The sequence below is a fragment of the Sinohyriopsis cumingii genome, chromosome 6, assembly GCF_028554795.1.
Source record: "Sinohyriopsis cumingii isolate HCF-2022 chromosome 6, ASM2855479v2, whole genome shotgun sequence".
NCBI classification, from domain to species: Eukaryota; Metazoa; Mollusca; class Bivalvia; order Unionida; family Unionidae; genus Sinohyriopsis; species Sinohyriopsis cumingii.
The window spans coordinates 167,106,439-167,235,350 of NC_142966.1; the positions used below are offsets into that span (position 1 = coordinate 167,106,439).

The 128,912-nt window shown below is 38.7% G+C and overlaps 1 protein-coding gene across 3 annotated transcripts; it reads left to right on the forward strand.

Moving 5' to 3' along the window:
- The first annotated feature begins 1,687 nt into the window (after positions 1-1,687).
- On the forward strand, positions 1,688-76,655 carry LOC149798487 (uncharacterized). 3 transcript variants are annotated; one of them, XM_089963686.1, is made up of 2 exons: positions 1,688-1,886; positions 68,944-76,655. In XM_089963686.1, exon 2 carries the CDS (start codon positions 68,957-68,959, stop codon positions 71,111-71,113), a length of 2,157 nt encoding a protein of 718 aa, XP_089819812.1. In that variant the 5' UTR covers positions 1,688-1,886; positions 68,944-68,956; the 3' UTR covers positions 71,114-76,655. The 3 variants fall into 3 exon arrangements, with proteins under 3 accessions (XP_089819812.1, XP_089819813.1, XP_089819814.1); XM_089963687.1 differs by lacking the exon at positions 1,688-1,886 and adding an exon at positions 36,427-36,531; XM_089963688.1 differs by lacking the exon at positions 1,688-1,886 and adding an exon at positions 67,238-68,151.
- Positions 76,656-128,912: the final 52,257 nt, after the last annotated feature.

Below are 128,912 nucleotides of genomic sequence, written 5' to 3' on the forward strand. Positions count from 1 at the left end.
TCTTCATGGTGTCTTTAAAAACCAACAAACCAGAGTGAGACAAAACACATTTTTATAAAGAGCAACAGCAGAAGAGGCGGTAATAATACAAAACTCCTTACCAATGCAAACTAGACGTTCAAACAAAAAACTGTAGTAAAGAAGAAAAATTATATTCGTAGGGAATTTTACAAAAGCATATTTTCATTAATTGCTGAAACATATCGTTTCAGCACAATGCTAAAACTCATCCTACTCAATTTTCCACCACCATCTTTATTATTATTATTATTAATTATTATTATTATTATTATTATTATTATTATTATTATTATTATTATTGTTAATTATTATTAGTATTATTATTGTTGTTGTTGTTGTCATTATTATTATTATTGTTGTTGATGTTGTTGTTTCGCGTTCGTTGAATATAAGGATATCCCTACTTCGAGCTCCGCAATTTAGGTGAATCAACTGGGTAGACTGCACAGTTGAGATAAATAGTGCGGAACGGACCAGACTTATCTTTTTCTGATGGACTCAAAACCTGTTTTACAATGGCTAATACTGATCGTCTTTCAGTGTACATTTCTTCATTGTTCGATTCCATGAGATTCATTTTCTTCATTGTTCGATTCCATGAGATTCATTCGACATATGATAGACTTCAGAATAAAGAGTACAATGTACAGGGACGTAATAGATACATTGGAAAATGCGTCGTTCAGCGTTATCCTAACAGGAGGAAAAGCAGAGGAAACGTCGCAGTTTGGACAGGGTGATACCGATAAAATGTATGTCGACAAGTTAATAACCGTCAGCGACCGATATATTGATCCACCCAGCCCTCAAAATACAGCGTTATATACAGAGGAAAGTGGAGTCCATCACGGTTATACTTGGCTACGAATGGGACATCAAGGGTTAATAGATGCCACTATGATTCAATCCGTGGTGTTAAGTTCTCACTGGACAGTTTTTTCTGGTGAATTTTCATCCAACAATGACCTATTGCAGAAAAATGAGAATACTTTTACACTGAAGATACAAATCAAAACAAACTAATTATTTTTGTAGAAGGCATGATGTGACATTTTGACTGCAGCAATCAGGTTAATTCCTGATGCAACTAGTGGTTTTTATACTGAACCAACACTGGCACCAACCCCTAAATTTTACAATTATTTTTAACAGGAAATAGCTATTTTTAATATTTTCCTGTGATACGGCAGCTAAAAGAATCAGTATGTGTCTTATGCATGAATAAAGTTCACTAGTACTATAACAAATTAGCATATATTTCATCACTCCTCAACCATCTAGATTTTTAGATATTTACCTCTGTAGCAGACACACGTAAATACGTGAGCGAAGTCGGATGCTCATTTGCAGTTCAAGTAACACATTTGATATTCAATGACATCTAACTGCGACAGGCAGTCACCAACAAGCCAACCCATTTCCAAGCCTAACTCAAAGTAAATCTCAACCACATTACAGATTTAGTTTATGTGTGAGTTTATAAATGCTAGGCTTGTGATAATTAGGTTCATGCCTTCTACCTTATAAATTAGGGGGTGTCAAAATACGAAACTATCCAGTGAGACCTAACAGTGAGGGAAAATACAGCTTAATACTTGTCACATTCCGTCGATAATACGACTGAACAGCTGATATTGATGAAGCTATATCCGTCAGATATACAGCATCAGCATATATCTGGACCAGAACAGCTGGTGCTAATTAGTGGTGAACAAAGGGACTTTGTACATGCATTACTCCACCCAGATTGGCCCGCTCAGGCTTCCAAACGGATGGTCAGATGTCGGACAAACGGAAGGCTGCCATAATCCATCGTGACAGCTACTGTAAAGTCTGGATATAATAAAGTACCTACGGGGTTCAAGGTAAGTCCCTCAGAAGATATGGAATGGTGCATTTCATTTGCTGTACACGAAAAATCAATTATACAGTTATTCAACATGACTCAAAAACACGTACACGTTTTACTCAAAATCATCACAAAATATATAAAAAATGGATTCCCTGATTTGCAAGGTTTAATAACGTCGTACACAATGAAAACTGTTGTTCTCTGGCAGGTAGAACATCACCACACCAGGTACTGGGACCAAAGTCACCTACTAGATCAACTCATGATAGGTCTATACTGTCTGTAATCTTGTGTGGAGTGCAGTAATATGCCAGCTTACTTCATCACGGAAAACAATCTGTTTGACGGGGGGGAAATATTCGTCAGACAGCACATTTGTCCATTCTACTTAACAATGTAATGTCTCAGGGAACTGGGTGCATTCTCACATTTCCCTCCATACAGCAACAGCTTCATATCATGCAGATCCCGGTCCTGAGACAGAGACTTGGTGTATATTGGAGTGGCGTAGACATGACCAGCTTCATAGGCTCATGTTGTCAGGAATATCAATGTACTGATCTATCTAAGAGAGACATATTCCATACTCTATCATTAACAGAATCACCCAATATGTCAAGACACGGGTTATTAACAGAAGTTATTTCAAAGATAATGAAAGCTAGCAGCGGGGAGGGTAAACAGACCACTTTTCTGACACGTCCGTTGACGAAAATAAAGCTTCCTACAAAAATGAAAAATATAAGGTCAATACGTCAAAACGAAGCTTCTTACTATCGCGAGTTTCTCAAATTGGGTTAGCTCATTTTGTTACTTTGTCGTTTGTTTTCAACAAGTATGTGTATTTTGTTACCTTTCGGACACTCATTTGTGGTCGCACCCTCCCTGCTGCTGTAATATATGGGTAATTAGATCATTATTATATCAGTCTCTCAACCAAAGATTTTGTCAAGACCTATACGATATCGCTATCGAGGATCATGTAAATGTAATGTTATAAATCCGTATGGGGTAGGTTGTGCCTTGGATAAGAAGTTTTTGAATTTAATCATGTCTATATCCCCAATACACCAAGTCTGATGAATGTTTCGCAGAGTATGTTTGTCATCGCCATTAAACACAATTAAAATATTGCAGTTATCTCTGATCACTTTAGGTGTTTGTGTATATCGCTAAGTTAGATAAATCAAGTCTGTGTTTTATGCCTGCCTCGAGAAAATATTCTAGCTGGATTTAATTGTTTTTCCAGCATTACGTCGTAATATACTACGAGAATATTAATACATTCATCGATGTCATCTACGGAGGGGGCTACATCAATGTCGGTGATAAAATCAATAATATGATTACCATCCTCGTCCTACAATTTTGCATCTTCATTAAAATCTTTAAGCACCTCATAGCATCTCTGATCATCTACGGACGGTGCCACTAAATACAACTTATCCTACTTGATCCATCTCATTATCAGATTATGCAATAAGTCCGTCTTTCCACATCCAGATGGACCTATGATAATTGCTCTGATAGAATTTGGTAGCGCTGGATGACGTTTTACTGGCTCTTGTTTTCCTGAAGCTGAGAAATCAATTATATCCATGTTTTACAAATATAATAAATAATATGAATCGATATTGTGTTCGATGCAGACCATCCACTCCCACAAGTGGATTAACAACAATAAAAGCAAAAAATAAAAAGCTTGCACTTACGGGTAAATGTGTAAAATGTGGTTCAAAAATATATATTTATTTCTAATAATAAAATCAGTGGTGATATCGCTGCTTCATTAGGAAAATTACCAGGAACTGTATGGGCTTAATACCCAGGAGAAAAAAAAAACATCTTCCATTATATCATTATTGTGGTCCTGGAACCCGACTTGATATCCGACTTGGTGTGAGAGAGAGAGAGAGAGAGAGAGAGAGAGTATCCAATAAATGCTATTGCTCAGTCAAGTCACGTTTATAATTTAGCATATGAAAAAGGATTTACAACAACAACATATTGCAGATGTGAAGTTGATTCATTCGTTAAATTCCATAAATATAGATATTTCAGAAAATCATTAGCTAATTGGGTGGTAAGGTCTGCAATGAAAAGTAAATTAGTATTTTGGGCTGTTAATTGATCAACCGATTATTAAAATAATGGAACCGACTTATTATAGCCCAAGATGATATTGGAAAGATAGAGCAGCAATATGTAAACTCGCTGATGTAGTAAATGTCACACGTTCTGTTGCTGAAAATTGGTTAGCATGACAGCCACTATGGCAAATTATCTGCCATCATCTATTTTAATGTCAGTATTCCTAATGAAGTTCATCAAGCAGATGTTGTGCTTTTACCACACGATACTATTAAAATTGGTAGACGTCAATCCGTGCATACAAATGCGCGTTGATTGCTCTTGGACGCTGCAATTAGATACAAAGAAGCAGAACCACTATCAATTAAAGCAGCAACTGAAGTTGCATCTGCGTTTGAACGAATTTTCCAACGAGGACTTGGACCACAAGGTGGTCTACCATGGCCTCATTTACTACAGGTTGGTCCTGGCAAGGAATGTCTTGGTGCAGTATAATCTATGATGAAAAAACATAACGTCAAAATCAGACGAGGACATACCGCAATTCATCGCGATCAAGCAATTGTTGAACGATTTAATCGAACACTTGTTGAGCGGTTATTTGAATATCAGCATGCAAAGGAAATAATTCAGAACGACAAGAGATCTCGTGAATGCGTTGCAAGAATACCAAGTGTTATAGCTGCGTTAAATAATGAAATTACTTGTGCGATTTCTATGAATCCCATTAATGTAATTACAAAATAAAAGCCCACATACTAATACAACGAGATGATTTTTCAAAACAACCAACACTAGGTAATGTGACTGGAGATAGTTATATGAACCTGGTGGACGTGCTGGTGGTAAATAAAACGAGCGACTGATCCTATTTGGAATGTGACGACATATACAATTTTCAGAGTGGTTAAATCTATGGGTCGACCTGCAATTTACAGATTAGATTCACCAGCTCCTCATTGTGGATTTGTACGTGAACAATTACAAATAATTCATGAAGACTCACAATTACCACCGCATTCACGTTCGTGAACTATAGCCAGGCTGCCAGCTGCCATACGTCGATTACATTTGAGACAGGTCAGCATCACATTTTCGCGTGTGTGGCCAAGACTACTATTCATTCTATCTGCGGTAAACTGTCTTGAATTATTATTTGAATACTGCCACACCATTACTGTTTTACAACTTGAACAAGGATTATTCTGTTGTTGTTTTAATGTCGTGATAAATTCAACATTGACATCAAAGTCGCGCTTTTTTGTCACGCTGTTTATAACTAATTTTTTTCTTACTACATCATCCAAATTGCCTGCAATTGTTTACGTAGTTTATTATTATTTTCTGTTAAAATGATAACCCTCCACAGCTGAGACATTCTTCTAACTCGAGACACTGCGAGATAAACTAAATTTGACCACTTAATACGATTATCAACAATCCAAATGAATCGTTATAGCATATCCTAGCGTCCATTGAGTTTTTACCATTGCTAATGGCTCTCAATAACACTGACAGGAACTAAAGCAGTATCATTTAACACCAGTTTTTGTTTTCTGACGATCCTGATATATCAGCGTCGATTTTTGCCGTCGAGTATCTGCTTGGCGATAACACAATGGTACATGTAGATTTGTTGAGCTCAAAGTCGGCAAATTCAGAATAACTATGTATCTTTTCTTGTTTTATTCTCCATTCGCCCTATGATGCATCAGCGACTGTATGTAGTTGTTCTAGCAATCCTGTATTTTGTATTGATATAAAATTAATCTCTGGCGACTCTAACGGCAAAATTTAGAAAATCTGTTCACCATCAATAATAGGTTTATCGAAGCAATTATGAAATCTAGTATAGCATCATCCGTAATTAATCTTGTGTAGTGTCATGCATGATCATGTGATACTCCTTGGGTGAATTTACAAATTATTTTTCTGCCAAGATATTTTGTTATTTTATTCTCAAAATTTGTTTTATCAGGATTTTCATCATGAGAATATTTATTTTGCTGCGGTAACCAATCTTGTTTCGGCGAACTATATGATGCAATTGCTTGACTTACAACTAACGATATCAATATTATAATACTACTGGTGCCCACACTTTTGTCAAAAAAAATGTTTGCCAAACCAGACATAACAAATCATAAGGGGATCTTCGACCTACTTAAATGACTCAGTATTAGCGAATCCGGTCAGGTCAAAATTTGGTAATGGTCCGTTTATCGATGTTCTGGTCATCTCATGGGTTGGATGTCCAAATCTGTTAAAATATTTCGAAAATTCTCCCATTCGAAGAAAACTTCCGGGATAACATGCAACTATATCAACTGAGATACTATCTTCATATTCGTATCTGGTAATCCATTATCCACCGTGTCCGTATTCGACACAACTGAATATTATATCATCAATAAAGTCAACCCTCGTAGGCTTCCACGAACTTTTCTCGCTTGCAAAATGAGCCACGAATGATGGAACGGTAAAATACGATGGCTGGTTTATTTTGACGCAAGATTTTTCATTTCTTCGTGGAGAGATTCTGTACGATAAATATCTCCATTAGTTCGTACAAACTGATACAAGATTCCAACGTCGGAAATCTGAAATAATCAGACTGATACAGGACCATTCTTACTTATTTCGTTAATAAAATTAAATATATCACCCTTATAAAATTGAACAGTTCGATTTTGTTCAAATATTGTTATAGCATTTGTCCACGCATGTTCATTATGATCAATCGAAGTTCATTTCGATTTATATTTCTATTCGTACAAAATCTCTCTTGTTACTGCTCTTACAGGTATTGGGAATTTTAATTTCTTTCCTAATTCAGCAACATCATTGATTGTAGCTACTTTATCCTTGGCTGATTCTGCACGCTTATTCATTTTCTTCACATCGTAGATCTGTTAGTTTATTTCCACGTTTCGCGTTTGTGAAATGTTCTGTAATTCGCTCGGCTACACAATTTAGCCTTGACAAAGACAAGGACGAAAATTTCATTGGTTTGAGATCATTAACGCTAGGTTTGTCATCCAGCGGATATAATGCGTAAATAACTGTGGTCACAGGATACGCTCGTTCATAATACGGTTTATCAATACCAGTCAACACTCCTGGTTTGGAACTTTTATTTAGCGTAGTAATATTTCCAGTGTGAACACAGACAGGGTCACGTTTGTCACGGATGATACAAGTATCGTCTTCCTCGGTATCTACCGATACAAAACACTGTATTCTAAAAAATATCTTTGATTGTCGAGATAATTAATAATCGTCGCTGCTTGTTGGTCATTCACTGTAGCATCGATAACACCTCCGTAGACACCTTCGGTGTTGCGCATAATTCTGAATGTTGAGCACACATGAGATGCACCATCGACCATAAATTATTTCTTGGCGTCATGAACAATTTTAATCAGAGTTTTCCTCGGATCAACTAGAGCTCTCCTCGGGCAGTCAGGGGTTCTTATATCCAGATCCCATATGTCCTTAGAAGGTTCGATTGTAGACAATCTCTCATATTCTTTAGTATTATATTTAAGGCATATATTATTTGAATTCAAATATACTTATATATATATATATATATATATATATATATATATATATATATATATATATATATATATATATATATATATATATATATATATACATATATATATATCTATATATATATATATATATATATATATATATATATATATATATATATATATATATATATATATATATATATATATATATATATATATATACTGATTCAAACTAACAATAACTGTAGTGGATATTTGATAGGTTATACTACTCCTTGTAACAAAGCCTTTGTGAATGAATTATGTGGACTTCACTTACAAAGTGTACGAAGTTATGGAAAAAACGTCTTTGAAGTGTGTTGTTGGGGTTAGAAGAGAAACGCAGTTGTGTGTGCAATGTGGTGATAATAAATACAGAGAGCTAAAAAGATATTATGATAATAAAAGTAATACCAACAATGATAAAGTTATAAGAAACGCTGAAGACTATCTCGCCAGAATTTCAAGATAATGATTTAGACAAATAATACTATTATATGAAATGGAGCAAAATGAGTTTGCAAAACATCATATTACCAAACATTATGAAGCATCTCGTGATCGTATCATTAGGAACTATCGACTAAAAAAACTAGTCGGTTTTGTCACTAATGCTGGTTATCTCATGTTTAGTGATGGGAAGAAAAGTTATCACTGTCATGAATTCGCGTATGAATGTTTTCGCGGATTAATTGAAAAAGGTTTTGTGATTGATCATATCAACGGTATAAATCTTGATAATGCTTTGTGTGATTTACAAGTTATTATGCAGAGACAAAATTGTAAATTTGGAGGAACTGGTGGTAATGATTTGGATTTGGGTTTTGATTTTTTTTTAAAACGTAGCTTTAACAATTTTTCAGTCATGTCGGTCGGATGTCTGCAGTGTGGCAGTTTATAGTGATATATAGAAGGTAGCATGATGTCCCACCCAGTCACATTCTCCTGACACTAGGCCGACCAGTCCTAACATTAACCTCTTAATGCTGAGCGCCAAGCGAGGCAGCTGTTAGTACCATTTTTGTAAGTGTTTGATATGACACGGCCGGGGATCCAACCCACGACCTCCCGCATCCGGTGGTAATGATAAGAGAGCATGATCAGTTATATCTGCAAATGTAAAGACAGAAAAAGAAATAATATTTCAATCGACATATGCAGCCACAACATATTTCGATATTTTCTCGGCTTTAGTAAAGCGTGTCAAAGGTAAAATAATAAGATCGATATTTTCAAAGAAATACGAAAAACATATAATGTTTAACTAATGCATATATCAATAATTATAAAGGGACATAACGCTGTCAACGATACGTATATCGATTAAAGAGTAACCTCGATTGTATTTTGCAGTAAGATTCGCTTATAAATAAATTATATTTTTGGGTTGGTTATTTTCTCCTTCGGTACAAAAAAAACCAAAACAAATCGGCGTTACAAACAACATATATTTTCAGTATTTCACTCCTGACGTAAAATAGGGAACACTTCTTTCGTAAGACAGAGTAATTTAATGTTTTATGGCTTCGTCTATGATATGATCCTTGACAAGTAAGAGGAATAACTCTATCAGCGAAGGTAGAGCCTGTAATCTTGTAAATAATGTTTATTTATTGATGAACGATGATTTCTTTTGTGGTTGTTTTTTTAAGAAAGATTATTTTTTTTATTCTGCCAGGCTTCATGCTTCATCTAGATTTTGTCAGCGATAATAATTAAGAAAAACAAAAACTACAAACAGCAAAAATGCCACGCCCCTTGCGTGAGCTACGTCAAGATTTCTAAGCATTAGTTAGCTCATACAGCATAGGACCCGTTTTGTAATAGGGTTTTTCTAAATGTTCGATCTTCATCAGCCAAGCACACCTTCACACTATGTCACCACGTGGTGGGGTTCTTTTGCACTCTCTCGGTGTTCAATTTGGGAGAGGGTGTGCAGAAATGTTGAACGTATATATGTGTGTTAAACTAATTATAATATAACGGTTATTGTTCCGTTCTGAGGCTTTTATTGTTGGTGAGATTTCGGTATAAGTACTATACAAATAATATTAATTTCCAAAATAACGGTTATAATGTCCATACAATTAGGTTGTAGAATATGATCATATCTTGTGCAGTCCATATAATTAAGTTATAGAAGAAGATTGTATGTTGTGCAGTCGATAGAATTAAGTTAACCTTGTGCAGTCCATATAATTAAGTTAAGTTAATGTTGTACAGTCTCTTAATCAAGTTAATTAGGTTAATGTTGTGCCGTCCTTAGATCTAAGATTTACTGTTTATATTTCGTTTCCTCTGAACTTGCTAGAAAGTTGTTTGGCAATTTAGGATTTCACGTTCGTGTTCTGCCGTCCTTGGACCTAATATTGTAAATATTGCGTGCCCTCTGAAACTGCTAGAATGAGTTTGACAATCTAAGGGTTCACGTGGGATTTGTGTTGTGTAAATAATTTTTTTTTTATTTTAATTATATATTTATTAAATAATGAACTATGAAAATATTAATGCTATTAGTTCTGCAATTAAAAATTAAAACATAACAATGTAAAAATATGTAATGAATTAAATCCTGAAAAATATTATCCAATCCTTGGCTATGTTCAAAGATAAAGAAGTTGAAAATTTCTTATCTCTCTCACGCGAGATTGAAAAAATTAGATCAGAATTATCTCACGAATACGGAACAAAAAAGCACTATTAATACTCGTATAAGATAATTAATAAACATAATGTCAGACCGTAAAAACGAAAACAGTGACAAAGTTATTAATGAGTAAGAAAGTGAAAGTGCTGTCAGTGACTGTACTAACAAAGTCACTAATGGGGATTGTGAAAGTGAAAGTAGTGACAATGAAAGTTATGCAGTTATGGCAAATGGGGTCCCTGTCGCTAGTGAATGTGAAAATGAATAGTTATCAATCACTTTGTCAAGGGATTCGGGTTTATTTCTATTCTGATTATAATATTTATTCAGATTATAATATTTATCCTTGACTTTAATTATTTATTTTAGTACTATATACCCATCAAATTATGCAATAAGTCCTATAACTATTAATTTTAGATCTATATAACCATAAAATTGTGAAACCAGTCCTATAATTTTTATTTTAGCACTCTATACCCATTAAGATATGAAATCAGTCCTATAATTATTATTTTTATCAATTTATACCCCATCAAATTATGAAATCTGTGAAAAAAACGATCTTTGTCTTTTATTCTGATAATATTTATTCTGATAGTATTATTTATTAAGTAATTTTCTGTTTTCAGTTTTATTTTCACAATTACGAGCACTATTCACCCAATCAAATTATTATTTCTGAATGATTTTAACAATTACGAGTACCATATACCCCATCGAATTATAAAATCTGAATGATTTTAACAATTATGAGTATCTTTTACTAGAAATCTGGACGTGACTCAGTAAAAAATAAATTCTGTTATAATATATTTATTTGTTCCTCGACAAAGTCAAGGATTATTATTATGGTTTTTTTTATTGAGATTTGTATTATTTTGAGTATTACTTATCCCATCAGTCTGAAGAAATATGAAGTATCATATACCCCATCAAGTTTTAAAATCTAAACGAGAATCAATATTAAATAAATTCTGTTATAATATATTTTATTTCCTCATTTGAAAGTCAATCACGAACGTAATGATCAATCATCTTACATACAGATTCAAATTTAAATTCTGTCATTCAATCGAGTGTCAGGATTGGTCAGTAAGTTTGAAATGTATCCTTGATAATAGCGGATTATGACAACGCAGAGGTTCTTTTACAATCAAATATCCAATATGTACTTGCGGCGTAAATGTTTATAAAATATATCCTTGTTGAGCCTGACTGGATTTGTCAACTTCAACTTGATCATTACGGTCAATTGCATCACATACAAGATTGACTACGCTAGTTAAAGTTATATTTACAATTCCTGGTGAAAGATGACGACCTCCACCATATGGATCATTGTTATGTTTGAGAATATTTGATGGTGGGTTATTTCACTACGACTCAACGATTTTAGGAAATATTTATTGATAAGATCGTTGATTGATTCCTTCAGCGTATCTGTGGCAATTCATGGTACTATGAATGTTAGTAATTGTTCTTCTGTGATTGTATATGCTTTCAGGAATAATTGCTTAAAAAGACATGAGATATATTATCACCTCGGTAAATTACATTTTCGATGACAGTTTTATTGGCATAACCTGATATAACCTGATTTAAATTATTGTTGCGATGATCTGTTGTTTTAGATAGTCGCTGTGGTATTGTGTGACGCTTACAAAAAAAAATTGCAGTTCATTGAGCATATGATTATATTCTAACTTGATATCGCCGGAATATACATCAATTTCTTGCTTGACGTATTCCTCCTCCCCCGCATAGTGAGTAGAACAAAATTTAATCATAGGAAGCCTTGTACCATCAGAAGTCTTATAAACATTTTTTATCTGTGATGAATTCAGCAAGTTTTGGTTCTAACGGTCCTTGATATTTTGGCGGAATTTCTGACCATACTCATGCTGTTTGGATTGACGATTGATATATATCCACAACGTAATCTAGGAAATTTATTTCTATCGGATTTTTGTTTTTGTTTAGATGAATATCTTCCGTAAATATCACACATTATACTTTAAGATCCGTTTTAAAACGACGCGTCTACTTGTATAATTGTGCATGGCTTTGTGAGGTGAGGTGATAACGTTGATGATGACAAAGCGTTAAGTACAGCAATTACTTGACGGCCATATATTGGCGGATCGATTATTGTCTCTGTTGGTAGTGTTGAATACCAGACTGGAATTTTTATTGTGTTTACGTAATTTAAACGTTGTTTTGGTGGTGCCAACCCGTACGAACCGAAATAAATAATTCCACTTGGAGCAATCGCGAATACAACCCAGTGAGTACTAGGACCGGAACTTTTGTCAAGATTAATGATACCGGTTTCAATATTGTTTAGTTGTTTGGGTAATTGGTCACGCATAGAAACACCTCTAAAATGCTTGATATTTAAATCAAAATTGGACATGGGAAGGAAAAGCTTTGCGTCTAGCGAATTACTCTTGAAAGTCTTAAACCCTTTCCATACCAATGAGGGGTTCCTGATAGTTTTAGACCACTTCCCTTTGTTGTATTCCTTTACCTTTTGCTTTCTTTAATGCCATTCAAGCAGTAGTTCCATCAGCACCAAATGCAGTTGCTCTGCAACGGCCGGTTTGGCTGCTGATATTAACGATTGTATACCTGGAGGAAGTGGAAATATACCACCTATTTTAACAGTATATTGAATGGCACCCACAGAAAAGTTGAGCTTGATGCCAGTCTTTGATTGTTTGACTTCATTAAAGTTACTTTGCTTACGTTGTGACAATGACATTTTATTGAACTATTTGTAATTTGCACATTTTTAGTGATATTTTTATTCCACAAATCAAACTGACACTAACATGATGATATGACCTTATTATATCATCAGAGATTTAATTACATGTTTTGTACTGGGGCATCAATGACTCTCATTCGTCCACCAAAACCTACAAGTAACATTGCTGTATCTGAAAGTATGACAGCAATTGCTCTATAATCATTAACATCAGCTGGTAGTGCATTTATTCAGGTTCCATAAATGTACGACTGACTGTCTAGACAAATCTAAATGTTCCAGCAAGAAGTAATATATCGGATATAATGTCGAGAAATCCCGCTGAGATATTTGCAAACCAGAATCAACATTCTGATCACGCCTCATAAATGTAATCAAACGTGCAACATGATTTTTTTTTCAAAATCCAGCAATACTTCTTGAGACGGTTCTTGATGTCCATTTATTCTTAAAGAAACTTCATTAACCCTAAGCTGATCAAATGCCATATGATTGTGTATTTGAGAATTCTTTCGTCGGGTATCTTGAAAAGCTATAAATACATGTCGTGGTGCTGAAACTTCCTGTTGTGATGCCATCTGCCACGCCAATGCGCCAACAGTTGTGCTTGTGATCGAGTCTGTAGTCATCGCCAACCATGATTGCGTTGATTTATCGCCGCTGTCCATAAAAGCGAGTGATGGTGACATTACTTACACCCACAACTACAATTTTGTCAGTTACACATTTCCACGAAGTGTCGTGGTTCCCGCTGAATCAACAACTTCAGCGAACCAGATAGCATCGTCATCCCTGGAATGTCGAACGAGAACAAATATATTATTTGCCCTGAAGATAACCTTTCAAACATTTCTGCAGAAACCGAAGATATGTGACAGTGTTATTGTACAACTATCTTCTTTCCTGTGCATCAATTTGATTTTTACGGGCTACGAATCCCAAATTAAAATTATTTGCGTTTACAAAGAATAAATTTCAACATCAGCGTCGTCACCCGCAGCAGTAACCAATTTGGGGCGCCAAAAAATATAAGGTCAGCCATCAGCGCGATCAATAGTATCTTTTGCAAATATCATTGACGGACCAGCAGACCGTGAATAATCATTGCTGTATCGGGATAACCCCAATATCGTCGTAGCCACATCAACATCATTATGACAAACTTCATTTTCCCGATCATTAATAATATATCGTGCACTGTTAATGTCATAAATCCGTTATTAACAAACCCACCCTGCGCATCATCATATGGAGTATTATCAGTTTTTACAAGTCTTCCCTGAACTTCAAGGAATGCCTTGGCAGGCAAGAAATATCTGTTTGTATCCTGATTTTGGCTATCTTTCATAAGAATAATACTGATAATCACGCACATATTCATTTTTGATAACTGGATCATCCATGTCAAATGCTTGATCAGATATACGTTTGAACAATTTATTATAATTAACACAAATTCCACCTCGTCAAATTCCATTTCTTGCTATGAGACTAGCAGTTATATTTTTATATGGGTATACCAGCCAAATATGCTAATTTTTTATTCGCAGCTTGATTTATTATTTACTGACATTTGCAGGCATAATTTCGGTACTGCGAAATTTTACTGATTGTGGTTTTCATCGTATTAATCGTGCTAATCTATCTTTGATTGCTGAGAATGCTTTACCGGCGACATCACCAACAGCACCAACATATTTTTCACGAACAACGTCAAAAGCTTTCATTGATAACTGTTTTGCAATTGGTATTACGTTTAGGGCAATCCTTCTGAATAGACCATAAACAACATCACCGAGTCAATCTCCATATGTAACTTTATACGTAGGTAATCGCAAATTTATCACTCTGACCGAGGTCGGTCCGCTTAAACACTATGTATGATCATCTTATTTTAGTCATTTTATCTAATTACACTTAATCACTGTGGTAATTATCAACGATTTCATCAATGAGAGACTGATAAACATTAATATCCCTGATACCACCTGTAAATAATCGTTACAAATATCAGCTGCCTCATTAATGATTTCTGGGGAATTATTACCAGCTCGATTTCCGCCAATCAGAATTTATAGTCGATCAAAATCAACATGGACGTTATTTGGGCGTGAAGTAATAAAACCATTTCCTCGAGTAATAGGACGACTTCCAGTTGCTCCTTTTGCTTCTTTCGTACTTGGTGAACGCAATTCCCTCCTGTTTCTAATTTCTTCAGATACCAAATCTTTATTTTTTCCTTGTTCGTTCAACAATTTTACGTTTCGACGTTATTTAAATTTCCTTTCAATCCCTTGTTGTTTTCGCTTTTTCAAGTTGTTGCCCTCATTCATGCATTGCTTGTTTAATATGCTCATCCACTATCTGGATGAAGATGACAGGATTATTAACATCTTCCTCAGATCTGATTTACGGAGTATTAGTAGAGTATTAGTAGAGATGCGATATACATCCCAAATCCAATAGAAAGATCTCATCTTCGTAATATATTCGGGTTTTACATACTTATCTCTTCCATATTATCCAATGTTAATTACTTGGTTTAGGTCTTTGATACAAGTTGTATTTATAATTTTAATTCTACCTCTTGGTAGAGATTGTGGGTCTTCAGGTTATGGTTGAGGAGGTTGCTGGGGTGGTGGTTGAGCTGCTTGAGTAAGGCCAGCAATATCAGCAGGCACTGTTTCAAGAGCTCTTTGAGTCGCCTCAGCGGCTGTAACAATTTTCCTGGTTGGTTCGACAATTGGTTTTAACACTTCTTCTGCACCTTCTGCGCATTACTGAGATTCCTGAAGAGCTTGTAATTTTTGTTTAACAGAATCACGGACTGGAAGATATTTCTTAATTGGCTCTAATCAGTCTCAGGCCAATCTAGATGTTCGAGATTCCATTTTTTTGTGTACAATCACACATTATTATTTTACATTATTAATGATTTAATTACTCACACATTTATAGAAGCAGGGAGGGTGCGACCACAAATGAGTGTCCGGAAGGTAAACAAAACACGCATACTAGTTGATAATAAAAGACAAAAGATAAAGTAACAAAATGAGCTTACCCAATTTGAGAAACTCTAGATAGTTAGAGGCTTCAGTTGACGTTATTGACCTTATGTTTTTCATTTTCGTAGGAAGCTTTATTTTCGCGAACGGAAGTGTCTGAAAAGTGGCCTGTTTACCCTCCCTGTTGCTAAGCTACACTTGCATATATAAACATAGCCATAATGACGAGTGCGGGAATGTCAAATAGAAGGAAATATGAATTGTATCAACCCTTGCTTCATATTGCTTTTGCCAACATTGACACCGATAGAATGTCGGGAAGAGTTAATTTGGCGGGGTGCTATATGTACTTGGAAAAGCAAATAATGCAATGGAAACATTGTACTCCATGCCAAAAAAAGAAAAAACGACTTATACTGGATGTATTTTAAAGTGTCATTGACAAAATATCATTTGTAAAGTTTACAGCTTCACAAACGCAAGAGAAGCTGTTATCACAAGACTTGGCAGAGAGGAATATGTACAACAATGCTTATCATTACGTGTGAAGTACACTATGGATGAGACAGATATTGTTCCAAATGTTATTAAATATGAATTCTTCCATTCATCGGAGCTCCTCTATAGCGATTATAGAACCGACGTTGACCCTGATATGCTGAGGTACTACCTGCTATACAAATGTCATACAGTACTGGGGAATGAATCAAATGCTCAAGCTGCCTTCAATAACTTGATTATGATCGCTACCAGGGAAAGATTTGACCCATGTATGGAAAAACGCTATGTTGCGCTAAATATACTGGGTCTGTGCCATCTGGAGAAGGAGGATCCTACATATGTTTTGGCCGAGCTATGAGACTACGTCCTAGGTTGTTGTGGCGAAAATGGTCCACATCTACACCACATCTACACCTTGGCACCTAGCAGTACTAGTGCCCAAATTAATCAACAGGTAAAGATAGACCTGTTGCTACTTTTTATGAGTGATGTCCATTTGCGTAAGGTCAGTGGTCATTCTGGGTAGATGATTCATATTTATACAAAACGTATTTAAGAAAAAAATACATAGTGTGCTTCATATAAATAAACATAACGAAAGTAACTATACTGGCACAAACGGACACACTCTCGTGAATTTAATTAACTAATTAGCGCTTTTATATGCTGTAATTTTTAAAATATTTAAATCTATTAGAGCTTTTTCTTTTCTTTTTTCCTATCCATTTCGTTTAATCGATAAATATAATCTTCAGCATCACCCTCAGTTGAAATTGCATGAAAATCTGTCTTTTCTAACTGTACTGACTAGATGCACTGAGTAAGGGTTCTCATCCTATTGACACTTGTTTGTGCATCTACACTTTAAAACCATATATATATATATATATATATATATATATATATATATATATATACATATATATATAGTCTTAAAATAATTTACAGATATGAGCGAAAACCAACAACTTATTAAAAAGTACCCACGGTATTGTAAATTCAATGGCAATTGCTCCTTAAAGTCGAAAGGTATAAAGTTAGATGATTAATGCCAGTGTTATTCCAAATAAGTACCAATCCTGAAAGTGTTGATGTACCTGGGGTCACGAATATGCAGATGTACCTGTGGCCAATAGTGTGACGATGTGTTAACATTCTCTTGATGTATTGCAATATTATAATCCAGAAATGTCCTTGTCCAAATTCACTATAATCCAAAACTACTGTTATTGTCCAAGAGTACTTCTGAGGAGCACTTTGTATTGCCAGTGAACAATAATTTAAACAAAATAATTCCACCTAATGAAATACGGAAAACAGCAATAAGACTGATTCTGCTAAAAATGTTAAAGCAAGATTGAGTCATTTCTGATGTAATCAACATTATATAAAAAATAAGACACTATATAGAATCAAAAGGATGATCTAAAGCTCAAAGCGATAAGGTCTATTTATAAAATTATAATAAAGAACATGCCATTATCAGGTACAATTGGCTCCTCCATGAGGTAATTCCCGTGTCCGAGATCCAGATCCAAATAAACATATTTACCTCCATCAATGATAATCCTAATACTTAACCCATACTCATAGAGGAATATTAAAAATGTATTGTGTTACTTACAATATACATGTTACTTGTCAGGTTAACAATGAACGTGATTTTGGACATGTTCAAGTACTAAATAAAATTGTATATAACTTATAATCATGGAGAAAAATGAAACTAACAAACACTGCAAATGAAGCATACATGCTCTAACCTGTATGGTAGTATTCATTCTGAATAATAATCGATTCAGTCCATATTGTTACGCTCCTCATGTAGGATTCAGTGATTACACTCTCCGCTCTGTCTCCAACATGGGATGATCCGGGTTATTATTAATAGCTTATCGTACAGAGAACAAATTGCTTTGTCTTAAGTTTATGTAATAGTGTCAATATACATCGCCATGAGAACCATATGAAAGATTAGCTTATACTATCATCATCTTGAAATAAATGTATTATTATTATTATTATTATTAGCGACATACAGTACGAGGTCTTTTTCCCCTTAGAGCTGCCGTCTGTTTTTTTATAGATGAATAGTTACTAATCGTACAAATGTTACAAATTTGTAGAAAAATATATTGTTGTTATTACAAAAGCTTCAGTTTTGTTTAGTTAAATCCTATTAATAGGTTTACTGTTATATAAATCTCACTTTACTGTATAGTATCCATAATTTAGTTCACTTTGTTGAACCTTTCCATTTGATCCTACCACATGCTTACGTGTATTATTCAATATTGTGCAAGCCCTCAACCCTGACAACAGCTTTTGACCCGCCTGTTGCTCATGAATAAAGAATTGCAACACACAAAAGGCCTCACTACCGAGCGAACAAAAAAGCTACGGCGTGTGTCTCAACTGAGTTCCATGTTTCTCCAATTTCCAAGTGACGTAAAGACGACATTCGTTTGTCAGCAGAAGAGTTCTTTAAAGGCGCAGACTCTACAAAAAATTCTATAATCACCTGATTATCACATGATGAAACTCTAATTTCACACTTGAATGGATATCTTACTTCACATTTGTAGGACACATCAATAAAACGATCCATGTCGAATACTGACACTTTAGGCCATGCAGTTTGAAACACGACCCAAACCTCCATATATATATATATATATATATATATATATATATATATATATATATATATATATATATATATATATCGTTCAATCATATGTCAGTTCTGTTATAGCCAAAATCTCTGAACATGTAATGTTTAGCTAAGTATCGATACGGTGGGATAACATGGGCAACAGAAGAAGAAACAAAAACCCCATTGATTATTCTATCAGATGCCCATTCCCCCGTGAAATTTCACAATATTAGATGCATGAAGGAAATATGACGCTGAACAAAAAGTAACTTACATAAAGTTGAAGTTACGAATTTCAATTGGAAAGCTATTAGTCATAGAACAGAAAGGGATAGAGCAATATACTTTATGTTCCAACAGAGGCAAAACAAAGACGCTAACGAGTAGTATAATTACTGGTTTACTTACCACCAGGAATCGTAAATGATGTTGCGTTCATATATAATGTTGGGTTATAACCCTGATCATTATATAATTATAATGCAACTATTGATATATGCAACAACGTAGCTCATCTTAAGTAGTACGTTCTAACTTGCGTTTTATATTCTGACACAAAGATTTGGGACAATTTATATTCAAAATTGTTGTGGGCTAAAACTCATTCTGGTTAAAATTCTATACAGGTATGTTTGGGTATACATATTTTTTCCAAGCCACCTCCATCCTAGTATCTGTTCCATTAATGCATTTTAAAATGCAAGTATGCTGCATAACATCAAAGTCAGTACACTCAAAAATGTTGAAACTAAATGTAAAATAACGGTAAGACACAATGAACCAATCTTTCACAATTAAAGCACAGACATAGAAATGAGCATTATCTTACCACAATGCCACCCTCCCACAGGTCATACATAATGGCTGAAATTGCATAATGACACTTTCAACAAACCTTGGGGCCCAGAGTGGCCGAGTGGTCTAAAGCGCTTTTCGTTACGGATAACGGCCATCTCACCTCTGTCTGTGTGGGTTCGAGTCTAGGTTTCGGCCAATTAGGGTATGTAAGAAATCTTGCTAATAGCTTATCGTGGGTCCGGTGGTTCTTCCCGGGGTTTTCTGGGGTTCTTCCTCCACCATTAATACTGACCGTCATGCACATCATATCTTGTGCTGAAAAATCACGTTAAACCCAACAACAATATCAACAAACCTTTATTACTTGTTTAGTTCATATGTTTGTGACTAACACAATCAAACAGCTGGTGGCGACACAGATATAAATAACTGATATTATGATATTTCTTTAACGACTACGCATTTTCGTATTACTTCCGCCATGTTGAATTTCTCCACTGGTATCGAATTATTCAACAGTGCGTGCCTGACCGTATGTGCGGGGCATCATGGGAGGCCATAGGACCGAGCTGATTTAGAATCTATATATACCTGCAAGGGTCCGTGTTCCTCAAATTTCCAGTGACCCGTCCCATAAATAATTTAAACGAGAAAATATACTTGATATTTTACCTCAGAGCTAAGAATTGCTTGCCTTCCAGGAGAAACTTAGACTTACAAATTTTTAGAGGGAGAATACTTTAACTATCAGCCATTATAAATACATGCCCATCGAAGTTAGACTAATTATCTCTATTTCGCTCTTATTAATAACGATTTCTGGGAAACAAAAACAATCATTTTGTGACACTTATTTCAACTGGCACAATATTGTCTCGGTATCGGCTCAACTTAAACGTTTTCTGATCCTTATATCTCAAATTCACCGTCCCTCGTCCATATATTTAGCCATTATGAAAAAGGATTCTAATAAACATCAATCAAGCCCCAAGCAGGTATGTTAAAGATAATGCAGTCAGAGATTTAACACGGTACCTAAAGTCATTAGGCAATGTACTTTGCAGTGAGGCAGGATTCACCCAGTTATGTTTTCCCATAACACATTACAAACTTCGTACTATTACATCAGCAATACTTAATGAATAGATGCATTAAAAGGGACACTTCTATCATCTATTTTACATCTTCTTATTCCCAAACCCCACCCTTTACAAACATTATTTTAGCACTCGTATCAAATGGAGTTCAATATTTTTCACCGAGAAAACAACAGTGCGATAAACAGAGATACAAACCCCACGAAAATGGATCTTTATAGATCGAAGCTGGTGAACATTCCATCACAAACCTGATTGTACTATTCGAAAATCGATAAGAGGCTTTTGTTTGTAAATTTACCTCTGACTGTATATAAGTAAACAAGCCACACTTAAATGGTATGCAGAGGCTTATGGTGAAAGTGAAAGTATGGTAATATCAGTGTCATACAATATTGATAAATGCTATTCATAATGCAGAATAGTAATGTTTGCACTTTATCTCAGTATTGAGTGGACATAATGCAATATACCGGGTTTATATAGTGCTTTTTATGCCATAATAGTATATCTGTGATGCCAATTTGTCACGCTCATATATAACGGAATTCTCCGTATGTGCAAACGTACGGTCAATCCAGTTAATTTGCTCGAAAGGTAAAGATATATGATTAATATATTTTGATAATGTTGTAAAAGTAGTGTTTGCCGTACAACAGAGGACGAACTTTACTGCGATAGTTTACTAACGTATTCGTTTAAAGTTTTAAATTGCATCAAACCAAACAGTTGCTGGCTCACAAGCAACATAAAAAACTAAATTAGTAGACTGAGCCCCTATTGTCCATTACACCATGATGCTACATTGTAGCGATTACAAGAACAACTCACTTGTCTCTTTTCTGTCGTTCCATCACTGATGACCAAACTTCATGTAGATTTGTAATAATAGATGTTCATTGCCAAGTTGTAATCGAGTTAAAGGATACACTGAATAAATAATGATTAACTGTGTACTGTCCCACACAAATGTTAAGGAAGATTGTTTTCAATGTAACATTCAAAACAACAATTCTCAGCATTTATATACAATAATAGCCAACTTATACAGATTTGACATTAGGATAAAAATAATTTATTCAAAATCCAATGTGGACCTGCGACACAATCCCCACCGCTTTCTTATGTGTCAATAATACAAGAAATTGTGTTGTATTGTGTCCGATGAATGATATTGACGTTATCTAAGAATGTAATTTAGAATTATATCGTTATATCGTTGCAAAGATGGCCATGACCCACTATTCAGTGAGCTGTGTCTTACAACGCTCTTCATTCGTGATTCAATACAAAGCCTCACTATTAAATGGGAGTAATTTGTAATGACTATACACAGCTGACACAATAAGGCCAATATAACAAACGCAATAAACATGTACATAATACTCTTACGTATCAAACTTCAGCTAGCAACAGAGTGTGATTATGTAAAATGCAGGTTAAACATACTAATGTTACATGCTTCAAAGGTAAATGAGGTAAAGATTAAGAAAACATACATACATACATACATACATACATGCATGCATGCATGCATGCATACATATATACATATTTACATACACACCCACCTATCGCCTCTCTCTCTCTCTTTCTCTCCATACATGATTGCCAAACAATGTGTTAACAACACCCAATGCACTTCGTTTCTCAAAGACTGAACATTCAAAAGGAAATAGTTATGTACATAATACTAATCAATCTCAAAGTGTATATGGAACTACAACTGTCTTGTACAGATTGAACATTTGGACAATTTGCACAGTTTTATATAGATCTTCCTCCACCCTCCTAACCTTTTCATCGTTACAAATGCGAGAATATGACTGGTCGCTATGTTAGATGAATGATATTGACGCATTACAAGACTATTATGTTTAGACAATTATTATGGCATTTCAATACCGAACCTGTAAGAATTTGACCCGCTGAACAAGTTGTCGAGAAGATAAATAGGAAACGTCGCTTTACAAGAAAAGAATTTTCTAAAGTCTTTACCCAACACAAAATTTCACTTTAAAATGGAAGAAAATGACTTTTTGCCACTGACGGAATCATGTGTATATAATAAACGTAAATAAAGTACTCTTAAGTGTTCCAACACAGCTTGTGAAGAAGGTGCAGAGAAATTCTCTCTCTCTCTCTCTCTCTCTCTCATTAAAATACGTAGAATGTAATCCTAAATAAATGCAAGAAACCAAGAATCGTCGTTTACTATATTTTGCATTTTAAAAATGTTTGGGATTACGAAAACTCTAATCACTTGACTTAAAAGTTTCATATTAAATTCAGTAAATATTGGGAATTGCGTCTTGTGAAGATTGAGAAAAGATGCATACAAATAACCATGCACACAAACATATATGTGTGCGCACATAAACCCATAAATAGATACAAACGTATGTATTTATTTACACGCGTACGTGAACAATAAGTAATACATGCATGCATACATACATGTATGAATCCATTCATCCATCCTTAGATACACTGACATGTTGTTTGGATGATTTTCTTACATCCTATCATACATATCTGTCATACTATATTATTATATTTATAAAGTGATGTTTTGTATTGGAATGTTAAATCCAATGAGAAGACAATTTGTCATTTAGACAATCTGGAAAGAAGCGTCAAATTCTCAGGAGGTCACATCGACATCGGTATGTAGGGTAAATCATATTAACCGTCTCGTCAAATACGACCACACAATAAAGCTGATTCAATTTACGATCAAGGTTTATATTAGACTTTGGAAAGTCATTTATAACAACCAATGTAACGGGCCAAGTCTATAAAGTGTACATAGGATGAATGTTTACATCTCAATAGTTTCCAATGATCCAGTTATGCGTCCGTGGAGTTTAAAAGATAGGCTCTGTGACTAATACAGATCGTACCTATTATTTGTATTTGCAAGCTAAATAAGCATAATATGTTTTAATATTGATTATCATATACACGGATAGCGTTTTGTTTAAAAACTAAACCTATTTGTTTTGAATTACTATTTGTTTATCCTATAACTTCATTCTGCAATATTACGTATCAATACGTATGCAGTAGAGTGATCAATCAGTGTATTAATAGTTTTTTTATTAGTTAAATAATACATAAATTGGAAAGGCTAGCATTTGCTTAACTTCGGTTGACTTAATAAATCTTTCTAGAGCAATCTTGATTCATATTAAGGGTACACGGACTTCCAAAGGGTGGTACCGAATATACACGGGTAAAAATGGTGTGATGATATTAAGTACAAAATAAATAGGGCAACGCCAAGGCTGGATAACTAATTAGCTCATTCACTCCCCGACCATCCAGGTACATAGCAGAAGCTTATTCTTACACAACGGCTATCTCACAACCCAAATCCCTAACTCCATAGGATCTGAGCGAATAAAGCTATTACCATGCCAATTGAATATAGCATTTTCCAATACCTTTTGAATGCTCATCAATGGTATTATTGAGAATGGCGCAAACATTACGCAATGAAGGTACAGTACATAGTTTGTCAGACATTCAGGTCATATGTCCATTCTCTAGCTTTCTGTCACTGTCACTGTATAGCATATATATAAATCCAGACTGCAACTGACAAAACAAACTCGAAAATATATTTTAATTATGAACAACTTGCAAATTTAGATGTTATGTACTAATTACGTTAATATAGATTCTTTCTCAGATAAAAACAGAAGAACAGAAGTAAACAGAGCGAAAACATTTTTTCGTCAAACAATGAAGCATTATGCAGGTAACACATGTAAATAAATCAAATGATGTATACGTGGTTACAAATAACTACCTGATTATTTAAACATGACACTCAACTGTTTCTCAAACATGTATAGGGTGTCTGACACCCAGCTGATTGACAAGATTTCGGAAAATCAAAAGTACACAATGTACTCAAAATTCCAGCTTTAACTAAAATAGTAATACAATTACACAACTCAAAGGATTAGGAAAATTACACGAGTGGCTTACACACCTCGGCCGGACATGTTCATGAATCAAAAAGTGCGACATTCGCACATAAAAGCGGGACTGTTGTGGCTCCATTCTTAGAGTCCCGATCAATTGAAAATCTCGACCTTCGAGAATTAACCAGTCGCAAAAGCACTAGTTGCGTAGGCGACTTAAATCCTTTAATAGATTGATTGTTTCTCAGCAGTTGATTGCTCCTTTGCAAATAAATGCTGCGAACTCATCAGCTATCTTTTGACTCGTATCGCAATTGAAGTCATTGGCACTGATGGCACCTCGACAGATGATACGGTTACCAGGCGCGATATTGGAGCATAAACGTGCCTGCACCGAGGTAAGTATCATGTAAGTAAATATTCTAAAATACAAGTTATTTATAAATGTCTGGTTTTTATTCCTTCATTAAACTCAGATCTTCCCTGAACAAAATATGTTTGTCATATTATTATGGTGTACTTGAACGGCTCATGAATTCTAAAATAAAATTGCCCGACTCCTGGATAAGCTCAAATTTGCAAGGAAAAAGTCAGCGGACAAAAACACAAAACTGAGAAGAATTATTGCTTTATATAAGAGCCCCTCTCAGGTTCCTAGCAATGTTAGCTAGTCACTTTCGGTAAGTCCTCCCATTAGGTCGAAATATTATAAAGGTTTATATGTGTTTGTGTATCACCTTAATGTCTTTGGTATGTCTTTCTCGACTAAAAAACAAAGAGAAATTCGGATATAAAAATATTTATTTTTTTTTTTTTTAAATTGGGGATTCTCTCTTTTTGTTCTAACATATTGAAGAGTTTCTGGTTATTAGGGTTCATAATCTCACGTCTCCCAATTTACCTTACCCAGTTGTAAGGACTTGAGATTATGGGGGTCGTACTGCCTTCTGCAGGCACAAGCTATAGGCTGGTTTCCTTCCCGCCTGTTTGTCCTACGTGGTCATTGGCAAGAGATCCTCCTATCCTCCTGTGTTTGCTATATGTTTGATGCTATATTGTGTTTTTGTCTTCCCCGTGTTTTGTTAAGACTGGCGTAATACATGAACTTCGAGTCATGGTTGCTTAATTACTGTGTATTTATTTATATAGCAAAGAGGGATTAAAATACAAAAAAATTAATGAACGTCGGTTGCCTTGATATAATACAATAACTCTCACTCTACGGGCAAACTTACCGACAAGGGTTCGTGCTCAGTTCCTAATGCTTTATGTTCTCTAAGGTTTACACCCTAATATTTATATTAACACCTTTAATTAGCATTTTTAAGTAGCGCATTCTTCTTCTGCGTACCTGATATCAGTCGGGTTTTTTTTTGTTGTTTTTTTGTTGGTTTTTTTTTTATGCACTGTATGTGTCATTTCTATTCTGTAGCCACTATCATTGTCAGTCTCGTATTTTCTCCCGCAGGCGTGATAATGTAAATATGCATTATTTAATGCAAAAGTTTTGACATATAAGGAATACATATTTATATTTTAACTTATTAGTTACAGTGAAATCGTAATATGTTGTAAGTATTGCTGACCTTCCAGTAAGACAGTCAGATATTCTACAATCTGTTTTTCAAAGATTTTGCTGAGTTAATTGATAAAAATAGAACTCATGAGAATTCTATGACAGGCGTGTGCTTGGAAATAAGAGGTATTTGTCTGTAATGATTAGCTACCAGGGGAATTTCGTTCAAAGATGGATTGATTCTAGGAAATTTCAGCACCCACAGGCAACATTTATGATATAGTATTTCCGTATTAATTGCAGGAGATTATATATATATATATATATATATATATATATATATATATATATATATATATATATATATATATATATAAACATTTGCTATGCTTTTGCTTTTCTAACTTTATAAGGCTGTACATATATATCTTCGTGTATCATTGATACGGACATTATACATACATACATACATACATACATATATACGCACGTACGCACTCACGCACGCACGCACGCAAGCACACTGCCGGAGTCATGGTCGGCTTATAGAGAGACATCCCATCTTTCCGCCGCATTGTCGCCGAATTCGGAAAATAAGAGACTTTGTTTATGGCGTTCCTTTCAAACATCATCATCGTCCCGTCATTGCGTGAGCGTTCGTCGCTCTAGAAGGCCAATCTGAAGATGGATGTAGGGACGCCCAAATGATCGAGGCAGAGTTCCACTTGTACGACTTACAAACTATTCAAACATATTTTAAACTTAGTATTTGATATATCTAGAGCGAAAGGTTATTTGACCTTGCTAAAATCAATCAACCACAACTTTTCAGTACAGTGAGAGCGTTGGAAAAATATATCAATATGGGGATGATATAGATGATGAGTTTCACTATTCATTTGTGTGTTCTTATATCTGCAGTGGCTGTTTCTTCTTGTCTTACTCGAGCTGGTTTAGCGTGATGACTCTCAATCAGACATAGTCAGTCAATTTACACTCGAAAGGGTCCTGACTCCTCTCGAATTACGGAGAATATATAACTTCCCAGTTTGGCGTCACACCATGTAGTACAGCACGTTGAGAGCAGTCATCATGTAGGCATTATCTCGCACATCAGTACATCGGACGGTTGCGCAAACAGCGCGTCAGGAGGCTCAACAACAGCTGGGTCAACCTGACAGGCCGATCAACGACGTCCATAATAATAGAACGCCTACGGCATTCTCCAAATTTTTCGCATACACTCTGCAGTGCCGGTGAAAGACAGGAAATCTTGGCGACACTATCAGGCGCCAGAAAGGTCACATTGATGGGGCTGCAAAAGTGTGTGTGTCGGTGTGTGTTTTGGATTTTTAATGTAGCTTTAACAATTTTTCAGTTGTATCGTTACGATAATAGCTGTAGTGTGGCAGTTTATAGTGATGTCAAGCACTGGGACAGCATGCCACATTATCCTGACTCTAGGCTGACCAGTCCTAACATTAACGTCTTAATACTGAGAGCCAAGCGAGGCAATTGTTAGTACCATTTTTATAAGTCTTTAGTGTGACTCGGCCTAGAATCGAACCAACGACCTTCTGCATTCAAGGTAAACGCTCTAACCACTAGGCCATCGGAACGGAGTTTGCGTCGCGGAAAGCCTGGAAAAGATTACATGCTGCCCTGAAGTAAGTATCCGGAGAAAAGCACTAAGTGTGGAATCAAAGTCAATTTAGCAGCCTGATGGCTCGCAGCTATCTGAAAGCGGTCCCATTAGAAATGGAGTAGAGGAGGTTCACCTTGTAATGCACATACTACAACCCCGTGGGTTACTGATTGGGGCAGCGACGACAGCTAAGGGCTCTAAAGATAGTGGATGAAAATGCAAGCCGTCTGGCAGATCTATCTGCGATTGCCGCTAAACGTCTTCCAAACAAGTTTTAGAGTCTCGACCCACATCAAGATGAACTAGGCCAATGTCTTTTTCAGCTGCACAAAGTTGGAGGGCGATTGAACGTCGCCAGTCTCTAACATTCTTCCAAGCCCATATCCAACAAGAATGCTACCTTATATGTATTGGCGCTGGAAAGGATTTACAAACAAGGACTGCTAAAGTGGCCCAAGCTGGTGAAGGTCGACTATGGGTGAAACTTTATGGGCTCTGTGTCGCAGCTTCTGGCCAGACATTATATGGTGTGCTGAGGCCAGCGTCCATAGAATTCGGGTTATTGTATGGAGGTTTAACCGAGACATGGCCGAAATGCCGTTTGGGCACCGATACGCACATGGGCTGCTGCTTTCTGATATAAAGGGTAATGAATTCAGCATTGAGTGGATTCGACGATTGTCAGCCGTTTTAGCTGCCCTGAATGGAGAGACTTCTAGGCCTTTTGATCCAACACCAGCCTATGTCATCCGTGATCCGTCCATGCCATATATGGCTCTGCGGGGAAAGCCACATGGGCAGTCCATAGATGCCTATGCCTTTGATCAGTACTTTGGGGTAGGTGGGACCCGCTGAGCCATTGTTTCGGTATTGTCACTGAATGCGTACATTACATTCAACAGATGGGATATCCATGGGTAGTCCGTCATATACTGCCTCGATAAGTCACCCAGTGCGGTAGGTATTGGCCGCCTCGCCAATGGACCAACAAGAAGGTCTCCACTTTTTCTTCTTCTGAAATTACTGGTATCGTAGACAAACCGGGTCGGACCTTATTTCATACCAAAGTTTTACTCACTTTCGGTCTATCTGACGCTCGCTAGTAATTAATAAATTTATTTCAACTGACCTTGTTATCTGGATGGTAAGTAAACTCCCCCTTCGTTTCACCCATGGCATTAAATCCTTCAGAGCACTCACGTTTTAGTATTAATCCCTGTTAGAAAAGAGCACAAAAGTATACATCTATTAATGACCTTTTCAAACATTGCTGACGCATGCGCGGAAAGCAGCATCACCCCAAGGCATACACAATGCATGGAAAGCTTCTTATGAGGACCATGTCACTACGAACTGACTAATGCTTAGGGTGGAGCTGCAGTTAGGTCGGGCGTTTCCAAATCACCACTGTCATCAGTTTCTGGCTGTGATAGCTGCACATATTGTGGACTATGCCGGGTACTTTAGTTTCTTCCAGGCTTAGTCAAACTGCTGGGTGCAGCTGTATGTAGATCCTTGGTATTGACCAGTTCAACACCGTAGTGTTGGCTGGCGTCACAAGTGAAGGTTATGTGTTGCCACACAAAAACACTTCTCCAGGTAGCCTACTGGCTCTTTCTCAAGTTCGATTAGTTTGACTACCGCGTCACTTACTCTGTGTATAACCAGATTGAAGGTGGTGGTGGTTTTGCCTTCACATCGCTTGACCATGTAGCAGAAGGAACACGGGGATTGGCTGGCAGTATTCTCAGTGTTGTTGTAGGTAGGGTGAACCTCGTTCCTTTTTATGAGTACATTAAGGTCTTGGGGTCAGCGTGGATAACATAGGCTACAGCCATCTGATGAAAAATATTCTTAAAGTATAACATATTCTTTCCAGGCTTTTGGTACAAATGACCGCTGCGGCTTTAAGCTTGAATCGTGGCAGTCTTTATTGTTTCCCTAGAGAATCTCAGATTGACAGAAGTCATTGAGACATCACCAGCAATCGCGGTTAGATATTTATGTTTGCTACTGATTTATACCATTCAGAAAAGATCTTTAAACCATGCATTGTGGTGTCTTTCATATATGGTAAGCAGCATCAAGTTAATGGTCTTGACCAGCACTTTTTTGAGATGCAAATAGGATGTAGTCTCATCCAAAGACTTTAAGAGCTATGGTGGGATTAAGATTATTTTTTTTATCTCTGGTACCTTCTTCGAAAACTTATCAAAGTGGAGAGTTTCCGAAGTTCTCATGTACTTACAGTACTCTCTAGTACTCTCGGGGCGATGGTCGTTAGTCATCTGGAAGACATTGGGCTCATTGGACAACCCATTTGAAGCATTGGGTGTCTCAGTTGTCTACATTTATGACTGCTCTTTTTGGGGATCCGCTTGACGTGGGAATACATCCTTTTCCTCGAAACTGTCAGTACTGGGAATTGTATTGCATTAATTCCACACATGAGTAGCCACCATTATGATAGCATGTTCAGAATCTTTTCCAATTGTTCCTCGATCTTTGCAAAAGTTTTAACAACCAGTTCTTTGAGATCAGAAGGCAATATCGCCACTCTGCTCGGCTAAAAATAAAAAGACCTCCGTGGATATAACGTCTTCTTCCGTAATATCTTCTGTCACGATTTTTACCTTATGGTTAAATTTAACACCATTCTTTGTTCTTGAATGATGTATATCATGCCGGATGTCGTAGATTTGAGTAGCTAAGATAAATTGGCTATTTGCGGATGGCTAAGTGGCACAGGAGCATGATAGTTGACAAATCTTTTGTTGTCTCCAAACCATCCTTGTAGTTTTGGGTCAATTATGGCTTTCTGCCATATATGCTGCAAAAAGTGATGCAAAGGTAGGATAAAGAATATTCTAACATCTGCTTCAATTTTGTATTCTTTATCGGGTATTAAAAAGGCATAATTAATACATTCTCTTCTTGTTCCTATCGTTAAAATAATGTATTCATCGTACCATAAACGTCTTATTTTTAATAAACAAACTGATAGGAAATTTTGATTTAGTGAAAATGTATAATTTATATAATTCTGGACCAAAAATTAAAAACCACTTAACAATTATGAACTTTAGTTTCCTTATTTAGCATCAACACCACACATTGTTTTCTCAATTAATTTTCAATATTTTGATTGAAATGTTTGATTACTCTGCTTCTACGATTAATCCTTCCTTTCCATTTTTTTATTGCGATAAATTAAAATTCTTAGTCTCCACTTTTCCAAAAAACGTTACAATCCAACCAAGAAAGTTTTCTTTTCAGTGAGTAAACTAATAGAACATTATATTGTAAATTTGCCTAAAATTTAACATTTCTAAAATTTCGCTTAAAAATTAGGAAATCATTCTTGGAATAAAGTTACTATCCTAAAGTGCCACCTCTTAATTCAGTAGCCGAAGAAGCTTGTAATTCCAATCTATTTCGGGATTGCCCCAAAAGTAGTCTTGTCACACATAGTGACTAATGTAATAACAACAACATTCGCAAGTGACAAACACATTGATTCGAGAGAGAATGAATAGGCCCACTGTCTTAAGAGGATCTCAAAAGAGAAAGATTGAACTAGATAAAACTAAAACTGGTGAATATATATGATCAACTGGGGTGCCGAAGTACTTTGATGGGCGAATCAATGTGAACTTAAAGACCTACACCCCTTGTGTACAAGGATGCATCATCTTCCACTTGTACAAGCGAAAAGAAAACAACCAATTATGTCATAACTATCGGGGCATCGCTTAGATGCAAAGAGCTGGCAACATCTTTCCAGATCGTCGACTCCATGGGAAATGCCATGAACAGAACTCCAACCTGTACACTACATTCATCTACCTGACAAAAAAGCCTATGACACAGTCAGCTGTGGAGGCCTTAGGAAGTTCATGGCAAAATGTAGTTGCTCAGCGAATTTTATTGTGATGGCTTGGCAATTACATGGTGGCATGCTCGCTCGTGTTGTAGATGACGTTGAGTTATATGAACAATTCCCACTCACCAATGAAGTCAGGCAGGGATGTGTGTTGGCCCCCAGCCTTCTTGAGGATGATGTTCGCTGCCGTGGTTACTGATACTTTCCGTGACTATCTACATCTAATGGCTAGCTGTGCAATCTGATAAGACTGCATTCAAAAGTGATCTCACAGGAAGTGACTGTTCATGAATTCCTATTTTCTGACGACTGTTCCCTGAATGCCAAATCGGAGTCTGACATGCAACACAACAGGTACTATTTCTCTTCAGCGTATTACAGTTTTTGACTCACAATTGGTATCGGGAAGACAGATGTAATGATCCAGCCTGTATCAGGAAACCCTTATGTATAGCGTATCATCACTGTAAATGGCCAACCCCTCGAGGCGGTGGGCAAATTCCTCTATCTCGGCAGTACAACGTTACGGGCAGTTCGCATCGATGCCAAGCAAGCATGTTCTTTGGCGGACTAAGTGCAAATTTGTATGACCGAAGAGCATCAGTCTACAAACAAAACTTAACATCTACAAAGCCATTGGGGGACAAATAAAATCATACATTAAATTTTTCATAATTGGCAAAATTAGATTGGAGCATTGAAAAATCCACAGACTAAAATATTCAGTTTATCAGCTATTTGCTTTAGAACACTAATGGTTCATGACGTTTGAATCTTTTTTGTAAACGTGCTTTAGCAACACCGATTGCGCGGAATTGTGGAGGGAGAGTTGGTAATAATTATGACGGTAATATTCCTCTCAGGGTTAGGAAAATCACCAAATAGTCTTATGTTTGCTCTATATTTCTTTCACTATCGATCCGAATTACATATTAATCTGTTCCGAATACTATTTCTGCATTTATGTAATTACCGCATCCTTTGTCGCTATAATTATGTACTATTTAAACAAGGTTATTCTTCATCTTTAAGTCGAGTTATGGATATTGAATTTATTGTGTGTGCTTGACTTTTATCCATGATTTAGGGTATAAACTTTGCCTACCTGATTTTGGTTATGCTTGTTAAGATATTTACTAAAATGTGTGTCCAAGGCCTAACCTTGTTTATGAACTTAGCTGGTCCTGGAAGCGAACTTGTGTCATTTCGTGGGATTTTCCGTCGCAAATTTAGGTTTTCCAGACTAGTATTTTGTCTCGTATGACAAGAGGGTATTTGTATATAAATGGCTATTTTGGTTACCAAATATTCATTATTGTTTCATATCAGTCTCTGGGAATGTATGAATAGAGTTTGCAGTTGTGTTAACATGTAGTTTCGAAGGCATTTTGTATTCAAATAATGAATTGGAACTGGATAGTGTTGATTGACTTTATGGACTAAAATTCTTACTTTTCGATTATCGTGATCTGATTACAAGATATTCCAGATTGTATCACTGTAGCACATCAGGATATTCAATTCTACTGGACTTCATTCAGAACAGTCTATACTTCTAAACATATGATAGCACCTGTAGGATTATTTGGGATTTAATTCACAATACTGTAATTGTTTTGTAAGTTTTCACTTGTGTGATAGGGAAATCAATTGTTTTTGTATAATTTAAATTAAATATTTCGTGCAACTTTTTTCCTCACTTATTTTAATACTTAGAGTCGTACAGATTCAAAGTTCTAATATAATTGCCATATTTTATATCGGCACAGTCACACATTTTAGGTAAAATTTAATTCTGGTCCTGTAAAATGATTTGGGCAGAAATTGACACTAGGACGGTGGGCATGTACCGAAAACGTTGTATAGCTATATTTTGGGTTAACAACAGGAGGGCTATCAATATTTACGATTGCAGAAATTGGGTCGTAACTGTTTGCTTTCAATGTTCTATGTGCCACACTGTTAATGCATCTTGTTTTTTGGTTTTTTTTTACACCGCGCCATGCTATAGTGAAAACAAATAGTCCTGCCAACGCATACGATAAGCGTATCTCCCTCTCCCACACCCCAGCCATTTATTCATATTATTCTGCTACTGGTATAAAATGGAGTGGAATAGTTTTCACTTGAGTCATTGAGGGACCCGCGAGGCGATTAATGTTATAATGTTCACTAACCGTTTTCGACAAGGAACGCTGGTTAAACGGCTCGAATGTTTGAGCATTTAATGACATATCTTATCAACAATTCTTTACCTAGTCATAAAGAGAGCTGCTAAACCGCGCATAATTGTTTGTACTAGATGGAATTCAGAGTGAATTCGATCACAAACCTGACTTTACTATTTGAAAACCCATGCAAGGCATATGTTTGTAAAATCACATGATTAAATATTCTTAAACAGGTAATTATTAAGTGGAAAGCACGGCTTCAAATCTTTCCCATTTAAAATGAAAGGCTCGTTGATTGCGATGTATATAAAGCTTACGGCTCATACAGTATATTGGTCAATGTAATCAATATTGAATGATATAGTAATGCCAACATTGAATCACACAGTTAATGGGATATAATGTGCAAATACTTGGTTTCTAAAGTGCTTTCATTACATATTATTCCAAGGAAGGTTTTGTTTGATGGCACAGTCAAATGAATGGATTCTTCAATTTGTTCTTGTTGTTGTTGTTGTTATGGGGTTTAACGCCATTTTTCAGCACACGATAGGCTATGCATGGCGGCCAGTATTAATGGTGGAGGAAGGACCCGGGAAAACCCCGGGAAGAACTACCGACCCACGAGAAGCTACTGGTAAACTTTCTCACATACTCTTCAATTTGTATAAAAGTGCATAGATTGTAGTGGAATATGCAGACGCAATCTTTGACCACCTCAAAAACTAAAAGTAACTGCGATTGGATAGCTTGATAAATTCGTCTAAGTAGTGTTGTGTGACATTGATGACCTAACTATAATACTTGACTAAGGAAATTATTGTAGAGGAAACAGTAGATTTTTAATTTTGATTAGTACCAAAATGTAGTTGTCTCACGAACAGCGTAAACATAAATGAAGACATTGAAATCCTGTTGTACATCACTCCCGACTATGTTACATTGTAGTGGATGAAAAAGCCACCAAATCTTCCCTTTTTATAATACATTCCATGTTGGCCAGACTTGCAGATTTGTCATAATGCTTGGAATGCTCATTGGTAATTAGATGGTAATAGAGTTAATGGTTACTTTGAAAAGAAAAATAACTAAGCACATTAACAACAATATTTCTCAACATCTTTATAGAACAATTGGTTTAATGTAAATATTCGGCGTCTATAAAATTGTTCACAAATCTAGTGTAGACATTCCTCGACCTCCCACCCCATTTTTAATCACACACAAAAATTAAATGGGTTGTCGCATTCAGATGTATGGTATCTACGTAACATAAGACGGTTTGTTGTAAGCTAAGGTCATTTTAACGACGGCCGTGACCCGCTTCTCAATGAGGCGCATTGTCCCAGTCGTCATAGAGATAAGCACAAAAAGACTATGTGCAAAAGACGAACCTTATACATTCGTGATCCGCTAGAAAACTGCAGTTTAAAATGGAACAATATGACTATACACAGGTGATGGTATCACGCATATTTAACGATTTAAAAAATGTACCAAATACTCCTAGGTATCCTTACACGGCGTGCTAATGCTTGTGTATGGAATATGTATATGCTTCGTCTATATGCCGTATTAAGACACGTATAACGTAATCAAAGATGATTATGAGAAATGATGTCCCACCTGCCACTCTATTTCTTATTTGAAAAATCAGTAACTTGAGAAAAAAAGCAGAATTTAAAGCTTGTTACGGTACAGCGAAGTGCAATTGATGCAAAATTAGTTTGCAAACTGTTTCAGATTATGAAAGCGTTGAGGAATGTGAAATAAATTCAAATAATTTGCCCAAACGCTTTTCTTTTTTTAGATAATAAATACAGCAAGTATGCGAAAGTCAATGATACATCAATCTGTACATATATATATATGTAAATATATATGTAAATATATATATATATATATATATATATATATATATATATATATATATATATATATATATATATATATATATATATATATATATATACTCTTCCCTAGGTATTTTTGTATCAATGTTATATTATCACGTGAAAAAGTGATGAAACTGTTGGTTCGTGTGGGAATGTAAAATTGAACTGGACCCAAAATTGGCGTGTGGAAATGTCATAAGAGGTCTACATTTCCTATGTGGAAACGACGATATTGGGATGTAGGGTAAAACACGATACTCATTTATTCAAATGCGACAACGCAAGAAAGATAGCGTGCATAGATAATATAAGTCGTCTATATGCCTGATTTGCCCTTACATATCGTGTTGCAGATATAATAGCCGCGAAAGCAAAGCAATGCGATTTCTAAAAGTCACAGCAAGTAACTTTGTATATATTTATCCTTTATGTTGAGATATAACTTCCCTTTGGATTACTTGTGAAGGAAGGTAGGTATTTCGTTTTTACGTATTCAAATGTTGGCCGACGAACTACAGATTGTAAAATAGCTTTTCCTACTTTCAATATTTTCTTTTCGCATTTTATCTGCCCTGAAGATATTACTTACTTTGTTGAAAATTCTTTCTCGTATTTATTAAGAATATATTTTTAGTCTGTGTTCATTTACGTATCCCATAATAGTTTTCTTATATTTTGATAGCCTTTATTACTCGGATATTCGTGTGTGTAGCTCATTGATACATAACCTGTATAATTTTCAAAACAGTTAGGAATGTTCGTTTTTAATTAAACCTCATCTTCGCTTCAAACAGACAAGCGTATTCTAACATTTATTGATGTTTGTCTAATGAATATGTTGTTATTTCAATCAAAATCGGCATCGTCGTCCAAGAAATTTGTGAAATTAATCATACGTGATCGATTTAAAAATATTATCAGGTTATAACACTGAACATTATAAGATGTTATATATATATATATATATATATATATATATATATATATATATATATAGTAAAATGCATCTTTAAGTGGTTACATTATGACTGCATGTGATGCAAATGCTCACGATCATAATATGAGTACTTTATTCAAGTACTTACGCAAACCTTTTGTATAATTCATTTCGTGTTCTTGACATTTCATAATCACATAAATCAAAAGAAAAAAGAATGTTGCATTCCTTGCATTTTTAAGTCGCTGATTGACTTTTACGACGTATATATTTGCAAAGCAACTGCTCATTGTTCACAATTATGTGTATGTTAACAACATGTACATAACTTTACTTTGTTACTTAAAAGAACAAATATGCACTGTGAGATTAAGTCTGTATTGCAGTTTCTCTTTAACGTACATCATCATTACAACAAATATACTATGAACAAACAATAATGTCCATTCAATTGACCCGAATCCTCACTATCGTGAATTTTGCATGGATTGTCAGTAAAGAATAGGGAATGATTACAAACAGAAGCTTTGTTTAAGTCACTCTCCAAAGTGACATGGCGCTAAGAGAACTTTGATATTGCGTGAATTTATTTATTTTTTATTTTGCGTGCTAAGAATTCATTAATTGCAAGAGAAAATCAACATAAACGAGACATTGGCAATGCGGGAAATGTTGGAGACGAAAAGACGGATAAACACACTGACACAGGAAGAAAGGAAACACAAAATAAATATAGTCGATATATTGATCTATTACATTCATTTTAAAACAGGCTCATCTTGCAAAATTTTAATGCTAAACTATGTTGATAATTATTGCAGTCAAACACATCAATGCGTGCAACTTTGTCATAGGCACAAAGCAATCTGAAAGTAAAGACAAACATTTAACACAAATACATTTTTCAGCTGGATATCATTTACACTATTATAGGATGGCAGATATCCTACGGAATCATTTATGTTTTTCTACGGCAAAGAAACACAAATCGGTTGTATAGAGCCGAAATATTGAAGTAAAGTGCTTTGTCTAATAACGCACCACGGTAGCCTACCGTGTTGTATATGAACTTGCGCTCTTTCGATTGGATCTCCAGAACGTTATCAACAGAGCCAAAGCGGCTCATAGAGAGAATAAAACAGGCAGATAATCATGAAAGATAATAGCAGCAAAAGGGGCAACTACATATCTTATCGAGATAAATTAATAAAGAGCAAAGGCTTCTTTCAAGAAACAGAAATGATCAAAATGTAAAATGAACTACATGTATATGCAGTTAAAATGGACAATTGCCGTTGACACTTTCAAATCGAAAAGCAAAACATAAACACTTATGCAAGGAGCCAAAAGGCGGTTCCTCTATTGGTCTATCAAATGGATCGTAGATTATGTTAGCCCAAGTATCACACCCAGGATAAAATATTCTGTAATATTTACCAGGAATTAGAATTATACATTATAAAAATAAAACTACACCGGGAAAATAGTGAAAGTTTACTTTCGCATAGCAAATTATTTGATAAAAAGGGCAGATCAACTGGTGGAAAGTGTTACGGTTTCCTCGATCTGGTTAAAAAAAATATCTTGATAAATATTATCAATAGTCTCATCTGTCCAAAGACAAATAAGGACATTAAGTTAGGAAATTATTTTATTTTAAACAATTCATTGTAAAATTGTAAAGATAGACTTATTTGTTGAGGCTAGATTATCCGTGTTTATAGTGCCTATCAGCACACCAGCTGCGTCGAGAGGGGGGATCTGCTGCATGAGCAACAGCTGATTCTCCATACCATCCTGCCCAGGTTTCATAGCTCCACTGGAGAGGACACTCCAGCGTCGTCGTACGGCGTCGGCACAACACGAGAAGTAGCAATTTACCGGTTCCAAGTCAAAGCTCGATTGGCGTAGAGCTTGGCGCCAGGGGTTACTTCTGACGGTGGGAGAGATCATCAGATCTCACTGGACAGCTACCGCCCGCCTCAAGCTGGGCAGCCCCCAGTCAGTAAGGTGCTTCCCACCATGGCCTGCCTGCCTCACTGGGTACGTGGAGCTTAGAGAACCATCTCGACAAGTGGGCCACAAAACTCTGCACCAGGAAAGACTAAAAGAAGAACTAAAAAGACTCCAACTCTTCGTTTCGCAACCTAGAACATCAGGACCATGTGTCCTGGATTGACCACTGACCTACAGCAGATCGACGATGCACGTAAGACTGCCGTCATTGACAGAGAACTCTCCCGACTGAACATCGACATTGCCTGCCTCCAGGAGACCCGACTGGCTGACAGCGGCACCATCAGGGAAGCCAATTACACATTCTTTTGGCAGGGGAAGCCCTTGGATGAACCTAGGCAGCATGGTGTAGGCTTTGCCGTCAAGAACACGCTAATCGCCTTCATTGAACCTCCATCATCAGGTACTGAGAGAATCGTTGCCCTCCGGCTGTCAACATCCTTAGGCCCGGTCAACATCTTCAGTGTGTACGCCCCAACCCTCTACTCCACCTACGAGGAGAAAGATAAGTTTTATGAGGCTCTGGATCAGGCAATATCCAGTATCCCCAACAATGAAAGCCTTTACTTACTAGGAGACCTAAATGCTAGAGTGGGAGCTGACCATGAGGCCTGGTCCACCTGTCTCGGCTTTTACGGAAGGGGCAAGATCAACGAGAATGTCAGCGACTGCTGGAGATGTGCTGCTCCCACAGCCTATGTGTGAACAACACTTTCTTCAAATGCAAGGAGATCCACCAGGTGTCATGGAGACACCCACGTTCACGCCACTGGCACCAGCTAGACCACATCATCACCAGGCGTCTAGAACTGGCCAGTGTCCTCCTTACCCGCAGCTACCACAGTGCCGATTGTGACACGGACCATTTTCTCGTGGCCAGCAACGTGCGAATATTACCCAAGAAGCTGCACCACGCCAAGAAGAAGGGTCACCCACGTATCAACACCTGCTGTGCAAGCAACCCAGAGAAAACACAGCAGTTCATCAGCAAACTGAAGGAAGCCCTCACCAAAGTGACACCTGATGACACCATTGACTCCAAGTGGTCTCATATCCGTGACTCTGTGTACAATTCAGCCATCACAGCTTACGGGAAGAGGGAGCGAAAGAATGTCGACTGGTAGGAGGCAAACTGGGAGGAGATGGAGCTCGTGACTGAGGCAAAGATGAAAGCCCTCCTGGCATACAAGGCTGCACCTAGCCCCAGAACACTACAAGCCCTCAGGATTGCAAGGAATAACGCCCAGAATACCGCCCGCCGCTGTGCCAACACCTACTGGCTGAACCTTTGCAACAGTATACAGACAGCTGCTGACACCGGGGATACAAGAGGAATGTATGAGGGTATCAAAAAGGCGACAGGCCCCCCCCCCCCAGCTACAAGACCGCCCCTCTCAAGTCCAAGACGGGCGAAGTCATCACAGACCAGGGGAAACAACTGCAGCGATGGGTTGAGCACTATCTCGAGCTATATGCAACCCAAAACAATGTCACTGGAACTGCCCTGGATGCCATTCCAGACCTGCCTGTCATGGAGGAGCTAGACACACAGCCCACCCTGGAAGAGCTCGGAAAAGCCATCGATTGCTTTGCCTGTGGGAAGGCTCCTGGAAGCGACGTCATTCCGCCTGAAGTCCTCAAGAGCGGAAAACCATCACTGCTCCAGCCCCTACACACACTCCTCTGCCTTTGCTGGGAACAGGGATACATCCCACAGGACATGAGTGACGCCAACATCGTCACTTTGTATAAAAACAAAGGAGACCGTAGTGACTGGAACAACTATCGGGGCATCTCCCTCCTCAGCATCGTCGGAAAGGCTTTCGCCCGTGTTGCCTTGGCGCGCTTGCAGATCCTAGCCTCCCGCGTTTACCCAGAGTCCCAGTGTGGATTTCGAGCCGGCAGGTCAACTGTAGACATGATCTTCTCACTACGTCAGCTGCAGGAGAAGTGTCGCGAGCAGCAGATGCCCCTCTACATTGCCTTCATAGACCTGACGAAGGCGTTTGACATGGTTAGTCGGAGTGGACTCTTCAGACTCCTGCAGAAGATCGGCTGTCACCCACGTCTGCTTGCTCTCATTATGTCGTTCCACGAGAACATGTACAGCACAGGGTGCTTCAATGGCGCAACATCTGAAGCATTCCCAGTCATTAGCGGAGTCAAACAAGGCTGCGTCCTTGCACCGACGCTCTTTGCCATCTTCTTCTCCATGCTTCTCCAGTACGCATTCAAGGACTGCAGCTGACGGCAAGCTGTTCAACATCGCCCGTCTCCGTGCTAAGACTAAAGTCACAGAGGTACTCATTCGCGAATTGCTCTTTGCCGACGATGCAGCCTTGACATCACACACGGAAGATGGAATTCAGCAGCTGGTATACTGCCTCTCCCATGCATGTAAGGAATTTGGACTGACCATCAGTTTGAAGAAAACGAATGTCATGGAACAGGACACAGACTCCCCTCCCTCTGTCTCCATCGATGGGTACAATTTGGAAGTTGTCGAGAACTTCACATACCTCGGGTCTAACATCTCCAGCTCACTCTCCATTGATTCTGACGTGGGCGGCATGATTGCCAAGGCAGCAGCAGTGATGGCCAGACTTAACCAAAGGGTCTGGAACAACCCCAACCTCACAGAGAAGACCAAACTGCGTGTCTACCAAGCCTGCGTGCTCAGCTCACTTCTCTACAGCAGCGAAACATGGACCACCTATGCAAGACACGAGAGGAAACTCAACAGCTTCCACCTAAGATGTCTGCGGCGCATTCTGCACATCCAGTGGCAGGACAAAGTACCCAACACAGAGGTTCTAGAACGCGCCAACATGAACAGCATGTTCTCCATACTCAGCGAGAGGCGCCTTCGCTGGCTCGGCTATGTGAAGAGAATGGACCTAGGTCGCATTCCCAAGGACCTGTTATATGGGAAGTTAGCAGAAGGTGCACGACCAACTGGACGACCACATCTGCGCTACAAAGATGATTGCAAGAAGGATATGAAGACAGCAAACATCAATGTCAACGACTGGGAGAGCTGTGCAAACAACCGTTCCAGCTGGCGTCTAGCTGTCAGGCAGGGAGTTCAAAATGCAGAGGAAAAGAGAAGAATAAAACAAGCTGAAAAGAGAGCTAAAAAGAAGGATAAGCAAAAGCGTACTTTGGAGCTATGCCATCGTCTCCCGTAGACGGACGGATGCCAAGGATTCCAGTGCCTATCGAATTCGTGTCTGTCTGTTCGACTTGGTAATATCGTCAGCAGGAAAATGAATTATGCAGTCATAGTCTTAGCACTGAAATAAAACTAGACATTCCAATAAGATCTGGTTAGCTTTTTTTTGAAACCTTGGAATTCAATAGAAATATAATTTTTGTAATATACCCAGTGTCGTTGCAGTTTTGTAATATGTGCCACTTTTGGATTTAGGCCCAAACTGCATTTATAAACGGGGGGAATATTGTTGTCTTCCTCGTTTGTGTTATATTGGGTCTATTAGAACTGTGCAAATTGACACTATTTCATATTAGGTATATATTGAAACTGCTGAAGCACAATCTGCAGTTTCTTTAGCTTTCTTAAAGTAAATAATGAATTGGGAATTTACACTTATTTGTGAAGCGACGGAGAATGTATATAACACATGGCATGTGACAACATAATAATAGCACTGTAGTTGCTTAGTGAACTCGTGAAATTGACGAACACTATTTTGTAGAAATTTATATTTATATTCTTGTGTTAAAAGGTATTACAAAGGTTCATTTGAAAGAATTTGGAACCTTGCAAAATAAATCAGCTTTTAAAATGGAGATGTGCTTACGTATAAGTTTCATTCTCGCTATGGTACTTTCTTTCAAATGTAGTCAAATTCAGCAATTTGTAGTAGAAAAATAAGTTCGCAAGGGTAGGTTTGCAGGAGTCAAGTGTAAACGTGTTGAAGCAAGATAGAACTGTCAGTAGTTATAAGTGGTACATGAGACCCAAAATGTCTGATGAGACCCAGACATGTAATTAACATGGGAATATCACTTGAAGCCCAAACGGGAAATTAACATGGGTGACGCCACAACACTGGTCATTGGGGATAAAAGGCAACAGTGTTGCAAGTGACTGATCTCATCAGAATGGATTCTTAGTACCAGCGTTCTAGTTTACCACAATACGAGATACTCTAGGTAAGTAAGGGAAAACTCTGTGTGAAATGTTTATAGCCTCAAAAAGATTTATTGGGTCAAAGAGTTAATAGAGTCAAAAGAGTTTATGATGTCAAACGGGAAGGGTGATGGTAAAAGAGTTCTATGTCTCGAACTATGAACTAAAACATACCCAGACAAATACTTATTTATCACCAACACAATGATGTAGGGGATGGGGGGCAGAAAATGGTCAAAAGCTAGCTTTTCGAGTCAAATGAGTGGTCATGAAAAGAGCCGCTGAAGATGTTGTTAACCACAGACATTAAACACACTTATCATCGCACTGCTCTTCTTCTATTCCTCAAGCTAAGTCTCACGCCGGGAATTGTACATGAAGACTATCTACAGACAGCTTGCTTTCCCTCATAACTCCTTCTCTTCCGAATCTGTAATATTCGATATAGCCCATGATGATTTCACATACATGAAGTAGTCCGGGGAGAACAGCATCCTCGAAGTTAGGGGAGACGACTCAACCTTTGTCCTCATTTTATCATGAGAACAGGTAAATCCATGAAGCGAACCACTTTTTTTTATATTTTAAGACCAATCCATTCAACTAAGAAATTAACGATGCATTGGGGTGAAACTGAGGATGAGACGATCAGGGTTGACATGGCGTCTACAAATCAACCACGGTTATATATAAACAAGAGAATGATTTTAATTGGAATTTAGTCTATTTTCTTTCCTGGTTGCAAGAATCTGTACGGGTACCAGTACCTACACTGACTTCTCCTTCCTTACCTCGTATATATGATTTTAGAAAGATGCAGAAAGAAGAATTGGATACATTTTCACAACAATAGAAGAAATAAGAACAAGCCATTGTCATCCAATAACAATGTCAAGAAGAGGAAAGAAGAAAACAAGATGAAGAGGAGAAGAGGAAGTGCGAATCAGAGATGGGTGGTGAAACTCGAACGTTGGCGGTGCTATTAGACATTTTGACAGAATTAAGGTATATGAGATAAAAGTATTAGACTTCTTTAAATCGATCCAAGAGAGAGAGAGAGAGAGAGAGAGAGAGACAGACTGAGAGAGAGACGTTCCAGTGCACGACATTCGAAACCAGTCATCATTAATTCTACGCTGACTACCCTTGAAAAACCAGCATCAGCGATCATAACAAAATCGTTCACAGTAGCAGGTGAGTAAGTAGTACTTGGTCGTGGCACGGGTATAAGGCTTTTAAAATTCAATGTGTCTTATACCTGAATTGTTTAAAATACAAACAGACAACGGTCCTTTTCAGGTCTACCACCTCAGCAGAAAATATATATTACTCAAAGATTGCCAAAATAAGTAAAATTGAAATCCTCTTGATATGATTCTTGCACGATGGATATGTGTGCAATCGTGTGTGTGTTTAGGTTCTTATGATAAAAATCTAGCCCAAGATACGCTTCCATTAGCTTTGTGGTATATTTTCCCTTTTTGGAAATCACCATGAACATTTCGAATCACATTTGTATGGTCAAGTTTTATTCTATCACTCACTGTGTTTCTTTATTAATTTCTTCACTGGCAAGGATATTCCTTCTTTTTGGGTAGGTACCAATCGCTGATAATGTGCTCGAGTATACCTCATTCGCGACTCCCACAGGTCTTTATCATTTTAAAGTCATGCCTTGCGGTTTAGTCAAAGCCGGTGCGTTGTGCGTTCGTCTCATGCGCAAACTGTTAAAAGTTATGGTAAACGTAGGCAGTTTTGTAGATATCTTTGTTTATACATATACCTGGGATGAATATGTTAAGGTATTAAGAGATGTGTTCGATAGACTTCCCACTGCCAATGTTACAGATAGGTCCATCACATGTAGTGTAGAATATTTTAACCTAGAATATTTGGGCCATCTTGTAAGTGGACTAGGCCAGTTTACCCCCCCCCCCGGACAAAATATTAGAAGTCAGAGATGCACCTAGACCAGAAACCAAGAAAAAATTAAGAGCTTTCCCATGTTTGCTTGGCTTTTACATGAATTTTATTTCCAATTTTGCGCCTGTTGCCAGCCCATACAGAGTTATCTAAGCAATGGCAACCGAATAAGGTTTCCTGGGTGAATGCCAGGAAAAAGCGTTGCCAGAAGTGGACAAAATTTTGGTGCTGATGACAGATGCGTCCAATAGGGAACTTGGGGCTGTTTTCCTACAGGGGCAAGAGCGGATGAAATTGTCCATTGTTTATGCAAGTAGGAAATTGCTCTCTGGGGAGCAAAACTACTCCGTCATTGAGTACTGCCTAGCCATATTGTGGGGGATAGGAAAATTTCATATATATCTTTTCGGGAGGGAATTTGCCTTACCAAAGGACCATCAGCTACTCTTGTACTTGAACAAAGCAAAGGTTGCCGGATGGAGGAGATTCGAGAATCAGAAAATGTGGGTGCTGATTTTTTAAGTAGGGTGTAATTATCAGATCATTTTCGTTCAGTATTCAAAATTGAATATTTTAATAATTGTTTATGTGCACATTCCGTAATTTTTCTAAAATTGTAACCACTTTTTTATGGGGTATGCATTGTCACGGAATTGTATAAATCCTTTTATTTATTAAATACACGTACTAGGATTTCGTTTTTTCTGTGTACAACGATGCCCGATGATGAGTTATATATATTGTACAATATTTCAAAAGAGCGAGCTCGGTTCATCCTATGCCGCACGTGAGAAGCGCTTTCTATGGGAGGAACCGAAAACTTCTAGCGCACAGACGATGTATGGCGACTTCGTCTGTGTATAAATGCCTGACCGTAAGACTAAATATACACATTAAGGAACGTCTTATCAGTGATCGGTCTACTTTAAGGACTTGCACATCTTCATATACAGAGGTATGTGAGTTAGTTATTAATTTCTTGTGTATAAGTTATAACTATTGTACTACCACGTTTATTTTTTATATATTTTCTATGTAGATTCGGTTTACGTGGTATAGTGCAAATATCTTGTATTCTTGTTTGTGACTTAGCTAGAGATATGTATTAGCAATGTAAAGTTGCATTTTTAAGAAACGTTTAGCACCGTTTGTTCATTATCGGGAACTGGTAGGCTCACGTCTGGACCTGTGTAGTTTTTTGCAATTATTGTGTCGATAATGTGATCTCTACAGCATACCGTATCTAACATCATTACGTTGTATGCATAGTCACAGTACACAGTGTTGAATGTATGTTCAGCTGATCGGAGTCAACGTGCTGCCAGCTGTACAGCTGACCATAAAAGTTGACCATAGCAGCTGTAACGCTGAACCATAACAGCCGTAAAGCTGAGTGAACAGTGTTGCTGGTCGCGTAGCAGGTGATCGGGCGTTCTGACCGATTGATAAGCACTAATTGCTTGATTGATCAAGGAATTGAATGGTGGTCGGTGACTACCTGGCATACTGACTGCTTGATTGACCAGTGTGACTGGAAGCCAAGTGTGCTGGTGACGGAGTGTGTAATCTGTTTGCAATGGGCTAACTTTGGGGTTTGTAATATCCAGTGTTTTGGGATTGGAAAGATAGTTTGTGTATATGTCCCTTTCTTTTCATCATTTAACTATTTGAGTAAAATGCATCAGTTTTCACTACCTGAGTGATTACATTTATACCATACGAGTAAAGTACCACATGTTTTACTATTTTAGTAAAACACATCATTATTTTCGTCAAATGAAATTGCTGTGAATCTTTAACCCTTGTCCTTGTACTATGTAAGGTCGTTTATTTGTATTTTCATTTGTTGCGTTATTAGTTTCGTGAGCATTATGTTATTTTGTCCAATATTTGGATCTTATACACGCAGGTATTAATCACAATTTTACTGTTATGTAATAGTTAAGTGTGATGGAAAAACATTGAAGCCAGCTCTTTCTCGTGCGCAGAGCGCTAGCGTTCTAAAAACACCTGTTGTTTTTCTTATATCGATGGAAGTTTACAAGCAGTAAATATTATGACGGATTATAACATAATTGAGTTCTCTGAAGGCACTCAATCCTGTAACTGTAAAGAAGCTTTTACTTCCACTGATGCCAAAATTTGTGATGACCGTCACATCACTGGCGTTTAAAGAGGTGTTCAACTGAACGCATGTAATATAGAGTTGAGCATTTACTTAACAAAATAAAAATCCCCGTAGTGCTTCATAGTACGATGGTCACTTAATAAGGCAGGCAGTAGAAACAGCATCAGACTTACCAATAAGCATGATCACCAATACCATAGAAAAATACATGACGGTTCGGCTTGGTCAACTGCCGTTCGTTGTTTCATTAACGTTTATGAATTCTTCCTTGGACATATTAGCGAACAATCAGGCGGTGGAGAACTTTGCGACACTGCCATGAACACGTACAGGCTCGATCTCGCTCATTACTAATTGTCCCCACCAATATGCGAAAAAACTTCCGTTGTTTAGTAAGGTGCACAAATGGTAAATTCAAAGACAAACGATCGGATAAACAGATCGAAGAGTATGTGGAACAGCGACTCAAAATGTACATGATTATGATTGGGGGCTGCAAGAATAGTATAACGGCCAAAGGTATTCCACAAGCGCGAACTGTACGTGGAATGTCTTCGAGAACGACGTGAATTCGAACACACAGTAAATATTACGGCACCAGAACCATCGCATGGGGGTATATCGATGCACCCCACTTTATAGCAAGCGATGGATACTTCCCGATAGAATCACCACCTATGCGTTTTGCTGTCGTGATGTTGTGTATCAGCGTACAATTGACACTGGCTAGTGCAATGTATAAATGCATGAAAAACAAATCCTAGTGGCAGTTCCGTATTTGCTTGAACAAACTTCAATTCCTCTCGCACAAATTTTCGGCTTGGTGGACGAAGTTCACTCGGGTTTAGGTCTATCCGCTGACGGTCCCAAATGTTCCGAAATGTCAAACACATCGACCAACCTTACTGGGTCAATAGCACAAATTTGTTGTCCACATAACTATCCAGCTACACACATATACCGAATGAGCTTGGCTCTAAATGGTTGTAAGGGTGCAGGCTGTGAAATCATCTTCTTAGTAATAGTGACGGTCTTTTGCCGAATCGCATTGGCTGGATTTAATCAAGGCGTGGGTGTGACTTCATTGTTCAATAGTCCTATGACTAATGGATGTGGTGCTACCCATTCCTGAGACCGCTCTTTCCTTTTGGGCGTAACGATGTCCGAATAACCGTTCTGCAAGAGTCCGATTGAATCGTTCAACAATAGCTTGGTCACGATTTACATTGACGTGTCCGATACATTCTCGCAACCGGTGTTTGGTTAACAGCTCAGCATCAGATCCGTGGAATTGTTTGCCACAATCCACCTCTTACAATAGTAGCCATGTGAGTGGTCCGCGTGCATAAAATGCGTTCGACTGTATCTGCGACACTTTCAGAATCTTTTTAGGTCAGCGGCTCCGCTTCTTTGTGTCTGATGTCAACAGCGGCACTCATTAATACCTAGATGTATACGCTCAATCGACCTTGTCGATCACGGACGTAATTGTGTGGAAGAAGCAGCAAATCAGTCTGATGGACCTCATTAGGTGTTTGGACATCAAATCAAGAATATTAGCAACAGCACGTATTTAGCTAATCAGCTTCAGACATTCCCGTCAGTGACCTTTACCGCACTTGCTAACTTTTCTACGCAGGCTTTACTTCTTAAATAACCACGCGGAGTGTAGTACATTTTGGATATTGTTCGAATTAATGACTTAATTTTTTTTACTAATATTAATTTGCTTGTAATGAGTACCAACGAGTAACATATTGGCCTTCATACCTCCCTTAATGACCCATCATGCGATCCGTTCTCTAGCACATGGTCATGCAACCGCATTTAAGTTAAAAACAATGATCCACGTCATCACTTTGACGTGCACGGATATCTTTTGATGCTTGGTACGCAAGGATATATCGGTAACACGCAGCATCGACACAATTTAGTGATGGTTTACTAGGCTTTGCATTGCTATTAGAATCTAGTGGTATATCCATTCGTGTATTAAGATAAAATACAACAGGAACGCCGAAAAAAGTCTTTTTATTGTTTTTTTGGTTTTTTTTATAAATCACAATTCCGAATTTTTTCAACAACATAATGGCATCAAATTATCAAAGAGTAATGACGTCTTTGAAATATCAAATATTGAAACTATCTGAAAAACAAATGAAAAGCAGCCTTCACAGCAGTTTCTTGAGCAAATGTGTTGAGGAGGGGATTGTTCCATCAGGTTTACGACTGAAACTGAAGATATGCATTGGAAGCGGAAATGAAGATTTCCAAGATTCTATCGACAGTCTGTTACATAAAGTCTCGCTAAACATATGTGAGAGATTAGCCGAAGAACAACAACAAATATCACAAAACATCGGAAAACAAATGGAAAATGTTAGGGATGAACTGAGGAAGAAACTAGATGGGCAAAGCCTTTTTAGTTTCGACCAAGAAGTATATCAAAAAACAGAATCAACGAAAAATGATATACTTCTGAAGCAAAATGAAAAACTGAACAATTTACGAAAGAGTAAAGGAGAGAAAAATAAACAAGTTAAAAAAACTGGAGAACAGCATATAATCCATCAACAACCGAAAAGCAGCAAATCATCACATCAACAGAATCAACAGCAGCATAAAAGCAGCAAATCATCACAACAACAGAATCAACAGCAGCATAAAAGCAGCAAATCATCACAACAACAGAGTAATGAACAGCAATAAAGGAATTATTCAAAACCCATAGAAACTACAGCAAGGAAGAGTAATACACATATAGCACCTCCCAAAACGTCAGTAAACCAAAGAGTCAAGATAAATAGGAATTTTGTAAATTCATACAAGAATCAACAAGATGAACAACAGCGAAAAACTTGACTCCCCAGGGCACAACAAAGAAGACATACTGTGAAGTCATAAAACGGGGGTTAATCAGAAATGAGAAAGAACTGACAAACCTGGTAAAGATTTTACAAGGGCTAATAGAGACGATATCACAAGAAAAAATAATAGAAGGTTCCACAGATTCAAAAGTAGAAGAGAGTGAAAAAAAGAAACAAAGCAAAGAAAACAAATTAAGAGAGGTAAAGAAACAGTTTTAAACCTCTCACATACAATATTAACTCATAATGACTATATACTGTTAGGCAAAGGACTAAAATTTTGTCCCAAACCAAAATGTGGCAATAAAATTAAGTTAGCTGAAATTTTTTAAAATTTTTCTAGGCGCTAAAAATTAAAATAATTTTTTTTATGATAAAGCATGCAACAATTCAGAGAGTAGATCGAATTCTTTTCAACCTAAAAAATGGTTCTTTTTAACACAACTAAATCATCTTTTACACCACCTAGTGGACGTGATCCATATTTAGATTTTTATATTGACGCGATCACAAAAGAGATATTAAATGATAATCATAAAAAACAATATTATAGTAGCAACAGAGAGGGCGAACAACCTCTAAATGGGTCACCTGTATTTTCGCAAACTGAGTCTTCCTGGGAGATCGCAAAAAAAAAACACCAAAAAAAACCGCAATATCCTGCGTAAGACAACTCCGTCGATGACAACATGACTTACCCGGTTATCGCTGATAAGCTTTTTTCTTTACGATACATCGAAAGAAAAGCGCGATGATGGTGTCGGTGACAATTTGGAGCCGCACCCTCTCTGCTGCTGTCAATTAAAAATTGTTATATCGTAATATGGTGCATCCGGAATCTTATACAGCTAGATTAGCACGAGAGCGACTAGAAGCAATCACAAAATATATCCCTGTAAGAGATGAGTTCAGAAAAAAACTTCGCAGTCGCAACAGCAAGCACAAGTTGAGTACGCAGCGGAAACGGAAGAGTTATTTAAACCCGTCACTGCGGTTACTGGAGAGGCTTTAACTGCTATTAGAGGAACTAAAAATGAAGAGGGTGAGAATGAAAAGAGTCTTATTCAAGTATTAAAACAAACTGCTGAAAAAAAAGCTGCAGCTCAGCCTCAACCTGAAGGTGTTGTTGGTGAAGAACCATAAAAAGGGAAAAAAGGAGATCGATTTTAGGGAGAAATTTACTGAAGGAGGCATAGCAGCAATAAAAAAAATTCAAACACTAAAACACAATGAAATAGTCGAGTTTGGTGCGTTTGCTGCTGCTGGTTATGATTTTGAAGAAAAAAGTTTTTTTAAAACCCAAATATGTTAACACTACAGCTCGTGATGAATGGATTGATTGGGTGTTTAAAATAAACCAAGATATTGGTCGAATAAACAAACGATCACAAACTTACAAGGCCTATTTATTAGGAATAGACGAACATGATAAAATGATACAGAAAGAAGAAGAACAAACACAACAGAACAAATAGAACAAAAACGAAAACAGCAACGAGAACAGCGGAGACAAAAAGAGCAGGAAAAACGACAGCAACAGGAGCAACGACAAAAAGGAAAACAACCAAGAAAGAAAAAATAGCATGAAGACCCCTCCTATCAACTTCCTCCGCCTCTGCAGCAAACAGAACGACATAAACCTCAATCCAAACCTCAGTTCAAAGAACCAAAAACCCCTCCTCTAGAAATTTTTCCGATGAGGCTCTTGGTCTTCTTGCTGACCGGGATGAATTACTCAATATTGCTGCACATGGTTATGATTCTAGAGAAAACTATCTAAAATCTGAATATCTTGAAAAAATATCGCCTGGAGATTGGAGTGTGTTGTCTGTGTGTGTGTGTGTGTGTGTGTGTGTGTGTGTGTGTGTGTGTGTGTGTGTGTGTGATTTAGATTTTTAACGTAGCTTTAACAATTTTTCAGTCATATCGCTACGATGTTTGCAGTGTGGCAGTTTATAGTGATGTCTAGCACTGGGGCATCATGCCGCAGACATGTAGCACGATGTCCCACCCAGTCACAATATCCTGACACCAGGCCGACCAGTCCTAACACTAACCTCTTAATGCTGAGCGCCGAGCGAGGCAGCTGTTAGTACCATTTTTGTAAGTCTTTGGTATGACTCGGCCGGGGATCGAACCCACGACCTCCCGCATCCGAGGCGGACGCTCTAACCACTAGGCCACCGAAGCGGTCGGAGATTGGATTCCAACATTATATTTCGCCCCCAGAAATTCACTGATTAATACAAAGAATCCCGAGTATAAAACATTAAGCGTGATTTGGAAACCCATAAACTATCACGATCTCTAGAAGATAAGTTTTATGATATGCCTGATGTAACTACTGGTAAAGGTTTGGGAAATACTTTTGTTTGTCCTGATAGTATTTTCAATGACGTGCAGCGGAGGAAAACGAGCTGGAAATAACTCACCGGAGATAATTAATGAAGCAGCCGATATCTGTCGACGATTATTTCAAGGCGGTGTCATGGATACTAGTATATACCGAGAGCTCATTGATGAACTCGTTGATGGTTACCACAGTGACTAATTATTAGACAATAGCAAATAGCATAACATGGTCATATAAAATAGACTCCATACACCCGTACAGGTCAGAGCAGTAAACTCACGATTACCAGTCTATAGAGCAACTTACGGAGATGGACTCGGTGATGTTGTTCAGGGGTTATTCGCGGGGTTAGCCCCAAAAGTGAGCCTCTTGCAAAACAATTATCAATGAAAGCCATTAATGTTGTTGGTGAAACAGCTCCTGGCGTTATTGATGACGTTGCTGGTAAGGCGTTCTCGGCAATCAAAGAAAGACTAGCACGATTAATAAGACAAAAATCACCACTGGTGAAACTGGCAAGCACTGAAATTATGTCCACGGATATCAGTAAGGTGATAAATCAAGCTGCAAATCAGAAACTAGCAGCGTTGATATATCAAGGGGTTGACGCAGAAAGAAATATAGCAGGAAGTGGACTTCGTATGCGACGACGATAATCACCATTTTGAAATAGGCAATTGTGTAAGATGTTCAAACGCATATCCGACCCAGCATTTAACATAGATGAGCCGGTCCAGCAAGATAACTCAGTGCGTGATTATCAATTTTATTCATATGACGTGCGACTACCAAATCAACGAGGGCATATTGAACTTCAAGTTCATGATACAAGTAGATATTTTTTGGCCGCTGAGGCGTTTATTGAAGTAGAAGGCGAACTTGTAAAGGCGGATGATACAATAAATGATCCCAATACACGAGCTGGTTTCGTCAATAATGGGATTATGGCCTTGTTTGATAGCGCCACATATATAATTGATGGGAAAAATACTGAATCAATTCAAAAGGATGTCGATGTTGCTACAACAATAATTGGTCTAGCAAGATATTCTGATGATTACGCAAGATCAGCTGGCCCATCAATGATGTTTACTAAAGGTATTATCGACAACGCCGATCATATTTAGTATATTAAGTTACAAACACCACGGTGTACTGCAGCTGATCCCCAGCCAGCTGACCCTGCATACGAAGATAGACCAGGTGCTGCTTTTGATATTATAAAAGGTATTAAAGCGACTCACAACTTGTGATTTGCAACACGCCAAAATATGTTGTCAGGAGAACGAAGAAACATTTCATATGCGATTCCACTTTTTCACATCTTCGGATTTTGCAGGGATGTTAGAAAGGTCTTTGGAGCCAGACACACAGTTGTGCTCGTGAGAAATGTGAACACAATGACGCAATCTGGCGAGGAGTTGGTGTCAATGCTAGTATGGTAAATATAACAAAACTCTCACTGTGGATGCCGATATTAACTCCGTCGGTCACAGAAGAACCGAGATTACTCTCTTTTAAGAATCAGGGTGGTAAATCATTGCTATCGTGGTTAACAGTAACCACAGACTCCACACAAAGTTCCGTCAAAGATGTATTTACTTAGCATATAGCATCACAGCAGGATGTTTCTGCACCGCGACATAATTTTATTACGCTTCAAGATACTCGTCGTTTGATTAGTCAGGAACGTTCCCATATGATATTTGACAAACTCGACGTAACCGAGGTTTCGTTGAGAATAAACTGATAACAAGAGCCATCTGAAGATATGTCATTAAGTTTTACACAAATTCATGTGGCACGCGCACACAATCGCTGATTGACGTTTCTGGCGCGTAATATAAATATAGATACTGGGATGCAAATATCACAGATAGATTTTACAAATCTGTAACCGATTTATTACTTTTCGCTGGAGCATCTTGATTTATCCAAGCAATCTTCGTTGATAAAAACTTCCGAGCTCGTGTTGGTACCCCACCAGTTCTCGCGGCTGGTCCGCCCGTTGTTTTTGGTTCCTACAGAGCAATCGCGGTCATACTCAGTGACAAAGCAATGAAGTCATTAGTGGTCGAACGAGAGTCGTTGAAGCGCCAGTGGAAAACATGTAGATAATTAGATCAATCGCGTTAATTATAAAAAATGTCATACACTCACGTAAATGTCACTCTGACTCCCTGCGTGGGTTTCTGATATCAAGACAAACATCGACTCAACCAATAAAACACTGGAAGATGTCGTAAGTGGAATTCCTGAGATTGTTAACAAAATTAATCTAATTAAAATCTTGCCTGGAGTTACTCCCGGGCACATTACCAATATCGTAAACACGGTATCATCTGGATTTGCAACATGGTCAAAACAAAATAATACTATCAAATATCCCTGGCGACATTCCACTGACAAGTTTTCCGGGGTTGTGACTATTCTACTAAACAGCGCGGCCGAAGAAACGTTTATACTGGAAGCAGCTGATAAGAAATTAACCGCAACATTTTACTGGTGGTGTTTGGCATTTGTAGCTGAAACACCTCAATTGGTTACTGCGTAAAATAATAAATGGCCCCCCCCCCCCCGACAAAGTCAACGACGAAGTCAACGATGACAGCATCAACAACAACAATAGATGCGCAACAATATAGATACGATCAAGTGCGCGAATGGCAGTCAGAGTTAAAAATCATCGTCAGCACGTATACAACAAAAGTAAAAAGATATAAGCGGCGTGTAATTCTCCTGGATGCGTTAGTATACTCAGTATCCGCGTTAGTTGCATCCACTGGAGTAATATTATCACACTAACGCCAGTAACAACTGCAATCGCAGTATTAATATGCGTATCATCATCAGCGGCTGCGGCTGGTGTTTTTAATATAATCGTGAGAAAGATATCCACGTGCACGAGGACAAAACTACACGACGTTGTCAAACGGCTAAATACAGCAACAGCAGCATGCTCAAAATTGTCGTCGTTGATATCATCTAGCCTCGCCGATACAACAATATCAGATTCCGAATTCACGAGCATGGCAAAGATATACGAAGACTAAAAACAAGTCCGCGGTTTGAAGGAAACGAAAATGAATAATGACATAATAACTTCAGCAGATAGCCGCAAATACAAGCCCCGTGAAAACCTCAATGATAACAGTGAGCTTGATCAAACCTGAATTCAGTATTAATTTTCCAACTGCGATTCCGGTAAGTGAAATCGCACTAGCACAATTGCGAGTATATTACAGATGGCCCAATATCAGATCAAAATCATTTGGTGGATTACCAGCGAATGATTCGTTTGTGTTTGCAAATAAAAATAAACAAGATGGTACACCCGACTGGAACGTTGTTGGAATACCAGCCTGGTCTTATCAATGAGAAATTATAACGTCGAATAACAAATATCACCGAGAAGGAATCTAAAATAGCAATAACCGTTCATGAGCCAACACTGTCTTCTGCAATTGATATAAACTCACCCGACTACGCCTTGGATATATATCAGAGTTCGATCAGATCAGTGTTAGGATGGCCTGAAATCTCATCACCGGCGCCACCGATGCCACCTGAATCTAAAATATCTGATTTCACAGCGTTTGATAAAAAATTACCATGAGAGGCTTAGCGAGATTGTTATATCTCAAACAGACTATCACCCGAGATTTGACAATGTTCGTAAATAATTTTGAGCTAGAAATTTATGAACCAATAGGTATAAGGGAAATTCCGGTATTTTCCTTCCAGGAAACTTATGTGGCAGCTGAAATTCCAAGGCGGAGGTACAGCAACGGGTTTCATTCAGCACCTAACATGAAAGATATGCTAAATGACATGGAAGAAGATTATAAAAAACATTTAAAGCAACTACGTGATGAGTTCATTGAGTATCTCTCCGCCACAACTTCAGATCGTAGTAATATTATTAGGTCGCTTCGTTATTTACATCAAATGATTCTTTTGTTATGAGCTCATTACTCAAAAAAATAAATTAACACTAAAAATAATAAAGACAAGAAATCGTTCCTCGATTATTACAAAATAACAGAGGCGGATCTACCCAATTTAAATTTCATGATGATTGTTCAGACTAACTAAAAAATTCCACCGACAAAATCATCGATGAATACTTCGATGACATACTTGCCGAGTGGAGAAAAACACTACCACCGGCAACTATTATCCGGCACAACAATGACCCAACGGGGGGAGGACGACATGTATTCCCGGAAATCGTAAATATAAGCCCTGTGGTCGAGGTCAATTTTGTGTGTGATGTAATCGATGGCGGCTACAGCACGGACACGACAGTATCAAATCAAGCCCAGCAAGGATCTGTTCTTTATTCATTCACACCAAAAGATATACCGCCTGGATTTCTGATTGTGCAATAGCCGATCAATCCAGTCTATATACGATGTCATAATCCACTATTATCAAGAATAAATTTCAAACTAACTGACTAATCAGGCCACTTGTTGGATATTCGAGGTGAAACTGTACATATTAATTTACTTGTGCAATCCTAAGGATTTCGTCTTAGATTTTCTCAGGCGGTTTTGCACGATTCGCAAAGTAATAAGGTCGTCAAAATCTTGCGAATTTTCCAGTAAAAAGCAGAAGAAAAAATCTGCAAGAAATTTATTTTTTACTGACAGACCTTGATTTCTAACTTAAATTAATCAAGCGAGTATCATATAAAGTACCAACACGTAAAGGTTTTCATACACGACAAGCAAGTACTTGAAAACTACATCGAAAAAGTGTTTACACAGTTTCTTGTCGGCCCAGTTGATCTGGTTATTGATGTATAAGGGAACGAAGATTTTTATTGACACACACAATCGCAGTTGGATAAACTACAGCGAGACCATATTTCTATGGTCACGTGTGGTAAAGATCAGATTCTAAATTATGCGCACTCTTGCATTAAATCTGATCGACTTAAGGAAATATTATCTAATTCATCAGAATAAAATATATATATTGAAATCTGCAAGTGCACTAAAAGAAATTTATTTTTACTGCACGATTTTGTTAATTCTGAAGGGTGCTTAGGTAGTCAAAATCATGCGCATCGACTGATTTGCTAATTCTGAAGGGGTAGTTACTAGCCAAAATCATGCACGTCGACTGATTTGCTAATTTTGATTGGGTATTTACTAGTAGGTATCAAGGAAATCATCCGATTTGCTAATTCTGATAGGGTATTTACTAACACAAATCGTGTGCATCGACTGATTTCACAGGCGAATATAATAAAAACAATTTTGTGCACGGCAACAGTAAAGATACTTTATTTATATATATATTGTGCACATCGACTAATTTGCTAATTCGGAAAGGTATTTTACTAATCAAAATCATGTACATCGACCGATTTGTTAATTCTGGTAGGGTATTTACTAGCAAAAATCATGACAATCGTCGGATTCGCTAATTCTGATAGGGTATTTACTAGTAAAAGTCGTGCAAATCCAGCAATATTCAGTAAAAAAGAAAAAAATATAGTGAAAAACAAAAAATATTGAAATCTGTCAACGGCGAAGGAAAAGCAATGTATCCGTCCTTTGTATTAACAAGGTGGACTGACATACTACTTTCGATTTCATTTCCACGTACCCACTTGATTTCCACGTACTTGATTTCATCTAGGGAGTCTAACTTTCATTTTCAATCGCTTCACGATCTCACATAATTTTTCTTTATTGTCTCGCGCGAGAATTAATTACTTTCTTTGATTCGTATTCAAGGGATAATTCCGACCTAATTTTTCAATTGCACGAGACAACGAAACAAAACCCTTTATTCGTGTTTCTTCTACTGTGGCTAGTGATTGATGCATAGCCGTCTGAATTTTCTTTATAAATCTATAATGAGCCGGCAGAATATATCTTCCTTGTTGTTTATCCTCCTGCAGTGTTTCAAAGTCAGAAATGATTTTTTTTTAGGCTTTAGTTCATCGGATAAATTTATATCTTCATGTTCTAATATTTTAATAGCAACAAGTATATCATTGATATTTTCGTAATTCATTATTTAGTGTATTATATATACCAAATATTATATATATTTTAGACCAAAAATAAACAGTAGCTATGATGAGCGGTTATCAGTCATGGATTCTGCAGTGTGTCTTTCATGGGAGTCCTTTGTCTTTGTTTGAGACTTTTGTCTTTGTTTGAGATCTTTATTCTGTTGATCTTCATGGCTTCCATGACCGTTTCTTTAAGCCAAAGATTCTTTCCGTGGGGTACCTATGTGAGTTAGAGATTATTCATCCACGCTACTGTTTAATTTGGAGCGCCAGCGAAACGAAATGTCTGTCTGTGCATGTACACACACCCCAAATATCAAATCAAGGGTGAGTAAAACGTACTCACCACGGTTTGACGTGATGAGAGGGGTGTGTACATGAGGCTGTAAAACCCTATAAATCGGTACCGTTGACTATATGCCCGTTACGAGACTCGAACCGCCGACCCTTGACAAAGTTAAGGAACGAAAATCAGCCGCGCTACCACTTGCGCCACGGCTCTAATCTACTGATATAGGGTTTGAAAATTAATATATAGTTAACCGTTTACAGAAAGTTAACAATTTGCAGCTGAATTGTATTTCTGAACTGGATTTTAATTCTAAATATTACCCATAAAAAACTACCTGTACAATTCTTGATTTTATCAACAGGGAAGTGTTAACCTTACTGGTGCAGTGTGTATACAATAAGACGGTTACGCCACGAAACTATATGGCTGTAAAAAAATAACTGTATACTGTTCTGCCGCGCTGGATAATATATTATCTGTAAAACAGGTAATAATGTGTGTTGCACAATCTCAAGGGAGTATTGCGCAATCTCAGGGATGTAATTGCATTATTGACTTTTACACAATCGCTGCAGAGTTATCTCCGTTATCTGTATCTACATACGAAAACGAAATCCAGTTTCCAAACCGGTATGAAAAAGATGATTTGATTATTTCATCTGCAACACGTTGTATCGAACGCGAGTGAATACCGAAATGCTTGCTAGCCGCGTTGATCGACTGAAAAATTCTCTCCTCACCGGTCGCTATATTTAAAGACTGAACCGCTCTCTTCCCAATGCTCCTAAACCGATTAGCATTCCCTCGTACATAATTCTCCCTTTGTGTAAGAGCCCGAAGATTCTGTAAAGAGTTATTAAGACTATCTCCGTCAATGTGATAGATCACAAGACCGTCTTCGATCTTTCCAAACAAACACTCGTAAACAAAACGATGACAGTAATAATTCCCCCCCCCCCCCCAGCGGTAAATCTAAGATAATCAGAATTATTAACTGTACCAAGTGGTTCCTTCAGTAGACAATGTCTAACTATTTCATTACGAGACGCTTCATAATCCTTGATGATGGGATGTGTAACAAATTATTGACTCTATCATACAATAATGTATTTGTCTAATTTATAATTTGTCTGAAAACCTATTTAAACAATCCTCTTCACACGCTATAAATCTGCCCCTGACAGAGTCAGGGTCATTATTTTTTTTTTATGATATATTTTGAATTCCCTGTATCGCTTACCACAACAACGAGTACACAACTGTGTCTTTCTCCGGACTCCGACACCACATCGGAGACATGGTATTGGTCCCAAGCTTCCATTACGAACACATCGTGAATGTTGCCCGCAGAATTCCTTTACACATGATTTGCCACACGGAGTCACAGATCCGACCTTAAACCATTTACATTGATTCATTATATATAATATGTTTATTTAAATGTTTGCCTTAATTATATATGGATGAGTTTGAGAGATTATCCAAAATCAAGCCCTGGAAAGCTTCTAGATTCGATCTTGACAGACTAACCCCTAACTCGCGGAGGCGAGCCCTGACTGATCTGATTGATATTATGAGAGGTGCCAAAAAGAATTTCGTGATGATGGAGCATCTCACATGTGGTCTATATTTAAAATTATACGCGACGACTCTGTCGTTGATGCTACAATGAACGATGCACGAGCGAAAACGATCATCGATTACCTCAATCCGAAATATCTTTTCAGAATAAGGTTTATTGTGCAAACAGATTCCGATACGTGGATTATCCGTGACAAACGCGACCCTGTCATTGCTAACGGAAAAATCGCTGTGTTAAGTAAAGATTCCAAACCAGGAATGTTAACTGGGATTGACAGACCATATTACGCTCGATCGTATCCTGTGACCGCGGTTGTTTATGGAATTTATCAGCTAAATGATAGACCCAACATTAATGATCTTGCGGAGATCACGGTCAGACACCTCCGTTTGTTGACCATCTTCACACGATTGGTTGAAGAATTTTGTTGATTATTATTCGGAGATAACTGATGATCACATTTCTCTTCATGCTGAATTAAAGGAATTAAAAAAATTAATCAGACTACAACTGAATAAAATTCAGTGTCAAATAATGCGCAAGGTGATTTCAGAAACTTCCTTGAACAACTTTTGGAAAACGTGGAAACTAAACGATTTGATAGTGGCAAGTAGAAAGATAATCAGATTCACACTTCAACAGCAGGTATTTCAGTTACACAAGAACATTTTTCCAACGTTACTTGTACCGTTGTGTTATAGACCAGCTGATTCGCGGTTACAGAATATTGACGTTGATATACCAGGACAGTCAGGGAAACAGAATCTTGTGTTGAATGATATTGTCGCAGTTGATGTCAGTGTAGTTGAAGATGCGCTGCACGCTGACGAATCACCATGGACGCTAGGATACGCAATGAAAATTTACTCATCACACGGACTGACTATCACTGACACAGTCGTATTGATTGTTGATGATCGTATCGAATGGTCGAACTTAGTTTATCTTGCAATGTCTCGAGTTAGAAAAATATCTCATTTGCGGAGAATCGTCATGGACTCGTCGGAAACCATTAATGATGACACTGACAACGATATAATAAGAAAAAAATTGGCTGGTTATAAACAAAGTGAAAAAAAAAATCGCGACTTTGATCTTGACGTTGAATTTATTAATGCGCTGAAATAAAGCAGAATAATCACTGTGCGAACTGTAATTGTGAAATGTTTTGGCGGTACTCGAGCAATAATCCAAGAAGATTTACCGTAGATAGAAAAGATAACAGTCGCAGTCATACAAGAGAAAATACGATGTTGACCTGTCTTGAATGTAATCGACGTCGGGACGCTAGTTAAGAGATCGCGGTGGTAATTGCGTGTCCTCGGGAATTACTTGTAATTATTCACGTGTGAATCCGCGCTAAGGAGCAGTTGAATCCAGTCTGTAGATTGCTGGTCTACCAGTAGATCTAGTTATACTAGATATCTTGTGTGTAGTGTTGCTCCAGATAGGACCAGTTGCTCTTTTTTTTTACCAACTTCAAGTTCACCGGGTTCATATAAATATCTCACAGTGTCATTGCCCAGCACCGGTTGTTTTAAAACATCACGTCGCCGTACTTGTATATGGTTTTATTTTGTGACTGCGCTAATGGGTTTCATGTTGGCTGTTCGAGTTATTTCATTATTTAATGCAATTATTACGCTCGGTAATCTTGCTACCCATTCACGAGATCTCCTGTCTTGAATGAATTCCTTCGCGTATTGATATCCAAATAACCGCTCAGCAAGTGTTCTATTAAATCGTTGAACAATTGCCTGATCACGATGAATCTCTGTATGCCTTCGTCTGATGGTGACGTTATGTTGTTTCATCAACGACGATACTGCGCCCTGAAATTCTTTGCCAGGATCAAATTGTAACAGCTGTGGCCGTTGCAAGGGTCTTCGTTGATAAATTCGTTTAAACGCATCGGCTACTTCAGTTGCTGTCTTTGTTGACAACGGTTTTGCTTCTTTACGTCTACTTGCAACATCAACTACAGTTAGCACATACTTGTATGTTATTTGACGTCTTTGGATGTTAACGGTATCATATTGCAGAAATAATACATCAGCTTCATGAACTTCGTTTGGGACGCTGACATTGAAATGTGCAAAGTGAGTTTGTTTAGGCGGTGGATGGATAATATGCCATATTGCCTGTTTGAATAATCACTTTTTAGCAGTAACACGCGTAACTTTTGCTGCTTCGACGAGTTTACTAATCTCTGCCGTACCCTTCCAGTATCCTCTTGTGGAATAATAAATCGATTCCATTTATAAATTACCATCACCTAGCGCTAATTTACCTTTCATTGCGGATTTTATTAACCAGCTAGCTACCCTTTCCTTGAAAGATTTATCAGTGATGGAATTTAGTGCATGATCTGCTGAAGATCCTTACTTCGGTAAGCTACGTCATGAGGATGACACGCTTTATCAATAGCGTTTATTGCTTCCTCGCCTGGTTTTGGTTGGTCTTGGTTGTCAAGTCTGATTTCAAGTCGGGTTCCATGCCCGCAGTAATTATAACCTGGAAGATGTTTTTCTCCTGGATATTTAGCCCACGGAGTTCCAGGTACTTTTCCTAATTTTACTGCAATATGACCCCCGTGTTGCTTTTTTTTTTACTTGACTTTGGTTCACCAATTTAAAATTTTTTTGTACCGCATTGTTCACACTTACCCGTAACCGCAGATCTGTTATTGTTTGTTGTAATGGTTGTTAGATCACCTGTTGGGGTACGCTTCCTGCATTTCACACAATATAAATCCATATTACTTTATATATTTTCTATATGGAAATCACTGACTTTTCTGCAACAAGGAAACGAGAACCAGTTAAACATCATGCAGAGCTACCAACTTCTGTTCGTATGATTATTATAGGTCCATCTAGAAGTGGCAAGACGCAGTTGTTACTTAATTTAACAATGAAGTTGATGAAGTGGGATAAGTTGTATTTGGTAGGACCTTCAGTTGATGATCAACGATGCTACGATGTAATAAGGGATTTTAATGAAAGCGCAAAATCGTTAAATGAGAACAGAGACGATGTTGTTGAATTTATCACCGATATTGATGAAGCACCAAATATTGACGATATTGATGGATTTATTAACAATTTAATAATTTCTTTAGTGTTGCTCAAACAACCCCGCACGGATTTATGACAATACATTTACATGATCCTCGAGCACGATATCGAGTCGGTCTTGATACAATTTTTGGATAATAACAGCAGAGAGGGCGCGTCTCCAAATTGTCACCGACACAATCGCGTATTTCCTTCAGTGTATCAATGGTAATCGCGATAACCAGTAAGTGGGGTTGGAAACTAATAAAGTTCTCTGAACAGCGTCGTCTCATGTCAGATACTTAAAAAAAATTGCGATTGTTGGTGTTTGCCAGGAAGGCTTAGTTTGCGAATATACAGCTGAACCATTTAGAGGTTGTTCGCCCTCTGCTGCTATAGTAATATTTCTAAGGACGAAATTAAGTCTTTATATAATCTAATGAATGACGACAGTATAGTTATTGAAAGGCTGATAAGTCAAACACTATTATTATTATGAATCAAGATAATTATGTTAAAGAAGTTGAACGTCAATTAAATGATGAAAAATACTACAAACATATTAACAAAAACCCGTCAATAGAAATTAAATAAAAAATTTCAACATGCATTAATGAGATTGCTAAAATTAATGATTCCGTATTTGAGGAATTTTATACTTTCCCTCTTAACATATGTACACCTTAATTCTGCATATTACCCAAAACCCATAAAAATCCTGACCATAAATTACCTTTAAATTATCCAGGTGACATAATAGACTCATAAAAGAAACTTATCGAATTCATTAGTTAGATTCTCTGTATCCAAATGGAATTTAAATTGATATATTGTATATCCTTTATAACAATATAATTATATGTATGACTGTTTGTCTCTATTTTATTTTATTATTTTACTCATTCGTGTATCAGACCAATAGTAATTGTATACAGGGATGTGCTTTTCACCAGGATATGTATTATAATGTGACCCCAGTAGCTGTGTCAATGCGGCCGCAATATCATCATACAACGATGTTTCAAAACTTGATCATGTCCCGTTTGCGTATGTTGATAGACATAGGAGGTCTAATAAACAGGAACTTCTAAGTTCCACATGCAACACAAATACCAGTAATCGCTGTTCGTCCCTAATGCGTGTCTGAATCCGATGTTGATTCCTGGTACGTGTTTTGGCACGAAATCGAATATAATATGAATACATGTTTTGTATTATAATTCTATATTATTCAATGGTTTCACGAAAAAGAACATTCGCATATTCTTTACCGTCAGAATCATCGGCACAGACAATATAAAATCATGGTGATGGAACCGTGTTTCTAAACCCAGTTCGTGTACTGATCATCGGTTCAGCTGGATCAGGAGAAATATCAACTGCTAGATAATATCTTTTATGACAGTTTACATGGGATCGGTTGTACCTGTTTGCGCCATCGGCTGATAATGAACATTATTTGAACAAACATCTGGCCGCTGATTAAAACCCAAAAGTAAACTGCCAAAATTGTTGAGGGTAAAAAAAAATGGTTACAAAGGAAACAGTGTAACAAGTGGTAGAGCTCGCTGGAACAGAATACGATCCAGGTCTAGTTCGTAAGATAGCAAAACGTACAAAGGACATGAAGAATGACACAGAAACAACTTTAGAGACAATTAAGCGTTTGCCACAGGCGATTTATTAGGTCAAAGAAAACCTTGGTGAAATTGGACAGGCTATTGGTGTACTTGCAAAGGTACCCTTGTACTTGACGAAAACTTAAGAAAGGTAACATTCTAGATACCAGACGCAACTGCTTGAAAAGTAATTTTCAAAATTCCTGTATATGTCGCTCTGAACATACCTATCAAAGGGAAAGAGTACACGGTGAAATTACCATCAAAGACAAATGATAAATACCTGAACGTTGGATGATCTAAACTGGTATTTAGGGAGTTTAATAGAAATGATACAATGTACCAGTGACCGATATAATACATTTGCAGAAGCACAAGATGCATTTAGAAGTGGGAAGACTAAAGAAGGTGAAACTTTATGGAAACATTTTATAGATAGGTTAGAGTCACCTCAAGCATGGACTAAGACAGAGGATGAGAACAACACATGAGAAAGAAAGATGAAATATTTGAACAGGTGGTTAACAAAACAAACTTTACTTGAATTTGTCAAAAAGAAAGAACAATCAGAATTGTGAGCGGAACAAATAAAAATGTGGCAGGAACGACAAAAGGTGAAAGAAAAATTTAAACCTTTTGTCCAGCAGGTAGTTAAACGATACAGCGGAAACTGTGTACCTCAACCAACACAGAAGTGTTACGTCTAATATCATCCCACGAAGACGTAGCTGCATATGTTGTAAGTAAAAACAACCAAAACAAAGAAGTTTACTCGTAGCAGAAGATTTAGGCATATCTCCCACTTTGTAAAAAATGGATGCAAATGAGAAAAATACAAACATTGGTTAGATCAGTAACCTGTACGAGAATATCACACGATAAAAGAACACAGCGTCTGGGTAGACGAAAGAAAAAAGTATAACAAACATCAGTCAAAAGATGGTGGACTTTGTGATCCTAATGACCTCGCAAATGAGTTAGAAACATTTGTAGCCAAACCGCACCATAAGTCATTAATAACACCTCATCGATTTGTTAGCGGTTACTCATCAATGGCCTCATGGACAGAGACACATACTGCATGTTGATGCGTGCCCTTGTTGAAGATGTTCTTGATATATGCGATGAATGATGATGAGTTCTGTAGCGGTTTTGTGTGAACTTTATGCGATGCAACATGTTGTAAATACAAAGAAGAGCGTTACCGCGATGATTATAACCCAGAATGTAGTGTATTTTTTTCTGCACCTGTGAATCAAGCACACTAGAAATTGCACTTGCATCGTTGCGGGTTTATTTCAGATTGCCCAACATCCGATCACAACAGTTTGGAGGCCTAACAACAAATAAATCTTGTTTCTTTTCAACAGATCGTGTAACATGATATATATAGTAGAACGTCCAACAGTCGCACACAAAATTACCTCAAGCAATGATGAGGTTCGGTGAAGAATTTCAGTGATGACTAGGAAGGAGTTCCAAATGTTCATACGTGACCATGAGCTCATACTCAATTTCATTATCGCCAGCCATTGAATATACACAATATTTGGTTTACATTGGACAGTCGTTGCTGAGATCGTTTCATTGTTGGCCAAAATATATTCCCAATAATAAACAAATTTGAGTGGAGGACCCAAAGGAACTGGATATATTGTATATCAGACATTGTGAGGATAACCTCTACGAACCAGGTTATTTTAACTTGCGACACCATCAGTGGTAGTTATGAAAACAAGCATGACATGACACGTTTAGTCTCTCAGAATTATATACTGTTTGGGTTTTTGCCAGCCCTGGAACCTTTTGATTTTATATAGATTATGTCCACAACATCTGACATTAACGAATTGGCCTCTTGAACACGGATTGTTCACAGGCACACCAAACATGAACGGGTCTTTGACGTCTGCGCTGCCCGAATTGTCAACAAGTTGCAATTCTAGTCGTTGATACAATCAAAAGCGATGATGTGGATCGGATGAAACGACTGGTATCACAGGTAGCTCAACCGCTTCGAATACGGTGATTAGTGTCACCAGCAATTAGACTAATATCAACATAAATAATACAGCCAGTCGCTCAACAACGATTGTCAGGTTCGCTGAAATGCAAACAAAATATGTGTTCGTGGCATTATAAAATACAACGCAGGATAATAGTCAAAGTGGTGAGCGCATTTGCGGGAAGGAAGTCTTTTTCATTACCAACGTTGTACTCATTCATTTTTTTCACATGCAAGTATGTTTAATAGTATAAAAAATGTTTATTAACATTTATTCACGTTAGTTAGCTAGACGACACGGTGCTGATATGGATCGTAGCCGATTTGTTTGAGTTAAATAGTCGGGTTGTTGGTGGTGTTGATCCAAGAGAGCTTGTGATTTTTGAAGATTAAACTGGAAAAAGTAAAATACCTAATGTTGACATTCAAGATATTTTTCTGAAGCTGAAAGGCGCTGTCGGAAGAACCTGGTTAAGATAAATGAAAACTTGGGAATCAGAGACAGCGGAGTCTATGTTCAGTTTATCAAAGATTGTGTGGATTCAACCAAAGGTGGCATAATATTGTATGTGCATGAAAAGATCGCAGATGTGTACAAGCCACCAAGTGTGGTTTAACCAGCGTAGGGAAAGAGGACGCAACTGACACCAAAACAAGTGGTCGACTTATTTTTCGTGACGTAAATGGCTTTGATAAACCTTAATCTCACATCTTACACATGCGCGAGTCTGGATCGTATTCATTGTTCGTGTTCGGATTTTTCAGATGGGTGTTGTTCAGTATCAAGCAGAGGAACATGTTTTGCTGAAATGTAGCTCTTCTTAGTGTTAAAACCAATAAATATATCCTTATTTATTATGAAAGCTTCGTTTATAAAAGAAGAAAAAACTCAAGTCTTATATTTCTTTTGCTGTTCCAGGTGGCATACATAACTTAATAGAACTATCGTTGTAGATTAGATATATTTATGTTTAGGAAATTACAAACTTTCACTTTTCTTTCCAGTATCATCAAGACTGTTCGTAACATTACAAATACTTTTAAAGTGGTCTCTCAATCTCATGTTACTAATGTTGTGAGAACTTAGCCTGCCCTCTTTTGCATGATTTAGCAAATAAAATACAGGTAACTTAAACTATTACTAATAGATTTCAATCTCGGTTTTTTTTTGTTTCGAAAGCCAACTCAAAAGATATTGCATATTAAATTTTCGTTGGCTAAATGTTTCCATTTGAATTTAAGGGATATGTCATACATTTTACAAGACCTGTATGTTGTCTTCAAATGAGATGAACTTAACTCAGATTTGTGATAATGTGCTGTTTCTATGGATAATCAAGAAGTGTGAAGGAAATCAAGATAATCTTAATTTGTTGAATATATATCATGGATGCGATAAATATCATCAGATCAAGTGTCTAAATAATGTGCAATTCTTAATCATCCTTTAAGGAGCAAGACGTTTATACGGCACAAGATTGATGGATAATGTGTCCTGTTTTCAAACACCATATTTTTCAACACTTTTCCCCTGATCAAATGGAATGCAATGTCACCTTGGCAAACGTTCGCACGAACTGTGGTAAATGATGTAATGTGGAGATAAAATAATTGGTGAAAGGTTAAACAAGGTCTGAGCAGCAAAGTGTTAATTAAACAATTTTCAAGTTACGGACGGGTGAATATTTCTGAATTATTTTAATATTAATCGAAGAAAAGATCATGTTAAATCACATATTTATTTCTAGGAGAGAAAGCGGTTCTTGAGTTTTGAGATACACTTACATCATGGGGTCTATAAATAATGAACTTATCCATTCATAATCATGATCATGGAATTGATAGTACAAAACTCATTGATATCGAACTTAATATTTGGTCATAATAATTACTGAAACTGTATTTATTTCTTTCCAGGTTGGTGACGAAGATGGCAACAAAGAAAAACTATACTCTGATGGAAAAATTGGAAAACTTGCAATCCTCTTTCAATTTACAAATTAACAACTTTACGCAAAGAAAAGCAAAAATACTTTTGACGAAGCTTAAACTTGAATATGAATGCAATGAATACGATCATCCAGAAGAGGTGAAAAGATACTACAATTTGATCACTTATCTGCATTACGTTCTTAGAAATATAAAGGAGGCAAAACTGTTTAACGAAATGACTTTGGAAAAGTATCCTGAAAGCATTGTCGCTCACGGAAATCGGGCATGGATATCCTATCTGGAGCATAAACATTCTAAAGATTTCAAGAGTATTGAGCAAATACTTAAAACAATCGATGAACTTTGCACAGATCGTGTAAAACGTGTTGTAGCAAAATCAGAGATGGCATATTCATATGCTAGAATTGGCATGTTGTATTACGCAAAGGCAGAATCGACTTACGAACAAGTTCTAAATGGTATCAGTTGTGAAGACAAATTACCAGTGTTTCTGTGGCAGTATGGATGTGGATTAATAAAAAATCGATTATTACGGCAAAGGGCAATTCGTGATGATACAAAGTATAAGGAAACCATTAAACGTGCAGAGGCATTGTTGTATCAGGTAGCAGAACAAGATGAGAATGTTCGATACAAAGCCAGAGCCTGGGCTGAGTTAGGTAACCTTGCTGTTTTGCTAAAGACTACAAATAAACACAGAGAGGATTCTCTACTAGTGGAACCAGCGACAGCGATGTTTCTCAAGGCAAAGAACATATTATTAGATAATAATATTGCGGACATCCCCGTGCTAGAGCAATACGCAAACCATTGCAGGATACAAGATCAAACTGACGTGAGCAAAGCTATACTAACCATGACGCTAGAAATTAAGGAATCGTCCAGGGCTTTCTCTTTACTTGCTTGGATACTAAAGCAACAATTGATGAAGAAGCTGGAAGGAATGGTCATTCCCGATAATAACGAGAGTCAGCAGATATTAGAATTGTACAATCGTGCTATCAAAACTCACAACATAACCGCGTTAGGGTACAAGGGTCAGTTTCTAATGCAAATGGGGAAAAATAATGAAGCAATTGAGGTATTTAAAGACGTATATAGATCACTTGAAATGGCAGATAGACAACAAGAAGAACTGGACTGGAAAACAATGGTTTTGTGCCAAACATGTCACGCAAAGTGTCTTCTCCGTTCGTCAAGAAGTGCTGAAACTATTGAACGAGCTAAGAAATTACTTTGGTCAGCAACTGAGCTGTGTTTTGATATAAGAACTGAGGGCCAGGAACAATCCATTTCTCTGAAACATCCTGTTAATGCAATGCTGAAATTGTTAAGCAAAGAGCCTAAGACTCCAGAGACCATGCTTGAAAAAATCATTATGTGTGAATTGGTTGGCAAGAAAGTCGAAGCAGAAAGGTTGCGTATAGAAATTGAAAGAAATAATACGATTACAGTACAACAACCTAAAATGGCCCGACGATTGATAGCATCGCGTCAGTTCAATGAAGGTCTTTTCTATTTGAACCAAATGATGGTATCTAATACTTTGCCGGGTGACATGAAAGACTTTACCATAAGAGCACATTTAGACGGTGCAATGGATGCTCTAGAAAAAGGCGATGTCATTTTATCTAAAAGAAGATCTCTATTTGCATTTGACATACGTTTTCCGAACGAGAACATATCCTTTACACGAGAGCGGTTGCACGTCTTCTTTCTTGCTAATGAATGCAAACAAGAATTGACACGGAGCGTACAAGAATGTCTTGCTAATTGGACTAGCCTCAGTACTACCTCTTGTTTTGAAACGATACCAGGAAGATTAGCATTCAGCAGTCTGGAAGAAAATATGCATCAAAGTTCTGTACTTGCTATCCTTTTTGATGAAGATGATATGAAGAACGATGATTATGATTCCCGATTGTTTCAGATCTCCGTCGAAATAGCTCAGTTAGTACAAATGACCCATGGGAATGAGAAGGCTTTGATAGTTATCACTGATCAGAGTGTGATTCCAACTCGTCTGGGGTATGCACCTTGTCTCCGGATGGGCAAACTATTTCAAGAGGACAAGAAAAAATGGATACATGATTTTTGTTTGCACGCTTTATTGAATGAGGCTCTCCATAGATAACGACCCCGGTACTCAGATGAAGGCAAATGAACCTCATGTTGTGAACTTTTAAAGAGAGACTTTTGTTCTCATGGACACAAAATTCCTTTACGTTTCATACCTGTAAAGAGAAACAAAAGCAACTACTTTTTATGATAAATGTATCGCATCATATAAGATGAGGTGCTTTAGCAAAGTTCCATCATGAAATGCTTTTAATCTCGCAGTTGTTCATGTATAATTCAATTTTGAGAAAAGAGTATCCTTTGCAAGCATTTCCTATGGAATGGTTTAAGAAAAACACATCACAGCATTAAAAAACCAACCACTTGGGTCTGAATTCGATCTTTCTATCTATCTAATCTATCTATCTAATCTAATCTAATCTATCTAATCTAATCTAATATATCTATCTAATCTATCTATATCATCTAATCTATCTAGTCTATCTATCATCTATATATCTATCTATCCATCTATCTATCCATCTATCTATTTATTTACCTATCTATCTATCTATCCATGTTACCATACTCTGTTTATAAATAACTCTGTTATTTTAAATTCAAATGAGGGCGCAAAATCTCACCTTCAAATTAAAATGCATGATCTTTATTTATTGTTTTAAAACATGCGTATAAATTTTAGGAAACTTGTTCGGCCTCTATTTGTTTTATTTCTGTTTGAAATATTTCAAAATGTCCTAGTTACATAATGTATTTTATCCTAAACAATTAGTCGTTTAATTCATCCTTTATAATTGTATGATATATTATGGATTCTTTGAATCAATAATTGCATAGTTACATGACATTTTGCTGTTTTAATTTATGCCATTTTAATTGCTTAAAAACGTTATGAACGTCTATACAATATCGTACTTTTTTATCTTAATCTAAATATAGCTACATTTCTATTGTATTAGACTCTTTATTTAAACCTCTTTTTATACCTTATGATAGACGATTTTATTGATTCAATTTTAATTTATGACATATTAGTTTAGTCGACTTTGATTCGTATCATCAATATTTGATCTTTGTTTATACAGTTGTGTTATGAAGAGGTTTTGACCGCTAGCTTCACCACATTTAGTGACGATTGCTTTAAGGTGAACGTTCTTTTCGTATCACTGTGGCTTCCACGTAATTTCACATGACTTATCTCTTAACTCTGAATATGCAGCAGTCGATATTCCAGTCCATTTTTCCTGTCAATGTCCACTTTGCAGAAAATTCGATTCGGCACGATATGATTCAGCCTAGTACGAACACAGTTTTAATCAGAACAGCCTAGTTAGCAACGTAATTGTAATACGTGACCCTCATTGCGGTACACACTTCCAATCGTAGATTACAGCCTATGAAACTCAATGTACTTCACAGAAATATTTATTTAATCACGCGCACGGGGAGTTAATGGTCATATTCACTTGTTAGAGAACCAAAGAACAATTTTTATTAGATCAACTTTTTACAGACATATCTCGTTTGGCTTTTTTTCCTTGAAGTTAAATATTACATCTTTAATGGACTGACATTCTCGCCTAATGAAGAAAGGTATACTATAATTGTAGAATGATATACCAGGCACGTAAGATATAAACGGCACGGTGTGCCCGACAATAATGGATTGTCTTTCGTGGACTGAATGTATATATCGCAAAGTTATGTTTTAATAGAACAGTAGTGAACCCTTCTCTCAAGAAGCAAAAAAGCAGTGCAAAAATCTGTTTCGATCAATAATATAATATTCTCTTTCCACTTTCCCTGTATGCACAGTGGGTAAGTCGAGCTAGTGATTATAGGAAAATGCAAGAAGTAGCAGTTTTATAGCGAGTTCATACTCTAAAATGAACATACAATAGTTTTCTTCAAAAAATGATTGATCTTGTTTGCTCTATGCATATCTTTCTTTAATGAGACATGGAGTTTATAGTGTCCGAGTAAACACATCAAACACTTCTTAAGGTCGGCTCAAAATAGGTGTGTGCAAATTTTCATTTTTATTATCATCAACTAAAGACCTAGCCACAACACTTGATGGAGAATTGTATTATAAATTTCATAAAGTTTACTTTCAATTTCTTTTTCTTTTTTTGACCGTTTAAAGATGCTAATAATACGTAACATTCTTTATGCGTTCATTACAAAAATATAAAAAAGTTGTTTTGACGAAGGATGAAGTTTACACTCGGGCAGGGGTTTCCCTTTGTAAATCACAGCATGTCAGAGAATAGTATGATTGCATTACGCGTCAATGTGTAGTCGAAAATGCGGATAGACGGTTGACTTCGAAACGCATTCAGGTAAAATTTCTATTCGAATAAAAGACTATGGACCTCTGTAGCCGATATAATGATATCGTTTTATTTCACAGTAATATATTTTCCCAGGTGTAACGCAGTCTTTATCCGCAAGGTTTCCAGCAATAGATAAAGCAAGCTATTTGCTGATCGTATAATTGCATGTGTGCATTCACATTTGTCGCTTAGATTAACACTAATAAAAAGTACAATGTTGTTTGGTTGGTTTGACCTACGTTTCTTGCTAAGCTGCTTATGGCAAATATTTTAATTCTGCTCTGAATCCTGGCGATGCACACACGACATAATTCAGCAGAATTTCTCGTTGACAGATTCTTTGCACAGAGGTTTACATTTGCACCCAATTATATCATATAAATGTGAAAAGAGAGAAAAATGTTTCATATCATATGAATTCATATTTCTTGCAATATTTTATCCGCGTCTCTTTTGGCAGGAATTCTGCTGGTTTTAGACGGTAGTTAGAGTTGACATGGAAAGTGATCCTACTATGCGCATTACTTAATATACAAGGGTTATTTATAAAAGGAAAAAAAAGAATCACAGTATTGAAGATAAAATTTGTTCAAAACACATGGCATTTTACTCTTTATTGAACCCTGAACTGAATAATCTCCGATCTGCATATATAAAGGTTGAATATCTTGTTTTGCAATAAAAACAGTATATAAAGTTAATTGCAAGTTATTCATGTAGTATTTTTCGTACATAAACAAAATTTATATTTTTTGACGCCCTTGTATTGCATAATAAGGACCATATAGGGCTCTTCATGGTAAGATATTAAAAATGAACGCTGATTTACATAACGCTTTTTTCTATTTTGTACCACACTATATCAGAAAACTGTAAATAGTTGAAATTAAAATGTTGACAGGGTGGGTATTGAAATAGATGGTCAAGATGTATTGCATGTATTGTTATCGACAATAGTACTTACCATATGTTTATGTTACCTAGTCACTATATACCTAATACAAAAATGCACAAATATTTAGAAGATCGTGGTCACATATACCCTATTGTTAGACTTATGTCACGATAGAAATGCTCGTATCATATATAGGCGTATTCGGTGTGATAAGTGTTTATGCAGATACACATTTGTAGGTCATAGAAAGGAGTTGTACGATGTTGTACTAGAGGAATAACTGTAATAGTTATCTTAATGGTAGTATTGATGATGTTTAATATTGCTGATGTACTATGATAGTAGTGATGATGCAGTCTTGCCGATTTTCAAAGACTGGTACCTGATAATAGAAGGTATGGCTTTAATACGTGTATACACAATCCGTGCTTTAATGGAAAATGCTAGGAGAGTAAACGTTATTTCATGAAAAGGCTGAATGAAATACCGCTAGTATAAATTCATTAATACTAATAAGGTTATGTCAAATTATAAGCACAATATACGTAGATGTAATACAACTTATGACAGAGAACTTACAGCCAAACTTTCAGATGTGCGTTTCAGAAAAGATATTTGATTTTATGAAGTCAGGCATATGCCATGAAATAAGCAATATTATTTTTTATTAACTACGACAGTACTTTATAGTAGCGAAGATTCCAAATTACTATTTTTCTTAATCCTGTCGATATTTACTATTTCCTGTTCGAAGAGTGGAGCGATGCTTTGGTAAAAATAACAATATTAAAGCCGCTAAACCTTTAAAGTCTACTTACATAGCAGGACAGGATTTACTAATAAAGGAATTTATTTTACGTAATGAAGAAAGTTGATTACAAACATCATATGCACGCTTTTTGTTCTTTTCAAAGATATGGTCTTAGGGGGATGAAAGGTTAGATAAGGTGGAGCAGGATTATGGCCACGACTGTGTACATTGGATAATATATCTTTACTGCACGGTTTGATTACACACATTTTAGTAAGACATTTAATTACATTGGAAAAGAAAGAACTGTGGCAAAGGTTAATGAAACATATTGGGCGGACATATTCTGAATATGATAAAATCAATGTCATCATCTGCTAAATCTTATCTAAATATTTAAATCAAGTTAGTAATGCTTCTGTTTACATGCTTGGTGTGAAGCAAGGTGAATGTTGGTCTCCAATGATATTTTCTCTTTTCATCAATGATCTTAAGAATGATTTATACACCATGATCCCAGTGACATAGATTTCAATTTATTTAAATATTTATATTGCTGTATCTGGATAACATTTTCATTTTGTTAGAATCACTGCAGGAATTGCAAAAAGTTATAATTATTCTATTTGATTACTGTTAACACTTTCAAAAGGAAGATGATGGCTTTTGCTAGGTCTTTTTACAACAAACAGTTTGTCAACTTAATGTTTTGTGTTACTTTTGAAACAAAGATGTAATGACCAGTTTTGTTCAAAATTAGTATGATAAGTTCGCAAGTTACAGTAGCACAATATTTTCTGAGCGTATTTGTATTGTTTAGCTTCAGTCTACATTGATATGCACTATTGGACACCTAACAGATTTATATGTGCTAAGTTGATAATTTATACATATCCTAACACAATTAAGACATTGTCTAACTACATATTATGAGCATCTGCAATCATATATTTGAGTATGTTTGAAGTATTATGTATGTTCACTATATATGTGAAACATATAAACCCACTCCCAGTATAACGACTTAAAAAGGTTAGAGTTTCAGATGTATATACTAAAATAATGTTGAAAGAAAAACAAAACATGTACGATTACTGTGGTGCTATTAATTTTGCTTACAAGTCTTACCATGTTCACAAGCCTGTCATCGATAAACGTTATCCGATGCATTGTTGAACCTAAATTAATAAATAGTAAATTCTGAAACATGTCCTGTTTAACTGAAAATAACTACTAGCTTTTGTCATACATTGCAGAAGGGTGTGTATGAGAAGCATCTACTAAGCTAGCATGGCGCACACATGATTCAGGCATTTCCTGCTATTTACCTTAGTATGGCCCAGTCATCTCCGATTGTTAATACTTGTTTATACGCTATGCTCACACTTCCCCTCCATGCTCCCCCGTCTATTTTTGTTTCGTTTTTTATTAATGTTATTGTTTTTGAGGGGACTATATTAGGTTCGTGTGCTTTGGGAGATTTCAGTGCAAGCTTAACTGTTTTAATTTTATTTTATGCAAGAAACGTATAATATGTAAAACCGATGTAATGTGTATTTATTCCTATCATGAGGACTATAAGGCAAATAAAGTTCAATATATCATGAACAGATTATATCTAGTAATGTGTTTAATTCTAGTAAACCTTCCGATGGTCTAGTGGTTAGAGCGTCAGTTTCGGAAGCGGGGGACGTGGTTCGAACCCTGGCCAAGTCCTACCAAATACTTGCAAAAATGGTACTAACAGCTACCTCGCTTGGCAATCAGTATTAAGAAGTAAGTGTTAGTACTGGTCGGCATGGTGTCAGGATAATATGACTGGGCTGGACATCATGCTACATGTCTGCGGCATGATACCAGTGATAGACATCACTATAAACTGTCACACTGCAGACATCGTAGCAATAGGACTGCAATAATTGGTAAAGCTACGTTAAAAATCCAAATCGCACACACACACACACACACACACACACACACTCAAACAAACCGTAAACTGTAAAGTAACAGAACTTCGCGGTGCTAGTATGAAACGTGTTTTTTTTTCCTTTTTTTCCTTTGGGTCCTTGTCACACATCCTAGCCTCTTAGTTAGCCCTCATATGACCCACGCATACTAATCAGCTTTAATTATGCACAGACGTAACCCATTCGTACGGGATAGAGTCTACAACAAAAGTCAGTGCCTCAGAAGGTTTCCCATTTGATAGTACTTGAGAATGTCGTTGAATATGGTACCGATCGATGCACAATGCCAGAAAATTACAAGGAATAAATTACTGTATGGGGCAGTTTTGATCAGTAACCAGGCTACTGCGTGTGGTATAAATAGTTTATAATAACCCGGTACTATAAATCAAAGCAGGTGGTTTCTAAATTAAGTGAGAGTGAAAACTGTTTTGATTTAGTTTTGCCGTATTAATTTCCGTGTGCAATATAATTCATAGCGAAATCATGACATGCAAGTTGAATTTGCATCGAGTATGCAGAATCTACCAAAGTTGTAACAAAACCAAGATTCTTTTCAGTGAATGGGATGGGAACATTCTAATAGCGGATCGTGCTTGAGTGCTTAAATGACACAATAAGCACAAAGATAAATAACATGTCCATGCAGACGTTGCATGTATTTGAGACGCAGCAACTGCTCATCAGCCACGACGTTTACTGTGATGGTATAAATAAATAACCGCAGCAAATAATAATTCCTCAACCAGGTAAAACGTCAAATTTAACTGATGTGCAACGAAATATGAAAGACCCTAATATTATTTAGGCGGATTTTGAATGTCTGAACGATTCAATACAAAACTCTGCTTTCAAAGATAAGAATGCATCCATCTCCGCTTTCAAAGATACAAAAGGTCTTGACACTGATCTAACAGTGCAAGTCACTGAACAATTCCCATGTGGGTTATGGTATGTTATAGTTCGATATGATGGAAAAACTAGCCTCCAATCCTTTATGCTGCCCATAGAGTCATTGTTCTGAACACATGTGAGATGTTTCTTAAATCGATGAAATTACGACAAATTGGATTCGACAGCAGGTATATTTACCAGCAGTCTTGATTATGACGGATGATACTATTCGTGAGTTTGCAGCTGCCAATCTTAATCTTCGCCGGATCTCTGCGAGAAGCTGATGCCAGAATTCGTGACTACCGTCACACCACTGGTGCATATAAAGGTGGTGTTACGATCGTATGCAATTTGCAGTTGAGTATTTACCCAAAAGAAAGTCCCTGTAGTGCTTCCTAATTTGAATGGGTACGATGATCAATATTGCGGGCATTAACCACTGCATAAGAATCACTGATAAACGTGATCCCCTACAATATGGAAAAATACAAGTCGTTTAGGTTCGGTCAATTGCAGGTCATCAATTCATTTCAGTTATGAATTCGTCATAGGACAATTTAGAGAACAATCTACCCACGGATAACTTTGTAATTACTCGTAATTACTCGTTGAGAATGTCTATCAAATACGGACTTTTAACGAAAAGGATATGTATCATTAACGACTGGAACAAAATTGCTGAACTCAGTTGCCACCGATCGACGTGCTGTGTTATCGTTATTACTTGAGGGTATTCCAACAAAAAGGTATCAAACACTCAAAGAAAGTTTGGTTAGCAATCGAATGCAAAACACCTTTCCGACCATCACGATCTGTATATGATCATTGATGTATTGTTACTCAATGATTTTTGTTATAGAAATTTCGTGATACTGCTGTAAAAGCTCGATCATGCGCATTACTTCTCATCACCGGGTATGGGTTGGGATGCATTCAAATCCTAAAATCAAACTTGAACTGGTGTTGCACACTGATATTGACCAGCATTTGTTTATCAAAATATTACTTCGTCGCGGAATATCAATGTCCAGTCACATATATGCTCGTGCCAATAATCCAAATTTAGACGGGTAAGACCCCGCTGCTCCCAACAGTTACATCGTGTATCTAGTTGCCAAAAGCCTTTATAGTTGGGTCATGATGCACCCACTTCAGAGTGGGGATTTCAGTGGATAGACACAACACATATTGACTTACAAAGCACGTACACAATACAACATCGGCAATGACTACGGATACTTCTTTGAAGTTGATTTAGGATACCCATGAACATTTACATTATGCCCACAATCGTTCTCCGCCGGCACCAGGAGCGTTGTCGGTGCCCGGTGCATGACGTCCCCATACCAGAGCGAGATAGTTGATGAATCCAGACGTAAATGTACACTATAAGAAATGCAACAAACTAGTATTAAATCTTATGGCTAAAGAACATTACAGGTGGATCTGCGATTAGTAATACATTCTACTAAGATTGATCGAGCGCTTGAATTTCACAAGCACCATTGGATGGCACCGTACATCCAGATGAATACGTAGCTGAGGACTAAGGTCATCAATGACTTTGAAAAGGGAAAACCATGGAAACTCTGCTCATTCGACCTTGTCTGTTATAATGAACAAAACAAAGACGGAAGACTCATCGCTTACCCGGCCATTGAATCCAGAAAGATCAGTGATTATAGACTTAGTAAAACAAATCAAACATAACGTTAACAAAACCAGTCTATGTTGGATCGTGCGTGTGTGATTTGTCCAGGCTGCACATGTATGATATTTACTATGAGAAGAACAAACCATTTTACCAGGATCTGTTCAAGATGCACTACACCGACACTGATTCGCTTCTGATATATGTCACCACCAAAGATGTATACGGGGATGTAGCACAAACAGGTTTTGGTCAATGAACTTGATACCAGCCAGTATAAGAAACCGCAATGGTTATTTAGTAACGCCAATAAAAAGGTCGTTTTGGCCAGTTCAAAGACGAGTACTCGGGTAAACTAATCGACGAATAGGTGGGACTGCAACCAAAATATAGTCAATTGTTGTTGGTGGTTACTCTGGCAAAAGAAAGGCTAAAAGTGTTATACATGTATTTGTGCAAAACGGTCTCAAAGGTGAACTGTATATGGACTGTTTGCGAAGCCAACATTAATTTATACCCACGGAAAATATGATCCGATCAATAAACTCCGCAGGGGTGTTTATCGATGCACTAAACTCAGTTTGTTCCGGCTTGATACCAAACGATAGATGGAATCATCACTTACTCCTTTGGCAACCATACTGTTGTGAACTAATCTACGACTGCGTGATGTCCATGCGCGTTTCAACACAAATCCTGAAGGCAGTCCTGAAATGATTTGAAATTCCTCTAGCACAAATGCTAGGTTGGGATGCTTTGGTATATCTGCCGATGATCCCAATCTGTAACGTATTGGTAGTCTTGGAGCATCAATCCGTTCAAAAATCCTACACACACGTATCAAACCAGGTCATTTTCAAGACATTGATGTCCACCCAATAATACTCCAGGTGCGTGCATATACATATCAAGATTGTCTCTGAATGGCTGTTATAGTGCCGGATGTGAAATACTCGTGCGTGTGACTTCATTGTTCACTGCCGGTATGACTAATGGACCTCGCGCTTCCTATTCCTGTTGATCGCTCTGCAAGAGTACGATTAGATCATTCCACACTTACTCACATATGGACTTTGGTAAACATCGCATGGACAGATACGACATATTCTTTGCCAGGACACATATGCAACAATTGTGTCCATGTGAATAGTTCGCGTGCACAAATGCATATGCAACACCTTGCAGAATCTTTTCATGTCAGTGGCTTCGCTTTATTGTATGTACTAGTAAAATCGGCAATCGTTAACGCATACATATAGGTGCATAATTGACCTGTCTGTGAGGGACACGATCGTTTGAAAGAAACAGCTTGTTAGCTTGATAGATATCTTTCTTGGCACCGGTAGGTAAATTTGCCACAGCGCTTGTTTGGCTAACAGTGGTCGAGCAGACCCATGAGTAACTATTGCCACACTAAGTTTTACGGCGGGTTCACCTCTTCAGTACCCAAACGGACTTAGTATAATTTTGGATAATGTCCAGTTTTGTTTCCATTGTATTAAGCATTATTTTGCTTTCGTTCAGCGGAATTTCCCAAAGATATCATGGCTTTCATACTTCTTTAATGACATGTAATTTCTTCTCCCAGTATTGGAGTAATCGCATCCAAATCATGGATGAGATCGACGTCGGTACGTTGAGGTGCACGGATATCTTTGATCCTTGGTATGTAGGTAACACTTAAGTTTTTATTTTTTTTATAGAATCCAGCCGCGTACCAGGCCCACAGTAAATGTATCCAGGAAAGTCCTTGACACCAGGGTATTTACTCCACTATATCCATGGTATCTTTGTTAATGCAGCCACGATATCACGGCAGCCAACGTTTTCTTAAAACCCTTGACTGCCACAAAATATATTTCTTTGCTCCAAACCGAACACAAGTTCCAGTAATCCATGCTGTACCATTACGTTTATAAATTCAAGTTTGATTTGTCGTGCATGTTTCGGCGCGAAATCACACATAAGATGAAGACATGATTGTATTAATAATACTGTATTATTCAATGGCAACACATGAAAGGAAATTATCTGATGCTTTTGGAAAATTCAAGATTTGAAACAAATCGAAACTTTTTCGGTCACTGACTTTTCTGCACAAGCAACACCCAAACCACCCGAGCATAATGAAATAAACGTTTTTCCAAACTCAGTTCGTCCAATAATCATTGGCCCTACTGGATCAGAAAAACACAACTGTTGGTAAATATAGTTTTACGATGGCTAACAAAGGATAGTCTGTTCGTGATTGCGCCATCGGCTGATGATTCATTATGTTATGATGTTTTAATAGATTTTCAAAAAGCTTTAAGTGATGAAAGATCTCTGAGAAGTGGTAACAACTCTTCCGTTGATTTCGATTGCACCATTGACAAAGTGCCCACCATTGACAATTTTCATGCAGTCTAAAACAATCTTGTTGTGTGCGACGATGTGATAATTGAGAATGAAGTCAATCACACAAAAATATTATCACGAGCCCACACAAAACACAAGTGTGATTTATTTGACTTAACGATACACACATGCGCCTAAAGGGATCCGTGACAACTGTAACACTTTGATGATATTTTGTGCTATTGACGCTTATGGTCTTGCATTGGTGTGATGAATTTCGTAACGTGTTTGCGCGGATCACCTCTGACCCGTATACTATTCTAACCATTGATTTGACTATAACTTACAGGGGTAAATATCAAGTTGGTCTGGATACAAATGTGTCTCACGCGCAAATAGTACCAAAACAAACAATCATATAAACATGTCCGGCATTGATGCCATAAAGGAGCATGGAAGAGACGCCTTTAACCCTCTCAAGAACAGCAATAATTCATCCAAGTATGTGATAGAAGGTCGCAAAAAAATCAAAGTTGTGTTACAGTCACCACGACAAACTGCACCAGAAGACCTCACAGATGGGGTTTGATCAGATATTTGCGTCGCTGATTAAATTCACAAAACATTTCTGAACGTGCCGAGGATATTAAAAAAGCTGCAAAAGCCACGTAGTACAGTGGCAGCGCCAACAATAACATAAGAATAACCGAGTCCAGTTTGTAAGATAGCCTAAGGCACCATGGCTATGAAACAGTAACACAAACAACTACAGAGATTATTACACGATTGCCGGAGATTATGGCTGAAGTCGAAAAAGAAGACGTCGGAAAATCTGAAGAGTGACCATCAAAGAGCCACTTCCACCAACACGCAAATACTGGTATTTGATTCACACTCCGATACAAAACTTTAATGCGAAGGTCGCCACTAGATCCAAAGATATCCAGTTCATGCAGGTCTTAAAATAACCACAAATTGGAGGGATTCAGTGAACAAAAGTCATCAAAGGACATAAAAATAGGTTTGGGTTAATTGGATATACATGAAATTTACTGGGTCTAATATAGCATCTGACAAGGTGTTTGATTCTTATAATAAAGTCCTTACTTTCATGAAAGCTGGAAAGGAAGCAATACCATTTTTTATTAGACGCCTGCACGGGACTTAATAATATCAATCAGTCTTTGAAACTGAGACAGAAAAATATGTGAATCCACTAGGCTTTGAAACTACACAGAAGAATATTTGAATCAACCAGTATTTACTCCTGAAATTCAGAAAGAAGAGTATTCCGATCAAGCATAACGTAAACCTCCACCAGTAAAGGTTACACGAGAAAGGTCTACAAAGGTACCAAAAGATGAACAATCTGCACATGTGTCTCCTACATTGGAAAAACAGAACGGATAGACGAACAGGTTTAAAAGTTGGCATAGCATCCGTCACCAAGACGTGCACCCACAAAACGAGGAGAGTGCCTTGACCTTCATGTGCTACGTGATTCTAACGATCATGTGGATCGACTGGAAATACTTGTGGAACTAGTTCCTGCAGGAACGACTACCCTAAAATTATTAATGAAGCCTTATAAGCAATTGGTCACCAATTACAACATGGACACATATCGGGTTGATGCATGAACTTCTTAAAGATATTCATGATGTCTATGACGTAAGTAGTTCGTTAACCGATGATGAGTTCTGACAAATAGAACGTATAGTCGTTCTAACAGTCAGAACGTATAGTGGAACAGGTAGAAAAGTCAGGAACAACTAACCTGAAATTATAAATGAAGCCGTTTCAGCAATTGGTCACCAATTACAACATGGACACAAATCGCGCGTTGATGCATGAACTTCTTAAAGATATTCATGATGTATATGACGAAAGTAGTTCGTTCACCGATGATGAATTCTGACAATCAGACGTATAGTCGAACAGGTGCAAACGTCAACGCAGCAACTGTTACTAAGATGTACACACACAAACAAAGAGAGGGCCTTTGCCTTGGTGGACTACGTGACCCTAACGACCTTGTGGATCGATTGGAAATACTTGTAGAACCAGTTCATGATGTATATGACGTAAACAGTTATATCGCCGATGATGAGTTCTGACGCTGTGTTGCGTGAAATATATGCTACGATTCAACAGGTGTTTGTAAATACAGCCCAGGGCGTTATATGGATGGTTACCATGAAACAAGAATTCAGTGTGATTTTTCTGCATCTGTGATCGCTGATAAATTATGTACACTTGAGATCGCACTTGCATCGTTGTCTATTACAGTTTACCTAATATCCAATCCCAATCGTACTGTGTTCTGTCCGCAACTAACTCATTTGTGTTTCAAACATACACTGGCGCCACCTGGGATACTATTAGACTTCCATCGAGCGCATACGACATTGGATGAATCGACGATAAATCACACAGGTAACAGGCTAAATCGCTAAAGTGTCCAACTGTGCAAATCAGCCCGCACTCAGTTCTGTCATAGCAATAGAATCCCAAACGTATGAAACTGACATTGCACCAAGATCAGTTTTAGGTTGGCCTGACAGTATCTCATTTTTATATATGGGATATCATATTGACATTGCGACGATTACCTCAACCACCCAGGGCAATTTAAAATCTGACGCCGTCAGTGGTACTTATGAAAGTTAGTCTGAACAACAGATGTGATTGTTCAGAGTTACATTCTGATTGGGTTCTCTCCAACCGTGGAAACAGGTAATTGGATATAGCTTACTCACGAAGCAGCTGTGTATCTTCCATTCCATAATATCAGCCGACATATATTCGTTTTTCCCTTGTGGACCTGGGAAAAGTGTCATAGCAGTATAATCCAAAACGTATGCAACTGACAGACTTAGTCATCAGTAAGATCAGTTTGTGGTTGTCCTGGCAACATATCAGACTATAAACGATTTTACGTATGGGATATCATATTGACCTGCAGTTAGGAGTGCTATTAATGACGCCAATCAACAACGATTGTCAAATTTAGCGATTGCAAATTTGGCAGTGATTAGTAGATATGATCGGGCAACTCGTATTTTACAAAATCAATAATGTATTGTTTGATCACGGCTCAGTTCAGAGATATGTGTTACAGCATTAGAAATGGACGCAACTGTGTTAGTGGATCGAAGCAAGAGAGTATTTTAGTCTTACTCATACCCGGCAAGGGATACCAATCGATTGCAAATATAATTGCAAATACTGGCTAAGTGAAGTCTTTCCTTCCTTGTGTGGCATTCTTGGTGCCGATTATCCTGCCAAAACTATAGTTGCATTTGGTAAAAAAAGGAATTATTGTTCAACGTCAGTGTACCTTATTCCAACGACGGAAAGGAAATCGAATCAAGTATATAGAATGTCGACGTTGCCACAAAAAGTATTAGACTTGTTAGATGCAGTGAAGATTATACGAAAACAGCTGGTCCAACGAAGATGTTTATCAAGGATACAGCTGATAATGCGATTTGTCAACAATACGCAATCGAGATAATGTTGTAACTCGCAACAAAACGATATTTTAAAACGTAGAAGTGACTGAGGTTTGGTTGCTGGTAATGGTCATCAAGAACCTTCTGACTTTTGAAACCAATCATCCCGCAAGAGCATATCACAATCTGTCAAACCGTAGACAATTGTCTGCATATTTCCCAACATGACTTTGTTTCACTGTACCCGATTTATTTCTTTTCATTGGAACACATGGAGCTGTTTAGACAGTTCATAGCTGAGCTGCATTTGGATGCACGTGTTGGTTCGACTGGTGCTAACTACATATGCTCTACTGTGATATATTCTAACTTTGTTAGAGGGTGCTGGGGCCGAATGAAGGGATCGTTGCACATGTGGGCAATTCAAAATCAAACATGTTACGTATTTGGATAATGACTGGAACGAAATGAAGGTGGGTGGAGTCAAATGGGAATGATGAAAACTGGTACGAGGCTTCTCGATCGTGATTATTTTCCGTTACTATCACGAAGTATCAGTCCGAAGAGTGCTGCTATAAATTCTTGCCCATTTTCATTATCAGCATCTTCAGTTGCTGGAGATGAAATTCAGTTAGAAGCACTCTACGTTTATCCGCAATGATACTCAACCGTCTTAGGTGTTTTTTATTTAAGATTAGATTGAAATCGTTATATATATAAGTAATGGATTCTGACCGCGGTAATGTGGTTGCGGAGTTTACCGACCGGGTGCTGGATCAGCTGGAAATGGATGTTAATACCGATAACAAGTTTCCTCCTTGTCGACGAATCATTGAGTGGAAGTACTGCTATTAAATAATTATATGAACTGTCATATAATTGTGTTAAAGATCAAGTAGAAATTGCCATATGCAATTACCCTGATGTACAAATACCAACCCGAATCCAGCTTTGAATCATGGCACGAGCACTTGAAAACGCTCCAGCCTAGATTGCAGCACCAAATACAAAAGCACATCGGGAATATTTCTAAAATATCAAAGTGGCATTCACCGATTTATGCACCCCACTTAAGTTCACCAACAAATATTTAACACCAAAGTTGACTTAATTTCAAAGAGAAAGATATCGACTGTTCTTCAGCAAGGATTCACTTGTTCGGGTAACATTTATTGGGCAAAGACGATCATTAGATTAAAAGGTGGTGACGTAATCAGTGTTTTTGAATGCTTAGGGCGCCATACCATCAGAACGCACAATCGCCGGAGATTTATGTATATCAGAGGCAGAGTTTTTCTCTAATTGTATGACAATTGTACCACTAAAAAGGGGTCCCGATAATTGGCTAGAAGTGCGTGTGAATACTGTGCATGACCGTGATGATGAGACCGGACAAGGTCTGTCTGATATACAGTTAAAATACGCGATTGTATGTTTAACATATGAATTAAAACGGACCCTCAGTCTTACCGATGTGAAAACGTAATCAATGCGGAACAGCAGCTGCGAGATGAAATAACCAAGATAACCGTGTTAATCTTTAAATACAAACGCACGTGATTGGTCGTAGATGCTATTTTTGTCGTCTTGTCACAGCAACGACTCTTGGTCTTGTTGTGACTTAAACCACAGCCACGTCAACCATAGTAGGTGTACCACTTTCATAGTACTGCGGTAATAATAATAATATCAATTATTATTATTATCATTATTATTATTATTATTATTATCACTTATGTTATTCGTATAACTATTCTCTTTCTTATAAGGCAATCCAAATATTAAATTTTTGTGGTGTGACAAGATTGTGTGTAGAGCACAAAGAATAAAAGCAGTAATGCTATTAAAGCACATTTAATAAATTGTATGCAAATGTTAAAAATCTATTGGAATGGTATCATGGATTGACATATCCTTTTATTTCATTGGCTCAACAACATTTCGCACTTTCAAGTCAACATAACGAATACCTTGTGTCCCATTTAATGTTCACAAACCGTATGATATACAAACTTACACTCTGCTTCTGTTGTGTACTATTCTTTATGGAATTCCAATTTTTAACTTATTTCTTATGTCTTTGATACGGTAGGTATACATTTCAGCTGTCACTTTCATTCAAATTTAAATTTGGATTGACACGATTAAAAGATGTAGTCATTATATATTAGATTGCGACAGTACAGTGGTCGAAATACACATTTGGTTTTCTCTTTCATTGTTAAGACAAAAAAAAATCAAAATATATTTACATATGTATAATTATATCCATAACGAGTGTGGTGAAACTAATACTTGTAAAATACCACCAGGTAATATGCCATATACCAGTAAGAAATCTCATCCTCGGTTAGCAAAGCTTGGCTAAAATAATAGATGGTGTTGGTACGGAAGTTAAAAGATTTAAAGATTTCTATCTAAACTAACGAAAGCATGCTGATGTCGATTACGGCCAAGTATGTTCCACGTACATCAATCGTTGTAATAAAAACAAAGTAAAGTTTTAACTAAGTGTTGCTTTGTTAGAGTGGTGGGGAGCGAAGAGAAGAAATGATCATTTAAATAAAAGTTGGTAATGGTAGCAATAGTTACCCTATATCCATGTGATCCCTACACTCCTAACTCTACTTTGCTTAATTCCGTTTCATAACTATGATTTTGCATACCTCTTCATAGCATCTTCGTTGTTTACCATGGATAACATTATGATTATATAGCACTATTCTTGTTCCCTTTGTATTGTGCCATCTCTATCGGTATAATTTTAAACCACTCTACTTGACGCATTTGTACTTTACCATCCAAAACGGTGTGATTTCATGAAGCTTTGATATGTTACCGTCGATAATTATATGATTTTAAACCACTCTTCACGAAGTATTCGTACTTTGCCATCCTTAACAGTATCACTACGACAGAATCCATCTTAACTTGAAAACCTTAGCTTGTCAGGGCCGAGACACTGCATTGTTAACATGCTCTTGTAGCACATTGCCATTATCGTTTCGATTTCCGTCCTAATATGTAGCATGTTCTAAAATCAAAGACACTTGGTTTTCCCCATGCATTCAAGTTCACTCCACCACAAAATGAAAAGTAAATTCTCGAATATCTCAGACGTCTAGAATGTTTTAAGGACGTTGTTGTGCGATCAATATAAACTAACTGAATATAAAGCTCTACATCATGCATTTCTTGTACCCTTATCAAACATTTGTGTTTCAATTTAAATTTTACTTTCAAAATCTGAAACATACATTAGCAACCTAATACGATTAAAGTATTTACCGAATGTATAACCGAGTTTGTGTTAAGACGATGCTACCATACATTTCGGGACTAGTCTAGCTGTATCCTTAATTGATCTGTACATGTATACCACATACTCTGGCTGTTTTGAACATAGGATTAGTATATGACAGTAGTCGTATCAATGACTGTAAATATATCGAGTATGATCATAAGATCTGGACGAGAATGTATCAGTACAATATCCCATTCAGAACCACCTTGTGCACCGTACCGGCTTTACTTATAAAAGAGATCGCGTAGTTATGTCCAAACAACCCGCGGTTCGGACAAGGGAATATTCCGGTGTAGTTACTGAATTGTTAGTAGAAAATGTGGTCTATAATATCTGCATAAGAATACGTAAATACGTCAAGCACGTACATAATAAACACGGTTTAATTTTAAATGGACTTGCAGAATATAGTAGTGTAGCCAAAGACATAGCAATTTATCAGCAATAACAAATACAAAATAAAACGAATTTACCACGATATGTATGTGAAATAGTAATAGTAATCAAATGCAGACACGTCGTAAAACACATGTAGGAACTTTGAGATATATTCAAATTGCAGAAAATCTATATATGTATTTCCTAACAGTTTTTACACATGCACTCTAATGTCTTAGTCTGAGGTTTATGCAACTATACCAAAGTAATGGGAAATATTCGTAAAATACACAACCATATTTACGTTTTGATGAGCAGTGTTCAGTTCAAGAGGACTTTAATTATTTTGGAGACGGGCCTGCCAGATGATACGTTATCTGAAGCAAGCATTGATTACTTCAACTCCCACCTCCCACCCCCACCAACATAGCAAATTCACCTGTCCTCCCTACCCCACCCCTTTGGTACACGACAAGTTTCTCTGGACACCAATCTGAACCAAACTTATTGGCACGTATAATATGTAATTCTGATATTGTAAAGCCATTTTATATGTTTCTTACCAAAGATGCTCAAAGGAATGTTTGAAATGAGGAATCAAATATGTCAGCATGGTGTAAATTGTGTTTGTAATGTATTGATTTCCTTCTAAAAACACTGACCCACAATATACGGCGATACTCCGCCCAAGCCATTTTCTGCTAACCACATAACATTTTAGGGACGACATTGTATACACGTGATGGCGGCTGCATACAATGTATTTCCGTCCATTCGGGCATTTTGTTAGCAGATTAAAAGTAAAATTAGTTTTTATATGACTTTTTATGAAAGGAAATTGGCTTGTTTCATGCAACATCGCAAATATGTTCAAAAGGGAAGAAAACAGCTAAATTTTAGAATGTCATAATACCAACATAGCGTGTAAATAAACAAAACAATGCTTGATTTATTTATTTTCACTTATATTTCAATGACCTTAAGCAGGTATATCAGAGGGAATTTAGTAATTTCGTCTGACAAATGATCGATTCTGCAAAATATTTCAACAAATGAATGAGTAGGCATTTATTGTACCCGTATACGAACGTTACGTGTGTTTTAAAACACATTCGCAATGTTAATTAACATACAAATTTCAGCTCATTGTCTCCATATATTTAACATAGATGCGTGGACATTTTAGATCTGTCTTAACTCCCAAGTCACTTTCTGTCTCCCTGTGATGACAGACTAAATATTTTGTTTAGGTTATTTTGTGCATGTCAGAGATCTAGTGTGGAAAATAAATAACATGAAAAATAAATATCAAAATGCTCACTAACTAATAAAATAAGTTTAAACATTCACAACCGAATCATAAAAAAATAACAAATGCTCATTTGTAAAAGTTTTCACTTCATCATGCACAAAATAATTGTCAAGCTCTTACCATCTCCTCTACATAATACTTATCGATAAGAACGTAACATTGCAAAAGCTGTAAATGACTCTCTTCCCAAACGAACCCTTTCACCTACGTTATATTAACGGTTAAGAGTTAAAATGAAGACACATCATCTTGATACGTTAATTATGAAATAAAGATGAGGCTAGACTGATTCATTTACTGAATATCCCTGAATGTTTCTCGTGTAGGCATATACTTATTTCATTGTGAACGCATGTAATAGAGATAACATAGAGGTAATTTATAGTGAGAGAACGTTGAAAGCTTACCTTCAGTCTCGTCTAATGATAGAAAGTAATTCGTGTCTACATTACATTTTATGAAACTTTAAATTCATTTTATTGCGTTTAGACGAACCAATGCATGCAACCCATGAACATCATTTTTAATTACTGAAATTTCCCTTTGTATAAACACATAGTCAGTTGCACTTACATTCCCTCACCGTGGCTCCGTGTGGACGAGTGGTCAAAAGCGCCCACCTCTGCTGATCTCTGCCATTTCAAGTATGTCTATGTTGGTTCGAGTTTCGGCCTCGGCCAATGTGTGTTTGTGAGAAACCTGCCAGTAGCTTGCCGTGAGTCCCAGTGACTTACCGGGGTTTTCTTTAGTTCTTCCTCTATCAGATAAATTGGCAGCCATATATATCCTATCATGAGATGAATAATAGCGTTAAACCTAAAGCAACGACAAATTGCCATACTTAAACTATAAGCTAGTCATTCTTAAATGCAAAACCTACATAATCATTTCACTGAAGAATATTAGTAGTTGAGATATTGGGAAAACGGGGATATGTCAAGGTAAATGGCAAATCAAGAGATTTCCAGAAATTCAAAGTGTAATGCTCTCAAAATATCAACCAGACATTACGTGAGCAACAAAGAATAGTATTTAAGACCTATTTAATACGATCCTGACACTTAAATTGCCGACACAAATACCAAACAGATGTGACAAGAAATTAAACGGGGAGAATAGACTATAAGCTAGAGTTAATTTGTTACTGGTACAATTGAAATAACATTATAGAAAATGTCTTGCTGGGGTATATTTAATTCTCCGGAGATTATGGGTTCTGGGAATCTGGCACCCTTTTCATTTAAAAATACACCGATTATGCCTGTACCTCTTACCACTAAGGATCGTTTCTGCCCAATAACCGTTACTTGGACAAGTGGGTCCTTACTGAATAGCATTTGAGATCTTTTCTGGTATCAATTGAATTAATGCTAGTATAAAATATTCGTTGATCAAAGTATTCAGGGTGGATACAGGTAAATTCCACTTTGAAACAATCCTGGAGTAATTTTGCACCTAGTGCCCTTCGTTAAATAATCAATAACTTTAGCTGGTGATGCAAGTCCATATGAATCAAGATACAAACGATGTCGAGGTGTAATCATAGATGCGACCCATTGAGTGCCAGGTCCTGTTAAATTCAAGTGGACAATGCCGATTTCACGTTTGCGTGGTACCATCGATGCACGTTCTTCTCGCATAAAGACACCTTGAAAATGTTGATTGATTTTACTACTGCGCGTAAATCAAGATTGATCAATGATGACCGTTTAATTGCAACGAAAGCTCATTCATTTCCACGTTGCCGAATATCACGGTTTGGTCATTGTCTTGATTTTTAATTTGAAATACAACGAAACAGTATTTTGGTGCTCTAAGTCCATGTTGAATGTTTATTTGGTATGTAAATTGTCGCTAAATAACACTAGTTGCGTGCACACCTGTGGCATGCGCGAGAAATCAAAACGTTGATGCGGTTCATCCTCTATGAAAATACGATTTGGCTTCATTAATGACCTGTGTTGCGTTGTTGTCGGCACAACTTGGCCTAATAGATGCTTTCAATCGATCCGTGGGGTCTTTAGGGTCACATAGGCCATCAAGGTCGTTTACTTTCTTTTCTTATTGCTCCATCAACTGTTGTGTTTTTGTTGTTTTTCACTGGTGTGAGTGCAGGTGTTTATTCTTGCTGGTACGGCATTTTTTTTTTGCCGTATCATGTATTCCTACTTTTTGAGAAATTTAGGTTCATTTGTGGATTCAGGCTCAGGTGCTATACGTCATTTTTGCATTAGTTGTTCATCTAGCCACCTATATAGTTCTTCTTCACCCGGTGTGAGTGCTAAAGCTCTTTGTTCGGGTTGTTTTCATGTAGTTTTTCTTATTGCAGGTCGTATTTGTCAGTTTCCTTTACATGGTTGTTGTTCTTGTTCCTTCGGTGTTTTTTTAACGTGTTTCTTCTATATATGTCTATGAAGGTATAGGTGTGCGTGCGGATATATACATTTTTTGTGGTGTTCGCGCAAACTCTTTTTGTGTAATTTTTATTGGTGAAGGCAGAGTCAACTATTCGCTTTGCGTAAACCTGTTGGACGTCTTTGCTGCTCTTTGTTGTATTTGTTTCACCTATAAAGTAACAAAAAAGTCTGGTGTGTCTAGTGCTTGCGATCTAGGACGCTGTTTATAGCAAAGCAATTATTAGTGTCTTACAGATTCTTCTCGTATTAGTAATTACATTAGTGTTTGAAGTATGTACAGTGCCGTATATTCGCTCCATAAACTTTCACCTTCTTCGGGTTTTCCGATTATAATTGCTTTAAGCATTTTTACATAATGATTTCACGGTTCACCGATAGATGGTTTGTTTCCAGTAAAATCCCTAAATGCTATTTTAGGTCATTCACGTTGATGTTTTTATCATGTGTGTTTGATGGCATATTTATCATATACTCTTTTCATTTGCTGGGTTCGTTAAGAAGAACACATCATGGATTAGGGGAGATCACCTGGAGAGTTCGTTGACCTATTGTGGCGGTGATGGCAACTGCGACTTATATCTGGGTGACTCGTGTAGCATTTTAGCAATTGTTTATCTTACATCTTCGCAAGTACGCCAACGGCTCCTACATATTCAGTGACGTCTTCTATGACTTTCTCAATCGCCGCTGTCAAGCGCATACTAGTCTCTGCAATTGTTATTGTGGCTTTATTAACAGCCTTGGTGCGTTTAGCTATTTCACGAATTTGACCAGTATCTTCTAATGTGACAACTAGCGCTTCCGCTTGTATCACTGTTGCTTTTGTTGCCTTTTAAATATTCTCAGCATTTTCCTCTATTTCCTTTGTCGGATTAATCAGAGCGAAAATGTTAGTTCAAAATCCGCTAGTAGTGAATAGGGATAGTATAGCGTCAATGGGACTTATCATTAAAAACACCCTTGGGAACATATAGCGTCAAGGGAAATTTAACATGGAGAAAAATCGTGGGAACATATAGCGTCAAGGGAAATTAACATGGAGAAAAATCGTGGGACTGTATAGCGTCAAAGGAATTTAAACAGGGTGGGACTGTATAGCGTCAAGGGAAATGGAACATGGGATTTTTTTTTTTTAAATTTTTTTTTTTAAAAAAAAAAGGGTAGGCAATGGAAAGGCTATCTCTTTTCGAGAAATATGGCTGGCCCTGAAAAGGGCCTTTGGGTTTATGTTAATATGCCCTTAACATAAAGGGCATCTGTGGCATCTTCTTTTCCTCAAACTTCGTCTTACAGCAGGGCCATACATCAGAGTCCTCTTGAGGCAACCTTGTCTCTCTATGTAGACTCTTCGTATCCACAAACTGCTGGTGGTCCTGTGGACAACGGTCCACTTGGATCGGACATACATGAGCATGTCCGTCCTGAACATCATCGTTGACACAAGGGTTGAAGATTCAACGTCGGTCCACATGTTGAGGCTCCGAGAATAGGTGAATCAATGCAGTGAACTGCGCTTATTTATAGGGACAGAAAGGATTGAAACGGATTGAGTTCATTCACCAATCCGAACACGCGTTACAGAATTCAGTCAGCCCGCATCCAATCCGAAGAGAGCAGTCTGTGACGTCACGTAGTCTATATAGATTCGCTAGCGCTTGTGTGCAGTCAATCTATGCGACAGTGATTCAACATGACGGAAACTCAGAAAACGATCCAATGGGGTGCACCAGCAGGGGAGACCGCCCAAGGGAACCCGGACTTACTTTCAGAAGAGGTGAATTGGGATTTTGTGGATTTTCTCTCCTCGCAAGAATTTGTTCCGGAACCTTCGTTACCTTCTTCATTACCGCAAGTGGAGAATTTTAGACAGAGACAGAAAGAAGAATTGGAGAAATTTATACAACGACAAAAGGAAGCGGAACAGGCTTTTCTCCTACAGCAACAGCAACAAGAAGAAGAGGTAAGAAAAAAACAACAGCAAGAAGAAGTAGCAGCAAAGAAACAAGAGGGTGAAAATCAAACGGTCACGGTACTGTTGGACATTTTAGCGGAGTTAAGAAGTCTGAAACAAATGTATCAGACTTCTTTATCACGACCGAAGAGAATACGACCTTCCCGAGCTAAACACGTCAACCCTGTGACTAAGCCTACCGTACCACCCTTAGTGATTTCAACCCAATCATTATCATCATCATCAACATTACGCAGTCCAGAAGTAGGCCTTGGCCGTGGCAAAGGTATAAGGCAGTTAAAGTTGATTGCTTAAACTCACCCCTTCACCATGAAGAAAAAAGGCCCTTTTCAGGGCCACCCACATTTCTCGAAAAGAAATACAATTTCAATTTGCCAATAACTCAAAAAAAAAAAAAACACCCATTTTACCCTTATAGTACGTGTCTGTGTATGAGTGCGTGAGTGTACGTTCTTATTTTAAAATCAAAACTCAAAGACACTTACCTTATATCATTCATTTATTCTTTTATCCATTTTTACAATCCAATTCACAACACAACACTTTAATAAAAAGTTCATTGACTTCTTCTTTCTCCTTGTTTACTCTCTCTGTTTTTTAAATTTCTTCACCGTCTTTTCCTCATTTTCTTCCCTTCTTCTTTTCTTCTTCTCCTGTTTCTTTGCCTCTTGTAAATAGAATTGTCTTTTTTCTTCCTCTTCTTCCTCTGAAGAATCCCTCTCTTCTTCCGAAGAATCCCTCTCTTTTTCTGAAGAATCCTTCTTTTCGTCTGACTCCTCTTGTTTCTTTTTTGGGCAATCTGGAGACCAATGTCCTTTTTCTTTACAATAATAACAGGTATCTTGACTTTTGTCTTTTTTAGTCCCTGTTTTTGTTCTTTTTTGACGGTCTGGACACTCTGAAGACCAATGCCCTTTCTTCTGACAGATATAGCAAGTATCTTGACTTTTATCTCGAAAGGAAGGAGAGTAGTCCGTAGGCTGGTCTGAAGAGAATTTTCTAATGACCCCTCGCAAAGCTCTGACAAAACGTTCCATCTGGTTAGTCTCTTCCATCGTTGTGCTCGGCTTGAGAGTGAAATGAATAGTGAAAGGATAAGACACACACCCTTTTATATACGCTGGTCTGCTATGACTATAAAGTAGCTCATGGTGTTTGAACTTGAGTCATTTGACTTTTTGCTTTCAAGATGAAACGATCCCATTCATTTGAGAAGAAAGAAGAAGAAGAAAGTAAGAGGCAGAAACGTGATCTATCGCCTCGTACCAGGGGTGAAATCTTGGCACAAATTCATGCCAGTGATTTTGAAGAGGACATGAGTGAACCAGAATTTGAAACCTTTAAACCAAGTTCACCACCCTTAGTCAACCCTGAAAAGTACTATTCCATTCGAGAGACGGAAAAGCGCTCCTCTAGAAAATTTAGAACCACGGCTTACAAATACACGGTGAAGTTTAAAGATTTCAAGGCTGAAGTGCCGTTAGAGAAAGCAGAAGTGTTCATCACTGAGGTGTGGGATTCTTTGCTCACTGCACTCAAGCAACAATGTCAACCCAAAGAAGACGATCGCTTGAGACTTTCCATACAACACGACGGTTTGAAATCCCCTGTTTGGATCGAGTTTAGCACCCCTGCAGAATTGACCGCTTCCAAAGTCATGGACAAGATTCAACACGTGCAACAATCTAATGACCAGTTTGACATCACCGATGGAAAAGCCACATTGGACATGACCCACGTCTCTCCTCCTCAAGGGACCGGACGCAAAAAGATGTTATTGGTGAACGACCTTCGCAGCATTAAGCGTAGCCTTGTCCAAATTCACAATCCTCATGACCAGATGTGTTTAGCCCGTGCCATCGTGGTGGGACGAACCTATGCCAACAAGAACGACACGGTAGAATGGAAAAGAACCTGGAAAACTATTCAACAATCGGACCGAGCCAAACAACGAAATGAAGCAGAACTCCTGTTGCAACAAGCTGGCCTGTCCAAAGACACACCCTGTGGCATTCCTGAGATGCAAAAATTGCAAGATGCCCTAGCTCCACGATACACCTTGAAAGTGCACCCTCAAGAAGTGCGCGGGCCTCTGTTGTTTCGAGGGCAAGATTTTAAGGACGGAAAATACATTCATGTTTATCATCACGATGACCATTTCGATACGATTACCAGTATCACCGGATTCCTGGGATACGGTTATTACTGTGAGAAATGTGACCATGGTTATAATAATCGAGAGCAACACAAGCATTGTGGATTGAAATGCTCAGGATGTTTGGCCTCTTCACCCTGTCTGAGCGAAGAACCAGTGCCTTGTTCCACTTGTCTGCGCACGTTTGTCAGCCCTACCTGTTACCAACAACATCTGAAAACGCAAGGTTCACAGAAGAAATGTGCTTGTCAACTCCTGAGATTGTGCCCTACGTGTGAACAAGTCATATGTACCAATGCTGCCAAGGCACACGTATGTCGAGGAAAGAAAAAATGTCACATTTGTCACCACATCGTGGACTTGGAACACCAATGTTACGTGCAAAAATACCAACCCCCACCAGAGAAAGAGGATGGTCACAAGAAGAAAGGCAATTTCATCTTTTTCGATTTCGAATGCATGCAAGAAACCGGCATTCACATTCCTAATTTTTGCGTGGCTCATCGAGCGTGCGAGAAGTGCATTCAAGAACCTATCTTCAGTCATTGCCCTCACTGCAGCAAGATTCCCGGAGGGCATGAAAAAATCTTTCGGGGACCGAACACGTTAGCCGATTTTGCCCAATGGGTCTTAGACCCCATCGACAAGACGTGGAGCCAAGAGGACATCGAACGTTACGGAGATTGTCATCGTCATGCCACGGTGATGGCTCACAATTTCTCCGGATACGATGGACAGTTTCTTTTGAGGTACTATACGGAACAAGGCACCGAGCGTCCTAAAGTGACTTTGAACGGAGCCAAAATCATTTTCATGCAAGTGGGACAAGTGCAGTTTAAAGATTCGATGAGCTATTTGGCCATGCCTTTGAGTCGAATGCCTAAAACGTTTGGAATGACAGAAATGGCTAAAGGGGTACTTTCCACACTTTTTCAATACGGAAGCCAATCAACACGCCGTTCTACCCCATTTGCCTGAGGCTCACTATTACGACCCCGACAACATGCGTACCGAACAACGAGAAGCTTTCTACGCTTGGTACCAGGCTCACGCCTCGGACCCTTTCGACTTTCAGGAAGAAATGCTAAAGTATTGTCGTTCCGACGTGGACATTTTACGGCGTTGCTGTGGAAAATTTCGAGAACTGTTCATGGAACACGGAGGGGTCGATCCTTTGAAAGAAGCTTGCACCATTGCCAAAGCGTGTTCCTTAGTGTATCGACAACGATTCATGCCTGAAAACACCGTGGCTGTCATCAGCCCTCAAACGACCCACTTTGTCAAACGTCAATACTCGGTCAAAGCCTTACGCTGGTTACATTACTTGTGCGACAAGGAAGACAAGTGGATTCAGCATGCCCGCAACGGAGGGGGCGAAAAGACCATCGGAACGTATTCGGTCGATGGCTGGGACTTAGAAAACCCCAAGATCGTGTACGAGTTTAACGGTTGCTTATTTCACGGATGTCCTGTTTGTTACCCTGACCGTGGCACTAAAAATCAGTTTTTGCAACGAACCATGGAAGACTTGTACCAGGACACTTGTCAGCGGCGCCTAAAGTTAGAACAGGAAGGATACCAAGTGGTGGAAATGTGGGAACACGAGTACGATCACCGTATGAAAACCGATCCCGAGTTTAAACGCCTCGTGGAAAGTTACCAGTTCATGGACCCGCTGAACCCGAGGGATAGTTTGTACGGAGGAAGGACCAATGCCACCTGTTTGCTGTACCAAGCCGACGAAGAGAAAGGAGAAGAAATCAAATACTTGGACGTGTGCTCGCTGTATCCCTACGTGTGCAAATATTGTCGCTTTCCTGTAGGGCACCCGCAATTGTTAACGGAACACATCGACCTGAAAAACATTCGACAATACGAAGGCTTGATCAAGTGTAAAGTTTTGCCTCCCACGAACCTCTACCATCCCGTCTTACCACACCATTCTCAAGGCAAACTGATGTTTCCCTTGTGCCGTACTTGTGCCGAAACGTGCAACCAAGACCAGCCTTGTCATCACAGCCAGGAAGAACGGGCCTTGACGGGAACCTGGGTCAGCGTAGAATTGTTCAAAGCTCTGGACATGGGATACGAACTGTTAGAAGTATACGAGATTTGCCACTTTCCCAAGACACAACAGTACCGCAAGGGTGATCCCAGTCAGAAAGGCATTTTCGCAGACTACGTGGATGCCTTTTTGAAACTGAAGCAAGAAGCCAGCGGCTATCCTTCCTGGTGTCACACTCCCGAAGACCAAATAAAATTCAAAGAGAAATATTACGAACAAGAAGGCATCACTTTAGACCACATCGAGAAAAACGAAGGCAGGCGATCGTTTGCCAAAGTGATGTTAAATTGCTTGTGGGGTAAAATGGCACAACGACCGTGTTTACCCAAGACGGAATATTTGACAGAACCTTCCCGCTACTTCCAGATGATTCACGACAAAACCAAATACATGAAACACGTGGACGTCGTTCGAGAGAATTTGATCTTGGTCAATTACGAAGAAGATCTGGACTTTGTACAAGACGATCCTTTTGGAAATGTCATCATTGCGGCTTACGTGACAGCCCATGCTCGCTTAAAATTGTACGAAGCTTTAGAACTGTTAGAAGAACGCGTCCTGTACTTTGACACGGACAGTTGCATTTACATCCATCACCCGATTCAACATCACCCTAACATCGAAGGAGACCGTTTAGGAGCCTGGACAGACGAGCATCCCGACGACAAGATTCTAAGTTTCGTCAGTGGCGGTCCCAAAAATTACGGCTACGAATACCGGGACAAACAAGGAGAAGTGCACACGACGTGCAAAGTGAAAGGACTGACTCTGAATTATCGTACCAGTCGTGTGGTCAACTTTGGGGTATTGAAAGAAGCCTTGCAATCGGGAGAGGATGGAAACTTTAAAGTGACCACTTACCAACCGAACAAGATTGTACGTTTACCCACTCACCACATCGTCAGTCGGCCCTTGGAAAAAGTCTATCAAATCGTGTACCAGAAGCGAGTTCGACTTCCCAATCATTTCACCTTACCGTACGGTCACGTCGGTATTGGTCTGTATATAAAAAAGGAACCCTAGGCAAGACCGATAGTTCATTGTGACTACCAAGACCGAGCGAACAAGATGAAAACTTTGAAAAAGACATCGTTCCAGTTTGGGGATTGTAAAAAAGTTGTATCTTCCTCTAGTGTGACTAATACTGGATGGATAAGACCCAGACATTGCGACGGAAAATGTCCGGAAGGAAACTGCGATTGTCCATGTGGTTACCATTGTAATTGCGTAACGGAGTTTGCAGACGAGTGCGATTGTGAGCCTTGCGATGGGACCGATGCTGTACGTTGTGACCTGAGCGATGCCGTAAAGCATCATGGGAACTTTGTTCTCACTGCCCCTATCATGGAAAGTGATGCTGTGCGTGTCAAACCTGAGGGATGCGAAAGCGATGCCGCTCGTCCTCTTAGACATTTTACCGGGTTTAAAGGGGAATGTTCACCTTCACGTCTACCCCCCTACGGATGTCATCCAGCCCTGAGCAAACTCCTGTTCCTGTCACCCAACCCTCATCGAAACGAACCTGTGAAAAACGAATATTCGTTTCCTGTGCGTTTGTCGGAATACTGCGACTATGAAAATCGTCTTCAATCGTTCAAAGGAAAATGGCCAAAGTATCTGGGAGGACCGACCCCCGAAGAATTAGCCAGAGCCGGATTTTTCTACTTGGGCGAAGGAGATAAAGTCAAGTGCTTCAGTTGCGGTGTGTCACTTCACCACTGGGAACCGCAAGATTCGGCCTACGTTGAACATGCTCGATGGTCACCGAATTGTCATTACTTACCTTTAGTGGGACCGAGACATTGAAGTAACTTTTTACCATAATAATCTGTTCATGGATACTTTACAAGAGAACATTCGTGCTTTGCCTGTGGAGTTGAGAGAACGCATTTACCGAGAGCTGGTCAAAATACAAGTCAAACGTAAAGAACAATTGCATCCGATACGTCACCAGATCTTTAACCACTGGTACCTTCAGGCTATACAAGGACTGATTGAGTTGAAAGTGTTCCATTGGACAGACATTGATCAACGACCTCCTGGTTATAAAAAGGAATGGTTTGGTATGGACGATTCTATCTACTACATTGTAAACGTACTGCATCGAATTCCAGAGGAAGAGTTAACGAATTACCAACATCTTGAACACAATGTCAACTTGGTGAAAGAGGAAACTTCTGAACGAATTGTAATGTGTAGATTAGTGACTCAACGATTTAAATTCGACACTGAAGTAAAACCATGTTTGTGCAAACAGTACATTTCTTGTGTCAGACCAAAGAGGATTTAGTATAACCTATTCATGGATACTTTACAAGAGAACATTCGTGCTTTGCCTGTGGAGTTGAGAGAAAGGATTTACCGAGAGCTGGTCAAAATACAAGTGAAACGTAAAGAACAATTGCATCCGTTACGTCACCAGATCTTTAACCACTGGTACCTGAATGGTATAAGAGAACTGATTCGTCAGAAATTCTTTCAATGGTCAGACATTGTTCAAAACTTTGAGGTCGCTAATGATCGACATGTTCATGATTATGGTTACTTCGAGATTCACCTAGTGCAACGCATTGAGGAAGACAAGTTAAAGGATTACCAACATTTGTTACGTGGAATCTACTTAGCGGAAGAGGAAACTTCTAAACGAACTCTGACGTTTCGGTTACAGTATGCAAGTTTTAGATTCCCTACTGGAGAACGAAGATCTCTGGCTAGAAAGTACGTGTATTGCATCCAAAAAAAAGAGAATATAAAAACAGGCTGCCATGCCACGGTTTATGTCACATGTCATCCAACAGATTCCGTGGAAGGAACTCAATGACCATATTCAAACCGTGGATCATTACCATCAATTATTACAAGAACTGTATCCATTCAATTTTGGACGACAAGTGGTGTGTGTTTTAGTGACTTGTTTTCTGGGATTTCGTTTACCAGCCGATTCTTTGTGGACTCTTTACGACCAGTATTTACCACCTCCATGGCCTTAAATGGTCACGAAAAACTTCTTTTGCTCAAAGCCTTGCGTTTTCATCTGGATACTTCTCGACCTCTACGGGAAAAAAAGATTCGTCAACTTTTAGCTACCCAAGACGTGTATGACGATGTGTGTGTAGCTTGTGACTTACATCCCCATTGGACAGATGTCCGTGCCTGGAAAGAATGGGATTTTGAGGCTTGGACCCAAGAAGTGGCCCAGTATGCACGAGAGTTGTTCAAGGAAAAAAGTTACTTTTCAACCCGTGTTAGTGACGGTGCCAGAAGAACCCGTCACCCAGGTCAGGACTGTCGTGGACAGACCTGAAAGACCCTTTCGGGAGGACACTTGTGTGACTTTACCCCCTACTATAGAACTGGTTAGAACATTACCCAAAACATGTGGTTGTTGTACAGACACTTGTGTTTATTCCACGTTCATCGTTATCATGTGCCTTTTATCCTTGTACTTAAGCCTTTGGCTTTTATGTATTTTTGTCTTTCGTATTCATGTTTGAAAAAAAACATTCAATAAACGTGTTCTGAAAAAGTATATAAACTCTTGTCTTGTTTGTTTTTCGTATCACAAGTGACATTTCTCACACCATGGCTACCTCTGCTGTCTCTGCTCCCTCTTCCTCTACTGTCAAAGTCATCGACGAACACTTAGATCGTGCCAGTTGGGAGGCTTTGTATCTTCGCCATCCCTTTAACATGCTCATTGCTGGACCTAGCGGTTCAGGCAAAACCGAATTCGTCAAACGTTTGATCGAACATAAACATCATTTGATCGATCGACCCCCTCAACGGATCGTGTGGTGTTACAAAGAGTGGCAATCGGCGTACAACCTCTTGCGAGAAAGTCAAGGCGATTCCATCGTGTTTGTGGAAGGCATTCCTAAAGAAGACGACGGCATCGTCTTTGACTCCCGTCAAACCCATTTGGTCATTTTCGACGACATGTTAGGAGAAGACGAAGAAGAAATTAAATTGTGGTTCACGCGCAAAGGGCATCACCGTAATGCCAGTGTCGTTTACATCACCCAAAATTTGTTTCAACAAAGTAAAGCCCATCGCACCATCAGTCTCAATGCTCATTACGTGGTCTTGTTTAAAAGCCCTCGAGATAAATCGCAAGTGCAAGTCTTAGCCAAACAGTTAGGAACGCCTTGGCTGACTCAGGCGTACGACGATGCCACTCAAACACCACACGCCTATTTACTCGTCGATTTGAAACCTACGACCCCGGAGGATTTGCGATTTCGTACCCACTTGTTTCACCACTGGTGCCAAGACGGAGGGCCTGTCCTGTACACGTCTCCGTCCTCGACTTCATTTCACTCCCCATGAAAAAATCTATAAAAACCTCAGACCCTTTTTCGTCTGTCTCACACAGTGTGAACATGACGTCCCTTCAGTCGCATCTTCCCGTCAAATTGATTCGTGCCTTGTATGGCATCAGTCGAGAAAAAGATCCACAAACACGAGCTCGTGTCTTAGAAGCTAGTCTCAAAGAAGTCTTACGATGGTTCACGGTGACGGCACGTCAATTACTCCAAGGAATCATTCAGATTCCTCATCAAACCAAACGCTTTTTCGATCGAAACAAAGTCGCTTTGGTCCAACTGGCCGATCCCCGCATCGACACTCAAACCAAAAAACAAATCATTTTGAAACCTGGAGGGAGCGGTACTCTAGGAGGGGTCATCATTCGCTCACTCTTAAGATGGGATCCTAATGCCCCCAAAGTTCTCCCCAAGACAAAAGTTCAACGAAGCCCCAAGAAGAAAAAGAAAAAGACCAGGTCCCCAAGAAGAATAACTTCTCCAGTGGCAGGACCCTCCTCTTACCAGACACCACCACCCCGGAAAAAGAAAAGAAGCCCCCAGAAAAAGAAACAGAGAAAAAGTCCTCAGAAAAAGAAAAGTCCACAGAAGAAAACTAGTCGCAAGAGAGGCACTTCGGCCAGGACGCAACCTTACACTCGCAAACCACGACCTGCCACAGCGGTGACTGCGTCTCCGGCAGCCTCACGTTTATCCACTTCTCCGTTGATGTCACCAGGAACTGAAGAGTACTTGGAGACGTTGATCACACCAAGAACTTCTCCGTTGATGACCCCCAAAAGAACTTCCCCAGTGGCAGGACCCTCCAATTTAGTGGCAGTGGCTGCTGCTCACAAAGTACCTTCTCCCAAAATCAAAGTCCATGAAAGATCGGGCATGTTACAAAGTTTACTGGATTTGTCCAAGCAAGAACTGGCTCGATTTAGTCCGTTGCGTACCCCTGCACGACGTGTCATGCCTGTCATGAAGTTGATACGACGTAAAGACAATCAGTGGCGACGCGTTCCAGTATAAAAAAGGCCTGTGACCAAGTAGGGTATCAGTGTTTTTCTGGTGCTCCTGAAGACTCAAAGATGTCACCCTCCAGAAAACCCCAAGGAAAGAAAAGGAAAGGACTGCCACCACGTTTAGCCAAACATGGGGACCTGTTATCTGTCCTGTCCAAAGCTTCTCCACCCCTACGAAAAAAACTCATTCAAACAGCCTCCAAAGAGGTCATCGATACCGTGTGCGAATGTTGTTTGAACGTTTTGAAAGGCACGATCCCTTTGTCCAAACACCAGAAACAATGCTTAAGCAAACATCGTCACGTTCTTCGCCAAATGGTTCGAAAGAAAATTCCCATTCGTCAAAAAAAGAAGATGTTAGTGCAACGTGGAGGCATTTTGCCCCTCTTGTTAGGCCCCATACTGAAAGGAGTCTTGGGAACCATGTTGGGAGGACTGATGGGAGCAAGATAAAAAGGCCCTCGGAAGTCCCAAAATCTCAGAATCGACCCCTGACAACCCCATGGAAGGACGAAAACTAGCTTTAGTGCCTTACAAACGATGGATGGAATACCATCGTTGGCAAGAACAACGCACCCCGCATTTACCTCCCAATCCCAATTTGAGCGAGATGTCCCAGTTACAACACGAACTGCAGTCCTTGATGGATCGCCAAGATTTGTCCGAAACAGAAAAATCGCAAAAGTACGGTCAACTCTTGCAACGACTGCAACTCTTTCACCAGAAAGCTTTAGACGAAACAGCTCTACCCACTTTGAAAGATTTTAAGACCTTGATGAAAAGTCCAGCACCATCACCAGTACCAGTACCGGTACCAGTGGTCAAGACAGAAAAAGGAAAAGAAGAAGAAGAAGAAGGGTTTCAAACTCCACCAGAAAAAGTACGCAAGTTAACAACACCACCTACCTCCAGAATTGGATGGATTAAAAAGATGATGGCCACCCCTTCTTCCTCACAAGAGAAAAAGAAAGTGAAGACAGAAGTGAAGACAGAAGTGAAACAAGAACCGATATCCCCCGCTCAGACATCCTTCTCCTCTTCGACACCTATTGCCGGTCGCACACGCAAAGCCTTGCAATCCAAGAAAATACCCCAAGAGAAAAAGAGTAGCCTCTTCCAAGAGTGGGTGCCTTATTAACACACAAACACAAAAAATGGAAAAAGTCTTAGCCAGCATTTACTACGATCCCTCCCATCCTGCAGGTTACGCAGGAGTTCAAAAATTGTATCGTGCTGCCAAAACTCGACTGAAAAGTCTCCGTTTACCTCAAGTGCAACGATGGTTACAAGAACAAGCTACCTACACTTTACACAAACCCATTCGACGTAAGTTTGCCAGAAGTCGCACCCAAGTGGAAGGCATCGATCATCAATGGCAAGCCGATTTAGCCGATGTCTCTCATTTGGCCAGCTACAATCGCGGCTACAAATATTTGTTTTGTGTCATCGACGTCTTTTCCAAATTTGCCTGGGTTGTGCCCTTGACTTCCAAATCGAGCAGCGAGTTAGTGCGAGCCCTGCAACGGGTGCTGAAACAAAGCGGTCGTCACCCTCTTCGATGGCAAACGGACAAAGGCACCGAATTTCTGAACCAAGCTTTCCAAAAAGAATTAAAGAAACGTGACATTCATTTTTTTACCACTGAGAATCCCGAAACCAAAGCCAGCATCGTGGAACGTTTTCAACGCACTTTGAAAGAACGCATGTGGAAATATTTTACGCATCACCACACTCTGAAGTACATCGACATCTTACCGCACCTGGTGCAAGCGTACAACCAATCTTACCATCGAAGCATCGGACGTGCCCCGCAAGACGTGACTCCCGACAACGAAGTGCTGGTGTTTGAGCGCCTGTTCGGTACGTCCCCGACGAGGGCTGTCCCCAAGAAAAGTGGAGAGTTGGCCGTAGGAGATTGGGTGCGCATTGGCAAAACCAAACGCACTTTCGACAAAGGTTACTTACCTAACTGGACGACCGAACTGTTTCGCGTTACTGGACGAGTGCATGGCCGTCATCCTACCGTCTATAAATTGGAAGACATGAACGGAGAAGTACTCAAAGGAACGTTTTATTTGCCCGAGTTACAACGTGTCACCAAAAAAGAAGACGACGTGTACGACATCGAAAGCATTCTCGAACGCAGAACCCGTAAAGTGGGCAAACGACGTGTCAAAGAAGTCAAAGTACGTTGGAAAGGATATCCACCCAGTTTCGATTCTTGGATCGACGCTTCGCAAGTCATCGACTATAAAAAGAAGAAGTGACCATCATGCCCTTTCACACATCAGACGCAGCTACGTCGACCACTCCTTCTTCACCTAGTTCTTCTGTGCAAGATTTACAAAAACAACCCTTGTGGGTGTGGTGTGGAGAACGTGTGCCTAAAACGCAAATCGTCTTTTTCTGCCAAATCTTCGTGGTGTATTGTGTCATCGGGGCAGCCATTGCCAATTTGAGTTTGCAACAAGGAGACAAACAATTGTGGACCATTTTATTGAGCAGTTGCATCGGTTACCTGCTTCCCAATCCCTCCCTGAAATTCTCCTCGAACGGGAACCCCGGGAACCTTGTGTCCAGTGCCAGTGTCAGTCACCACTCCAACAACTACAACCAGAACCCCATTTTGGACGGAGACACGCCTCTGACGTCCAGTAACCCCTCGGACAGCCACAGAACTCTGGAATTATGAGTCACCAAAACCAATTTTACTTAACCTTACCCAGTGACAGTTCCATGGAGGTGTTTCCCCACAACACGTTGTGCTGTTACACGGCCAAATTACCTCAGACCATCCCCTTAGATCACGAAGCCCATTGGGAAGTGGCTTTAGTGGAAATGATTCACCCGACCCAAGTCCTCAATGTCCTTCCCAATCAAAATGTTTTTGATGTGGAAGTTCATGACGAACAATTGCAACAGTACTTGGATACCTATGGCAAATATGACAAGAAAACCCCTGGCACAAAAAATCAAAAGTACACCACCTATCACTTGTTCATTCCCCCAGGGTATTATTTTAGTGGTCAACATTTGGTGAGCACCATTACCTCCAGGTTTAATGTCGTGTTTCTGAAAGCTTTGGAAAGTGTCAAAAAAAGTGTCACCATGGAATACCACAAAACAGCTCGTCGCTTCTTGATGAAATTTGACGGGAGTAAAATCCTGTCCATTTTATTTTGTCCTGAATTGTTTGACATGTTGGGCGGAGACATGGACATGAGAATGGCCATGATGAAGAAAAACGAATCACCCATCGTTTACGACAACGAGTCTTTTAGCAAGTTATTTCGTGCCCCGGTAGAACTGAACCAAGGACTGAATTTGATGTTTGTGTACTCCGATGTGGTGGAGTATAACGTGGTGGGACACACCTCTGTACCGTTACTGCGTGTCATTCCTTTCAAAGTGGATTCTGCCACGAACGCTGACGAGGAAGGTGGAAACACTTATCACGTCCACCGCGAATTTGTCCATCCTCACTATTTGCCTGTCAGCAAGTCGTATTTGGACACGGTCAACATTACTATAAAAGGAGATTTGGGACAAAATATTCCATTCACCAAAGGAAAAGTCACGGTGAAACTCCATTTTCGAAAACGGTTCTCTCACGATTCGTAAGTAAGTCATGTATCCAGTGTACCGAGGGGTTGCTCGACAGCGAGGACACGGTTTAGGAGACATGCTGAAATCGGCCTTTCGTTCGGTGGCTCCGGTGTTGAAACCGATGGTGACACGCGGATTGCACGCCTTGAAAGATGCGGCACTGACGCAAGGCAAAGAATTTCTCCAAAATGTCATCATCGACAAACAAAACCCTAAAGAAGCCTTCATGAGGGCAGGCAAAAATGTCTTGCTGCAAACGGGTAAAGACATTTTGGGCCGACGAGACACACCTATAAATGCCCTGCACGCTACCGAGTCAGGCATTCAGCAAGGACAAGGCAGAAAGAGACGACGAAGAAAACACCCTTTCACCAGACTTCAAGCGAGAAAGGCCAAGAAAAGAAGAACCGTTCGAGACTTAGACGTTTTCGATTATTGAGAAAGAGAAAAAAATGATGCACCGAGAGTCTTGCGCTTGTTCCAAGACGGAACTGGACCTGTTTGCCATGCCCCCCACCATGATGACCATGCAAGAATCCCAGTGGGTGGAATTTCATCCCGTCTCCTCTTTGACGGAATCAGCTCCCATCGAGTTTGAAATCAAAGGACAACCCGAAGATTACATCGATCTGAATAGCAGTTACCTGTATTTGAAAGTGAAAGTGATCAAAACGGACAACACCAATCCAGGAGGCGATGCTAGAGTAGCTCCTGTCAACAATTTCATGCATTCCTTATTTAGCGAAGTGGACTTGTACTTGAATAACAAACTGGTCAGCAGCAGCATGGATACTTACCCATATCGTGCCTACTTGGAAAATCTCTTGACGTACGGAAAAGAAGCCAAGAATACTCATCTGGATGCTTGCGTGGTATGGAAACCTGACACAGCAGGTGTAGGCACGTTTAGCGACACAGTCCTGACAGAAGATGACAATCCTCACAATGTGGGGTTTAACGACCGTCGTAAGAAAATTCTGCAAGGGCGAAGTTTAGAACTGATGGATCGTTTGCATTTGGACATGTGGTTACAAGAAAAGTATTTGCTCAACGGGGTGGATATCCGTCTGAGACTGAATCGTAGCAGTGCCACTTTCCATTTGATGGCCCATGCCAACGAATACAAAACTATCATTCAAGAAGCCCGACTTTACGTGCGTCGTGTTGAAGTGTTACCTAAAGTGGGAAACGACGTCAGTCAGACGTTGAGCAGAACGACTGCCAAGTATCCGATACGACGCGTAGAAGTGAAAACGTTCACCATTCCTGCTGGACAGCGATCTATGATCGAAGATCATCTGTTCCAAGGACAGTTACCCAAACGTTTGATTGTTGGTATCGTCAGGAATTCAGCCTTCAACGGAACCCACGATCAAAATCCTTTTGAGTTTCAACATTACAATGTGTCCAAGATCGAAGTCAGTCGCGACGGCAAGACCTTGTGTACCCGACCCTTTGAGCCCAACTTTGGTGTCGCAAAGAATTATTTGAGATCGTACTTGTCCCTGTACGAAGCCACGGGACAGTTAGGAACCAACACCAGTCACGGTATTTCGTACGACGATTATGCAGGAGGCTATGCTTTGTGGGGTTTTGATTTCACTCCAGACCAAGGCAGCGACGAGGGACATTTCCACCCTATAAAATCAGGCCAGATTCGTGTGGAACTGCAGTTTGCAAATCCACCTCCAGATCACACAGTGAACGTCATCCTGTATGCAGAATTTGACAATACCATAGAAATCAACAGTTTGAGAGAAGTCATTCTAGATTACTAGAAGTCATGGAAGACTGTTATCCCTCTTTACCTAGTGGAGAAACTTTGGACATGAAATGTGAGGAGACTGTGGAAGAAGAAGAAGTGATCATAATGAAGTCGAGATGGCTAGAACAAGAAGCCCATTTAGTCTCCTGTTTTGCCAAACACTTGGTCGATAAAATGACGGAATTGATCAAGAAAAATTGCTATGGATGTCAAAACGATCATCCCAGTCAAATTCAACACGATAAATGCCTAATGTTAAGTCAAGAAGAAAAATTGGACGAGTATCTGGACGAAGCTTGGAGTCTCATCTCGAACAAAGACGTGTTGCACCAGTGGTATAAAGACTTGCGTGAACATTCTTGTCCACCATTAACCACTCAAGAGATCCATCGTATCGAAGCTCTCCTGAATCAGAGTGAGGAAACAGAACGAATAACCGTTTATTCGTCAGACATTTTCAAGCAAAAAGTCAGGATCGAATTGACGACTTATTATTACCTGTGAAGAAGAAAACACAAAACAATGGATACCTGGGAACTTTATTACCTTTTGAACCACAGTTCGTATACGGCTTCTTGGAATCCTGTCGTCTGTGCTAAAGATGAACTCCCTCATCGCACACCTAAAGACCATCAAGCTTACGTGATCAACACGGACGACAGTCATCTCCCAGGAACCCACTGGGTAGCCGTCTACTTTCCTCAAGAAGGATGTGTGGAATATTTCGATTCGTACGGATTGCCCCCTTTGGAAGACGATATCATCGACTTTATGAGAAGAAATGCTCAAACCACCCGATTCAATAATGTGAAATTACAAGGCACAGATTCCTTGGTGTGTGGACAGTACTGTGTGTATTTTCTGCATCATCGCAACCTGGGCTATTCGTTAGAACATTTAGTGACTCATTTTGATCCTCGTTCTTCTGCTAGAAACGATGTGAAAGTAGATCGATGGTTTTGTGACCATTATGCTTATCTTTTGTCTCAAGCTAGGAAACGTAGTGTCCATCAATGGCCTAATGATTTCCAACAGTGGAAATCACAATTTCATTCACAACGTTGTCAGCCCTGTTTAAAGTAGGTTGTAAAATGAGAAAAAAATGTTTGTGATTTGAAAAAATTGTTTGATGTTATAGTGATGGATTATTGTTAAAAATGTTAGAGTTGTTGTTTAGTGTTAAGTGATTTTTGAATAAAAAATGTTGTGTTTTGAAAAAATGCTTTTGTCTTTTGTTTAGCTATAAGAATGTTGGATTGATGCTCTTTCATTTCTTACTATCCCTCTCATGAACGTTGCGGCTCGAAAAACCGTGTGGGGGATGTTTTCCTTCACGTCCGCGCTTTGACTTTAAGAACCGGTTTGTTCCCAGTCTAACCATCCATTGTCGGCTCATCCTCCTAGGAAGATGTGCTCCAAACTAGCTAAGCTCAACGAAGCCTACGTGAATTTGCATAGGGTCAGACACAGTCTGATACCGAAGCCAGAAGAAATAGAGAATGTGAGAATGTTAAAAATCACTGAAGACCTGATAGAAGAGCTCTTCAGAGAAGAAATGAACAGGGAGAAAGAAGAATGGACAGAGAAGTACAGACTTCAGAGACAGCAGCAACAGCAGCAACAACAGCAGCAACCTGAAGCTGACAGAGGCTTTGTCGATTGCCGTATCGACACCAAAGAGTTCTTCTTCTCTTTCCGAAGAAGCAGACCTATCGCCAGAAAGTCTATCCTCAGAGGACATCGCATTCTTAGAAACTAAAAAAGAATGCCATAGCAAAACAAAAAAAAAACAGCCCTTTTCAGGGCTACCCAATACTCTAGAAAAGAAATAACGATCGATTTGCCAATGTGTGTAGGTAGAGTAGTGTGAAAATAAAAACTAACTCTTTATTAATAGTGGAAGTGTATGTGTTTGTGTGTTTGTGTTAGTAAGTGGTTAAGTAAGTTGGTATGGATAGTAGATTAAAATGATGTTTGTTTTTTTGGCTGTTAGAGGTGTATATTTGGGGGTTAGATTGGATTGCTTTGCGTATGTGGATAGTCTATTGAAGTGATTTATAAAAAATTTAAAAATAGTGATGGGTAGCATAAAAAGTGAGTGAGTGTTTCTTTTAGGTCCGCGCGTTGTTGTTTTTTTGGTCATGATCTAGGTAAGATGAATTTTATGTTATTAGGGGGATGTTTTCCATCACGTCCGCGCTTTGACTATAAATTGAAACTCGTTCGGCAGTCCAGCTACCCTTGTTGATTGATCAACACCACCACCACCAGAAGAATGAACACCAGAATTGTGAAGCTGCTAGAACTCCAGATGCACCTGGAATATGCCAGGCGCATAGTAAACGAACTATCAGCGGAGGCTATCGTAGAAGAAGCAAGAATGAAGAAAGAAGAGGAGGAGAGAAGAGAGAGGGAAGAAGAGGAAAAGAAAAGAGAAGAGAGGATGTCGTTCAATATTCCCGAGACAGAGGATTGGGGTGTTGAAGCGAATCATCCTCCCTCTGCGCTCCCCAGAAGAAAGGTGAAAGAAGACTGGGGAAGAAGATGCGTGTGTGGCGCCAGGCCAGGACGGTGCAACCATTAGATAGGTGCATCAGGAGTTCAAATAAAACCAACAGCCCTTTTCAGGGCTACCCAATACTCTAGAAAAGAAATAACTATCGATTTGCCAATGTGCGTAGGTAGAGTAGTGTGTATATAAACACTAACTCTTTTTTAAGATAGTGTGAGGGTATGTGTTTGTGTTTGTAAGAGTAAAGGTATGTTTGTGCGAATAGTAGATTATGGGTTTCTTTAATGTTTCTTAGCAAATGTGGAGAGTATAGTTGGGGTTATATTATATGAAATGAAAAAGTAGGGGGATGTTTTCCTTCACGTCCGCGCGTTGTTCGGTCATGATCTAGGTAAGATCAATTTTATGTTTTTAGGGGATGTTTTCCTTCACGTACGCGCTTTCAGTATAAAACTAACAGTGTTGGCCATTGGAACCCATTCTACGGAATAAGCAAACAAGAAGATGCCAGCAGCTTCAGCTTTATACAACGATCTTATGGGAAGTTGGTATTGGATGGTAGATGGATTGAGTGTAGTAGAAAGGGTTGAACAGGAATGGAGGTATGCAGTGACAAAAGACTTCGTCTCAAGACAAGTAACCAGCCTCCACTTATCCGTAAATATTGTAAAAGAAATGATAGAGGATGAGGAGAAGAGAATCAGAGGTTTAATTAACCCACCGTATGTCAAAGTGGGTAAGTTAAAAGAAGCGATAGATCATGTGACGAGTGCAAGGTGCTTTCTAGAAGACATTGTAGAATGGACAGATTGGTGTTTCGCGAAGTGGGGGTTAGAAAAACTTAAGAAAGCTGAAGAACTAATGAGGAATGTGCTGACCGAAGAGGTCAAGAAGATCAAAGAAAAGTGGTCAAAGGAAAGAAAAGAAGAAGAAAATAGAAAAAAAAGGGATGAATTCGAAAAACTGAACACGAACTGGATGAAAATCCAAGAGAAGTTCCGGGCCATGGGCCACCCGGACTGGTTGCCGGAAACAGAAAAGTAAAAGAAGAAAGGAATGATGGACAAAATAAGAGGATGGTGGAAGAAGTTAAGAAGTTAAAAGAAGAAGAAGAAAAAACCCAAAGGCCCTTTTCAGGGCCAGCCATATTTCTCGAAAAGAGATAGCCTTTCCATTGCCTACCCTTTTTTTTTTAAAAAAAAAATTTAAAAAAAAAAAATCCCATGTTCCATTTCCCTTGACGCTATACAGTCCCACCCTGTTTAAATTCCTTTGACGCTATACAGTCCCACGATTTTTCTCCATGTTAATTTCCCTTGACGCTATATGTTCCCACAATTTTTCTCCATGTTAAATTTCCCTTGACGCTATATGTTCCCAAGGGTGTTTTTAATGATAAGTCCCATTGACGCTATACTATCCCTATTCACTACTTCCGCTGTTAAGTTGTCTCGTGCAGATTGTCACGAATGTAACATATCTTTGAAATTTTTGCGACGTTCTATAACATTGCGAATCAATTCCTGGTGTCCACGAACTGATTTATGGAGTCGGAATCCATATTTTTCCATGACAAAACTGGCGGACATTTTGTATGATCTTTATGGTCGTTAAATTGTTTTATCCAAACCGGCATAATAATATCCCATTTGGAACGGGAAGTTCCGGTGAAGTTAATACTGAAAACACTACACTGGTCATTTTTGATTGGTCCAAATGTTACGAAATTCATCCAACCAGTGGACAGCGGCACAATAAATCAAATGAATATGTGCGAAATATTGTTAAAATGTTACATTTGTCACGGATCACGTTAGAAACGTGTGCGTATCGTTAAGTCACAGGAATTATGACAGTGTTTTTATGTCTACCTCATAAACATATTTGAGCGGGATTGATTTGGTGCTCATGGAGCACATCGTTGTAAATGACAAGATTGTTTTCGTTGAATATAAATCGTCGAAGCTGGAAAAGACATCAGCAGTGGTTTTGCTTCTCCTAGATGCTTTGTCACTCGACGCTTTTGAAAAATTTCCAAAATATAATATGATTGATCATCAGCCGACGCCGCAATCACACGTAACCGATCCAATGCCAACCATTTTAAAATGATATTCAACAACAGCTGAGGTTTTTTCCATATACAGCAAAGCCGATAATTAGCGCACGAACTGAACTTGGAAATATAGTATCCTGCATAGATGGCATAGTCGGTATTTGCGCGGAAATGTTAATGACGGAAAACTCTTCGATATTTCTAAAAGAATCTACGATTTTTATTGTAGATGACATTGAATAATAGAATTCTTGTATTATACAATCATGTCTTCATATTTTGTGCACTGCCGCACAAAATAATACGAACTGCTAAATCCAACTCGAGTTTAAACAACCTAATGGTACAGCTGCGATCACTGGAACTTGTCTTCGATGTGAAGCAAACAAGTTTATGTTTATTAGATTTTTCAGGTCTAACGGTGGAACGAAAAGTTTCGGTTTAAAATAAAGTTACAGACGGTGATGTCGCTTCTGCTCGGGACACATTGGAATAAATAACCTGGTGAAAAACATAGACCTGGATACATTTACTGAAGGCGTGGGATAAGACTTGATCTACTACGTGATTCTAACAACCAACTAAAGCATGGTAACGCGGCAGTAAAGCGAATAAATGCTGAGTGTTTATGGAGATGACCTTGTCTATAAAACATCAAACCGATATCCGTGAAGGTTAATGTAACGACGTGCATCAGACGTAAATGCGATCAATCCATCATATCGTTGAACGAATAGCTAGCTGAATCGTCAAATGATGTATAAAAGCAAAGATTATTGTAGCTGGTGGGCAATGTCCACCCATTAAAAGTAAATTATACTTATACAAACATGAACACAAATTGCCGGTCATTATAAACAAATATACTCAGTCAGTGTGGGTATTGGAAAGGTGAAGCCGTTGTGGAAAAGTTAGCAAGCGCGACAAAGGTTACTCATTGAGTTGGGTTACTCGAGCATGGTTATACAAACAGGCGTTGTGGTAAATTGTATTTATCAGTGCCAATAAAGATTTCACGTGGTTGGTTTGATGTCCAGAAGACCGATCTCTTATTTCGTTCACGTGATCATTTATGTGATCGACAGGGTGGTTTGCACACCTACATAAAAGCGTTCACTATTGTCGATGCTGTCAGCAGATACAAAGAAGCCGAGCTTTTGACGTCAAAAGATTATGCAAGTGTCGCGGATGCAGTGGACTATGTTTAGATACGCGGAACACTATCATCGCACAATTATTTCAAATCGGTTCTAGTAAAGAGTTTCTCGGATCCGTTGCTGCGTAGATGGCGAAACAACGAATGCGAGTTACCGCTCCGGTGGCCTAGTGGTTAGAGCGTCCGCCTCGGATGGTGAAGGTCGTGGGTTCGATCCCCGGCCGAGCAATACCAAAGACTTACAAAAATAGTACTAACAATTGCCTCGCTTGGCGATCAGCAATAAGAGGTTAGTGTTAGGACTAGTCGGCCTAGTGTCCGGATAATGTAACTGGGTGGGGCATCATGATACATGTCTGCGCCATGATGCCCCAGTGCTAGACATCACTACAAACTGCCACATTGCAGATATGATTGAAGAATTGTTAAAGCTACGTTAAAAATCCAAAATCACATCACACACACACATCACGAATGCGAGTTAGTGTTGAACATGTCAATATACATTGTTACCAAGTTATTGTGGAACGACAAAATCTCACATTCGCGGACCGACATCAGTTTGCACAGGAATTATTAGTGTGGCCTGAACGGTCTCACGAATGGCTAGCACAGCAGCAGAGGGGGCGAATCGGACATTTGGCCCAAACGTAATTTGGATTAATTGATACTTTCTGCACTCAGCGGATCCAGCGTCGTCAGCGCCCGGTAAAAAAAACGACGACGTCCACGGGGGGGGGGGGGAATCGACGTCATTTAGTTTAATATACTTTCTGCATTTTCGATCCAGCGTCGTCAGCGTCCGGTAAAAAAGCGCGACGACCGCGTTGATGTCATCGCCCCCTCTGCTGCTAGGGGGTTATTTACAACTAACCGAATATTTGGTCAAGTCCGATACGATATCGTGTCCGAGGATCATATAAATGTATCGTTACAAATCCATGTGGGGTCGACTGAGCATGACTAAAAAAGTTTCGAAAAACATTAAAGTCCATGTCACCGCCGCACCATGTCTGCTGCTCATGATCTTACAAACAGAGTGATCACTAACTCCTCCTCTTGTAGATGAATTAGGTTATTTGACTGATCGGTAAGTCTGAAATTAATTCTCGTTAAAAACCGATTATGGCATCGCATATAGACCGGATTAATCGGACTCTCAATAATTAAAAATCCCGGAGGGGCTGTTGGTGAAAATGAATAAAGGATATACCCCTGTTCAGCCTGATTTGATTGGTTGGTATTCACCTGATAACTCCCTTCGATAACATCACACACTAGATTGATTGCTATCACCGATGTAACATTTACGTTGTATGGAGCAATATGCCTACCATCCTCTCCGTTATCGTGTCTGAGGATAGTTGATGGACCGAGAAAATCATTAAGAGATTTTCTTAGTTCTGGCGCGTTGTATCCTGGAAACTTGAAATCGGGTAAATCGGCTTCTGTGCTATTATACTCGGTTAGGAATTTTTGTTTATTATCATCGCTGTTAGCAAATATTGTTTTAACGATTCGTTCATTGATATATTCCATGTCTGATATAAGTTGATTTAACACCTCAACGTGTTTTCGTGCTTTTGTTTTCCGTAGCTGTTCTAGTTGTGATTGGTAATTACGATTAATCTCGGTAAAAGCACCAGTGATATCATTTAAATTAACTGTGACCGTGGCGGACGATTCAGGAGTTTCCTTATACGGAAAATACCATTGCATGGTATTCCTGTCTTGAAATATAAACCTACTGGGTAATAACGTGTTTTTTATAATAGACAAATCATCTCGATACCTGGGATTAATCTCATGATACGATTGCGCATTCGTGTGCAAGTCTGCGGGGATTCCATGAGGTGGATTCTCAGGCCATCCTAGTATGGTTCTTATTGAACTGTTATAAATATCAACCATATACCCCGGTGTGCTTATTTCAATCGTCGACGATAACGTCGGTTCATGAACCGTAATAGCTATTTTTGATTCCTTTGTGGTAATCGATTTTATCCTGCGTTGAAATTCTTTATTGATTTGTTCTATTTGGTATGACCCAGTTGGCATTGAAACAGTTTTCCAGTCTGGGGTCCCATCGGGTTTATTTGTCCATGCAAAAACCAGCGAGTTATTAGGTTGTTGTCCGTTAAATGCATCCGCTCGGATATTAGGCCAACTGTGATATATTCGCAATTTTGCCAGGGATATTTCCTTCACTGGAACCGATGATGGGAAGTTCACACTGAATTCTGGCTTCGTTGATGTTATCGATATCATATTTGTTTGTACCGGAGTGGTGTTCTCCGCGATCCGTTGAAGTAATTGAAACTCTTCGGGTTTCAGCGACATTATTGTTATCAGGTATATTGTTTTCAATTTCTAATTTTGACACCGCGGAGTTATACAATTGTGTCATCGTGGAGAATTCAACGTCGGATATATGCGAGTCATCAATCGCGTTTGAGATCAGCTCGGATAATTTCGAGTACGCGTTAAATACTATTTGATGTTTTATTGTATAATCACGGAGTTTTTTCTGAGAACACGATGATAGTTTTTTAGTAATCGCGGTTGCAACCCCGGCAACTGTTGTCGCCGCGGAAATTACAATTGGAATTGCGATCGGAGCAATCATTGTAACCGACGATAGTATAATGCCGGCTCCGGCCATCACACCGGACACCGAATACACGGTGGCGTCAATCGCGGTTATCCTTCGATGGTATTTTTTTATTTTTCTATCGTATTGTTCCAAGCGTGTTTTTAGATCCGCGGCGTATACCCGCACAGTATCGTATCGGTAGTGCGACGGAGAATCCATTATCAAATGTGTCATTGTTAAATTAATCAAAACCTGGTTCGAGCTCCTCTCTTGTAAGATGCGATGCGAATTCTAAACACCATGCGATCTTTGCTCTAATTACGATATCTCTAACCGCTATGAATGTAATAACGTGTGTGTGATGTCCATGGGCAAATATTAATATCGCGGGGGAGGTGGTAAACTCTCTTCCCACTCCTAGTATATTAAATTGTTCCCTAGCAGTCCACGATAGTCTGTACATACCTGCGACCCCATTGGTATTCATGGTAATACTAATAGTAGTGCCTCTTATCCAATCTAGAACACCTTTGTCAACAACATAGACGATATCTTTAATATGTTCGGGGAGTCTATGTGCAAATTTTAAGTATGAGAGCCGTTGGTTGATGTCAGAAAACGTTTTAATTCCAGCGAGGGTTGTGTTTCCAAAGAATTTATCAACGACGTCGCTGGGTTTTTTTGTTTACCCATGAATGCTTTAATCTCGAAGAGGGTCGGTTTAGATATACCCGGGGGGGGGGGAATCCAAAAAACTCTGTGTTAAGCTCATTGACCCTAGCGCGCTTTTGATAACGAATATACTCATTGACCTCAAGGCTCTGTTGGCCGTGTATATACAGAATGATGTCAAGAAGTCTCTCGGCCACATCGTCGGTTTTATTGATATTCTCGAAGAATTTATCAACGACGTCGCTGGGGGTTCTTTGTTTATTCATGAATGCTTTAATTCCAGCGAGGGTTGGGTTGGCCACAGGTGGGTCTCCAAAGAAAGCCGGTATAAGCTCATTGACCTTAAGGTGCGTTTGATCTTTAATATGTTTGTCGATTTCATTGTATCTATTTGTGACGGATTCCGGGTCTATTGTATTGTTTAAATCGGGATATCTAACATCCCTAAAAAACCTGAGTATAAGCTCATTGACCTTAAGGCGCGTTTGCCCTTTAATATATAGGTCGATTTGATTATAATTATTTGTGACGAACTTTGAGTCTATTGTAATATTAAAATCGGGGATCGAAGTATCCTTAAAAAACGTGGATATAAGCTCATTGAAATTAGATGTCTTTTGATAATCAATATGCTCGTTGATTTCATTGTATCTATTTCTGACTAACCTCGGGTCTATTGTAGCATTTATATCGGTACGTTTAGTATCCTTAAAAAACGTGGATACGAGCTCGTTGACCTTAAATGTCTTTTGATAATCAGTTGCCGCTTTAATCCCAGTGAGGGTGATATCAACCGCAAGTGAGGCTCCAAAAAACTTAACAACGGCGTCATTATTGGGTTTTTGGTTGTCGATGGCCGCTTTAATCTCAGCGAGGTTCATAACAGCAGAAGATGGGGTTCCAAAGAATTTATTCATGATGCCGGTGAGTGTGTTACTATTTTTTCGTAACGTATTAAACTGGGTTATATGAGTATTGTACTCGGTTCGCAAGTCTTCTGCCGCGTCGATTGCCGATTTTATTGTTGCAATATTCGGGTTTGTCACCGGTGTAGCCCCAAAGAAGTTCGTGGTGGTGAGTTGCATACCAGTGACAGATTTTTCCACCCCGGCGAATTTATTCACCTGCGTGTCAAGTTTGGTCATCGATTTATCTAACATCATAAGATCGTTTTGGATTGATAGTAACCTACTCATTATCGTCGATAGATGTTCACCCGGTTTGAGTCGTCCGTCGCTGGTATACAACGCGATAGTGTTCTCGGCGGTATCACGCTGTCGTGTTAAAATGTCGTCGAGTGACACATTACTGGATTTCAATTTACCCTGGCGGTCTTGAAATACAACTATTTCGCCCGGGTCAACACTGGTTAGATTTAACGTATCAGCGATTTCATCCTCGATTAGTTTTTTTATGTCATCGGTGGCGGGCGTTTTCGTGGGTTCTTTCAGCGCCGAAATAGGTCGTCCCCAGATATCAATCATTGTTATCCAATGTAATTGTCTCTAAATTTCCCACTAGTGTATTCGTTTACAACCACATGAGGTGGTTTCCGCGATGATGAAATCGCCGCGAGTACGTTTAATACCTCACGGCCACATATCGGTGGGTCACTTAATTGTTGTGTTGGCAGCGTGGAATAAAAAACCGGGGTTGAACATGCCCGGATATACCGCATGAACTCGTTCGGCGGGGTTAACCCGTATGAATCAAAATAGACGATCGCACGCGGATCAATCGCGTATGCAACCCAATGAGTTCCCGCTCCGGAGGATTTATCGAGGTTAATTATACCGGTTTCAATATTCCTTGGTTTTGTCGGTAATTGATCCCTCATAAAAACACCTCTGAAGTTTTTTATCGCTAACGCGTCGGCGGCATCTATTAAATCAAAATTGGATAACGGAACCATAGACTCTTGCGTTAATAAACGGTTCCCGGTAGTCTTAGACCCTTTCCCGAATACCATGAATACGGGGTTCCCGGTAGTCTTAGACCCTTTCCGGCTACGGATCGTCCTCGTTTCTTTTTTTTAATAGCCTCTCCCGGTTGCCTTCTTCAATGCCATTCCCGCCGCGGTACCAACGGCTCCTAACGCCGCAGCCTTCGCCACCGCTGGGGCCGCCGCCGCAATCAACGCTGGAATCGCGGCTAACAGCGGAAATATCCCACCGGTCTTTTCCATGTTTTTAATCGCTGCGGCTGAAAAATCTATTTGAACACCCTTTTTATTCCTCATTGCATCATTGAAATGTTTTATTTGACGCGCCGTCAACGATATCTTATGATTACCACCTGCCATCTGCGACGGCTTCAGCGTTATTGTGGGCCCACATTGTTTAGCCGACTTCGATTTCAATTTCTTGACTTGACCATCAGTTAGTGTAACGCCGACAACACTATACGACATTTTATTGTAAACGCGTTTGTGTTTTTAATTGATCTAATTGCTACATATTTTCCACTGGTGCATCGACTAGTTTCATTCGTCCGCCAACACCTTCTAGCAGCATTGATTTATCACTGAGAATGACAACAATTGCCCTATATTCGGCAATACCACCAGGACGTTGCACACGAGCTCGGAAGTGTATATCAACGACGGATTGTCTCATTAAATCGAGATGTTCCAGCGAAAAGTAATAAATCGGATACAGGTTTTTGAAATCAAGTTGCGATATTTGTAAACCGGTATCGACGTTTTGATCGCGGCCCATATATGACAGCAATCGATGATACACGCGTGCAATCTGGTTAACCTCGTAATTGAGTTGTATATCCTCGGATGGTTCCTGCTGCCCGTTTATTCTCAACGAGACCTCATTGACACCGATTTGATCAAATACCATATGGCTGCGTTCTTGGGAACCTAATCGCGCCTTATTCTGGAGCGCTACAAATATATGACGTGGAGCTGAAACACCTTGTTTGGATGCCAAGTGCCATGTAAAAATACCATTAACATTATCCTCTTTGGTATCAGTGGTTACTGTAAGCCAACTTAGCAGTGATTTACCACCTGTCTCCATGAATGAGAGTAATCGCTGTTCTGCGGTGATTGATGGGGTCATTACTGGCATCCACAATACCATATTTTTTATATTGACCTTACCGTCGGCAACACTAGCAGCATGCCAGATTGCATCATTATCATTACCCTTTCGCACGAGTACTACTGTATGCTTAGCCCCATAGATGACTTTTCTGACGTTTCTACAGAATCCGAATATATGATGCAGTGGAATCGCGCATGAAAACTGTCGGCGTTGTCCTTGCAACGCTGCTACTCGTGTTGCAAACCCTAGATTGTAATTAGCAATAACATTTATGACATCAAAATCCGCAGCTGGTCTTACATACCCGTCTGGTGCTGGATTAACTGCAGTAGCATTTGTTGCCTTTACCCTAGAAAACTGGTTGTGTTCAGCGTTATCAGTAATATCCTTCGCAAACATCATAGACGGACCAGCCGACCTTGTATAATCATCAGAATATCTTGCTAGCCCGATTATTGTTGTTGCAACATCAACATCACGTTCTATGGATTCAGTTTCTCGCCCGTCAATGAGATATCTTGCACTCTCGAATAACGCCATTACGCCGTTGTTAACAAGGCCAACTCGGATAGTCAGGTTGTTGTCGTATGGTGTATCAGCTGGGACATTTGTTACAAGTTCTCCCTCGATTTCGATAAACGCCTCACACGGTAGAAAGTATTTGCTGGTATCTTGGACTTGAAGTTCAATTCGCGATCGTAGATTCGGTTGTATTGCATGATAAGAATAATATTGATAATCACGGACGGAATCATCCTTGCGTACTGGGGCTTCCATATCAAACGCGGGATCAGCGGTTCGCGCAAACATTTTATTATTATCATGTGAGTGTTTTCAATTGCAAACTCCTTGAGTTTCAACGTCGTTTCCGTTTTGGTTTAAGACCGCTTCCTGCTATCGCGTTCATGAGCGCGCTGGTTGCTGCATCAGTGGACGACGACGGGGTCGTTGCCATCGACGGGGTCATCGGAGTCGCCAGCGATTGAGTCGCCAATGACTCGGTCATTGACGCTAGTTTTTTTTTCACCGCTTTATTTATTACCCTGCTGACATTTGCAGGCATTACTGTCGTAGATGGCAACGGCGGTTGTTTTTTTCTTCTCACCAACGACATTAGTTTGTCCTTTGCGGCAGAAAACGCCTTTTCGGCAACATCTCCAATAGCGCTGATTCCTTTATCACGAATAACATCAATGGATTTCATAGATAATTGTTTAGCTAACGGCGCCACTTTTGGAGCCATTCTTGTAAATAACCCCGCAATGGTGCTACCGAGACCATCTCCGTACCACGCGCGGTATACAGGCAATCGTGAGTTTACTACATACACCCTGACTGGTTTATCATGGTTGTAGTGTATGATCATCTTATTATTATCATGCTAGTGTTTTCCAATTAGTGATTGATCAATCGCTGTGATAACCGTCCACGAGTTCGTCTATGAGCGTTCGATATACATCAATGTCCATGATACCACCGGCAAAAAACCGCCTGCAAATATCAGCGGCTTCATTAATAATTTCACTGGAATTATTTCCGGCTCGTTTTCCGCCTATGAGTACTTCCAGCCGTGATATATCACTGAGAATATTACCAGGACATGAAACGCTAGCGTTTGAAAACCCGTAGGATTTTTTTACCAGAAGAGTTTCCAACGGAGTATCCTTTTCCGTGCTTTGGTTTTTTTATTTTTTACTTTCTTGAGGAATGTTGTATAATTAGTATCACCGTGTAATGTATTTTTATATTTATTTGCTAAATACACTATTCTTGCCCAATTATCTATCGACTTTATATACTTTTCGTAACCTTCTTTGATATACATCTCTCGTAAATCCTTATCAAAATTTGCAACAGTAAAATCGATCAATTCTTCCTCGCTGTCGAAGGCTCTAATTTGATCTATTGCGGACTTTGTAAATATTTTAGAGGGTATTCTCTCCCTTATCTTTTCTTGTTCTTGTGGTATTTCTTGTATTTCTTCCTGTATTTCTTCTTCTGGTGCTCTTGCAGTAGCACCTGGTTCTTCTTCATCAGCCATTGTAACATAAGGTTCTTGTGGGTCCGTTATAGCGAGTGGTGGTGGTCTTTGCCGCTGGTGTGTTGTAGCAACCGCTATTTTCCGCAGGAAGTGTTTCTAAAGACCTTTTTGTTTGTTCGGTCTCTGTTGCTATCTTTTCAAGTACACCAAGCAGTGGCGCCTTTTTCTTTCTTTCTTCGTCGGGGATATCCCCGTATATCGCTGTTTTCACATCTCTGATTGCACTCGTTATCGGAGCAAAGAGTTGTTCACTTCCAACAGTAAAATCAGTTTGTAGTTGCTGCCGCGTTTGAAGTTGTTTTCGGACCCTGTCTCGTAACGGTATGAACTTTCTAAGCGCTGCTAGCAGCTCTCTGGCTAGCCGAGTAGTAAGTGATTCACCTACCATTATTATAAATAAAAATTTTCTAATTTCCCGCCGAGTGTGGCAGGAATATACCCGAACACCTTGGTCGAATGCCATGAAACGCAATCGTCTTACTATTTCAGAATTACAAAATGAACGATGGATTATTAACAGGATATATTTCTCTGCAAGGTAATTTTTCAGTAGTATGACCTATCGGGGAAAAAAAAATATGTTGTTTTATGTATACATTCAATGTGCCACTCCCGTTACGCTACCATTAAATTGGGGGGCTCCACGGGGGTTTCGTCTATAATCTTTCTAATGTTTTTAATCTTACTAGAGATCTCCCGGCGTCGTTCATAAACACGTCCGAGTTTTTTTCGTATTGTTTCAACGGCAGTGAATAACTCAATGAATGCATTTACGTCATTGCCGTACAGGTTCTCATTAATCGTATGTTGTAATCGTTTTATAAAAGAATACTCGCGGGCCAGGGTAAAACGCCCACGTTTCGATTGTTCGTTAATAATTTCATAATCGGATAATATTCTTTCGCTGTTGAGATTATCAGATAATTCAATTCCTTGATTTTTTAATTTTGAAATCTCGGTTAATATATTATTGATGTCTTCGATATTCATATTCTTATAAACATCTTATTTCTAATATAAAAAAAATTATTTTTACAAAATGAACCCTGCGCATATTAACATCCCTTACTGCGCAGGGATATATTCAATGGACTCGTATAACACCGCATCCTCGTGTTAACACTTAATTAAGGGACAGCACAAACCCGTTTGGCGTCAGAGAGGCCCAGCGGTTACATGTATACCATATACGACCAGGGCGATAACGTATATAAGGTGACCAATACAGCCGCGTCAATCCCGAGGTGTGTTATTTATTTTTCGTTGAATTACTTAAAAAACGCTATTGATAGTATTTAAACAACACTAAATACTTCAATGAAACATAAAAGAAGTATTACAGTTGGTTGAAAAGACAATTTGATTAATTCGTTTTCTTTGAAACAGACAATTAATTAATTGTAACGTCACTCGCTGGTATAATCGGAGGATTTATTTCCCTTGATGTTATATATGAAAATCTAATTCTGTGTCCGGTCTTTTTTGAGATCGCTGTTTGATATACTCGTTTTGCAACAAATCGTACCGAGGCGCTACAAATGTCGAAATATTTTCCTGCCTCATTCATTGACTGAAATATTTTTTCCTCGTGCGTTGATGTATCAAACGATTTGACACCCCTTGCTTTTTTTGAGCACTTACCAGTTTGGCCTTTTTTATTATTTTCACTCTGAGAGATAGCTTGCAGATTACAGTCTGTTATCTTGATAATTAGAATTAATGTGATCAATAACGAGACTATCCTTGATCAATCCGTGGAAACATTCATAGATGATTCTGTGACAGAGATATTTTTTCCCTCCAGCAGTAACCATCAAATACCCGAGATTATTTTTCCATCCAACTGGTTTCTTCAGTCTGCGGTTTCTAATAACACCATCACGAGATGCTTCATAATTAACGAGCACAGGATGCGGCTGAAATTATTGATGCATTTGTATAACAATACTATTTGTTTAATTCATTACTTGGTTTAATTATAAACCTTTCAATGTAGTCCTGAGGGGTTTTTATAATCCTGTCGTTGTTGGGGTCAACAGTGGAGTTTTTAATTCGTTTATCGTAATAACGTTTTAACTCTCTGTATCGTTTTCCACCGCAACTGATACACAACTACGATTTTCCTCTTACACCAACGTGGCAAACCAAGCACGGTAGGGGGCCAAGGGACCCGTTGCGAACGCTTTGTAAATGATACCCGCAGAATTCACCTCTGCATGATTTATTGCACGGGGCTGTCGACCCAATCATCAACCATTTGCAGTGATTCATTATACTATATTCTTTCATTTAAATACTTGTTTTAATTATATGGAGGAGGAGTTCAAGAGATTATCAGCAATTAAGCGTTACAAGAATGTTAGGTTTAATCTCGATAGAACCCTCAAGGACGCACCAAAAGCGTTAATAAACGATAGAACCCTGTTAAATAAAATCCGTGATTGTATCAATGAATTTAAGCGTGATGGTGCATCTCATAGTTGGTCAACATTTCGAATTGATGGCGTTGTTGATGCTACCATGAACGACAAACGCGCAGTAACGATAATATCACAACTTGGCAGTAAAATGTATTTTTTCAGAGTAAAATTCATTGTCCGGGTGGAATCAGGTAATTGGATCATACGTGATAAATTTGAACCAGTTCTCAGCGACAAGAAAACAGTCATTGTTAGCCACGATTCCAAGCCGGGGCTGTTAACTGGAATTGACAAACCATACTATGAACGAGCATATCCTGAAACAGCAGTTGTTTATGGAATATACCCGTTAAATAAGAAACCTGATATTGTAAAACTGAAACCAATGAAACAGTCAACGGGGATAAATTGTGTAGCAGAACGAATAATAGAGCATTTTACAAATGCATGTCGAGGAAATAAACTGACTGATCTACGGCGTAGCAAAATAAACCAGTGGGAACTAACCGTAAAAGAGCGGGGGGGCTACTATCAGCGACATAGCGAAATTAGAAACATCGCTGAGATTTCCAATAACCGTTACAAAGATAACCAGGGAAGTATTATACGAATCAAAGTACAAATCAAAGGGAGCCCCAATCAAAATTATTGATCATAACGAACACGCATGGACGTCCGCGGTCACAATATTTCCACGGGATAGAACAGTAAAGTATATACCTGAAGAATTCCTGGGAGAACAATTCTCCAAGGATGGGAGTCTCGCGGAGAGGAAACTATTTGATGCTATTGCCTACTTGTGTAAAAACGATCCTGTATCAGTGTGGTTACTTCGCAGCGCGGATAACGATACGGATACCTTTGATCAGTTTGTACGACCAAATGGCGAATTATATCGCACTGAAGCGTTACACAGCAAGATGAAAAAACTAGCCATGGAATTTGGAGAGCATGATGAACAATTATTAACAAACTGTTTTACAATTCCATCGGTTGCAGCTCATTTTGCAGCAGGGAAAAATGCGTGGAGACCAACACGCAAGGAATTTCTACCGGATGTACAATCCAGTTGTTTGGAATACTATCACGGTGGATTATGGAACACTAGATACAACCGCGATAGTATGATTTCCGTTGATATGGTTGCTTGTTATCCAGCGAGTTTTCTCGGGTATGGATCCGCCGCTGAGTATTTCAAACGATTTGGACACCCCAGACATGAAATGACTCGTGTTGCTATTAATGGACCACTGCCTGATTTCGATTTAACCGGATTCGCTCGCATAGTTTCATTTGAATTCGCGGTAGGACTCCATCCGTGTTGTTATGTTTGGATTGGTAGACACATGACTGAAAAAACGTGGTTGCCAATAGCGCTGCTACGGTATATGATTGATTGTAAAATGCTAGTTTCGTTAATTGTCAGTGACGCGATTATATCATACCGGGCGCAGACTGAAGTCTGGTTACCAGAACCGGAGCGTCTAGATAGTATAATTGACGAATCCAGAAAACAGATTGATGCCGACGAAGAATATATCATCGAATGGTCCAAAAAGATATTCAACCAACGAAACAGAGAGGCAAAAGATCTAGGTAGAAAAATAATTGGTAAGTTCACACAAGGTGGAAAAAACCACGACTATAAACGATATTGCTCACGGCTGATTATAGACGACGCAGAATATGATTTCGTAATCAAAGACGCAGTGGCGAAAAATAGATACGTGAACTGCAAAACAGCTTTCTTGTCCAATGGAACAAGGTTGGGTACAGTTGTTACTTACAGCGATGGAGACAGCCCAGCATATCCACATTTGAGGGCGTCTATGCTGGGTTATGCTTGTATAAATTTATTTTCAATGTTAAATAGATTTCCCGACACCGCAGTTAGAGTTGCGATTGATTCAATGTACATGGACGTAAAGTATAAAAGCAACGTAGCTGTGCTTACTAATCCGAATGAGAGTTGGGGTACATGGAGAATTAAAAATGAAATACGACGCGATTATTCCCCGTCAGCAGATGTTACAATTGAAAACAATTACTTACGCGGTGATAAATTGTCAGAGTGGTCTAATGCACCACCGATATCCGACCCAATCTGTAGATACAAGACGGTTTATTTAAACGGCTGTGGCGGGTCAGGAAAGACGACTCGGGCAATTGAATTATTTCGAACGCGGGCAAGTATAATCGTGCTTACACCAACCCATAGACTAGCGCGAGAGATAAAACAACGAAATGTTGACGCCGTTACTTATCACAGCTTTTTTTCGATACAGCGGCGGTGAGTGGACTCCTGATCGAATGGGTGAAAAATTTCCTGAGGTTATCATCTGGGATGAGATATGTACTGTTTCGTTAGATGTTTTACAAACATTTCTTGATTGGTTGCTGAGCGCGAATACAGCAGTGATAATGTGCGGGGATCATGGCCAACCACCACCATTTGTCGGCGAGGGTCCACATGATTGGTTAAAGCGTTTTGTGGACTATTATGAAGAAACCGATACTGATTACCGAGCACTTGATGAACAACTACGCGAGGCTAAGAAATTAATCAGATTACAGCCGGATAGAATTCAATGTGAAATAATCCGCGAGGTGATTCCGGAAACGCCGTTAAATGAATTCTGGGAAACATGGAGACCAAACGATTTAATAACAGCAAGTAGAAAGATAGTCAGAGACACATTTCAGCGAAAGTTGTTTACGTTGCATAAGGAAAAGTTTCCAACGCGTCCAGTGCCGTTGTG

What these genes read in the sequence shown, in the direction of transcription:
- LOC149798487 (XM_089963686.1), top strand. Translation starts at nt 68,957, where the DNA reads ATGGCAACAAAGAAAAACTATACTCTGATGGAAAAATTGGAAAACTTG.